Source organism: Ochotona curzoniae, unplaced genomic scaffold (genome assembly GCF_017591425.1).
Source record: "Ochotona curzoniae isolate NIBS_2020 unplaced genomic scaffold, NIBS_Ocur_1.0 contig_64, whole genome shotgun sequence".
Taxonomy (NCBI): Eukaryota; Metazoa; Chordata; class Mammalia; order Lagomorpha; family Ochotonidae; genus Ochotona; species Ochotona curzoniae.
Window position 1 is genome coordinate 43,741,072 of NW_024466502.1, and position 144,179 is coordinate 43,885,250.

A 144,179-nucleotide genomic window follows, 5' to 3' on the forward strand; every position below is an offset into this window, starting at 1 on the left:
AATGTGCCCAAGAGAGTAGAGAAAAGACCATGTAATAATTAGCTGTGAGACTGGAATGGTGACTTATTAGACTAATCCTCCACCTAAAATGCTGGCATCCTTTATGGATGCTGGTTCAAGTCCCAGCTACTCCACTTCTCATATACCTCCCTGGTTATGGCCCACGTCTTTTGGACTCTGTACCTACGTGGGAGACCTAGAAGAAGCTGCTGGCTTTCAGCTTTGGATCAGCCAACTCTGGCTGTTGTGACCATTTGAAGGGTGAACCACTAGAGTGAATTTCTGTTTGTGTGTGTGTGTGCTCGCGCACGCACACACATGCACGCTTCTCTGTAAATCTACCCTTGGAATAAAAACAAATAAATGTTTAAAAATAAATAGTGGTGACTTTAGGAGAGAGAAGTGCATGAGGTGACAGAAGGGGTGAAGCCATGGTGGCCACAGTGAGCAGAAGTCATGAAGAAGAAACAGCAAGAAGGAAATCACTGCTGGGGGAACATGACAGAACAGGGCACAATGCCACACTGGCTGAGAGGGAGTAGCTGAGTCCATTGGGTCACTGAAGCCTTCAATGAAAACGGGAGAACTTGTGCCTGCACCCACTAAACAGCTTTGGCTCTGACATAGAGTGGGATGTTTGTCTCTGGTTCTGTAATGCCTGTTTGACACTAGAAATACCTGTCTACTCACTCCTATAATATCCCAACCATAAACTCTGTGTTCTCTGAAGGAACCTAGAGTTTCTCAGTCTCCTTAATAAGTATGCCTATCAGTCACTAAAGCAGTACTGTTTTTTTTTCAATTGCAATTTACTCTTTTGTATCATATCAGGAATTTGTTTTTGAAACTGCTGATACAGAGGATATAGATTTTATATGTTCCCCCTTTGTTTAGTAGGAACTTAAGATTGGATGTGATCCCTGAGCATGAATATGAACCAAGAGCTAGCATCTGGTCTGTCAGGATTCTATCTTTGATCAAAAATGACCCTTGATGTAGAGGATTAGTCATTTGGGTGATCTGGATTGAAAGATCTGATCTATCTTGCCTAAGTTAGAGGCTTTATGAGAAAGGGTCGCCTTCCCAAGGTCAGGGCTCTGTTGAAATTCACTCTCTCTAATTCAGGCAAGGCCCTCACAGGCAGAAGGCAGTCATGCTTGAGATGTGCTCCTGAATTTCTGGGGTAGGCAGGAAATAGAGCAAGTAGCTGAGAAGATAGATGTAGATTTAAAACCAGCTCTAAACACAAACAAACAAACAAACAAAACCAGCTCTACCAATTACTATATGTGAGTTTGGATAAGTTATTTAGTTTTCCACTTCCTTACACATTTAATGAAAATGATAATGATTCAAGTATGTAGTGTTGGTATTATCAAGAGGAAGTAAAATAATCAAATAGTTAATATTACACTTACTATCTAATAAGGATTCAAATAGGGGCAAAGTATAGTGGCTCAATTGGCTAATTCTCCCCTTGCCCGCACCAGGATCTGATATGGGCACTGGTTTCTACTGGCTGTCCATTTTTGATTCGGCTCCATGTTTATGGCCTGAGAAAGCAATGGACGGTGGCTCAAGTCTTTGGGCCATTGCACCCACATGAGAGACCTGGAAGAAGCTCCTGGATCATGGCTTTGGATGGGTTCAGCACCTGCTGTTACAGCTACTTGTGGAGTGAATCCGTGGATGGAAGATCTTTTTCTCTGTCTCTCCTTCTCTCTGTCAATCTGCCTTTCCAATAAATAAATAAATCTTTTATTTTAAAAGCGTGGTACAAATGTGTGTAATGTGGAACTCAAACCCTTGTGATGGTAATAGTCATATATATATTGTAGTTATGATAATTATTATTGTATTGCATAATCTACGGGTTGAATAATTATGATGCATGGGCCAAATCCATCCTACAGTCTGTTTTAGTATATTCAGTCTTGTTGGAAAACAGTTGTATCGTCTTCTTGATTATTGTCCATGGCTGCTTTCATAATATGATAGCAAAACTGGGTGATTGCAACACACTATATGGGCCATAAAATCTAAAACATATACCATGTAGCTCTTTATAGGAAATATGCTGTGATCTGCAGCACTGTGCCAATAGAAAATGGTATAAATTAATAATTACACATATTTGTATTTGTGCTCTGTTCCTTACATTGTTAAAAGTAGTCCAATTTTCTTCTGAGACTCAGTTTCCTTATTGGTTACAGTGTGATATAAATAGGCATGCCATTAGGATTTCTTGTTTGGTGGAAGCTTTTGCTCAACTGGCTAATCTTCCACTTCTAAGAACCCACATCCCATGCGGGCTCCAGTTTGTGTCTTTACTGCTCCACTTCTCATCCAGCTCCCTGTGTATGGTCTGGTAAAGTAGCAGAGGGAGGTTCAATTCCTTGGGTCTCTGCACCCATGTGGGAGAACACAGGAAGTTCCTGGCTCCTGGCTTTGGGTTGGCTTGGCTTTGGCCATTGAAGCTATTTAGAAAGTGAACCAGTGGATGGAAAATCTTTCTTGCTGTTTATTTTTTACATAAAACTGCCTTTCTGATACAAATAGATACATCACTAAAAAAAGGAGAAGGATTGCATGTATAAATGCACTTAGCATAAAATTATTGTTCAATGATTGGTAATGTCAGCATGCTCTCCATTTGTTCTTCTGGCTTCTCTTGTATAGTAAGCAAAGTATGTTGGTTCTGGGTTTAAATTTATGGTTTTAAAAATGTTTAAATAGGGGGCTAGTGCAATGGGTCAGTGGCTAAATCCTTGTGTTGTATCCACCTGGATCCCATATTGGCACCATTTTGTATCCCAGCTGCTCTACTTCCCATCAAACTCTCTGCCTGTGGCCTGGGAAAGCAGTAGACGGAAAAAAAGCCTTGGAACCTTGCACTCTTGTGGGAGACCCAGAAGAAGCTCCTGGCTGCTGGCTTCAGATCAGCTCAGCTCTGGCCAGTGTGGCCACTTGGGGAGTTTATTAGCAGACAGAAGAACTTTCTGTCTCTCCTTTTCTCTGTATATCTGCTGTACCAATAAAATAAGTAAATCTAATATTTAAAAATGTTGAAATATTGCTAATCAAACTTTTATATGCACGTTAACATCTATGTGCAGTGGCAATGCACTTTGGCTTCTTAGCAACAAGGAGGGTTACTGAAACCCATTAGCATCATAAACTGTTACTAAATCCAAATCTAAAAAAAAACTCTATTCGAAGAAGGGATAGTTAATTTGTCTTTTAGAATCATTAAGGTAAATTTATCAAAGCAGGATATTGTATACATGCATTTATAGCTTTAATGTTTTATTTATATGACTTAATGTATGCTTAAGACATTTGCATGATGATTGTGATTATAATTCTAAGGTTGACAAGATTGATTCCTTTAGAGTGTTCCTAATGAATGCATTTCTGGATTTGGTCAGGTCTGTCTGATGGACTGGTACAGGACCAAATGTGAGTCATAGTGTTCATGTTCTGCAGAGAAGTACAGGGATGAATTAATCATGGTCAGTTTCTCTGGTGAATTTATTAGAAAGTGACCGAGTATAACACCTCATTTTCATGCAAATAACCCTAGCTCTCCAATCTTAAAATGTTAGGTTGTCTTAATTACTATAACTCGCAAATAACTAACATTTCCTATTTACTTGCTAATTCAGAAAAAAAAATCTCACCACCTCATTAGTACTATTTCATTTCTTATAGAGTATCAGAGAAATAAATGACTAAATATTACATGCTGAAAAAAATCAACTAGATTTCCCTTTGAGATTCAGTTTCCAAATGAACAGGCTACTGTAATTATAGTAATGAAAACTCTTAGTATCAAAGCATTGTTCAGTAAATATTGATGTAAGATCTTCCTTCTACCTTCCTTCTGACTGCTCTTGGTATAGCCCATTGTGAACATGGAATTTTAATAGTGGAGCCTAGAGATATTAACACTGTAATTTTCATTTTCCCCTTAAAAATGATTTTCTTCTCTGTTCTTAACACTTTGGCCATTGTTCCACACAACTCTGCTTTTCACAAGTGTTTACTGAAAATTTAAAAAGCTGCTGAAATATTAATGTGGCTTCAATGGACATCTTACCCTATGCGGTCTCTTAAGTAGCATTAGTGGGTTAGGGTGTTTAGTTATCCACATAGTAGACTAAATTGTGACAAAGTTGGCAGGCTGAGCAAAATCAACAGGAATTTTTAAAAATTATTTTTGCAAGAAATTACTTACATATTTGGAGGAGGAGTGGAGAGAGATGATGGCAAGGGGCAGAAGTGGGGGGTGGGGTGGGAAGAGAGGAGAAAATAGAAAGAGAGAGAGAGATATTGACAATGAATCTTCTATTAAGTGGTTGACTTTCCAAATGAGGACAATAACTGGGAAGGGGATAGGCCAAAGTAAAAGCCTAGGATTCCATTTGAATTTCCCTCAGGGATAATAGGAACTTTACTTGAGCCTTCATCCACTATATCCCCACCATGTGTAGTGCCAGGGAGCTAAATTGGAAGTGAAGTAGAAACTTCAACCCAGGCACTCTGACATGATATTTGGGCATCTTAATTGTGCCAATCATTGATCCCAAATGTGAATTCTTCAAAGATCCTAATATGATCTCTCCATCACTGTATCCTTCATTTATCAGGAGAGTAATCACCTACCCAGATTTCCGACACTTAATGGAGTCTTATGTAAAACACTTGCACAGTAGGTCTTCACTAACAAAATGCTTAAGATTACAACAATGATTATTCAGCCCAGTATACACTTTTGGTTACACGGCCACCGCAGTAGATATTATATGCTTATAAGGACTTTTATTTATTCCCTGCTTAATTCTTTTTCCTGAGATCATCTCCAGAGTTAATAATCTGTACTCAAGGAGGAGGTACCCCTTTGCCCTCAGGAACAGGATCATCTGATTAATGGTGTGTTTTGTTTTCCAATATATAAAATAAATATAGGGCAGGAAGTACACACTGTCCTGTTCTCTAGAAGAAAGAGTAAGCACTCTTAAGATCTCATAAGCTTAATTATAAATGAAAGCTTAAATGATCTTGGCTCATTTTCAACAAAAATCTAGCTTTAAAGCAAGATCTTCTCTGCACTATTCTAAACCTGTTTATTTTATTTAAAAAATTCTAACCCTTCAAGGAAACAAATATCACCCAGTGAGAATGGTTGTACTTCTGGTGGACTATGAAAAAGAGCAGCCTATTGTCTTGCAGTAGCCATGAAACCATGCAGAGGGGTGGCCAATGTCATGGTAAAAATCACTAATGTAGATGTCTGATTTTTGGTCTTACATCTTAGAAACTCCTTAGACCATTAACAAGTTGAGTTGCCTTGTGAGATGTAAAAATTATATGAAGATTCATGTTCTTTACCTGAAATTTATCTAGAAAATCTAAAGAAGGTGCAAGTCATGACTTCTAGAATATTCTTTGCATGTGGCTTGGTTCCTGAGCATCTTGACTGAACTCTAGCATTCAACTCAGCATTGATCAGGAAGAGACTCCATAGTTAGATCATTGCTCCTTACTCCTTTGGTATATGCTTGGGGGAAGAGACAGCTGGGACTTGCCCAAAGTCTAACAGCAGCAACAGATTGGTTCTGGGTGTCCTGTTTTGGTCTTCTCTTTCCACTGGTATACATGGAAGAGCCTCCAACTGGGATAGAGACTTTCCATAATATGTTCATCTAAGTGAACACACTGGTTTTGAATATCAAAAAGGAAGGACAGAGCTAGGATCAGTAGTGAGTTCATACACCAAGGGGTGGGGGGAAATGTTTTTGCAAGCCATACGCAAAGTAACCAGAAATGAACAAATAAGTTTTATTGTACTGTATATTTACTGACACAAAAATATTATGCAGGTAAAAAATATTATGAAAGTAATGAGTTGATCAAAATTATTGTTATTGCTATGGATTAAAATTAATTGCTATATAATTTTAGTATATATAAGTACATATTATTTATGTACATGTAAGTATATATTTTTCCCCTCTGGATCATTTAAGGAAGAACAGGAATGCCTCTAAAATTGGTTTTCCTTTGTCTCCTTGACACTGCACATGTCTGCCTCTGGCTTCTGCCTTTTGGTTATTTTCATGGTGGACAGCTGAAGAGATGTTCGTGCAAGGCACCAGTTCATCAGCATATTGATAGAACACTGCTAGAATGTAGTGACCTGAGGAATGAGACATAGGGGGAATGAATCTTGGTGGAAACAATAAAAGGAGTACCAAAGAAGGAAACAGTATACCATGGTGAAGACCAGGTAGAAGAGAAGAGCTTTTTCTAAAAAATGAGAAGTCGTCACAGAAAGGGCAGTGGAAGCTGCCAAGATAATACTGTTGCTGCATCACAGTTTTGTCCAGAATTTGCTTTTCTTTGATTGCTACGATTTTTAGAGGTTTTGGTGGGTTCTTTTATTTTTATATTTACAAATTTATTTGTTCATTTGAAGAGCAGAGTTATGAGAGAAAGGATTGGTGGGGAGAGAGAGAGAGAGTCTTCCATTGGCTCGTTAATTTCCAAGTGGCCAGTCTGGATGAAGCTATGCCAGCCCTAACCTAGAGGAGCCTGCAGCTTCTTCTAGATCTCTCAGTTGGGTGAAGATTTCAGCCTGGCTCTTCTGCCAGGCACATTAGTAGCAAGCTGGATTGCAAATGGAGCGGCAGGAATACACACTGAGGCTCATATGGGAAACTGGTGTCACAGACAATGGCTTAAGTGTTATACCATTACACCAGCACCTATTATCTCTTTTTAGTTATAACACATTTGTAAGTTTACCTAGTATTTTGCAGGCCATCTGGCACAGTGATAGCCATAATCTTAAGATGTTCTGTTAGTGAACCTAAACATGTTCTGGTTGATGTTTCCATTTTGGAAGACAATGATATTGAGCCACAAGGTTGTAACTGACCGAAACTCACATAACTAACTAAGGTGTGGCAGCTAATCTGGAGACACACATCTTATTTCTCAGGGGTTCTTCCTTCTGGACTCTGTGAACTTGGGAGAACTCAAACTTTTCTTACTAGCTCTATGGCTTTGGACACATCACTAACTACTCTGAATCTCATTTTTTTTAATTCATAAAAGGGAGTAATCTTTATTATTTTTTAAAAGATTTATTTATATATTTTTGTTACAAAGTCAGATATACAGAGAGGAGGAGAGACAGAGAGGAAGATCTTCCATCTGATGATTCACTCCCCAAGTGACTACAATGACCGGTGCTGCACCAATCTGAAGCCGGGAACCTGAAACCTCTTCCTGGTCTCCCACCCGGATGCAGGGTCCCAAAACTCTGGGCCATCCTCAACTGCTTTCCCAGGCCACAAGCAGGGAGCTGGATGGGAAGCGTCGGGATTAGAACCGGCGCCCATATGGGATCCCGGCGCGTTCAAGGCGAGGACTTTAGCCACTAGGCCATGCTGCTGGGCCCAAGTAATCTTTATTTTTACAAAAGATTTTATTTTTGTTTGGCAGCAATGGCCAGTGAAGGGCTGGGCTGAAACCAGAAGCTTCATCTGAGTTCCCAGGACTTGGTTTATCCTCCCTGCTTTCTCAGGCCACAAACATAGAACTGGATTGGAAGTGGAGCAACCATGACTTGAACCAGCATCCATATGGGATACTAGCACTTGAAAGGGCAGGATTAGTCTATTGAGCCATTGTACTGACCCTAAAGGGAGTAACCTGAATTTGGGGTAGAACTGTTGTACCTTTACTGTCCTTACTGAACAGTGAAAGTGAAGCGATAAACTAGGGAAAAACTTTACATTTCAGTCAGTGATATCAAATCTCCTTGATTTAATTTACTTCCTTTGAAAGTGTGTGTGTGTGTGTGTGTGTGTGTGTGTGTGTGTGTGTGTGTGTGTGTGTGCATATCTTGGGGTCCACTGGTATGTAGGTACTCAAGTGTGTTTGTGTGTATGTCTTAGAGTAAAATAGTGTCTCCTATATCACTAAGATGTGTAGAACGAGACACAACAATCAAACATGGAGCATTTGTGTACTTCAGACAACTGAATACTGGATCGTGGTCTAAAGCTAATTCAACCAGTGGATCCTGATTCTGTGATGTAGTGGGGTTCCAGAAACACAGTTTTTTTTTTTAACTCTGTAGCTTTCAGAATAATACCTAGAGTTTCCCGCTAGATGACTCAGCAAGCTGTTGGCAGGTTCCCCTCAGTAGAAACACAAGTATGAACTCACACAAAATTGCATTCACTTTTGAATATGCTTTATTTACAATTCATTCTTTCTTGAAATCTTTTAGAATCATCTTGGTTAAAATCAGTACATAAAATAATCTTCACTGTATTTGTTACATATGGCACAGAATAATTTAACATTGTATAAATATGTTTCATTGATGCACAAATGGGAGAAGCACCCTTTGCTAAAAGCAATATGGTGATTTAGTTCAATTTGGCAATAGTAGCACTTTAAAAAACGACCATTAGATGGCACTGTGGCCAAGTAGATTATGCTTTAAACTGAGCTTCCTGTAATTGTAACATTTAATTCCTTTCTATCATTCAAGTTACAGCAGAGCAATATTTGTTACTCTGGTTTAATGGTACTGTCTAGGAGTGAATCCCTTCATCACAGAACTGTAAATCATCTGAGGAACGTACTTCACAGACATGAGCAGTGTTTTAAAAACCTTGACACAAAGTCCCCAGACAAAACGAAGGGCCCAGGATCCTGTTTTATTTAAGATCAATAAATGATGTATGGACCATTTTTCTCACCACCTCACAGAATTGCATTAAAGTCTTTTCACAAAATGAGATCCAGTTTATTTAAAGGACTGGCATCTTTGTCACTCTTCAGTTTGCTGTCACAGCCATGGAAGGTCATGGGAATATTAAGAGATTGATTCACATTTCAGTGGACATAATGCAAACATGCACACATGTGTATATACCAAGTGTCTTTACTGACTGACTTTCCCTCCATATAAATATATAAATATTGAATAAAGTGCATGAGAACAGGTCTGTACATATATACAGATAGACATTTGTCTATATACACTTGAATATATATTTTTGGAGAGAAAAAAAAGAAAATATGAACATGTTTGTAATATATGAAGCCAAAAGACTTCTGTCAGGCAACAGTGAGGTCATTCTGACAGTTGCCATAAACTTTAGGCAAAAACTAGTTTTTATTCCGTAGAACCGTCTCAGCATTCTGATCATGTGCCTAATATCTGTTCCAGTAACAGTGTTTGACTATTACAGTATCAGAGGAAGCAACTATTCCTAGTTACTTTCCTCTTTAATAAGGTTTTTTTTCCTGTAAAACATTAGATTTATTTACTGTTTTTATTGGTGAGTTTCATATTAGTGAGTTAACTTAAAACAAATGAGTTTTTTAAAGAGTTACGAAACAAAAAGACTTTTTTCGGCAGTTACAAATTGGTAACTGATTGAGAGGCATATTTCTAAGTTAATTGCAATTTTTGATTTTTTTCAAGTTTATAATGTTTATTGATAGATTAGCTAAAATCAGGACATGAATGTGACTCGATAAATTGCAATGTTTGAGTTGACCTCAAATGATGTTTCCTTCCTTCTTTGGTTGGCATTCATCGTTTTATTTTTATATTTGCTAGTAGTACCTAGAAAATTGCTTCACAAATAAGTGTCTACTCAGCAGATGACTGTGGAACCTGGTTGAATGGTTTTAATAAATAGTATAGATTAACTAATCCGAAAACATCAATGAACCTGATGAGTCTCAATAGGAAAGCTGTCTACTCTTTACAGAGATGTCCTAAGATTCCACTGTTGTCAACAGCCAGAAACCTGAGTTTATTGCTCAATCCCGACGCAGTTACATCAACATACTGTTCACTGCTCAAAGGAGCGCATGCAGGATGCAGTCATTTCACAGCAAGATACCAAACACCTCAGTGGTGCTGTCTGAGAGGAGCACTTCTTACAAATGTATTTGGCAATGATAAATTATCCTCCCAGTTTACATAGAAGAACAAATATTAAACAAGACCACATTGGAAATTCAGAGTATAGCGTAAGAAGTAGAAGAGAAAGCAGCAATAATTGGTTAATACCATTTAAAGTCTTTTTACTTCTTAGCAGAAAAACTCAGAATGCATCAAAGGCCAGCAACTGTTTCAGTGTTTCAAAATGGCATCTATGAAAAACCAGGAATGAAAATGTCAAGTATTTCATTTGTCATAGCAATATAGATTGTATAACATTGTTTTTAGATCTTTCTTTTTTTTTCCAAAATATATATCTCAGTAGCTTTTAAGTAGAAGTGTTTCTTATTTAAGAGGCCACTCAATTGAACTGATTTTTCACTAGTGATACCTATTTGTATTTACAGGAAGAGATAACCAACTCAATCCCAAACCATCAATTAACAACCCAATAGCAAGGTTTCCATGTGACAATGAAAGTTAATTGAGATTTATTCAGGACCTCATTACAATTATACAATAAAAGCTAATTACTTTAAAGGTATATCATTTACAATGTTAAAAATAAGTATCATAAAGCTCACAGCAGAAATGCTGCCAGAACATGTTTGCAGTGCACATTTGTGGCATTTAACCCTGCTTCTCATTGACAGAATAAAATGAGGAATACAGATATTATTGTTGGTTCCATTAGACTGGCCTAATTTTTTTTCCAGTCTCCATAATACTTTTTTTCCCCCCAGGAAGGTGAAAATTTGCTCAGCATGTCCTCTACCATTGCCATGGCAACTAGTCTATCACACACAGCTAACCTTTTCATTCACTGTGTCGATATTGTCTGTAGAAGCATCATCTGAATGCTGCTTCCCTAGAGCCACCATAGTACAGTCATCATCTGTTGTCTTGGCATCTTTTTTGGAATTCTTTTTTTGTCCCATCTGGAGTTGACTTGACTTGTAGGCTAAGGCCGGTATAGTGTTCACTAGAATTAACTGCAGTGGTTTTTTGTTTTCCTTGTACTGACACTGGATGTACCGTGAAAAGGCTGACCGGTAGGTCTTGTTGAACAGGGTGTAGACCAGCGGGTTTACAGCTGAGGAGAGGTATCCGATCCAGACAAACACGTTGAGCAGGGCTGTGATGACATCCTCGTTGCAGGATTCTTTACAGATGACAGCCATAATGTTGGTGATAAAGAAGGGACACCACATCACCACAAACAGGAAGAAAACGATACCCAACACCTTGCAAGCCTTCTGCTCATTGCTGATGGACTGCATCGTCCTCCGACCTGTGTAGGACCCTGGCTCCCTGTGGATGGACCTCTGGAAAAGCTTTTCTGAAGACAAGGAACTCTGAGGGAGGAAGCTGAAAGAAGCTAATTTGGCTCGCGTGCCAGGATCACTCACACACAGTGTAGCTTCTTTCTGGAGTGACTTGATAGTTAGAAAGTAGGTGATCACCATGATAGTCAAGGGGATGAAAAATGCCACAAAAGAGCCAATCAGGACAAAGTTGTCATCAGCAAGTAAGCAACTCCCCTCTTTGAAGACCTTGGAGTCATCCTGTAGCCCAAAGACTGGTATTGGCATGGATATACCTAGAAATGGACAGCAAATGAATCAGAATTATTAAGGAATGAAATACATGAAACCAAGAGCACTGCCAACAGATGGTGTCTGTTCAAAGAATTTCATACTGATATTATTTAAAAGCATACATTTTCATGGAGAATTTCAGATTCTTTTGGACTTCCTTTGGAATTCTTATCATTATATGTTGCATTGTGCCCTAAATAGATAGCTTTTTCTCTATCAAAAACTACAGTAAGTCTAATTTTAATTTCCATGCCACATTTTCAGTTAAAACATTATGCTTATTAGTAGAAGAAAAGACACAGGAGCAAAAAAATGAATGACATGCTGCCATCTAGCTGTAAGAACCATTAACAGGTTGATGCTGTTTACTTTAGATCAAAACTCACCACATACCATGAGCACACATTTAGAAACACAATTGGGGTTCTGTTGCTTTCCACCTATCTATTGTCCCATGATTTTTAAAAAAGTATTTATTTTTTTTTATTACAAAGTCAGATATACAGAGAGGAGGAGAGACAGGGCAGAAGAACTTTCATCCGATGATTCACTCCTCAAGTGACCACAAAGGCCAGTGCTGTGCCGATCTGAAGCCAGGAGCCAGGAACCTCTTCCGAGTCTCCCATGCGGGTGCAGGGTCCCAAAGCTTTGGGCCATCCTTGACTGCTTTCCTAGGCCACAAGCAGGGAGCTGGATGGGAAGTGGAGCCGCTGGGATTAGAACCGGCGCCCATATGGGATCCTGGTGCGTTCAAGGCGAAGACTTTAGCCACTAGGCCACCACGCTGGGCCTTATTGTCCCATGAGTGTAGCTGATATATAAAGTAACATTATCAAATTGGACATATTTTATTTCTATAAAATTCAGAAAATACAAAAGCATATCAATCAATAAAGAAAAATATCAAGAATTCTCACCAGCTAAGGACAACCATGTTCTGTATTTCTCCACTCACACATATACATAAGTTATTTCTGCTCATATATGCAGTACATAAAGTAATAGATCATGAAACACATAACAGTAAACCATGGAAATTTCATGTACTTTAAAGTATTTTAGAAAAAATGTTTTCAATATTAATTTAACATAGCTTTAACCAGTTTCGATTTTTTAAAAAGTCTTTATTGTGAAAGATTTTTAGTATTTTTTAAAAAAAATAAAGGAAACTCACAGAAGGGCAACAGCAACAAATCCTGGTAGAATGATTCTACCTCCTGGTGATCGCTATGCTCAACAAAGATCATTCCAAACTAATCTTGTTTCACAGATACACCTATCTGCTCCCACCCACTTTGCATTATTCCACAGGAAACCCCAGATGTCACATCATTCTGTTAAGATTTTATGACAGTAAAAAGCCATGAACGGTGCTGGCATTGTGGTGAGGTGGGTTAAGCCTACCTATGATACCAGCATCCCATATGGGGTCCCATTTAAGTCCTGCCTGCTCCATTTCATTCCAGCTTCCTGCTGGGTACCAGCTATGTCAGAAGAACACGGCCCAAATTTACATTGACCTTGTTGTGTGGCAACATCTCTGCCCTGCATTTCTTGTGCTCTGGAGATGCCTGAAGATTGGATCTTTCTGTGCAGATTTCAGTCCCAATGGAGCCTGCTTCTGCTCCTGGAAGAGTGTCTTTCTCTATTGGCTTGTAACTGATCAGGCCAAAGAATTCATGAGATGGATGGTTAATTAGTAAGTTAAGCCTCTACCTGCAGAGTTGGCCTCCCATATTCAAGTCCCCGCAAGTGGTCTGGAAAAGCAGCAGAGGATGGTCCTAGTATCTGGGACAATGCAATAATGTGGAGGAAGCTCCTGGCTCCTAACTTTGGACCAGCCCAGCTCTGGTTGTTGCAGCCATTTGGAAAATGAACTAATTGATTTAAGATCTTGCGCTCTCTGTCTCTCTCCTTTAGTCTGCGAGTCTGCCTTTCAAATGAAAATAAAGCTTTATTTATTTATTTATTTATTTTTAGAAAAAAAGGATGAATCGATGATGAGAAAGAAGAAGAAATGCAATACTCTGTAAGTAGTGCATCCTCCAGAGGGACATCCTGGGGGAAAGAGAAAGTTTTCTCCTCCCTTGGCCTAGGTTTTAAGCTCCCTCAGGCCTGTAGCACAGCTTTACATGGAAACTGCTGCCTAACAGCCTAGAAAGGGGGTCTTGAGAAAGTCAAAGAGCACTGGGGTAATCCAGCAATGAGGCCACTGCTTTGCTAGTGGCAGCGTCTGGAGAAAGTTCCATTAAGGTTTCATAATTAAACTTCCGTCTACTCTGAGTTGGCTATATCCAACCTCAATAAAACTGTTCTAACCTCACATCACTTCACATTGGACACTCTGGCAGCAGTCTGTGCTAGAGTGTGTTTCTTAGTGTCATTTGCCATTATATTTACAGACTTAAATAACAATATTTATCCTTTGTCTATTCAAGGATGTCCCAGTATTCTTGGAAGGTGGTAATAAATGACATCAGCATGGTTCTTAAGGACACACACTGTCTCTAAGGACTCTTGATCTCCTGCATTCCTTTCTGTCCCTGGCTTCCTTTTGGGAACATTCCGTAGGCCAAGAAGTGGAAGAGGTTTGGTTCCAAGGGGAACATCCTCTGAAACCTTGGATAATCTTCAGTTTCACCTGTCTTTCAAAAATCTCTTGACTGTAAAATTTAACACATGTTTTCAGTTTTTTCCATTTTCCTCTTACCATATTATAATACCTGAATAATGAAAATGTTTAAAGGAATTGTGTCTTTTATTTGAAATACAGAGTTACAGAGAAGGAGAGGCAGAGGGAGAGACAGAGAGAGAGGGGCACATTAGCAAGGAGCTGGCTCAGAATTGGAGCAGCTGGGACTGGGAAGCTAACCAGTGCCAGCTTTAACCACTATGCCACAGCACTGGCTTAAATATATGATTTCTAAAAAGAGTGTTTTTTTCTATCAATATTTGAGTATATCTGTGAAAGATGTTTCCTTTGTCAGTAACGTATAGTCATTCTTCAGTAGTCATGTATGTTAATTCCAGGGCCCCCTGTAAATATCGAATTCTGAAACATACCATGTATATGGTGTGTATATATATGCATAGATATAGATATAGCTATGTTACAGTATTTGCATATAACCTATATACCTTCACATAAATGTAACATTAAAAAACCCTCAAAATTATTTATGATGCCAAATATAGTGTAAATGCTATGTGAACTGCTGTTACTACATTGGATGATGGTACAAAAAAAAGTGTACACAATCAGTGCAGCTGCAGCATTTAAAAAAATACTTTTGATAGTTGGTTGAATCCATTGATTGTATTATGACAGGCTATCCTTTGTCATTCATTGATTAGAATGGATGCCTGAATATTCACTGAATAACCTCTGGGTTGGCCTCTTGTCAGCATGATGTACATCATTTTGATGGTTCTCAGTCTGTATCAACAATATGAAGCTGACACTACCGTGCATTCATGAATGTGCTGAGGGTAAAACGTGTCACATAAGCTGAGTGCCCATGACAACATTCAGTCAAGAAGAAAAATTCTACTAATGGTAGACAAATTGCTTCTCTGCAGAACTGTCCAGATTAAATACTTCTTGTTATTTTGTTCTTATCTATTGTGCTTAGTTTGTACATACTAGGCTTTATATAAGGGATCTTTGCAAACCAAAAGAAGCTAAAAAGAGTTTTGTCTATTAATGGTTCATAGTGATATTATTACTTGCTTTTGTCAGGATGACAAAGGGTCTCAATCAATTTTAATTTTATATAACTAGAATTCCTGATTACTTTTCCAAAGTGATGAATTACTGTTCATTACTATTAGTCATGATATATATAAACAAAATATTAACTGTCCAAAAAAGGTATATGATTGTTATTTAATGTGGTAGGTGTTCATTTTCCTGATGAATACAAAGGAAGTTATTATCTTGAGGTTGTTTTTCTCCATGTGTTTGACACCTTATAATTTATAAAAGTGACATATATCAATTAACCAGAATATGGGATCACCTAAAACATACAATTCTTCAACCATCTGTAATTCAGAGTAATGTCCTTGGTTGAAGAGAACACACACACACACACACAGAGCTCTAGAAGGCCTGGATTTCCACAGCTGGGAAGGGAAATGGGGTGATGAGCCACAGCACTGAAGCAGAGACACTCCTTCCCCTGCCTGGGATGGAGAGCTGCCTTAGCAGAGGGTGTATTAAGAGGTTATAGAGCAGACTGTTCAGCATCTGGAAGGGGTGTAAGAGGTACTTTGATTTTCTGTAGAGGTTTAGCTACTTTATTAATTTAATATTTTAGTTTATTCAGATAACGAACAAATTTTACCTATTTCACAATACAGATTTCGGGGCACAGTGGTACTTCTATTCTACCATCTCTGCTGCCCATGTTCCCCCACCACCCCTGCCACCCTCCTCTTATTTCTGAGGAGGAGAACTGAGCTCATTAGGTGTTTCAATGACGCATCCATCACATACACATACAAGGATGAGGGATATGAGCAAGAGAGTATAATATATATGTATATATCCATACACAAAATAACCTGATTAGTCTTCTATACCATTCCTTTTCATTGCTTCATTCACCATGAATAGCCAGCAAGTCTTTGTAACCAGAAAGTTAAAGCAGTAGTCTAAAAACAGGGAAGAAATTTTGTCAAAGAGCTACAGCACTCAGAGAGGCTTAGTGGATAGAGTAAATAGTTCAAAAACATGCTGCTATCAAGTGAGAGGAAGACACTGGCTAATGTCCCAGACTGTGGTCATAGTCATCTCCAGGGCGTTCATTTTCTGGCTGCTTTGTTTGATAATAGGTGCTTTTGGAGTCCTAGCATCCCCTCTCACTTGAAATATCTGCATATAAAGCACTTTCCTTTATGAAAAACAGACAGGAGCTTGAACTACGTGACTCTGCATTTTATTTAATATATTTTCTGAGGAGTGGAAGATAGCAATCAAAATTCAGTGTTAGTATTGGACCCTCGATGCACAATTTTCATTTCTTTCTGTCAAAACTTAGACAATGAGATGAATGGGAAATGTTAAACCTACAAGTGCGAAGGTTTTGGAATCTTTCTGTTAGCCTAACTTTGCTTATTCTCTGTGTATAAAGTATGTGCTTGTAGTTGACATCTTACCATGAGCTGGACCTCTAACTCTAAGCCAGCAGCTGTGAAAGATGCTTTTTTGATGTGTAGGCATTTATTTTCATTTACTTGGGAGGCATCAGGGCTGAAATAAGTTGGAATAGGAGGCCACTGACAAGCCCTCTTCCTTGGTCTCCCACATAGTGGTGGGAGCCCAGTCACTTGAGCCATCATCTGATGCTCCCAGAATGCATTATCAGGAATCTGGATTGGAAACAGTGGTGCTGGGTTTCAGACTGGCACTTTGATATGGAATGCAGGTATCCGAGGCAGCAGCTTAACCCAGCAGGCCACAATGCCTGCAACAGGCCTACATTTTTAACCTCAGGTTTGTCTCTTAATATCTTGGGAGTGGGGATACTCAGTTGCCTAAGCAGTGATCTTCTCATTGCCAATGGAACAAACGGAAGTCCCCGAGGCTTCAAGCAGAGTAGGAAGTAGGAGAAGAAACAAATATTTCAAGGATCTTGTGAAAATCTTCCTCTTAAATTTCATTTCTCCTAAAACTTCCACCTTTCCTTTGCATTCTAATGCATGTTGAAGTTTTTCAAGTTAGAAGAATGGATTTTCCAGCAGTTTGAAAACACTGCCAGTGGGCCCATCACTATGGCCTAGTGGTTAAAGTCTTTGCCTTGAACACACCTGGGATCCCATATGGACACTGGTTCTAATCCTGGCAGCCCTGATTCCCATCCAGCTCCCTAGTTGTGGCCTGGGAAAGCAGTCGAGGATGGCCCAAAGCCTTGGGACCCTGCACCTGCGTGGGAGACCCGGAAGAGCTCCTGGCTCCTGGCTTTGGATTCGCTCAGCACTGGCTATTGCAGTCTTTTGGGGAGTGAATCATCAGATGGAAGTTCTTCTGCCCTGTCTCTCCTCCTCTCTATATATCTGACTTTGCAATAAAATAAATAAATCTTAAAAAGAAAAAGAAAACACTGCTGGTAAGTACTGCAAGACTATCCTCATTGTGCAGAGAGAGAAAGAGCGACTGCATAGAGCACTGTGGCCAGCACCCACTATCCCGAGACAGATCATCCTGCCCAAGAATTACCAAGTTCCTTATAATGACAAGTACACGCAAGTGAGAACTAGCTGAATGTGATAGTTTCCCAAGAAATTGTATGTTTCTTCTTCAATTAATTCTGAATAACCCTAATAAAAATTGCAACTTTTCAAGGTACTTTCACATATATTCATTCACTCCACATGTACAGTTTTTTTGCACAACCTTAAAAACATTGCATTGTCCTATAGATAGATAAAAACACCAAAACTGAGGCCTCGCCATCTGAATTCATCTGTTTAGAATCCACAGAAATTTAGGAACAAAATTAAGTTTCCTACTTATGTTTTCTAATACTTATGGTTGATTTTTAAAAACTGCTTATTTATCCTTTGGATGGTAGCTTGCAAAGTCTACGCCTACATCGAAGGTTCTTAACATTGGTTTCAGGAAGTCTGTGATAGTCCTGAAATCTGCCAAAACCTGGATTTATGTACATTTCTATGGAGATAGAGCCTTCATCAGATTATTATAGAAGTTCTAGTTCCCAATGTGGATAATAATCACTAAGTTACATCAGTGGCACATGTTCATAAAAGACACACACCTGCATACACACACATGCACCCTGATAAAGCACTGGAATGTGTTTCTTTTAAAGTCAAAATTTCCTTTTGTAAGACATTCTTAGATTCCAAGTAGATGTCTTCAAAATAAGATCCTTAGCATAAATACTTAGTCTCCTATAAAATAGTTATTTTCAACCTTGGCTGCACATCAGAGTCACCTGGGAAACTTTAAAAAATTATATTGCCTGGGCTGCATTCCCAGGGGCTCTACTATTAGTACTTTAAAAACTATGAATGCCTAGGCCCTACATAGATATTAAACCAAAAACACCCTTGCAAGCCCAAAGTCTAAGCAGGGGTACACTCTAGGAGATGGGGAGCCAGTTGTCCTCTTTCTTCAATTCCTAACAATGTGGTCTTTGGCTTTTCTTAATGTCTCCCCTCCCTCCTTTTTTCAGTTTCCTAGCATATAGGCTGCATTCTTGATATGATGCTATCGTGTTGAAAGGTTGTATCTGTCTGTTTCTTGTACTAAAAAGCCAGAGGCTATGTCCTTCAAAAAGGAATATGACTCATTTCCCTCAAATTGAGCAACCCATTAGTTTGGCCTCTGGTGAAGATTTCATGGTAGGAACATGTGCTAGAGGCAGAGATTCTTTGAGGGGACAGAAGCCAGAGACCATAGACCAGTTCTGCTCTAACTCACAGGAACTAAGCATGCTCCAATAAGACTGCATTAAGCCCTTCTGAGGGTCCTGCCTTCAGTGACCCATCATTTCTTACTAGGTTCCAACCCTCAAAGGCCCCACCTCCTCCCAATGTCACCATACTGGGGGCTAATTTTCTAATAGGAAAACCCTTGGGGGTGCACTTGAATCACATCCAAACCATAGTGAAGGCAAAGATTGAATGCTGACTCATAAACAATGATTCTCAGCCTTGCAACACCCAGAGGACCATCTGGGGCAGTTTTATTTCCATCCATTATTTTTCCCTGATAATAGGTTACAAAAACCAAATGGAATCTGAACCCTATGATACAATTTGAATAAATTATCTTAAACTTGTTTTGCTGTTGGAATCATAAATATTAAAGGAAATTTTGGTGAGATAGTTAACTTGATTTAGTACTTTTTTATTACATGTGTAACAAAATATCACATCTTTTGTATTTCAATTGTTATTCTTATTTTCCATGATACAGTTCTGTAGGTATAAGGGATTTCTTCCTCCACTCCCTTCTTTCCTCCCCATTCTCCCTTCCCACAGTTCCCCCTCACTTATTTCAACAGTATAATTCTTCAGCAACAGTCACACGTCCAATATTCTGCCATTTAAGTATATCATGGCATCGTAAGTATTGGCCATGGTGGAAAATCTAGTATTATAATGTCAAGGTATATTTAACACTTTAATTGGGAGTATTCCATTTATTGGGGAAGTAGAGATGCATTCTGCAATGAATTTTCACTTTCCAGTATGCTAGTCTCCATGATAAGTTTATGTAAGAACATATTCATACACATGTTTACCTATATATCTGTTTGACAAAACATCACATTCTGTTCCATAAATGTATACAATAATATTTTCCTATGAAAAATAATATTAATGATAAAAAACCAGAACTCTTTGACTTGTCTTCCATTGCACCTTTCTTTCTTAATAAGTAAAGATAGGGCCTGGCGCAGTGGCGCAGTGGTTAAGGTCCTTGCCTTGCATGCCTGGGATCCCATATGGGCGCCGGTTCTATCCCGACAGCCCCGCTTCCCTTCCAGCTCCCTGCCTGTGGCCCGGGAAAGCAGTTGAGGATGGCCCAAAGCTTTGGGACCCTGCACCCTCGTGGGAGACCCGGAAGAGGCTCCTGGCTTCGGACCGGCATAGCATCGGCCCGTTGCACTCACTTGGGGAGTGAATCATCGGATGGAAGATCTTCCTCTCTGTCTCTCCTCTCTGTATATCTGCCTTTCCAATAAAAAAAAATAATAAAAATAAATCTTTAAAAAAATAAAATAAGTAAAGATAATATGACCATTCACAAGTGTTTTTTCCCTAGATGGTATATTTAGCAACATGCTCACAAGCAAAGACTTATTTAGAAAAAAAATTCATTGCTGCTGCACATTGTTGATGTCATCTTGAAAGAATGCCATTTTTTCTTTTGTGTTATTGATGGAGCAGAATTTGGAGTGATTTCGAGAGTTTAGAGAGTGATTTTGACATGCGACATGTCTTATTTCAGAGACTCCAGCCTCTAGACAGTGCATAGAAACCTTCGCAGTGTCTGGAAAGTTAGGCTACAGCAGGTGCCCACATAATCCAGGCCCACACACAGTCTGTTCTTCTTCCAGCTTCTCTTGGACATAATGTCCTAAATCTCCACATTTGTCATGTTAAGCTATGAAGAACCTACACTATCCTTATTGCTGGAGCAATTAACTACTCAGCCCAATCTAATAGGTCTTTGGAGTCAGATCTTAATATAGCTATTCAACACTCATTTTGGATTCTCTAATAATGTTTGTCTCTATACATTGTGTGTAGAAGAGATGGCTATCACACAGTTTGTTGCTGTAATCAGTCACATGGCTTGGACTTATCCCCTTTCACATATATCTTGTCCAGCAGTCTGCTTGGTGTCTTTCAGTGGCCCATTGTTTGATTGATTCCATTTGTGCACTTATTTGTAACTTGACTATTAACCCAAAATGAAATTGCAAGGTAGGGAGACTCCTGAGGGCAGAGGCTTTGGAAAGGAAAGCTTTCATAGGACAGATGACACAGAAGATAGTTCAGGGGTGCAGCCTGAAGACAGATGGGATGACAGAGACATGCAGGGCTGAAATTCAAATCCCAGAGCACTGTGAGGGAAAGGACCACTGCAAACATTTACCAGGAGACATAGAGACCCACTTTGTATTACTCCCTTTGACCAATTTGCATGCCATCTCCCTCTCTGCAATGTTCTATCTACAGGTAGGCCCCTAGGGTTTCCATGTAGCAGAAATTTAAGGGTAGCAACTGTTTGGGCATGAGGGAGCCAGACAACCTGTCTTGTGATGGCTACATTTGGAATGAAAGCACATAGTCTTTATTGCATGCTTATTTGGGGATGCTAAAGGGAATTGTACGTGAAGACCACATTTCTTTGAATGCATATCTCAGGATTCATCCCCAGTATGAGTCATTCCCCAAATTGCTTTTGTCTAGGATAAAAGTTTTTCTTATTTCATATTCCCTTGTCACTTCCTTAGTAATGCGTCCTGTACCAGTACACATTTCCCATATCATTAGACTTTTTCTCTAGAAATGTCATTCTATCCCTGATACTGTAATTTCACTGATGGCAAGGATGTCTTCTTTTTTACCTATCACAAGACACTCTGGCATCTTATGCAATTTTGCTCCTTTCAGGAGTTTGGCACATGCTTGTAGGATTAATGGCTAAACACATGAGAAGGAGGAAAAAAAGAGAGGACTGGGAATTTCATGATGTAATTTACAGACACAGCTTGAAATTATTCAATAATGTCATAATACATCTCTTCATTTTTTTGCTGGGGAAAATAATAGTAATGAGGCTGCTAATTAACCACATAGGAAAGAGAAAAAGAAAATGGACTTTTATATGATACATAATTTTTATGCTCTTGTAAGAGAGCTACCTATAGTGTTAACCAGCACTTGAGCTGAGCACGTAAACAGCTAAAATCACAAGGGAAATCAGTTGCTTTGAAACGCAGTTCCGGGTGAGAATCAGGAGACCTTGGTTTATGACTGTCTGTTCTGACTCATACTTTAATCTAGGCATGTTACTTTTCTCAAAGCTCTTTTTCAGGTAAATTTAACAAGTATTCATTAGAAAAGTAGAGAATGATACAGTGAGAAAAGCACAGAATTTAGAATCATAAGATACAAGGTCATCTAACTTTGTTAATTATTAATGGGTGATATGTAGGTTGCCTAGTATTTTAAAAAAATTAAAATAAATCTGAGGGACACACAGAGAAAAAGCTCCCATCCATTTGTTCAGTCTTCCAAATTCCTGCACTAGCCAACGCTGAAGCTAGGAGTCAGGAGCTCATTTCAGGTTTCCAAAGTGGCTGGCAACATCCCAATTGTTCGAGCATAACCACTGGCTCCCAGGGTCTGCATTGGCAGGAAGCTGAATCCGGGAGCCTGTCAGGAACTGAATACAGGCACTTGGATATGGGACTTGGATATATTGACCACTAGGCCAAATGCCTGACCCGGGTAGTCTAGTTTTAAATAATCTCTGTTAAGGTGGTGATAATACAAAGAAAAATATCCCCTAACTTTGATGCAAGACTTTGTTAAGAAAATAATGTTTTACTATATCTGAATTATTTGGTAAAATGGTACATTTTATTTAGATGAAAGAGATTTTAACTTACTTAGCATGGGACTCTGTGAGCAACACAAAAGACCCCTGAGAAACTATGGATAACCTAAAACCTTACAGGACAAGTACAATGTGCATACATGTTGAAGTTAAGTTACAGTGCAGGAGAGAGCCTAGGTCAAGAGGACAAACACACGGTGTGGATGAACACTCCTTGTACTAAGATGCCAGGGAGTGATGCTCATTGTGGGTTGCTGTCACAGGGAAGAAATCATGCAGGAGAGGAGAGTTGACCTGGGCCTTGTGAGTGAATAGAATCTGGCCAGGGGTCAGCACCAAAAACCAAGGCACAGGAGCATCTCAGTCCCTCCAGGTTATGGTCCACCTGATGGGCCTTGCTGGGCTTGGACATTCTGTCATTTGCCATGTACTTGTGGGCTCAGGTGAGTGCACGCATCACTGCTCGGAGGAACTGAATGACCCTTCCACCTGAAGCAGAAATCCACTGCGTCATTTACTCGTCAAACATCAGTTGAGCATACACTAAACTAGGTGTGACTTGAGAGAAGACAAACTCGAGTCCATAATCAGATACTTTGCAGTTTAAGACCTTTCCCTGTCAGTCATAAACTCATCAATCCAAAACAAAGCTGGAGGTACAAGGACATAAACAAAAGAGCTAAATTTAGCATAAGCTTCAAATTGTTCCCAAAAATAGTGCACTCAGGATAAATCTCTTTTGGTTCTGAATTTCACAGGGGAACAGCACAGAAAAGTTTTTGTCTCCAGACCCCTTTACACATTGATGAAAAATCAATATTGAGGACATCAAGGAGGTGTTTTGTTTTCATTTTTGGTAGTGTTGTATCCATCAACATTTACAGTCAAGGGTCTTTGGTTTTTAGCAGTGAAAGCTAATGTTGACATGAGTTGGATTCCTTCAGGGGTCTCTGGGACCTGCAGAACGTAACTTTTAAAGGCACAGATATAGAAAAGAAAATCCATTAGTGTAGAGTCAGAAAACCCAAGTTTATGTCCTTTGCAAGTTCAAGCAAGCCACTTACTCTCCCTGAAATTTTTTTCTCCTGTAAAATGAGAATTATTTAGTAAAATCCACTTTGGTGGAATGTGATTCTCTGCTGCACTTGTGCCTATCTCAAAGCTGAGCATGCATAGCTTGGCTGTCTTCTCCTATGTGACAGCAACCCACAATGAGCATCACTCCCTGGCATCTTAGTACAAGGAGTGTTCATCCACACCGTGTGTTTGTCCTCTTGACCTAGGCTCTCTCCTGCACTGTAACTTAACTCCAACATGTGTGCACATTGTGCATGCCCTGTAAGGTTTTAGGTTCTATATAGCTTCTCAGAGGTTTTTTGTGTTGCCCACAGAACCTTTATATCATGAGGAATATGAACCTACGTAAGAACTGTTGTACCACGAATAGTAAATATAGTTTTGTCTAACAGCTGATGGAGAAGTATGTTCTTTTTTTAATTCTTTGGAGTTCTTTCTGTTTAACATATCTGCTGTAGCTGAACCTGCCAGCTACTCTTGCTTGGCTCCCAGAGACATGAAAACCCATTTGCTATCATTCTTATGGCTTGGATTAAAACTCTAGACATTTCCTGCCTCCCCTGCACATAGATATGAATTAATATGGAGCAAGTTTATCACCCAAGGTAGAGCCCTGGACAGACAAGAACAACTCCTTGAGTGGCTGATAATGGACTTCCCAGTGACTATGGAATGGCCTCCTCTGTGGATAGAAACAGTGAAGATTCCTGACTGGGGAGGCTACAATGTCCCACTGCCTTAGAAGCACACCTTGGGAATCACAGAACAAGTCCTCGGAGAAGCTTCCATTATCTACTTCCTCTGGGAGTCCAGGAGCAGCCTTAGGTGCTGGGGTTCAGAACAGTGAGTACAGATGGTACTCTTCCTAGGCTGTCCAGTGAGAGGTTCTTAAAGAAGGGCCTGCCATCATTGGCTAGTCAGGGTTTTTTTTTTTTTTTTTTTTGGCAGTGAAAGCTGATGCTGACATGAGTTTGATAAAATGAGAAAACAGTGAGTCCTTCAAATAATTCTTTCCTTCACTTACATTTTTTTATGTATTTAAAAGGCAGAGAAAGAGTTTTTTTCCCTACTCACCGATTCACTACCCACATGTCAACAACAGCCAGGGATAGAATCAGGAACTTCCTCTGGGTCTCCCACATGGGTGGCAGGGCCCAAGTACTTGAGTCATCATCACCATCTACCTTCTATGCTGCACATTAGCAAGAAGCTGGAATCAGAAGTAAAGTCAGCAGCTGACCCAGGCACTCCTACATAGGATTTGTATCCCAGTGGTGTCTTAATTGCTGTGCCAAACACCTGCCACTCAGAATTCTTGAGGGCTTGCTTGGTTCCAGGTTAAGATTCAGCAGTAAAATGCATGACCAAGGCAGTGGCCAGGGAGGACACTTGTACTGTTTTCCTCATCCACTGAGCACCAGAGAGAAAAATAAGGGACGTGCTGCAGCTGTGCCATCGGTATTGGTTCCTTGCCAGGGCCTCAGTGGTGCAATCTTTGGAAGCCTGACATCTCTGCTGAAACTGCCAAAAGCCAAGGTAGCCTGTTCATCCTATTTGTTCATTCTAATGCTTTGCAAAAGGCACTTCTGCCAGGGTGCTGCTCTTTGATGGAACTCATGCTTAAAAGCCAAGGCACCCACTATAAGAGAGGTTGGGAATTAGAGTTCTGACTCTTGGGAACTTTCCCAAACATGAAAGGCTGGTTGAGAATGATCTGCAGCTGTGACTGTGGCCAACACCCACCTCACTTGACTTAAGGCCAGACTGGCAGCTGCTGTGGGTGGGTGGGTTGGTAGGAGGATGCTTCCTCCTAGGGCACTGCTGTTAGAATTTCTGGCCTTTTCAAATTTTCCCTATTTCTCCATGATTCTTCATCTTTTCTGTGATCTCTGCATTCAGGAGATTTTCTGTGATTAATGTATTCAAGCATTAAAATGAAGCAGTTTTGACATGAAGACTGGGTACCAATAGCTATAAGCTCAGCTGCTTATGGGGCTGGTGAGAGCTGAATTATGTGGTTGGGTACATGAATATCGGGGGAACAGAGCTTGGTAAACTAGGAACTAAGGAACAACCATTTAAATGAAAGCAAATCGACAAGAACCACATTGTCAAGCCACACAAAAACACATCTGAATGTTTGACCAATCTTTCCTTGTGCAGAGGTAGCTTGACAGAGATGTAGGGCTTTAAAAGCCTCTCTCCTATTCCTGTCTCTTACATGTTTCTCATCTTTGTCTTGCATTTGGAGGTAACTATCCTTGTCCTGAGAAATTGACATTACTCCCCTCACAGCCATTAAATAAGTTTGATTTTGGTTTCTAAGTCCTGAGCCCAAGCAAGGTCTTTTGCAACTTGGGCTTCAGACACCTGCTCCTTGGGGTCATATTCTTATTCTGACAGTGATCCTGGCCACTCCTGGGTGGGGGATGCAGGAAGTCCCTCTTTAGCAACACCCTTTTCCAACCTCAGCTAACCTCTCGTGTATCCCACCTGTCTTAGCTACTCTTCCCTCTGAGTTCCTGGAATTCTGGGAACTTCTTCACAGTTTTCACTCATTTGCAGTCCACAGCCTGATTGATCAGAGCTGAGAACTTCTCTTCTAGCTGGGGAAAGCCTGAACTGAAGAACTTTGGATTTAGTTTTTCTTAGCCTCTGCTTGCACTGAGCGATGGGGACTAAGTTGTTGCTCAGTCAGTGAGATTTCATGTACTCTTCTGCAAACTTATATACGCCATAGAACATTTGATTTGGAAAGAAAATGGTTTTTGTGGTTTGTTTTCTGCTGTGAATGCTCAGTATATCACAGGCTAGGGATACTCATAGTTTACAGAAAGATGTGCTGATTTTAGGTTAAAATGCAGCTTCAGTGGAAAGAATTTGATTTAGCAGTTAATACTTGTAAGCCTTGGGCCTGGTGTGGTGGCCTAGTGGCTAAAATCCTCACCTTGCACGTGCCGGGATCCCTGTGGGTGCTGATTCTAATCCCGGTAGCCCCATTTCCCATCCAGTTCCCTGTTTGTGGCCTGGGAATTCAGTCGAGGACAGTCCAAAGCCTTTGGACCCTGCACCTGCGTGGGAGACCCAGAAGAAGATCTGGGCTCCTGGCTTTGGATCGGCGCAGGTCTGACCATTATGGCTGCTTGGGGAGTGAATCATCAGACAGAAGATCTTCCTTTCTTTCTCGCCTCTCTCTGTATAGTCTTCCTTTCCAATAAAAATAAATAAATCTTTTAAAAAAGACTTGCAAGCCTTAAATAGGAATGCCCAAATTCAGTTCTCTTCTTGGCCTTCTGACTCCAGCTTGCTGTTACTGTACACCCAAGGAAGCAGCATTGCTGGCTCTCAGCAGCCCACCAGGAGACTAGGACTGTGTTCCCAGCTCCTGGCTTCAGCACAGGCTGCTTTGAGCATTTGGAATGAACCAGTAGCGAGAAACTCTCTCCTTCTCTCCATTAATTAACTAAATACTTGAAAAAGCAGCTTTAGTCAAAAAGTTTATCTGCTTGTTGCTAAGAGGATCACTTGCAAATTTCCATTTGAATACGAAAATGAGCTTACTGATCACTTTTTTTTCCTACATCCGATCCTCACAAAATGGAGATATGAAATGTTGAGTACGAATTTTCAGGGAGAGTTGAAAAGTAGGGAGAAACACATTTGTTGTGTCCATAACAACATTTGTTGTTGTCAGGCACTGAGGAAGTCCTCGCAGGTGCTGGTACATTTCATCTTTATAAAGAATCAATGAGGCAGGGAGTGTTGTTCCCATTTTGAAGACTGAAAAAACTAAGGTTCCAAGATATACTCCAGCTCCCTGTAAGCTTTATATATAAATAAAAAAATGAATGGATTAGGATTTTAATCTAGGCCTGATTTGTTTTCTTGGGTGTTTTATATTTTGTGGGGACCTTAACTTCATGAGTCCTTGTCTAGCATTCTTTGTAACTACATTAGAATATTTAGTTTGCATTCTCCATTGCTTTCATGTTGCCCCTCAGTTGTGTGTGAAAGAGTAACAGTATGTGCTTATAAAGAGCTTTGAGGACATCAAAATTTCATGAGATCCTTCATTATGCTTAGGAAATAGGAACAGGGGTAAAAGATAGGAAATGGAATACAAACAGGATCTCTACTCCAAGGACTGGCATTGTCATAAGTAGTAAACAACTTAAGATTCTAGCTTCCTACTTCTCAACTGAGATGCCTCTAACTGGCATCCCTACCTTACTTACAAGGTCCAAATGAATCTGGATTGCACACCTCCCCCCTCCCTGCCTCTTCAGTTGTCCTTACCTCAGCAAATGATGCTGCTATCCATCCAGACGCACAGCTCAGAAACATCAGAGTCATCCTTCCCAGCATCCTAATAATTATAATAGTCCTTGCCAATTCTACTTCTAAAATGTGTCCAGATATGTCCACGTCTCTATTTTCAGTGTCATATTCTGGTACTAAGCCATTGTGATGCTAGTCTGACCTTCCCACTGCTTTTACTCTTGTCTATTTACCCCAAGCTTAAAACCCTCCAAAGTTCTTTTTGGTCTCAGGGCTATGTAGAAATTCCTATTTGTTTTTCAGGCCCTGTGGAATGGCCCTCCCTTCCTCTCCCTCTTCATTTTCTCACCTTCCCTTTCTTATCATGTAATTTCATGGGTAACTTTCTGATGTTTCAGCTGCATAAGCCCAAGCCACTCATCTCCCTGGCTTGTGTACTCCATCTGCACCTTGCCACAATATAAGATTATTTTCTGTTTATTTGCTTTTTGGGAGTCCCTTTGCATAAATGGGAGCTCCACAAAAGTAGGACCCTTTCCAAAGGCAGTGCCTGGTATATAAAATTTAAATGCAAAGCACTAATAGAGATTTGCGGGACAAGTGAACAAATCCAGAGGCCTTTGGAAAAACATACTCCGTAAACATAATGGAAGAAAACAATCATGGCTAAACGATAGATTTCCTTCTTGCATTAGTTATAGAGGAAATAGCTAGAAATTGTCCAAACGTAGCCCATGTAGGAGACTAAAAAATTAGGGCTTTCTAGGAGTTGAAGGAAAGGTTACTTGATATGAGAACTTTGCACAGACACTGGTGCTTCTTCAACATCCTAGTTAATAACAATCCTGTATCTTTACAACCGAGCCCTTCATCAGGGTCGGCTTCATATTAGTGGCAATAGTAAGAACCATCATAAGCATCATAATTGGCACAGCAAATACTTCTGTGATGTTACTTTGTTACAGTAAATGCTTTACACAAATGAGTCACTCCTCACAGAAACCCAGTGAGGTAGTCTTATCTGTATTGGCTGATAATGAAAAACCTGAGGCAAAGGAAGGTTCAAGAACTTGCCTAAGATCACACTGTGCCTGGTAGAACTAGAATTTTTAACCACAGTCAACCTGGCTCTATAAACTGTGTTTTTGTATACCCTAATCACAGTTTGGCTGTCAGGCACACAGAATTAGGAGTCAAACTTCCTCAGTTCAGGTAAGTTACTGCTTAGTAAGTCACGCCAGTCAGACCTGGTTCTTGGATTATAGATCACTGGGCTCAGGTGCCTAGAATTTATGCTGTACCCTACCTATCAAACCTTTTATGGAATGGGTATCTACTTGTAGGAGGTTGGACATCTGCTGGGGATGCCTGCATCCTGTATCAGAGTGCCCGATATGAGTCTTGGCTCCTCCCTATATGATCAACCTCTCAGCTAATGTACCTGAGAGGCAGCAGGTGATGGCTAAAGTATGTGAGTTCCTGCTAGCTATGTGTGAAATCCAGATGGAGTTTCTGATTCCTGATTATAGCATGGCTCAGTCCTAGCTTTTGCAGGCATTTGGGGAATGAAAGAGTATGCTAAGGATATCTTTCTGTTTTTGTTTAATTTTCTCTGTCTTTTGGATAATAAATCTCAAAATATTTTTATGAGAACTTGCCTTTTATTTGCGCATGTGTCACAGTGGTTATGCATCTCAGGTTTAGAGAATTAAGATGGTATTGATGGGCAGCCTGGTCATGGTTCCCTAGAGGAGAGATACAAAATTAACCCATCTCTCTCAGCTTAATGTTAAGGAACAAGTATTTTTTTTTTTATGTAGGTCTTAAGTACACAACTCCCAAAGTAACACTTTTTTAAGCTCGTCATTTCCTCTGCTATTTCTCACAATGCTTAATTTCTTTGCACAAGTTCTAGCTAATTGGTGTCCTGGGCAAGTATTGAATGGTTCTTTCCCAACTTCACCTGTAGATGACTTGGTGGGTGAGGGTGGGAGTGGTGTAGAGGCTGTGAAAATGAGTGCACAAGATTTGTGTATGTGGCTGTGTGTATTTTTAGGGAGAGAAGCAATTTCTTAGTTCTCTATAATACAAAGAAGATTCTAGACCACTGAGCCAACATATACAAACATATGTGTAGTTCATGTGTGCCTCCCGGTACTCAAACCATAGCTTCATTGTTTCATAGTTCCACTTTTCTCTATGGACAGTACTTTCTTGAGTAATTTGTAATTTAAAAACCATTAAGGAACGCAAATCACTGTCAGAATCTATGAGTCAGAGCATTCACAGGGAATTGGCAGAAAGTATAAGGCATGAGTTCCTTGATGAATTCTGTATTTTGGTTAACACACACATACATGCATAAATGTACACAACACATTAGGAACCTGAGGAAAAGTTAATTATGTGGGGCCCCATAAACATGGTAAAATTGCCGCTTTTATGAGAAGTCAGGCCTGGGAATACTTGCACATGTATGTATATATACACTGCATATATGTAAGACTTGCACATAATGGAAACAGGGATGTCTGAGAAACTTTAGAAGGGTGGGATGGATTTGGTATAACTGGGTGCTCTGAGCTTATGAGGCCACTGTCAGATTCAGCTAAAAAAAAAAAAAGCTTCAGACTTCCTGAAAATAGCTTTACTGTTTTTGTAAATTTTTTTTTTGATACTAACAGGGAGCTGCTTAGTTAGCACCACACTGCTAAATATTTGAACCTGATGCCCACATCCAGCTGCTCAAATCAGTGACTATGTAGCCCCACAGGCACAAGGGAGTGAAGTTGCAGATGGAATTGGAGATGTGCCTCAGCTGACCTTAAAGTGGGTGCTGTGTTCTCCAGGTGGCCCTAGTTATCATGAGTCGTTAAAAGTGGGAGAGGGAGGCCGGAGGCCTCATTCCTGCTCTGGCTAGCTTTGAAGCTGGAGGAACAGCTCCTAGCGGAAGACCAGGCCGCCTTTGCTCCTGAGAGCTGCTGGTAAGAAACTCACCCCAACACCTGAATTTTGTGTGGATGAGACCTATCCTGCTCTTCTTGCTGCTGGAACAGTAAGTAACGCAATTGGCAATCTCTTAAGCTTAAAAGAAAAGCAATGTTTAAGTTTGTAGCCACTGTCACAGTTTTTGGAAGCTGCTGCATGTTTTTGTCAAACTGTGCTGTTGCGTTTCATGGAAATGTTTAGCAGAGGGGCGTCTGTCAGACTATGAGGGCTGTGTGTGTGTGTCAACTGGTAATCTTTCGTGTGAGCAGGATAATTGTTCTATTATATGAAACACAGTGCTGCATGTGGTGTATATTTTGTGTGCCAGTCACAGCTGTAGCCCTGTGAGGTGCAATAAGCTCAAGATGGAAAGTAGAAGCAGCCTTGTTCTTCCTTGGCCTTTGCATACACAAGTTCTGGATGGGATGAACCTGTATTCCTGAACACTTTAAAATAGCTTTGCTCCCGTAACACTTGGATTAAAGCTGTGGATTAATGTGACAAAACCTAAGACTTACAATTTGCAGTGGTAAATTATATCAGTATTTGGAACATGTTATATCTTAGGTTTTGTGTTTCCTAAGTGGTTTTGCTTTTGTTTCATTGTACAGATATTTCTTGGTTATCTGTTGTGTCGACGATTTGCATCCAGTAACGCAATTAGCAACAGCTTTTTGTTTCATTACCTCTCAAATTTAGTACGCAAATTCACTTCTCTGTGCAGATAAAGCTGCTTTGGGCCTGGAGATTGTTTTCCCATTGTCTTTACCTGAGTGATACAAGCTACCGTGTCTCAAGGGGTTATGGCTATGGCCTGTCCTATGTCCCTCATGGTGATCTTCTTTAGGAAAGGGGCTGGGCTTCATGGCAAAGTAACACTTCTGTTTCAGCGTGAACGCCAGAATCCTGCCTTGGTGGATGTTGGCTTGGCTTGCAGAGCTGACACTTAGGCTATGAGTGCCAGGAAAGACCAGAGAGGCTCTTGGGCTGCTCTCCTTCCTCGCTCTGTGCTTCTTGAGGTTCTTAGCAGCACATTAGAATCAGGTGGCAGCTTAATGTTGCTTCCATAGCTGGAGTTAGTCAGATTCCGTGAGTCCCAGGTGAGCGTCGTCGTGGATGGGTCAAGGCTTCCAGGTGCGTGTAATATGCCTTTAGGGCTGAGCTATGCAGTCCGAGCCTGACCTGAAATCACTGGCTTTTTCCAGAACAATCTCCATGAATGTTGCTGTTTCTTTTTGTAATCACTAGGGAGGCTGTTAATAGCTTGGGGCAGGGTGGACACCAGACCAGTGTACTATCAACCTTGTTGGTTTGAGCTCTTAAGTCTCCCTGTCTTCTACAGTATATTTCTCACATGTGGACTTAACCTTTTATTTTCGTTGGGGTTTTTGATAGTTCTAATTTTGGTGCTCTGAATTGCCAGTCTCCCTTTTGCTATTTCCAGTTTAGAGAGGGTAGTGGATAATCTGTTTACTTTTATATATCCTGGAAATACGCTTTTACTTGCATCCTGCGAGAATGAAGGAAAATTAGTGTGGGTGACTAAAACAGGGAGTCGTGGTCATCGGGACCTTGTTTTGAGTTTGGTTTGGAACATTATCGATAGTGTGGGAGCTCGTGAGCATAGGATTTAAAGTGCGATGTCTACAGCTTGATCCTTGGCAAATGTGCCTCACCCCTTAAAGAGTTGTTATGGGGATTAAATAGGACAAAATGGAAAATAACTAGCAGTAATGGGATTTCAGAACCTTCTGGTATGTTAGCCAAATTTGAACCTTGGGATTGGACAGGATGAAATGTTATTAACCAGTGAAGAGCTCTACAAGATTAAAAGAACCACCTAACAGGCTGCATTACTCAGGATTTGGGGTTCCCCAGTATGACACCTCAGTGCTGCTGCTCTGTTAGGATTGTTAACACTTCATTAGCATTTACTTTATTTGACTAGTTGCGTGACAGTAGGGGGACATCATGGAGCTCATACAACTCGGTTCATTTTAGTCTTGTACCAGCTGAAGGTTGAAGTTACTAGAGCAGATTTTTAAGGTCAGGGCTCCCAGGAGTGGTTTTTAAATATGTCAGAACAAAACAATACTATTATGCCAGAACTCATTCCACTCTGGCTTTCAGCAGTTTCTAGGCCAAATTTTTCCTTGGCTTTCAAGATCTGCATAACTAATAATCCAAGTTAGTAAAAGCTCATAGGCACAGGGCTGTGATAATTTCAGATTGATAGCACTAAAATTAGCAGTGTACTAGTGGTATGCCCAGGAAACTATAGATTTCTGTTACCCTGTTAGGGTATGACTGTACCCCACTAAAGATGTTAAGTTCCTAATCCTCATCAGCTGTAAATATAGTTTTATTTGGAAGTAGGTTCCTTGTAAACCAAAACAAGGTCATTAGGATGGTAAGTTAGTCTTGAAACTCTTGTGAAAGAAATTATGACTTTAAGGGATTATACTATGAGGATGAAGCCAGGTTGGATGGTGCAGTCTACTAATCAAGGAAGACCAGAGGTGACCAGCACATCACTAGAAGCTAACGATAGGGCAGAAACAGGCTGTCATGCAGCCATGCATCAAACCAACCTATTGATCTGTTCACTGACCTATCGTACTCTTGATAACTTTGCCCCAAGGCAATGAGTTTGCACTTGGCAATCTGAGGAAACCAGTACACCCTTTCCCTATGCCTTTCAGGGAAAATGATGCTCCAGATGGGGTCAAACTGAAGGACATTAGGGGCAGATAGAGCTTGAATCATGGAAAGGCTTGTATGAAACATACTGTCCTTTAGAAAAAGCTATTTCACATTTTCTTGCAACCTCCTGTGGATAAATGACAGCTTTGAATCCTTTGAATCAGGGAGGTGAAGGTGCTCCCAATGGAGACATCCTGTTTTTCTCTTTGGGTGCTCTTCCCTATACCATGTATCCAGGAAAAATGTAACTGGAGTCATTATCCAAAAGCACTTCTTTTCTAGAAAGACCCGAAGTAGGATTGTCAGTAGGTGGGTCTGGTCTTTTGAGTGGTCTTTGTGCGCTTCAGAACCACGTGAGGGGAAAAAGTGTTGATCCAAGGTACAAAAAATGCAATATGAAAATTAATGAGCATTCAACTGAAATGCAACTTATTCACTAGACAGATCAGTTCTTATGGCTTTATAGGTAATGTGGCAGCATAATGGAGGAGAAACGTGGGGGAAATTGGGTATGCTGTTTTTGCAAACTCTGAAATAGCCTCAGCAATTGGAGCAAATCGTCTTTGTCAGCATTGTTTCATGCTTGCACTTCTTTTGGCTGGTGCATTCTTACACCTGGAATGATGGGATTGGGGACTGCATGTGGGATTAAACAAAAGGCCTGAAATAACACTTTGCATGCTTCATGTTTGGTTGCGCATCTTAAAACAGAATGTGTAATGTTCCGAACAGTAGATTCGGATGATTTGGGAAGTTCTGAGTCCTTCCCAATGCCATCTCATCACCTTGAATAAGAATGCCTAATTTAGATAATCCTTAATTACAAATTCATCAAAAAGAAAATCCCTTACAGGTTCATGGTCAAATTAATATTAAACTTAAAAATTTTATGCAAATGCTAGGGAATAACATTCTCTTCACAATGAAATGTTAATAAACCTATTTTCACTTTTGCTGACAAAGGCAGATAAGGAACGTAAAGAAGTATTACCTTACGTACTATATTGGTGAATCTGAAGAGCTGGAAGAGTTAAGTTTTGAATAGGAATAGGATACTAGCCTTGTATAACTTAAGTTTGTCAAAATGAAGTCATTCCCCACCTGGCTTCCTGAACTCCTAACAGAATATTAAGGTAAGTGGGTCTTCAGTGTAATTTAGTGTAGTGACTCATACATGCACTCAATTATTTTATAAAGATTGATTTTTTTATGGAAAGTCAGATATACAGAGGAGGGGGGATGGAGAGGAAGATCTTCCATCCGATGATTCATTCCCCAAATGACTGCAATGGCCAGTGATGTGCCGATCTGAAGCCAGGAGCCAGGAGCTCTTCTGGGTCTCATGTGGATGCAGGATCCCAAGGCTTTGGCCTGTCCTGCCTTCCCAGGCCACAAGCAGGGAGTTGGATGGGAAGAGGGGCTGCTGGGATTAAAACCGGTGCCCATATGTGATCGCGGGCGTATTCAAGGGGAGGTCTTCAGCCACTTGGCCATGGCACCGGGACTCCAAACATACCCTTTTATCCAGGGATATTATTGAGAAACTTAACTGGGTAAAAGGAATGTCCTCTAATTCTATTTAAGTGTTTGGCATGATGCTAAGCGCCAAAGGTACAGCCTTGTCTGAAATAGCTGTAGTCCTATTATGGTGCTGACAGTTGAGTGGGAGATACTTTATAATTCAGTATGGTAAACACTAGGATGAGGACCATGAGTGCTAGGAGAAGTATGTGTAGTTCTTTCAAACCAGGCTGCTCTAGAGGTAAGGCTGGAAGGCAGGGGCTAAATCTTGATGTCTGGTATTTTGTGTATAGGGCTGGAATGAGCTGATGTTTCTGTTAGAAACTAGACTGATACTAGCATGGCCATGAACAGGATTTGGAAGAACCTTGGATCAATTCTGCAAATGTGTCTACTAAAGGGGCTTTAGTATGTTTTTAAAAGGTTCAGTTATGAGAAGTCTGCATAGATATCACAATTCAGATGCTGATTTAAACTTTTTTTCCCCATGAGTTTCTGAGGATCATTATCTCCTGAAAGATGGCCTGGCACGGTAGCCTAGCAGCTGAAGTCCTTGCCTTTCACATCTGGGATCCTACATGGGCGCCAGTTGGTGTACTGGTAGCCACACTTCCCACCAAGCTCCCTGCTTGTGGTCTGGGAAAGCAGTAGAGGATGATCCAAAGTTTTAGGATCTTATACCTGCATGGGAAACCTGAAAGGAGCCCCTAGCTTTGGATTGACACAGCTCCAGCCATTGCGGCCACTTGGAGTGAATCGGTAGTTGAAAGATTTTCCTGTCTTTCCTCCTCTGTATATCTGCCTTTCCAAAAAATAACTCTTACAAGCTGGCAAGGGTGGCATTAATGTGTGGGTTGGCAGAGGTTGGACCACCTGGTTAGATGGGCAGTGTCAGGAGTAACAAGGCCTGTGTATGAGACAATTGGAACAAATGGGCCAGAAAACCTGATTTTCCTCTTAAAGTCATGTCACTGAAACTAGAACTTGTGTTCCCTATGGAAACAGTTTTAATTACTCATTTGCAATAAAGATTTTGTGCTAATGTCACTCCTTTAAATGTAAGATTTGGGAACTGCTGGTTCACTCACTGCAAAGTTACTTAAGGTTTTAAAGGGAATATAGGTATGTTAAAAATTGACAAGCTGTCACTACGGCAATGCTTGTACAGCAAGTTATCAGATGCCAATATTTCACTGTAACATAATTTGTCCAAGTCTTTCAAGGTGGTACCCTGTGACTTTGTTCTTAAGTTCCAATTGAGATAAAAATGGTCAGAAAAGCTTCCTTCAACACTTTGTCTAATCTGATCCCTCTGCTACTATCACAGTTCTGTGTCCTATTTATCCTTGATGGTGGAGGTTACATCTGCTACTCTTACCTAATTCTTGACCAGTGGCAGCATGAGGTATGTGTAATTACTGTTAAATGATATCTTGTTTCACAATCAAGATTCAAGAAGCCTGTTCTCCCAAGTTGTTTGCAGCCAGTATCCCTATCATGGGCCTAATGTTTGTTGAAAGTTGACCTTTTTCTGTACCTGCTTGCCAGCAATGGAGTTCTCTCTGCCTCCTGAGTCCTCATGTTCTACTTTCTTTAGAATTCATGCTGTTTTCTACAACCCACTATGTAAGGCTTAATACCTGATCCAAACTCTGGTGCCAAATTGTTTCTATTTGGTTGGTGTTTGCTGTGTACCTTAAATATTTTGGCTTATCCTGTCAAGACTTTTAAACAAATCTCCCTGTTCATATAATGAAAACTGAAGACTAATTAAAGGACTAATTTGGTTTCACATATAATATAAAGCCATCACATCGGACATAAGTGGATGGGCTATCTGTAAGTGGCTTTAGGTTAAGTTAAGCTGGGGAGATCTGTGTGGCACAAGAATGTTACACAACAATCATTTTCCTTTGGATGAGAGAGAACGTCTTGCTTTCAGAAGAGAATGTCATTTAAAAAGTGAAGTGAAATTTCCACTGTGTTGATTGTATCAAGTGCAGGGATCCCAAATGGGTCTATATCTGAAACTGGCTTAATGGGACTCCTGGGTAGAATGGATCCATAATCAAAGCATCTTTATTTGCTTAAAATGAATGTTATTGCAGTTACTCTCTTTATCATCAAGCTGGTCATTAAAAGTCAGAGGCTGACCCTGATACTGCATTACCAAAACACTGAAGTCTGACAGTCCACTATTAATACTTGCTGATGATCTCGCATCAGAGGGTAACAGAACTGCTTCCTCAGGCTGACCACAGGGAGAAGGTGAGGAAGGAATGGAATGCACAGGGAGCTTGAATAAAAATGAGTGGCACCCGAGCTAAATTTGTACAAATGAAATGCAAATGCACATAGGCATCTCTTAACTATATTGAACAGGTTTATTGTGTAAAACTAAACCTAGATGTTTCTGTAAGCAGAATTGAGAAGTGAGGTGGGACAAATAGGAGTTTATTCTTAAGGTTGTACTTAGTTCATAATAAATGTTAGGAAGCTGAATAGGGATGACTAAATGGAGACAAACAGATATGGGAGTTGGAGAAAAGCTCAGAAGCAGGAATAGGGAATAAATAAGAGAATGATATGTTGTGCTGGTGTTTCTGAAATATTTGGAAGCTTCAACAGATGCACAAATGCCTGCCTTTGAAGAATTGGTTCCTTAGCAGCTTCCTTCTCACTGACAGTTTTAAGTTGCAACAGTTTTTCCATGTTATATTTAAAATGATTGTCAAATTCCCATCAGGTTCAGGCACAGGACCTGACAGGAACATCAAACCAAACTTTTACACTTCCCCCTCCCCACTCCCTTAGATCCAGCTATAGAAATGATAAGCCAGCTGCTGTGCCACAGCTTGGAAGTCAATGCAGAGGCCTGTTCTGTCGGATTGTTTGATCTTTCTGACCTCTGTTTAAAATGCAAACATTTCTTGAAGAGGTAATAACTTTGAACCCATTAGCTCTTATCAACTAAAACCTTTGTCTAAACGGATGTCCTGTGGGGCCTGAAATAATGTGGAGTGTATTATTTCAGATAAATTAGCATCTGGAAGAGAGACAACACTCTTAACAGCAGGAGGAGTCTCTTTTCCTGTTCTATTCTGAAGAGAACAGTCTCTGGCTTAATTGATATCTATTACCACAACTTTGTAGAACATAAATTGTGTAGTTGGCTTTAAGTTTTCTTGTGACTCTATATGGCAAGAGAGCTCAAGATAGTGAAGAAATATTGGGTGGATGTGAGAAATTATGTGTGGCAAGTCATGGTCAAGTACTATTACTTGAGGGCTTGAATGCATTGTTGGCTTAGTTATATAAGGATGAAGTTTCCTTCTGTCTTGGCAATCTTGGTGGATTTCCTGCGAGAGGCATTCCATTGTAGTTGAATGTTCAACTACAAAGCTGTTTCCTCTTTTTAGAAAGTTTTCTCTGAGGAAAAATTTGTTTTAATGTTTCCCCACCATGACCTCATATGGACAGTATAGATATCTCGGAAAGCTCGTAAAACATTGCCTACAAACACCATTAGGTAATTTCACTGGGTTAGCCATAAGTTAGCCAAACCTGACTGTTTGGCCTTCAGATATCACACATTGTATGTACTAGAGTATTTGTCTTGGAAGTCTTTGAAAGGCAGAGTGAAGAAAGCTCTTCCTCAGTTGATGCACTCTCCAAATGTCCCCTACAACTGGTCCAGGCTGAAACAAAGGTCCAGGAATTTCAGCCAGGTCTCCTGTGTGGCTAATAGGCATGCAAGTGTACTTGGCACATTCTGTCTCTTGGGACTAATGTATTAGTTGCAAGTTGGATGGGAAACAGGGGTGGGACTTGGCTATGGCATCTGGGCATCCCAAATGGCAGCTCAACCATCACAATTGCTACTACATACTTAATATTTTTCTATTTCCCCATCTTCTTCCTATCTCTAATACTCTTCAATTTGAACATAAAAGACAAATTGTATGTATTAGATAACAAGCAGAATGGATTGTCCTAAGCTACAGTTGGCTAGGAATTACAGCTATAAGAGGACTGCAAGTGACAGGGAGGAAAAAGGCTCAGCTGTAGGGGACTCAGGTTAGTGAGACAAATTCCATGAATGCGAAAGGCAAGATAAGATGAAGCAATGGCTCAAAGCTCACCGAGAGAAAGGGAAAACTATTAAGTTATATCACTTAATGTCAATACAGAAGAAAAGTTCTGCTAGGTTGATATGCAGATTGGGCCTGACCTGCATCGTTTGGACTGTGTCTATGGGTCCATCCAATGACTACTTAAGGACAAATTTCATATCCCCACCATCAGCTGTGCATTTACTAATCACCACTAAAAGTGCTAGTGTTTCAAAAATCAAATACAGTAATACCTGTGCTAGTAACTACTATCAGCACAGAAGTATGGTTCAAGGGAAATTGTATGATTAGAGAATGACCAATGCAACTGAAAGGAAGTGATTGTCGTGTGTGGCAAAGTGGGTAGCACTCCTCTCTATGGGAGGACATATAGATACAGAAGACAAGAGGTCCTGGAAGTTTTTAGCAGTGAGGAATATTTGGATGCTTGGGATGAGGAAAGCTTTTCTGGGCTCTTTCCAGCCATCTGAAGAGAACTTTCTGCCGTCTTTGAATTTCATTATTTTCAAGTTCTGCTATCTTTATCTTGCCCACATCCTGGGAGTCCTAAGAGGATTCATTTGAGTTTTACACATTGCTTTGTGGATTAAAATTCTATATAAAATATCTTTTGGCAGTCCTGACTTGGAGATTAGACTTCTGACAGCTCCTGTTTATAGGTTTCAGAGCGATGGATCTGATCCTAACCTAGGAGGCAGGCTCACAGATACAGTTGATCAGGGTAGCCTACGTGCTTTCCTGGAAATCCAATTTTACCTCCGTCCCACCACATGGTTCCTCTTCCCTGCCTACATGTCCTTGTTTGCGTGTGAGTTCCCCCTCAGCGAGTATAAGATCGCTCTGCTCAGGAAGTGTAGAAGAATGTGCCAGTAGCTCACGGCCTTTGGGTAGGGAGAGGCTGGGGAAAGAGTTGCACAGTGGGTGCAGCAATGGACTTGAAATCAGACTTACCTTTGAATTAGTGTTGCCTTGTAAATTTTGAAACACTTCTGAAGTACTTAAGACTTCTTTCCATCTGGCAAATACTGACTACTCACAATGGACTATGTATTACAGATGGTGAATTGACTAGAGAACCAGAATAAAATCTACTCTAATGAAAGTTAGATTGGCAGGTGTGTGTTTAAGATAAAAAAAAACACAAATATCAGAAGGTAGTGAATTTGGCTTTGAAAACAAAAACCCAGGCTGGGTAAATGAAGGACAGCTGATAGGAAAGGATGATTCAGTTTCTATGTAGGAATCGGGATAGGCCATACATACTTTGACTTAAGCAAAGACTTGAACATGAAGCATGCACTCAGCTGGAATTGCTTTCCAAATTGGATTGGAATCCAGAGGAGACAAAAACCAAATACTAGTAACTTCAGTTGAAGATAACTACTCTATGCTGGGTGTCCATGCTCATGCTGACTGGACTTCACATTAGCCTACATTTTCCAGGATGAAGGAAAGGGCCATTTCCCAGGTAAACCAGTCTAGTTCTACCACTCACAACTGTGAGCTATTACTAACATTAGTTATTGCACTGGTACATACATGTACCACAGTATAAAATTATAAAACAATTTTCTAAGTGGCTATCTATCCTGAAAGATAATGACTCCACTTGGACCAAGGGACAAACTTGCTTGCTGCTAATTACAACAAATTATATATGTTAACACATGGTTTTTTCTTTCTGTAATAAAATTCTCATTGTGTGTAATTGTCACTTGGCCCTCTTAGCATCACTCTGTACAAAACCATGGCTCAGACAACCAGTGCAACAATGTGGTTACATTCTGAATATTGCAATTGTACTGAATCTCTGACCGTAGAGTCTCTAGTCTTCTGCCAATATCCATGAACTCTAACAGTCTTTAAATTCTACTTGCTATCTGGGACTTGACCATTGATCTTGATTTCTATTTAAGTTGGATGTCCCCCAGAAGAAAATTTAAAAATGAACAATCTTTGCAACATAAGACTGAAAATATCCAGATAAAGTGTAGACAGCAAATGTGATTAATCAATTGAACCAGAAGTCGTTCAAAAAGTCATTCCTTCAGTTGGTTTCCTTGGGCAACTGAACACCTAGCTGACAACCTGTGAATGTGAACAATTGAGGTTCTGGTTCCATTGATACTCTGTTTGACTGTGAAACTTTTCCTTCAAAGTTTGCTAAAGCTTTGGGAGAAGGAGTGTTAGTGCAATAGTTGTGACAATGCTTGGGATATCCAAGTCTTATTTTTGAGTACTTTGGTTCGAGTCCTGGCTCTACTTCTAACTTCTTGGTTGTGAATACCCTTGGAGTCATTAGTGATAAATCTTGAATCCCTGCCACTCATTTGAGACGAGGGTTATGTTTTGGCCTGGCAGAGCCTTGGGTGTTTCTGGCATTTGAAGAATGAACAAAGATTTTTCTCTGCCTTTCAAAATAAAGGTAACTTACCATTTGTCTAGTCATCTGGCAGTTTCGCCTAGAAAGGTCAGACTTCAGGAAATTTTGACATTTGGATAATCTAAACTTGGTATCCTTGGGTGAGCAAAGCTGACAGAGCTGGGTTAGTATAGCTTAATGGAGTTACTGAAGATTTCTGAGATGCTGGAAATGCAATCTAAAGATGAAATGGGAAATAAAGTGTGGATAGTCTCCTATTGAAATTTGTATGCAAAGTTCTTGGATAAAGATGTTTCCAAAGTATGAAAATTGCTCAGTGGATCATGGATTTTAGTAATCAATGACTATGATCAAAACCCAACTCTTGAATCTAAAGACTTATAATTCCTACTGAACAGCTCAAATCTCACTTTTGTTTTATCAAATTAGGTTAGCATTCTTGAGAAACGTAACAACTGTACCTACTTCTTAGAACCTTCGCTTAAGGAATATATTTGAATCGCTGTTTAAGTTGAGCTCCTTTTTTGTCCTAGAAATAGCATTTCCTTCAGGTACTTCTTGAAGTCTAGGCAGTTCTCTGTCCTGAAGGCCTTCAAATACTGTTAAGAACTACATACAGGGTAGGCATTGTCACTGTGGTTAAGATGACTCAGATGCTTGTATCACAGTTAAAGTGCTTGGGTTCAAATTCTGGGTGTACTTCCAAACTAGTTTCCCACCATCTTGCACCCTGGGAGGAAGTAGGGGATGGCTCAGATAGTTGGGTTCCTGCTACCCACATGGTAGACTTGGATTTCCATGCAGCCTTTGTTCAGGCTGGCCCAGTCCTGGAAGTTGCAGGCACTTTTGGAATCAACACATAGACAGAGAAGATCTCTCTTCTCACCCTTGTGACTAAAATACAAACATAAAAAAATCCTAAGATATAACCATGTTAACTAGCCACCGCACTGTCACTTCTAAATGTGAAACAAGATTGAACCGTTACACCCACATGAGGGAAATTCAGTACTTACTAAAATATTTCAGCAACAAGTTATATAAGTTTTGTAGGCATTCCCCCCTTAAACATCTACTTACTTAACGGAAAGGCAGAGTAACTGATCTTCCATCCACTGGCTCATTCCCAAATGGCTACAGTAGATGGAGCCAGGGTGGTCTGAAGCCATGAGTTTTTTTTTTTTTTTTCTTCCTGGGACTCATGTGGTGTAGGAGCCAAAGCACTTCAACCATCTTCTGCTTTCCCAGGCACATGAGCAGAGATGGATTGAAAGTGGGACAGCCAGAACTTGAACTGGTGCCGATAGGAGATGCTGGCATCACAGGTGGAGGCTTAGCTTGCTATGCCTCACTAACATTCTTTATTCCCAAACACATTGTTAAATACACAAAGTGCCTGAACTCAAAAGTAAGACAAGGTTTGGGCCTGGAGTGGTGACTTGGTGGCTACATCCTTGCCTTCAACACCCAGGACCCCATATGGGTGACAGTGTCCTGGCCACTTCATTTTCATTCAGTTCCTTGCTTGTGGCCTGGGAAAGCAGGTGAGGATGGATTAAAGTCTTGAGCCCCTATGCCCGCATAGGAGACCCAGAAGAGGCTCCTGGCTTCAGACAGGTTCAGCTCCGGCAGTTGTAGCCCCTTGGAATGACCAGCAGATCTTTCTCTTTCTATAAATGTATCTAAAATTTTATGTAAGTTTTTTATTGTAAAGAATCTATGGAGTGAAAAGGTAAATTAGATGAATAAAATGTTCAAGGTAGATCAACAGGAGAATCTGGGAAACATAATAAGCTGACCTCACTATTAAACTGTACCTCAAAGGGCATAACAAGGAAAATGAAAAGACGACCTATCAAGATACATACAAATCATGTCCAATAACGGCTTACTCATAACACACGAAGAATGACTAAAATTCAATAAGTGAGAAATCTAATTTAAAAATTAAGGATTTAAATGGATATTTTTCATAGAAGCTATACAAATAAATGCATGAAATACTGACCATCATTAATTAGGGACAGGGAAATCAAAGTAACATCACTCATGTGTGCTATTAAACAAACAGAAACACCTGTATATTGAGGGCATAAGATGAAACCACTGGTATGGAAATTTTTTTGGCAGTTACCTCAAATATGATCCAGTCATTCCTATCCTGGTTTAGGGCCCAAAGTATTAAACAGGGCTTAAATACTACTTGTATGCCAGCATTCATTGTAATGTTTATAATAGCCCAAAAGTATGAATAACACAAATGTCCACATGTAACAATCACTTCCAGATTTAAGGGAATGAAGTTTAGATATATGCTATAACACCAGCTGACTTAGAAAAAACATGTGCTGAGTGAGAAACATGCACAAAGAGGAAAAACATTGTAGGATCCCTCCTATATGAACTACAGAATAGATAAAGATACAGAAACAAAGTCAGAAGTTAGCAAGGAACGAGGCTTGGAAGCAATGTGAACTGAATGCTTGATAGTTGCATAGTTTTCTAGGGGGATGAAGATGTTTTGGAAGCAGAGTGATGATAGCACAATATTGTATAATTTAGTGGCACTGGTTACATTCACAAAGTGAACATGGTAAGTCCTATATTTGCTCTAGCACCTTTTCCAACAGGAAGGCATACACCTGTTTCTTTAAATTATATGCTGGTAGAAGTTACTCTTTAAAATCCCAGTAATTTCCTTTTTAAAAAAAATTTAAAGTAAATATGGCCACACAAAGATGAATGTAAGAGTTGAAAAATTGGAGTAGATAGCTTAATGACTTAGTAATATACCACATCTTTAATGATCAGTTCTGAAATGTCGTGAGGACAAAAATTACTGGTATACCACCATGAGGAAATAATTACAGAAATTAAAATGTCTATGAAGCTCATATGAAAAATGGAAATATTGAAAGCAGTACCATAAGATGAGAATATAAATACCGTATATCTGGAACTGTGCTAAGTGTGTAGGAGACAATATAAAATGGGAACAATTGTGGTAGGGTTAAAATACTTCTGCTATGTTTTTCTAAAGGAAAAATGGAGAGATGCAGTATAATAAGCTAACACTCCACCTGACATCCTATATGGGCAACAGTTAATGTCACAGCTGCTCTACTTCAAATCCAGCTCCCTGATAATGGTCTGGGGAAGCAGCAGAGGATGGCCCAAGTGCCTGGGTCCCTGCTCCCATGTCGGAGACCTGGAAGAAGCTCCTGGTTCCCAGCTTTGGACTGATACTGCTGTGGCAGCAGCAGCAGCAGCAACCAAGTGGAGAGTGAACCAACAGATGGGATAGCAAGCTCTCCCACTGTAATACTGACTTGTCAGTAAAACCTTAAAAAAATAGAAAAGCTCCTCTTTATACCTTATGTTTGTATTAGTAATATGAAAAGTAACTTTGGAGCCTGAGGTTAATTACCTTTATTCTTTGGTTGAATTATAGATTTATTTGTTTCAAAAGCATTTGGAGTGGGCGAGGCAGGTAATTTTGTCTCATTCACTTGATGGTTACAATGGTCAAGCCAAAGACAGGAGTTTCTTCGAATCTTCCAGGTAAGCACAGGGATCCAAACGCTTAGGCCATCTTTTCTGGGCAGGGAGCTTGATAAGAGGTGGAGCAGCAGGGACCTGAACCAATGCCTGTATGGGTTGCCAGATTTGTAGGAGCAGCTTTATAGACTCCAATGTAAGCTCCTACACAGCTTTAATCTGCAGAGGTATGAAAAAATGGCCAGAGCTACCGATATTTGAGATGAACCAGTTCTTTGCAGAAGTTATAACTGAAAGAAACATTACACTGTTTTTTGGGTTCTCATTAAATGTTTTCAGCTTAATAGCAGGGGTAAGACTTCAAGGTTCAATTCTTTTTTTTTTTTAAGATTTATTTTTATTATATTTTATTGGAAAGGCGGATATACAGAGAGGAGAGACAGAGAGGAAGATCTTCCGTCCGATGATTCACTCCCCAAGTGGGTGCAACGGCCGATGCTATGCCGATCCAAAGCCAGGAGCCTCTTCCGGGTCTCCCATGCGGGTGCAGGTTCCCAAAGCTTTGGGCCGTCCTCGACTGCTTTCCCGGGCCACAGGCAGGGAGCTGGAAGGGAAGCAGGGCTGCCGAGACTAGAACCGGCGCCCATATGGGATCCCGGGCGTGCAAGGTGAGGACTTAACCACTTGCGACACTGCGCCGGGCCCCAAGGTTCAATTCTTATAACTAAGGCAATGGTCAAAAACTAGTTCAGGAATTTGGTAGTTCCAGGCCTTAGGAATGAAGAAACTGATGAAACCTGGTACTAGAGGATGTAGCTACAAAACCTGGGTAGTTCATTACTATTAACTAAGATTATGCAATCACCGGACTTGGGTGCACGCAGAAGCTTAAGGATCTGTAATAACTAGATCAAAGTTTATTACACAAGTCAATTTCTACCTGAAAAGCAAATGATCAATTGTTAAGCTTTCTCTTGATTCTGATCTGTTCATTTCCACATGCAGCAAGATGCAGGATTAATCAAGAATCCCTTTATCCTTGCCTGGCCTGTTACCATCCTCTTATTGGCTGCAAGGTGCTGGTCAGGTTGCAAAACAATTATTTGTCTTGCACTCAGCCGCTGCAGGAAGGAAAAAAAGCAAATAGTGCTGCAAACAGAATGCTTAGCTTTACTTTAAAAAGGCTCTACGACTGACTCTACCAAGGACCAACCCTAGCTTGAAATAAGTACAAAGTTCACCAAACTCTGCTAGGCAAGTGGATGCTACAGTGGGTAGGCCAGTAAGATTTCAGATGCCTTTCCCTGTGTCTTGACCTACAATTGGCTCTGAGTACGGCTTTGAAGGTCATGTAGGGACTTGGAAGTGGACTCTCTAGCTAATGGAATAAGTAGTTTTTGTTTAGAGGCTTGTTAATAACCTTAGCTTTGGAAACCAAACAGCAGAAAATGGAATTACAAAGCTGGAGAGGATTATCGAAATCTAATTCTAGACAAATCCTACATAAGAGATGACTGTCTAAACTATTTGAAAATGGAGTAGTTTCTTTCATTTTCCCTCTTATGTTCTAGAGACATCATGGTGTTTGAAGTCAGAGCAGGTACCTATCTGCTTCTTCCCTAATTTGGAAATAAGTTATAGGTGCAGACTTTAAAACAAAGATGAGACAGAAAAGAATTGCAAAGAATCAGAGCTGATGCAGCTGATTGAGGGAAAACAGAACTAGTTCAATAATGGTCAATTTAACTAGCATTGGTTAAATGCCTGCTGTGGTAATGGTGAGACACACAAGACACAGTACACACTGTTGCAATATCCCTAAGCTGAATGTTCTGTATAACAGTCTTAGTTTTCATGAGAGTTATTAACATGTTTTTAAGTAGACCTCAAGATTTTTTTGCACCCAAAATAAACTAGCTTTAGTTCCATTTTACATGAATTATTGAAGTGCCCTTGTTTTTGTTAACTTTATGCAAGCACTTTTATTAGTAGTTTGCAAACACACCAGCTATGTAAACATTGCTAGAGATTTTAAGAACAAGTGGCTATGCAGCAGCATCCATGTACACTTAAGTCTAGCCAAACCCTAAAGTGATGACACAGGAAGTCCTGCTTGGAGCTTACCAGCTTTTAGACTTCTCTACCTTTTCACTGAATTGGCTTAAACTATGCATTTTTCTATGATTTTGAGTGTTTGTCATTTCCCTCAAATAATCATCCTTACAGAAATAATAGTTCTATAATGGTGTGAGATGTTCTTCACTTGTGGCCATTTATTTTATACCTAACAAAGTTGCCTGTGAGTACATGCAGTAGGTATCTACAAATATTTCTCTTCAACAGTTTGATCAGATTCCTTCCATGAGTTCTCCACATTAAACATGATAGTTGAAAACCAAAGAAAGGATCTTAAGATTGGAAGGGGCAGAAGTGTTAGTAGCTAAGATGTTCTTTCAGGAAATCGCTAGCGGTGAATGGGGTGGTAAATGGGGCAGTTTGAAGTCTATAACCAGTATCTGAATTCTTTCCCCTGAGGAAAGTTCCCTATTAACATGGTCCCTGTAATTTCTTTTCCTTTCATGAGAAATGTAAACAGTCAAAAATATCATTAATATAATGAAAATATTTCTTGCTTGAATTAATAGGGCTTTCTCCTGCTGAGTTCAAAATGCCAAGTTATTAAAAAGACAAAAGTGCTTTTGCCTGACAACTGGAATGTGAAATTCTCATGGTATGTCTTTCACTCTTCTATCTACAACCAGCTTTGCCAAAGTTATTTCCATAGAAACATATTAAGCCTAAAAACACTGAAAAAAGCTGCTACAGAGATGCTTATCCCGACTCTTAACTTGCTGAATTTTGTGTAGTAAGGTCCGATGTGTAAAGAGATTGGCACAGATAAACATCTACTTTGAAACATCTACTTTGAAAGGGTTTTTCCTACCAGGGAAAACCTACAAAGACCTCTGGGGGAACAATGTCTTTTTGTCTTCACATTTACTCATTAAGCATAATTGAGTCTTCATTATTAAATCTGCATGTACATGCATTTTCTCCTGTATGACAAGCAGGGAGACACAGCTCCCATTGGATTAGTTTCCAAAATAAGCATGCCCAAAACAAGCAGGGTAAGAACCAGAAGCCATAACTGTCTGCCATGGGGGTGGCATGACTCAGCTAGTCTGTTCTTCATCTACTACCTCCCAAAGTACACCCTAGCCAGAAGCTCAGATCTGAAGCAGGATACCAAACCCAGGCACTCCAATATGGGATGCAAGTGTTCATTATCTTGACTGCTAGACTAAATGCCTGTCTCTGGCCACTGATTTTCCCTCTTAAAGTTACACCAATTGGCAAACGCTGTCCTTCAGTATTACCTAGGAAACAAGTCTATTAACAGATGTTATGGAAGAGCAAAGTTGACAACATTAATAGCAGTCAAAAACCAGGTCACCATATTTCAAGCAAAATGACACCTGGATAGAATGGTTAAGCTGGAAGAATAGTTTAGGGATGTATGTAGGAGAGTTAAAACAGCTGAGAAACTGGAAGGGCCCTGTTTTCTTTCTGTAAACAGAGCAGTAAGGTGTTTAGTGTCTGGCACATAGAACCTTAACAGGGATTTAGGAACTTGTGCCTATAATGAGATGGTTGTTGCAAAAGCACAGTGCTTCAAACATAACCAATAATCAAGCAATTCTAAGGCAGGTTTGAATATATATATATATATATACACACACAGATATGATCAGAGTACGTTTCTAGGCACTGCTCTTAAAGAAGTATATATATGAATCTACTAAGGAAATAATACCCACAATGGAACAATCTTGACTTTTCCCAATAAACAGTGGCCTTTCTCTGAAAGATTGTACGTAGAATCTGAGTGGTGCCCTTGATAAAATGCACAATGAAAATTAACGTGGCAATGCATTAACCATGGTAACATAGCCTTTAAACAGTCATAGCCTTAAATAGTCACTTACATTAACTTCACTGTGGTTCAAATGTTCTGGGGTTTCTGTATTTCAGAACAGGAATGTGAGAATATCGTCAGAAAAAAATAGGCAAATACTGGGAAGCAAAGGTTAGAGAATTCCACATCTTAAATACTTCTAAAAAGCTAAAATGGCAAAGCATTAACAATTGCTGTCCGCAAGATGACTCTGGGGGCACATTTACTTCTCACTAAGTTATAAAATTGGGTACAAATAGCTAAAAAGGACCTAATAAACTGGCAAAGAAATTTATCTGAATGTCCGCATAATTCATGTCTCCAATTCCTTATGGATCAAACAAGTCATTGCAGATGTATAAACAAGTGCTTAGAAAGCAAGCGTTGGTCAGGAAATGTTAACTTCTGAAATGAAAACCAAGAAGGATAATAAAATGGATGAAACTGTTCATCTTAAATTCTTGTATAACTGGTTTCTCCAGAAAGTTTTAAAATAGTTGTGATCAATATATATATCTTGGCTTCTGCTTCTGCAATTCCAATGCTTCTCTAACAATCAAACAGGGTCCTAACCTACAACAGGACTGCTGTGAACCAGTGCTAATCCTAGAATTGTAATATTAACAATGCACAAGACTACAGGATTAAAAGTCTGACAATGAAAATTAGCATGTAAGAAGTACTGCTCAGGGGAAAGATACGTTAAAATGTTCCTCTGAATACCCATTTTTTAAAGCCTAATTGTAAGCAAGCATCCCTTCAGTGAAAAAGGAAACTAGCTGGTGTTCTAGGGTTATAAAATTGGCCTTAAAGGCACTTGTAAATGAGCTCATTATCTTTGCTTATCAAGCTATACTATACTTTCATGCGCTGTTCTCCTTGGAAAGTTGTGTCCTGTTTTCCTCTTCCACTGAAATTCTGCTAAGTCTTGAAGGTTTAAGGCAAACAACTCCCACAAACTTCTGATAGCTACATGTTTCATCTTTATGCAAATTCTGCTTTGTTCCAGCAATTTTTACAGTGGGTTACAAACTATTTGTGCATTTATTTTGATTTATGTTTTTTAAATTGCCAGTGACAATGTTTAAGTCATTTGATGCTTTTATGCATTCAAGCCTCATTCAGAGCCCCTGGCCTGTTTTGGGCCCTAATCCAATTAATATTGCTGCTTGGGGTTCTCCCCAAGGAATTACCCACTGGGAAGGAGTGTACCATACAGGAGAATGGATCCAGGAAGATCTATTGCTTACAAGTCACACAATTGCGTTGAGGATAACTTGATTGCTGCAGGTTGACTTACCAAAGTGTAATTCCTGGTTAAAGCTAGTAGTAAGCAGTGTGAATACTCTATGCCTGAACTTGAATTCCTACTCACAAGTTACCACTAAGGTGACCTTCTGCTGACAAGCATATGAAGCTTTCAACACTATCCTTTCTTGTACTTAAATTTTTAAAAGGATTCTTCTGTATCAAAGCCAGATTTTTAGAGGAGAGACAGGTCTTCAATCTTGTTCACTATGCCCAAATGTTCCCCATGGCAAACACTGAGTTTATCTCTGAAGTGGGAACCAGGAGCTTCTTCCTGGTCTCCCATGTAGGTACAGTGGTCCAAGGCCTCGGGCCATCTTCTGCTTTGTTGGGCCATAATCAGAGAGCTTAGTCAGAAGTGGGGTAACTAAAACGCAAACCAGTGCCTGTACCGGATGCTTGTGCTGCAGGTACAGAATTAGCCTGCTGAGCTAGCACGTCAGCCCCACTTTGTAACATTCTTTCGAAAATGGATTCAATGAGGTAAAACATCTGAGTTTTATACAAGAGCTTAGCTTAGAATATGATTTAGCACATGCTGTACAAAAATCTCAAGCTAGAGCTTATCAGCTAATGGGGAAACAAAACATATTTTCAGCTCTTAGACCCCACTAAGTAGGCATTTTGTAACATGTTTGAAATGAAGCAGGAAGTTCATTCTATAAATATTGGACTTCCATTTAAATTATGTAGAGAGCAATAGGAAAAATAGCCTTTGAAACTGAAGCTGCCAGGAAATGAATTTCTCCTAATAGTGCCTTCACAGTGTCAGACTCAAGAAATTAATTTCTATATGCATGTATGTTTGGATAAGCATCCTGTATTATATAGTTGGAGCACAAGATCAACTGCACTGTTTTTTTTTTTTTTTTTGCTTTCTATTCCTTGTTCTCTGGAAATACATGACCTAATTGGAGAATAAACAGATAATCCCATAACTGTATGTGAAAAGATAAATATGTAGAAGGGTTATGGAAGAACCCAAGCAGGACAAGTACCTAATCCCTGCAGAAAAGGGAATTTCCTTTAGGGATGTGGGACCAAAACAAAAGGATAGCAGAGGCTAGCTAAGAGGAAATACAAGGGCATTTGAGGTGTAAGATTGAAAATGGGCTCTAAGTGAGCAGAGGGGACTGATGGACATGTGGTGTATAGTGGGAGAACTGAAGATGAGGCAAACTATAGTAGGAGATGAAATAGGTATGGGAAGGAGTCATTTAAAGGGACTTTGTGTCTTTTTAAAGATCTATATTCCACTGATGAGGCACTTAAAGGGTTCAAGCAAATGTGACAAATCTCATGGTTGACAATGACAAGGTAGAGCATGAAAAGTTCATGGATAGGAAAATGACAGATGGCTGAATGAGAAGATTGATTTGGTTAATGGCGAACAACTAAATGCAAGAGGAGTAGTGGATTACCAAGACATAGAGGTGAAGGGGGCAGAGTACAGGGTATCTAGCAACTAGGTAGACTTCAATACTGCAAGAGTTTCAGAGAAATGGGCAGCAACAGAGTTGACATTTCTAATTCATACATAATCTAGATTATGTGGGCCAAGGTATCCTGAGAACAGATTTGTGCTACTTTACTCCTAAAATGCTATGTGATTAAATATGAATAGAACAATTTCCAATTCCTGAGAACGTTGCTTCATTTCTATATGAAAAAGGACAGTGGGATCTCAAAGATAGCAGAAATGATCTGATGGAGAGAAGCTAAAATCTGAAGAGCTAAAAAGTAAGGAAAAGTTGGCAACAAATAGCTGCTGGATTTTAAGGAAAGTGCTTGAAATGCTAACATGAAAGGATAGAGTATGCAAGAGGACTTGGGGCAGCCTTGAAGGGCTGAGGACAGGGGGTTTCACTTGGCTGTGCTGCCCTAGCACTTTCTGTGAAGAGTTAACAGCCTAATTTATGGTTGGTACAAAGACAAAGCATTGATCTAGAGGGGCAGGGTTCAAAGAAAGGTGATTTTATGTTGCATCCTATAGTTCTAAGTATTAAATCACAGAACATATCCAAGTGTTGAGTACCTCAACAACATAGAAGTCATCTTTTGGATTCAGTTGAATGATTGGGGCATTGATGACTTTGAAGAGCAATAAAAGGGAATGAGATTCTGGCCAGATAGTATTTTCTGGCACAAATGGGAAATGAAAAAGTAGGAAATACAAAGGCTCTTAAAGGTGATAGAGGGGCAAATGCCATGCATTGGAAAGATGTCTGGGAAGAAGATTCCTCAGGAAAAACTAGAGATAGATCTAAAAGTGTGGAAAAACATGGATCTAGTAATAAAGCAGAAACAAATTGTGACTGGGTTGCATTTTCTTAAGGGAGAACAGGACAAGCTCCTGTTGACAGAAGGGTAATTCAAGGTTGAAGAAAACATAAATAGGCAAGAGGTATATGGAAAAGCCCACTAAAGCACACTCTGGAACTTGTGAGCATTAACAACAATCCAGAGGAGGTTGGAAATGCCCGGAGGTAGTGCTGCCCAATCCCCAGGAGGGGGCAAGCTATTTTTCTGATTCTGAGTTCCAAGGCTGCAACTATAGTTGGGGCTGGTTGTTAAAACCACTAGAGTTGAAATTTCCTTGAGCCAATGAAGGAGCAGAAAACCAAAGGTGCTGATGATAACCACTCCATTATATGATCCTCCGTTAGCTTCTGGCTTGATGATTTCTACGGTATTCTAGGATGGATGAATGGATAATCAGGAGAAAGCGGAAACCCTAAAACCAAATGGGTTTCTGATAGAGGAAGTATATAGATGTTATTCCTCTTACTACGGGCAGAAACAGCAAGCACTCCATTTCTCTACCACACTTCTCTTTTAGAGAGCATAATGAGGAAAATAGTCCACATGTGAGATCAAGTCTATTGAGTAACAAAGTATAACATACTACAATTTCATAGTATGCTGCTGTTGCACTAGTTCCTAGTGGCCATGGACAATGATGCTAATCAGTACTGTCTACTGTGCAAGTGGCCCTCTGGCTGTGGGTAGAGGTGACCATGCAGAGATGTTGGCTAGTACTCTGCCAGGCTTGGAGCTGCTTGGGGGATTAGATGGCTTTTTTACATGTGGGTTTGTTTCTAGAAAGACAACAAAGAATGTGCTATGTAGGGATTTCTGTGATGTCTTTTAACCATTTTGGCTTCCTAGGCATAACTAGGGCTAGCTGGGCATAATACCTCCATAAATTCTTGTACTCCCATGGAAATCATGGAGGAAAAGTCAGTGTACTTGAGAGCCAAATGGTGCCTCTGAGTAGCTTTTCTTTCTGACAATGACAGCATGGCAACTCTCTGCTGCTGTACTGCAGAACGAGACCACCTTATTGTGGCTGTGAGCATCTTCATGATCCTGGATAGTAACTACTCACCCACAATTGGAATAGTATTCAAATTTCTCCCTTGGATCTCTGGGGAGGTGTGATGTGTTGGGAAGAGATGAGAAGAATTTTTAAATCTTCATTCTTCCCCTCCAAGGACAGAAAGTGACAGAAATGGTTTGATAAATGTTTCACAAATTTACCTTGGTAGATGCCAACCCACTATATGATCAAGGAATGGCAGCAAGAACAGGATACCCAAAGCCCTTTCTGATCTGGATGCTTAAAGTCTCTGAAGTTTACTCCTAGGCCATTTATAGTTCTATAAATGAGTAAACTGATCTGAAAGATCCCAGACGACTGAATCCCAAATGAATTCCTCAATTTTGTTTGAGTCTATGGTACTGGAAATGTGCTGCAGTATTACTGCCAATGGAACACTATCTGGTTTTGGGTATTTTGTTCAGTTGACTTTCTTGAAGCACTTTTTTCCTCCAAGAATACAAATCTTAAGAACACTAACATAGGTACTTGAATATCATTGCCTAGGGATCAAACTTGTACCATGCAATTTTTCATGAGTTTAAAGTAATCAAACTATTGATATGCATCAGCTTTATTCCAAACATCATTTGCATTACGAATATATAAGAAGTATAGGACAAAAAAGTACAAAAATATGCCATCTAAAATGGATGTAAAGTTTACAGTTTTCTCTCCAGATCAGTTCCCAGCCTTCAACTAGACAAAAGTTTACTTCTTAAGCTTGAATGAGAATAAGGGAGTGTCGAAACAATGGAGTTAATTTAGGGCAACCTCAAATTTATCCTCATAAGTATTGTAGGCAAATCAGTACATAAGAGTATAGATCCCAATGAATTTAGAAGACCAGGGTAGCATACGAATCCCAGGTACTGGGATAACTGGTGTCAATGTAGAACAATGAAATTAGAGCACAAGCAAATGAAAGGTGTCTTAATGGTTATTTAAGTGTATACACAGGTAATAAAAAACCTGTAGGAAGTGTTCCTTTGCAGCTTTGTCATAGGAAAGGTTCTGTGGATATTTAAAGAGTTAGAAGCCATGAAAGAGAATGCATAGAAGTTGACATAAAAACAGGAAAATAAGAGTCAATTGAGAGAATTGAGGATATTGATAATATAGGTGAAGAGTTGCCTTATCACTTACTGGGAAAACCTAAGACTACAGAAAGAGTTCAAACGTTAGAGACGTACCTAGTGCTACATTACTCATTTTGCATACCCGTAATGTATGCAGTTGGTAGAAAATGCATATTATACAGAGAAGTGCTCATTTTTCTCCACTAAATTACTTTTAATTGATTCTTTTCTCATCAACGTTCTGAATTGTTTTTGTATATATAGCTATGTCCATCTCACTACCAGGCACCAGAGAAGGAAGAATACATAACTTGGCCAAGGTCACAGCTTAAAGGGTAGACCCATCTAGTCAGAGACTGTTTTAGGTCATGAAATTAAACATTGGGAACCCATGAACAGCCAAATACAGAAGACAATACAAATTTCTTCAAACATAAAAAAAGTGCTAAAAATCCTACAACATAAGTTAAAGCTACAGTGACATTACTTAAATGTGCAAATGTCCTATAGGAAGCTAGTTAATATGTGTGAGAAGTTGGGTCTGGTGACCAAGGCTTCTAGGTTCATAATCTTTGGTCAAGCTGTGAGGGTTAAAACCCCAAGGAAATGTAGCACAGCTTAGAATTTTTCCTGCTTCAGAAATAATACAGAAAACACATGGACACACTTGGCCTTGAGGGGGAAAAATCAATTTAGATCCATGATAACTCAGAGTTGCCCCATGAGCTACAAATACATCTCTGAAATGAACTAATGACAGCGCTATCTTTGTGAGATTGTGACAGTGTAAAAGTACTCATTTTTCATTGTGATACGCACTTCAGCTGTAAACAATTGAGAAATAAGGTAAAATCTTTCTCTCCAGTGGCATTAGCAGGCTATCAGGTAGAAATGATGTGCTTGCTCCATAGATCATGATGAAGTCATAGTTCTCCCTAAGCATGGGAATTAAGCTTTTGAAGGGAAAATAATCTGCAGAGATTCCCAGGATCATTCTTAATAGAATGCTTAAGTTCTTTGTCATTGCTACTTAGAGAGGCTCACAAGGGGAAAAACACAACTGATTTATAATTATGATCATTCTCAAAATTAGATGGAAGCCTTGGTGAGCAGCAAAACAAATAACCATGCTGATTGCAGGAACTAAGGAGGAAATGCAGTTAATATCAGCAATATCTAGTGCCATGAACTTGAGTAATCTCTGCAGTTACCGAAATCGCCATATGGAAGATGGTAACAAACTTTGTATTGGCTACTTTCTCTTCCATGACAGAGGTAGAAGTTTCACTTTTTTAGATGCATTTGGAAGCCAGATCTTCTACCTGCTGAACTCCTCCAGAATGCCCCCATTTCCTTTCCTTGCCACAGCCAGGAGCTCAAAACTTTACCTAGGCCTCCTATGGGTGTTGAAGGATCCCAAGTAGTTGCGTCATTATTTGCTGCTTTTCCAGGCACACTAGCAGGGACTTTGGTTGGAGGTGGAGCAGGTGGAACTCCTATCGGAACTCAGAAGGCATGTTGGTGTTTCAAACGGTGGTTCAAGCTGATGTGTTCCAACACCAGCCCCAACACTCAGTGTTTGGTCATCTAAAACACTTTCTAAGACTCACACCCATCTGTAGAACTTTTAAATTGTAAAGAAAAGGTAATCTCTATTTTCTAATTGTAAAGTGTTTGGGTGTACCTGTTAGGTTTCAAACCATACTGTTCCTTCACTAAAACGAATTGAAGCACACAACACCCTAAATTTTTTCACATGTGCTTCCCCTTGCTTTAAGACCAGTTAAAATACAATATGCAAAATATTTTCTTGGACTAAACCAGTACACCCAAACTGCAACACAATCTTGCTTTGCTGCTGTTCACAAAATATTTTCAGTGCATTAAAGATTCTTAAATACTAAAGGGATTAGTAGATGTAACTTTCATGCCCTTTGCATTATCTAGAAGAAGCAATGCAAATACACAGAAGCAGGTGAGACTACCCACTGAACCAAATCCAGAACAGTGTTGGGTATTCTCACATTCGCTAGGGCAATCATACAGGAGAAGAGTGCTACTGTTCTAAATTGTTTCCATGACTGTTAAATGAGGTTTATTATCTGTTCCAAATTCTGCTGCTGTGAATTGCCTGTTCTTTGAGTGGAGTGTTAGTGTTAGTGTTTTTTTTTTTTTTATCAAAATGTGTAATGCCTAAAAGATATCAACCTCCTTACTGATACACATTGCAAACATTTTTCTTTTGACTTTGCTTATTCTGGCCACAACAGCTTTATTTCTTAAAATTGGCTTTTATATGGATTCTGCTTTTTCTTTATGTGGAAGATCTAGTTCAAAAGTTAGGGGGACAAAGACCCAGGGATTGGTACTCAGATTGAATGGGGAAGTGATAGTGAGCTGCTGTTTGTAGATGAAAACGGTATTGTAATAATTAGTTGCATATATCCAGCTACTTGTTATTGGCTGACTAGTATGTTCAGTAGCTATGTAGAACTAGAAGTGACATGGTGCCAAGGATGTAAAAAACGTAGCTCAAGTGGGTGCTTTACATCTTTGACTACGAAGTAAAATCATGTCTGCAAAAGCTAAAGATGTAAGGGGGCTTGAAATATGGTCATACTAGAATTGTATCTGTGAAAAACATAAACTGTTGACTTGAACAGATGCTAAGAGTCCAGAGCAACTCAAGCTAACACATCAGGCTTTTATCTGATCAAGAAGGAACACATCTGACCCTATAAAGGTAAACATGGATAGATCTTGACAATCCCATTTAAAAGAATTTGGATTCCACTTGCTAAGGGAATCTTCCCTGGAGAAAGATCACACTGACAGAGCACTTAAGGGGTTCTTACACAGTGCCTGATATTCAAATGAAAATACAAATCAGGAAAACAGAATTCAGGAAAACCTAGGAAATCCCCCTGTAGTTCAGATACCTGTGACTTGTAATTAAGAAGAAAAACTAGAGTCCACAGAACAACCCAGGAAAAATGAACAAATACTGTACCTGAAGTTGAGACTGTACCAGACAGACGCAAATAAAATTAGAAATAGCTTTTGACAGGATTAATGAAAAGTACACAATAAACATATCAATTAAGCTATCCATTCTAAAGCAAGATAGGGAGAAGTAGGTAGAAAACACACTGGTACAAAATATGGGACCTTAAACTTCCATAAATGAGGGTTTGCCAGAATAGGACCGAGGCCGTATTTGAAGAAATAATGGTCAGAATTTTCCCAAAGGGGCAACACATATGCCAAAAACTTAACCAATACAAGCCTGTTAAAAATTAAAACTGACCCACTCTAGACATCAAAGGAAAACTGCTAAAGTGAAAAATTGTAGCATGGCAAATGTTTAAGTAGTGATTGCCACAGAACAAGACAAAGATACAAGCAAAGAAACGGCATAAATTAGAACTCTGAAATAACACCTATAGATTAGGGATGAAAGTGTTCATGAACCTTGAGCAGAAAATACACTTACAGGCAAAATAAAGATACCCAGAACACGGCAAACTGAGAAACCATATAATATTAAAGTTCTAAGGAAGGGAGAATAATGAAGAGAAGCAAAATCACAGGTGGGGAAATTCATGAACAGAAAATGAGACACATATGATGAAATCCACATTTAATCATATCCATATCACATGATTAAATCCAGTTGAAATGACACTGTATGTTTTCAGAAAACAGATAGAAAATTAACCACAATTTGGATATAAACAGTATGCTCTAAGATGCTGTGTTTGACTTTTTAGACCTGACAGTATCAAAAAGTCAGTCATTTGCATGAAAGAGGACCTAAGAATACTTGATGTCCTTGATTAGTCCAGAAAGCAAAGAACAGAGGAGTGGCCCTAGACCCAGGGGGTAAGGTATTGCTAGGGAAGCCTGCTTCAGATCTCAGAGCCTGGGTATGAGTTCAAGCTCTACTCCTTGTTCATGCTGATATGTGTGCTGGGAGGTAGCAGATGATGGCTCACGTATTTTAAAGTCTGACACTCTAGTGGGAGGGCTGGCTTCTGTCTAGCCCAGGATCCCAGTTATTTCAGGCATTTGGAGAGTGAACTGTTACCTGTCTCCAATACCTCACAGGTATGTCTCTAACTATTCTTTTTGCCTTTCAAATAAATTACATAATGGGAAAGCATTAGAGTGAGAGATGTAGGTTGTTCTTTAGTCTTGCAAAAATTGAAGGGCTGACTTTGTAGTTAAGCCAATGCTTACAATACCAATAATCCTATATTACAGGGCTAATGGGAGTCCCATTTGCTCTGCCTCTGATCTAGGTTCTTTTTAATGTAGTAAAGAAAGCAATGGAAGGTGGTCCACGTACTTAGACCCCTGTTGCCCAGAAGGATTTTGGGATCAAGTTGTTCGATGTGGTTGGGTCCTGCCCCAAGAAAATCTTAGTTGGAAAGCAAATGACAGGGAAACAAATTCTTGAATAAAAAAAAATGTAAATTTCTATTTCAGTTCCTTGATGGGGACAGGGGAAGGATTTTGTGGATGAATATCAAGTTTATCCAAATAAAGCTAGAAAGTGAAAATCTGTAAGTACTAACAGAAAATTCATCCTAATCTGATGTATGATTATATGCCAGGACTTCAAGGACGGCTTGATGCTGAGAAAATCACCAAATGTTGATAAAATAAAGGGGAAGAAATGATTATATTACAGATGCTGGGAAAAGCTGGAAAAGCTGCTTGACAAGAGCACGTTGGATCAGAAATGTCAGTGCATTAAAGCTTTTCATTTGTGACAAATGAACCTTGAAGGCATTATAGTGAAATGTCAGATATGCACGATCTCAATTTTACATGAACTCTTAAAATGTTGAATGACCAACAGTGGTGAGGGAAGGGACTAGAAGAAATTGTACAGTGGACATGCAAGCATAGTTATATTCATTTCTAACAGGCAGTATAAGGAGCACAACACTTAAAATATGCTTAGATCCCAGAAAAACAAAGTTGAACTGGTTAAGGTGAAAGGTGTGTTAACTACCGTGATTCTACTTCTTAACAAAAAACCTCCCCAAAATACATGAACCAAGCCTGTTTCAGTTCTTCAATTGAATTTTTCTTACATTCACAACTCATCTACCCTATCAGCCATGAAGCTTGCATGCCTCTGGCACATGGGTTGTAAAATATCCATTTTTCTTAGCTTTCTTCACCTGCCTTCACACTCAGCTTGCTGAATGCCTGTTTTGTTACAAGATGCAGTGCCAAGCACATAGCAGATAGGCAATCAGTTTTGTTCACTGAACAGTGACTTTGGCTAGCACCCATGCAACCACTCTAGCCTGACAGTCTCCCAGGGTGATAGCCAGAACCAGCCAGTGGCAGCTTGCCTTCTATGGCAGACAGGGTGTGGGCTCTGGGGTTCATGACCTGGATTGACTCCTAGATATGAGTGATGTAATCTCATGTAAACACCTTCTCTGCAGCTGATTTTTCTGTAGACTGATGTTTTCTACACTGCCAGGTCTGGGGCTGGTGCTTGGATACAGCCTAATGAGTGTTGGCTGTAGAGGATCTGCACCATGATGGGGAATTGCTGAGTACAGAAACAGCACCTGCTTGTTGCAGCTTGTATCAGTATCATGGCAGTCTAGGGGGTTAGAACTGGAGTAAATATGTGAAGCAGTTTGCTTCATTCCTGCCACCCTTGATCCTCTCCTGCTCCCATGTCCCCCCTCTACGAATCTAGCCTAGTCCTCCACTCAGGCTGTACCTTACTCTGACTCACTTTTCCAAGAGGGTTTCTATGTAGCTGGGACTGTGAAAAGCTGTCGCTTTACTCTGTCACTGCTTGGATCATGAGACCAAGAATGTACAAGTTCAGAAACCATAAACATGTTCTTGCACAAAATCCTCCTTGCCTAGAGAAGTTGGCTAAATCAGTAGAACAGGGACTGGTGCCTGAAACTCCGAGTCCTCACCTGGTTGCTCACGGGAGATAGGACCCTGTGAGCCACGGACCTTGCGTACTCAGAATTCCTACTGCATCAGAAGCATACTAGCGTATTCTGTACTTCCAATGAGTGACATTCACAATCAAATACAGACTTGTAAAATTCCTGATCACACAAGTGTAACTTGTTGTTCCCATCATAATCAAACAATATTCTTACAATGACTTCCGTGCTGTGGGCACTATAAAGTTCGTCACTCTGTGAATCCAGGTTTCCTCATCTATAGAATGGAGATAATCTTCCAAGTGCCTGTTCACATCTTTAGCAGTAATGGAAACAATGGAAGCCAAATTTTGTGTTAAGGATTGGCATTCTTATTACCAATCTGATAGACTCACACAAGGCTTTGATTTCCGCTTGCTCCCTACCCTATAAGTCCTCTCATGTTAATGGATATAGTCAGCCCTTCATGCTCATGGGATCTACACCTGCAGGTTGAGAACTTGAAGTACTTGGAAAAACTTGCATCTGCTAAGTCTTAATGTCTAAATGATGCAGCATAAGTTTTAACATACTTTTACATTGAGTTGTTATAAGCAGAGATGATATAAAGTACATGGGACAATGTATACAGGTTATTTGCAAATACCAGTGGCATTTTTAATACTCATTCAGTTTGCCTTTATAATATTTCGCAAAGAATTGACTATCTACATAGTTTAGTATCTGAAGGGGTGGTCCTGGAACCATCTCAAACTGCAAGGGGCAACTGTCTTGACACTCAAGTGGCCTTCAGTTATGGCAGCACTTATTACCTGGAAAGTTTGAGACTTGTAAATTTCAAAGTCTTTGACAAACTACACCCGTGGGGGTGGTGCACACAACTGACTCAGCTGCTTGAGACATGTCCCTCTGGGAGCCATCCCCTGGGTTTTCCTGACCTATAGCATGTGTGACAGGAGATCAGTGCTGGGAGGTGATGGAGTGTGCCTAATCAGCCTAGTTTAGGCGGTTGAATCATCTAGGGTGTGGTGTTCCAGCATGAAGGGCCACAGTGACTTGGGCACACTTAAGTGCACTCACCCTAAGAACACTTTGTGACTTGTTACACTTCATCCATTCTGTCTTGAAGGTTCTAGCATCTGTTCACTTGATGTTTTCCTAGATCTTAAAACATGTAAGTTTCTTGAGAATGGAATCTGTATCCTGGCACTGATCACAGGTCCATTGATGATGGAAAATTGAGTTCTTTGAGAAATCCCGTATTTGTGACCTTGGAAGTTGGCTGGGGAGAACAGTGTTACCCTCCCTGATTTTGACCCTACTGGTATTTCTTTCTATGCAAAGCAATGCAAATTCATATTGGCAGGCAGTGATCCAAGTAGGCTCTTTCCTAAAACGCCTGTGACTGCTACTAGGCTGGGACATACCTTGTGTCAGTAACACATTGACCACATCAGGTTTCAGTGCAACAAAACAGGGCAGGTCTCTGGAAAGTGCATACAGTCGTGTCAAGGTCAGTGGAATCCACTTCCACTCACCTACAGAGATGGTCCAAACGGCGATGATTTTCAGAAAGGCCTTTGTTCTGGAGTTGAAGCGGCTGTGGTGAATGGGATTCTGGATGGCCACATAGCGGTCAAGCGAGATGGCACAGAGGTGCATGATGGAGGCCGTGGAGAAGAGCACGTCCAGGTAAATCCAGACAGCACACAGCTTGCTGGGCAGAGGCCACCTGTACCCTGTGATGCAGAAGGTCAGTGTCAGGAAGCAGCCTGGTGCTTCTTGGTACATGTGAGCCACACCCCATGACAGCAGTTACTGTCCGGGAAGAGCAGGGGTGGCAGTGAAGGGTGATGCAAGGAATTTTCAATGTTTCAACAGTCTCCTATGAACTGCTCTTCTCTGGGGGCAAGAGTGTACTGCTAATGAGTATTGGCTTGAAATTTCTAGTATCTGCAATTCTGTCAGTGCATGGTAGAAAACTTTGAGCTCCTCCTCAGGGAGCTCGCCTTCCCCCTGCCCCAGTTTACATGTTTGAGATCTCATTTGAAAGTGACAGGGAGAACCAGACATTCTGCATTTGCTGTTTTAATTCCCAGGTATCCACAATGGCCTGAGCTGGGCCAAGCTGAAGCGAGGTTGGGCACAAAGGCTGAGGCTAGACCAAGCTGAGACCAGGAACAACTTCTGGATCTCCCACAGGGGCACAGGGGTTCTAGTACTTGGCCATGCTTCACTACTTCACACATTTCTTTTCCACTTATGCAGGGAGCTGGGACCCAAACTACAATGCTGGCGCTACAGACAGTGGCTTAACTCACTACACCATAATGCTGTCCTCAGATGCTTAACAGCATATGCCAAGTTTGACTTACCTCTTTTTCTTGGTTTCTAACTCTGCATTTCAACCAAATCTTAACAGTTTGGCTAACAGTTTAGCTAAACATATGTATGCTCTGGCATCTTCCATTTAGGTACACTTTCCTACTGTACTGCCATTTTCACTAGATTGTAGGTGTCCAAGGTTATGTATCACCCCTTTGCCAACTAGGAGTTACTATGTAGTGATGGAAATGAATAGCTAAAAGGTTAAAAATCCAGAATGGGAATGTTTTGTTCTGAAGAACAAGAGATGCATTATCTAATGATACTGTAGCATTAAACTTGAATTTTGAGTGGAAAAATCAAAAGCACAAGTGACTTGTACTGAGCTGCTTTTTGGAGGGGCAGTTGTTAAATGAGTGAGCAACCTCCTCCCAGAGGGTTGAAACTGGCTATTGTACTTGGCTCAGGTGTTCTGAACTGGTTAGGCTGGGGTGGGCCTAAGGATAGGCATTTATAGCAGGTTCCCAGGTGATATCACCTGACTCACAGACCACATGTTGAATGGCTGTTACAACAGTGCTTCTCATGCACAGCTGCAGCTGGAGTCCCTGGACAAATCTTGGGTAGGTTCTTATGCCCGCAGCCTGACCTAGTACAATGAAAACATTACTTCTGGCGGGCAGGCAAAGGTGTGTTGCAAGTACTAAAACACTAAAGCTCCTCAGACAACTCCATTATTAGGGCATGATGGCTCACTTGCTGTTGAAGTGGATTATGCTTCATGGATGGTGAGCAAAGTGACCCTGGCTTGACGGGTGTTTTGGAAGGGAATCAAAGGCTGTTTGGACTTTAAGTAGCTATGATGATAGCAAAAGCAATGGTGTTAGCTCTGCCTGCATGTGAGAAGGAAAATGATCAAGCACACTCTTCCATTGTGCTGCAGACAGATGAAGCCCAGCGCTCCATATGTCATTCTATTTTCTGTACCACAAACTTGCGCAGGGTTATTTAGACAAAGGGTGCAAGATACAAGCTTGATGAGGTCCCATTCAGTTGCAATATTTGCAAAGCAGTCGAGTTAAAAGGAAAACTTTCCTTTTGCAGTGGTCAGAGGGGAAGTCAGCAGTGGCTGTTGTGTGTTGATGTCAACATGTAAACTGGGGCCTCAGGCCTCCGGCCCCAGATAAGGAAGGGGACATTTCCCTGGTAGGAGTGGCTCTGGGTCCCAGGAAGGGGCCGGACTGTAGCAGGAGCAGGCTGAGCAACTGCCACAAGGGGGCGCCCTTGCACCCCGAGCTGGTCGTGCCACCAGGGTCATCGCTGCCTTCCTGGGGTAGTTTTGGTTACATTCAGCCACCCCAGGGAATTGGTTTCCCAAGGGGGGAGGGTTTTAGGTGGTGAGGACCTTTCTGCCTAAGAAATGATGGGCAAGTTTTGCGAAAAAATTCGGGTCTGATACTTGAACAGTTAAGCAGGGGCTGGTCTTGTAAAGCACATCAAAAGCTCTGGGCAAACTGGTACCAGCTTTCCTGCACATCAGGGCAGGGTGGGTGTTGAGAATGTTACTCTCAGAGTTGGCAAGAAAATCCCATCTTTAAGATAGCGCTCACAACCTGAGCTCTGGATTACTGGTGATGTGCCAGTGTCAGCTGTTTTCAACTCTTCATTCATTCATGCTCTGTCGCACTCTCCCCTCCCGCCTCTCCTTCTCTGGGAAATCTGGCATTCTCTGTCCTGCTTAAGTCATCACAGTGTATACTGTGTATGAGGTTTGCTTGTTTCAAGCAGGGGAAGACAATGAGATGCATCTGCGTTTTCTACTGTCCTCTATCTAGAAGGGAGGAGTTTATACTGAGGCATTTTTTAAAGAGTTGAGGGTGTAATTCAAAGGCACGTTTTCAGATTAGCTTTTCTGGGCAGGGAACAATGACGCCAAGGGGAGTAATTGACTTATGCTAATGGGGGACTCTGCATATTGTAACTGTCGCCCTACTCCACCACTAATGTTCTCACTATAAATTCAAGGGTTTTACCACTCCATTAGAAGTGCGGAAAACTGTGTGACAAAGATAAAACTACTCTCTCCTGAAGGCTGGCCCTGTGGGTGGTATGAAGGCACAAACAGAAGTGGATTCAAAACTGTCTTATTCCCATTTCTACGTAGAATTCACATGTCCAACAGTACTAATTTCCCTACGTAAAATGTGCATATGTTAAAGCACCATAGTGTTCAGACTACCCGTATTTTTCTGTGAAACTCCACTGAAGAGTGTAAAAAAAAAAAATACAGCATGGTCAACCCGGTCTCTAGACAAAGCCTTCTGTTGAATGAGTTCCCAGCCCTGTTTCCTGCTAACACATGCACATACTCCACCTCACCAGCCCCAGGGTCGGGCTGGGAAGCTGCTGCCACTCACCGTACAGGATGGTTAACATGGACACGGGCATGACTAGGAAACCCAGCAGCATGTCAGCGATGGCAAGTGACATCAAGAAGTAGTTGGTGGCGTTCTGCAGCTTTTTCTCTAGGGACACTGCCATGATGACAAGGATGTTCCCGGCAATGGTGAGGATGATCACTACGGCCGTCAACAAGGCTGACCAGTTTTTCTCCTGCAGGTGGAGGAAGGGGAAGCAGGGCGGCGAGAGGCACCCTTCGCAGGAAAGGTTGGTGCGGTTCTCAGAGTCCACCGTCCAGTTAAACGCCTCAGACATGTTGGCTTCTCCGGAGGTGAAGTCTTTCTGGTAGAACCTGGTGTCATAACTTAATTGGATTAAAGAGTTGGTTGTGGAGCTCAAAGAAGTGTTCTCTTCACAGAGAATCTCCATGTCTGAGCCGCCGCATGCAGCAGAGGCAGTGTACAAAGACTCCCAAGTTACAGCCTGTGCACGCCATTCATCTTTGTGCCCGCACTCTGTCACACTGACGCTGCTGGGCGCTGCGCTCCGGTGGCTGCCTTCCCCTCTCCCATTATTACGGTAATCAAGGACTGAGGTGGCTTTTCCTATAGCTGCCTGGCCGGTTTCAGAAGAGTCCACCCTTGCCTTAATCTTTTTAATCCAAAGGAAGGACAAAAAAAAAAAAAAAAGGCGGTCGGGGGGGCGGGATGCAGAATGAACTTTACCATAAAGTTTCAGAGTTGGCAAGGTTGCAGAATTGTGAGCTGCTGGAGAGACCCTGGGCAAAAATAATACTTTGGTGACTACTAGAAGTCAGGTTTAACTGTTTCTCCTTCTGTTGGCCATTCTGATCATATTGTATTGAGTCACAGCAGTATTAAGAGAGCACTCAGATGAGAACAGCAGGGTGGATGCAGTCTTTGGAGAAAGTCGAATAAAAACGGAACCGATGGTAATCCCATAGTAACCGGCTGGACTCCGGGTTACAGTTCTCGGTCTTGCGCTGAATGAGCAATTTCAGGAATTTCGGCTTGCACTAGGTTGCTTAGTTAATGAAAGAAGAAACATCTTTGAAGAGCTGCAGATAACTTTCCCGCTAGAAATTTTCATGAAAACGATGGCATTGTGGCCGCCAAGCATGATCACAAACCGGAAAAAGGGACACAGCTATAAAACACAGCTGTGTGAGAACTTACATTACCTCCAGGTCCACACGGGAGGCATGCCGGGCTGTTCTCTCCCTCGCTGCCTCTCTTGCATAGTAATGAAGCTCCTCTGGTCCAGCTCCCTTCAGCATCAGCTGAGAGTAATTTGATTTCTGTTCTGCTGACTTTCAAAACTGCATGCGAGACTGGAGCCGCCTCCAGCACGGTGAGGTCCACGCTGGCGCCCTCCAACCACTCAGCGGATCCTCCCACCCTGCGTGGCTGGCTCAGCCCGCACCCACTGAGCCACCTCCTCCAGAGCGCCACCCCCCTCCCTAAGTCATACAAAAGAGTCGCTAGGGAAGGAGGCAGAGACGTCAGCAGGAAGGGGCTCCTGGTTTCCAGGGGGATGAACAACCCTCTGGCTGCCTCCTTGACTTAAGCAGACCTCCTTCTGTCTGTGTACCGCAAACTGTGAGGTAGCGATGGACAGTGAGGGCAGACAAAAGCAGCTTTTTCTTTCCTTTTCCTTGCTACGTGCTAACGTTGGAAGTTTATTGCCTGTAAACTGAAAACTGGACTGTTAATGTAGATTTACGATATAGACAGATCGGCTGTTCTGCAATGTTTGTTGGTGAAGGGTGTTAGAGAGCAGAAACCAGGCAGTCTGGAGAGTGATGGAACCCTGGAGCTCCCAGCCAGAGCTAGCTGGTGCCCAGAGTGGATTGAAGATGGCCAAGCACATCTGACAGTAACACTGGTGAACTGGGGGTTGGGGAAAGGATATTTTTTTTAACAACCAGTTGGTTAGTTTGTTTCCCTGGCAAAATTTTACTGCCCAGAAATGATCCCAAACCTCACAAGGGGCAGAAATAAGTTGGTTTGACAAATGTCCATGGCAACATGCTTCACTAGCAGAAGTTGTGTGTGTCTGGTAGGTGGGTATCGGGCAGATGCCTTTCCTACTGGGAGACATGATAGGGGTTGCTTGCTGATACCTTCGGGTCTCTAGGTCTCTATTTGTCCTCTTCATCATTTTCATGATTATTCTTGACAATTTAACTGCACTAAATCCTGCACCATCTTTGTGGCTGTACCTTTGCAATGTGATTGAGTTCTGGCTCTGTGCTTCCAGCTGCCCTTTGTTTCCATACATAGCCCAGGAGACCCTGACCTCCTTGGCACCTTCTGCCATACTCCGTCTTGCCCCACCCCTCGATCCACTCGCTCCCCTGGGGCGGGGGTGGGTTGCTGCCATCCACTGGTGTGTGGAAGCACTGTCTCCTCTTACAGCTGCCTTTTGGTCATGACTTTCTTTTGCTGCTGGATCTCGCACAATCCCCAGGGAAACCTCGAGCTACATTTTTCTCACAGTTCTCTGTTTGCCCACAGCTGGCACAGTAGTAGCTGAGGGTGGTTGCAGTCACTGCCTGGGCTGGTGCATTTGTTTTGCCCTGTTGCCCTGTTCGATCTTCCTGTTCCTTTGTATTAACTCAATGCACCCAGGCTCAGTTGGCTGGGAGCAAAGTTATAGGAGTGAAAGGTCCTTGATATTAAATCCTGGCTCTGCAGGTATAAGCAGTGGGTTCCAGAACAATCTGCTTTGTCTTGTCAAAGCTCAAGAGTTCTCAGGGCCAGCATGGTGATACAGTACGCTGATCCTCTGCCTGCAGTGCCTGAATCACATGGGTTCTAGTGCATGCCCCAACTGCTCCGCTTGATACAGCTTCCTGCTTCTGGCTTGGTAAATTGGAAGATGAGCCAAGTGCTTGTGCTCCTGTACCCACATGGGAGACCTGGAGGAAACTCCTGGCTTCGGATCAGCTCAGCTCTGGTGGCTGTTGCCAGTTAAGGAGTGAACGGCAGATGAAAGATGACTTGTACTTTACTCCAATCTCCTCTGTGAATCTCCCTTTCAACCAAAAATGAATGAATCTTAAAAGCTCAGAGTTCTCCATTTTACAATGGTATAGCTGTGGTACCTTCATTACAAGAGTGTCTGAAGCTAAAATGAGACCATGTATCAAATACTTTATCTTTCTTTGGGGATAATCTTAAGTACTAGTCACTTCCAATTCTATTAGAACTGTAAAGAGACAGTCTCAGTATCACTGACTCCCCAAAATCCACAAACCAGGTCTGGTTATATAAAAGCTAGGAGCTAGGAATGCAGTCTGAGCATCCCATGTTGATGGCAGGGTCCTGACTGCTTGATCCATCATCTGTCTACTGTGTTGTACAGGAACAGGAAATTTGATTGTAAGCAGCCAGGACTCTGGCCTTGATACACTTCTTCTGATACTATTAAGTAACAAAACTGACAACATAGCTATGTCTCAAGTTCTGTCTCTTGTGAGACACACAGTTCTTTCTACCTGCCTGTCTTTTTGTCTAACTTCTCAGGTCGGTATTCTGGCTTTTCTCGACATGTGGAGCCTACATCCATATTGGATGGGTTGAACCTGAATGTTTCTGGCCACTTCTGCATGCTATTTGAACTTGGGTTTTAGTGTTTGGGATGTGTTCACCCTCTGAATGCTTGTCTGTCAGGTAAAGTCCTACTCCTTGTAGAGAGCTCAGGCATACCTGCCACTTACTGTACATGAGCTTCATTAAGTTACTTAATCTCTGTATTTAAGTTTCTTCTCCTAAAACACTAACTACCAATAATACCTACCTTGGAATACTGATTTGAAAGTTGAACAAATTTTTTTGTATTTGTAAAGCACAATTTAAGTGCCTAGTTAGTTCAGTCATTGATATTCTCAGTCTTGTTTGACAGGCAGATTTTACAGAGAAGGAAAGGTAAAGATTTTCCATCAAGCTCGTCTCATATTCTCACTGTTAGTACTAAGCTTGCTGTGGCCCTTCGTGTCATAATGGAGACAAAACAGTACCAACCTCTGCTGCCTTCTACTGAAAAATTGATCACACAGTATGTCAAGAACATACAAGTGAACTTTCCTACTCAGATGAACAGGATTGGTGCTTACATACATTTGCTCAATGAGGGAGTGGTTTACAATCACTTATGTAGCATATGTGTCTTTATTACATGGTGAATTTTGTCATCTTTGAACACCAAACCTTCTCTTCCTCAATGGAAAGTCTTCAGAACATGCATATTCATTAAAATATTAGCAGACATTAAACAAATTGGAGAAACCTAGAACTGAGTAATTGGGGGATCATACTTTAATTAAAGGGAAATGCGATGAAAAACACCAGTGTTGGAAAATGACTTAATTTGTTCCTTAAAGCCTGTTGTTAGCTATTCTTCAAAAGGATGGATAATCTAAGCTTCTAGGCATGCCACAATCAGACAACAAATTTCTTGTTCTGTCGTCTGACACTGAGACTTTTTGGTGCAGTTTTATGAACACTTAGGGAAGATGCAAGGTGAACCCAACCTAGACACCTGGCTACTCATGGCTAGTCAGTAGAGCTTGTCTACTCATTATTGCAGGGTGTGAGATGACATGCTAGATAAGTCTAGGAAGTATCAAGGAGTTTTTATTAGGATTGGCAATGCCAGCACTCATCCAGTAACCACTAGCATGTTGGGAATACCATCTTCCTAATTAATATCTACTAGGCAACTATTCATCTGACAGAAGTTAACAAAGTCAGTGGCAATCCAGTCAAAATCATGAGAGGAAGAAACGGCCATTTCTGTGAAATCAGTCCATTAAACTGAATACCTATGTTCTAGCTTCCAGACACACAACACCTTTTCCTGGTTTCTCTCCCACATTTGATTATTGCTAGGCCTCACTCTTCCTGAAACTTGTGAAAGTAGGCAAATTAGAAATACAAAACGCCTTAGCATTTGCGTCTTCACTGACTCGCCCAAGCAGTGAACAGAGGGTGAAGGAAACAGATACGTGGGCCATGCTCAGGAGCTGCCTCTGTCCTCAAAGTCTGACAAGCAGGGAGAGCAAGCGGGTCCTTGGAAGGACTAGGGTCAAAGTGTGAAAGTGACAGGCTCATGGGACCAAGAAACTGATCCCCTCATCATGGGTCTTGTGGAGAAGAGTGACATAACAATGCAGTGCTGCTTTCCCCTCAGGTTCCAGGTGATGCTAGGTGACAGTGATTTGACTGATGGATTGGGCAGAAAGGATTACAAAGGTGGAGGAGTTATGGCTTCCACACTTACTCCCTGAACTGCTGGAGACCATAACACTAACAGCATAGGAGTTTGCTGTGAATACTTTTAAAAGAGAAAAATATTCCTATATTTAGTGGAAAGGTAGATTTAGAGAACTTTCAGTCTACTGGTTCACTCCCCAAATGTCTGCAAGGGCTGGGGCTGAGCTTGTCTGAGGCCAGGAGCTTCTTCCGGGTCTCCCATGTGGGTTCAGGGTCCCAAGGCTTTGGGCCATTGTCTACTGCCTCCCCAGGCCACAAGCAGGGTGCTGGATGGGAAGTGGAGTAGCCAGGACACGAAGTGGTGCCTGATGGGATCCTGGTACTTGGAAAGCAAAGATTATAGCCACTAATTGTGCCGGGCCAAGGAATATTTATTGCAGGTCAGGTAGCTCCTTTTCAGTTCTGTGGTATAGGAATGTGCATCAGCTGCCAGTGTGGACTCTGATGCATTGTCCAGCTGCCCCTTCTGGCCGAGACAACCAGGCTGCTTGTGGTTGGATGTATTAGAAGCTGATGGCCGATTTCTGTGAAGGTTACTCCTAGTCAAAGAACTAGCTTGCCTATGTTCATACTTTCCTAAGGCAGTTGGCATGCAGTGACTAGTCTGTTGTAGAGATAGAAAGGTCTTGCTACTCTTTCAGGCTGTGTTGCTTTTCAAGTTCCCTCTAAGAGCAATTGAGGCCTTCATTACAATTGAATCAAAGATGCCTTCCATTCAGTCCTGTTTCATTTTTAGTCCTTTAGTTTTTGATTGAAGTCTTCTATCTGAAATTGAGTCGAACCTAACAGATCTACCTTTCTAAGTGTAGGTATTGCTGTCTTGATAAGCGTCTGGGTGAGTTTAATGTCTCAGAGGCCAAAAAGGCAAGTTGTCTATATGTTGAGTGTTTCCTTGCTGAGTATTTGAAGATAAACAACTAACTTTTCTGCTTAATCACTGCTATAAGGAATTTCAAACCCAAATATACAAACTAAATACACTTTGGGCAGCAATAATTCAATACTTAATTGGACCTGGAACACAATTTACAGCTAGTTTAATCTGAAGTGTTCACTGAAAGTGGTTGCTTTAAGTTGGTGACTGTTTTTAAATGACTAGTGACACAGCTTTTCTTACACTGAAGTTAAGGTTTTTGAAACTTTAATGCCTAACAGATGTATGGGAAGTTTTTGCCTTGAGCAGTTTAATTTGGTACATCCTGTGGACTGCAGCCTCCACTAAGATACAAACAGGGTACATTGCATCTTGATGGCTGTGAGGTCATGCAATAGATATTTATTTCTTAGGGAACTTCTTTCAGAACAATTACTGGTGGCACTTTTATTTTTAAAAGTGAGGTCTAATTTACATTCCTGAATATAAATATTTTTGGACCTTCAGTTTGAATCTTGATAAACACACACTTGTAGTCATTGCCCCAATCCAAATATCTGGCACCTACATCTTGTAAGTACAGAAAGACCAGGAAGGAACTTTACACTTAAACGGAAACATGTAGTTCATATACCTGTTTTGTCTAATTTTTTTCTTCACAGAATGTTTGACATTGACCCATGTTGCTGTGAGTCAACTGTTTAAGGGCTTAGAATTTTGGGGAATCAACACTTCAAAAAAACAGAAGTTTTTGTTTTGTTAATTTTATAACTTCTCAAGGCACAAGTAGTTGACTCAGTTGACTACCTAATTCATTCTAAAATGGCTAGATGGAAGATGGTTCTCCATATTCCTAAGACCATGTCCCTGAGAGATTTCTGCCACATAACTGTTAACGGTATTTTCAGGATGAAGGAAGAGTTTCAGAATTTCTTGTACGCTATTAAATCTACCACTTTGTTTAAATACTCCAATTCTGATTTGGAACAAGCCAGGCTACTTGGCCACCATATGTCTGGAATATATAATGTCTTGAATTGTCTTGTTCTGTGCCAATGATTTAAATCAAAAGAAACTATTTGAAATTAGCTAATGACTACATCTATCTTATAAAAACAGTTACTTTGATTTTGTTTGAAGGTGGAGAGATGGATCTTTAATCTGCTGATTCACTCCCCAAATGCTTGTAACTGCCAGACCAAAGCCAGGGTCTTGGAACTGAAACTAGGTCTTCCATGTGAGGTACAGGGAGTCAACTACTTGAATCACTGCTGCCTCCCAGGGTACATGTCTCTGGAAGCTGGAATTTGCAGAGCTGGGGCTTGGATCTAGGGACCACAGTCTAGGATGCAGGTATCGCAAGTAATGTATTCTATGCCATACACCTGTCTTGAAATCTAAATTGTTAATTACAATTAAACTTTACTGTGAAATAATTTATTAACTTCATAAAACTTAGTTTTCTTAATTTAAAATGTATCTAACCTGCTGGATTGCTCCATAAGTGCCAGCCACACTTAAGGCTGGACAAGGTGAAAATCAAGTTTCAAAGTGGGTGGCAGGGAGCCAAGTACATGAGCCACATACACCTGCCTTTCATGGTATGTATTACAGGAAGCTGAAATGAAGAGTAATGCCAGGATTAAAACTCAGGTAATCAAATATGAAGTAAGAGAGTCCTGAATGGTGCCTTAACTTTGGTTCCAAACTCCTGTCCTAACAAATGAATTGTCAATACACAATTGAAAATGAACAAACTCCTATCTGCTGTCTCTCACTCCTTTGCTGCAAATCTCTTCAGTGACTGGGCTGAAGCCAGGAGCTGAGAATCAAAGTTCCTGTATATGGGGCAGGGATTCAATTACTTCAGACTTCACTTGCTGCTTCAGAGTACATATTGGCAGGAAACTGAAAATTGGGAGTGGAGTCGACACTCAAGGCCAGGTAATGGTGAGGCAAATGGGCATTTGAAACTTTACCACTAGGCTAAGTTCTAACCTAACCTAAATTGAGTGGTGTGTAACACTGTTTTCAGGTGATTAAAACCATGAAGTTGGACAAGATCCTGAATTGAACTTGTTGACTTGATGTGGTTGGTAGCCTAGATGAGTATAAGACTTCAGGAATATAAACTGGTAGAATATTGATGGATTAAGTATGGTACTGGCTAATACCATGTAAAACATAGGGGAGAGATCTGACACTATGTATATCCAAACATTGTGGCCACTTGGGAAATATACTTCATATATAATGTACTCAATGTTTTGCACAGGAGCCATGCTAATCTTCTCTGTATCGTTCCAATTTTAGTATCTGTGTTGCCGAAGTGAGCATGAGGTTTCCTATTTAAAGTCAAGGAGTTGTGGAAGAGCTGTGTCAGGGTACAAAGAGTTTTTGGTGTCAAGTATATTAAAGTGTCGTCTAGAAGAAGGAAAGACTGGGTTAAATTTTCATGGAAAAAATTATCATAAATCTTCTAATTAGAATTGCATTTAATTGCATATGGCAAGAATCTGAGTAATAGTATATTTTAAAAAGTTTACCCTTTTCCACATGGTGTTTGCTGGTAGTTGATCCAGGGCTGACTTTGTAGTTCTCTGGAACTGCAAATGTCTGGGTGCTTTATCCTTGCAGCAAAGCTTTATGAAGCAGTACAGATGGGATGTGGAACTCTAGCATGCTGTCCAACACAGCTAGCAGGAAGGGCCAAGTTTCCCCTCTTAGGTCACATGACACTTCACGTTCTCACTGGCCAGAACTTGGATATATGACCACTGTAGTTCCAAGGGAGAAGGGGGGATGTCTGGAAGTGTGGTCTCGATTCCAACTGGCTGTTAAAGAAACAGAATGAAAATGAGAGATGGTAGCAGCCTCTGTTGCAGAATCAGGAATTGAGTCAAGGGTATTGAACACTTGAATTGGGATGCAAATGCTGCCAGGGCAGGAGGCATACACTGGAGTCTCCAATCAGTGTAGGTAATGTTTACAGTTACATTTGGGCTTATATTCCTGCCATGTTAGCACAAACTTGGTTGCTTTAAACATCAATTTACTATACATTTGTACATTAAAACTTTGGAGCTGCTTTAGTGTTGAAGTGCCTAAAGGACTGGAGACCTACCTTGCCAGCATCTAGACACCATCCACATTGTTTGGCTCAAAGTCCTTTGCTCCATTGCTACACTCAGCAACTGGAGATTGAATCCTTCTGATACCATCTTGGTGATTTGGCAGCAGGGAGTAGTTCTGTGCTTCTGGGGACTCACTGGTTAGAAAGGGTCTACTTGGAAGACACTGGTGAAGCTCTTGGCTTTATTTTGGCTGAGCCCCAAGCATTGTGGCCACTTGGAATGAACAAGCAGATGGAAGATCCCTTCTCTCTTCCCTTCCTCTATAACTCTGCCTTTCAAACAATTTTTTTTTTCTTTAAACTTTTGCCCACTTGGAAGTTCAGAATATTCTCAAGGCAAAGTCCTTAAATCTATAAAGCTATATATGTAATCCAAGAACATTCACAAGTTATGGAGATGAAGGAATGAATGAACGAGGGACATTATTCTACTCCATCATGGTAATGTAAGAAACGAAGGGTAACAGAAGAATAGAGGACTTGACACAAGTGGGACGATATTACAATTATAAACTTTAAATGGTGCATGAATAAGAGGATTCAGCAAAAACCTTTCTTCATAGAACAAGGGGAATTTGATGACAGAAAAGCATTTCAAAAAACAAGTTGGAGCTAGTATTGTGACTTGGTGGGTGAAGCCACTGCTTGCAAAAAAAGGACAATCCATATGAGCACAGTTTCAAGTTCATAAGCCTCTTGGAAAGTAGAAGATAGAGTACTTGGATCCCTGCACCCCAGGTTGGAAATCTGGATGGAGTTCCAGGGTTACTGTTGATGTTCGGGAAGTGAACCAATGGATGGAATATTCTCACTTTCCTAGTGTTTGACTATTTGCCCTGAAGTCAATGGAGAGGTCTGATAGCATTAAGGAATATAACATGAAAAAGGTGAGTCTGTTGGACATGGAGTGGTGTTAATTAGAAGCTTCAGTGAAAATATTAAAATGCAAGGAGGGGTGGGTGTGGTAGTTGGCGAGAGAGCGTGAGGTATTGGTGCAAACGACACAATGCAAATGTTATATATCAAAGCATGGGATTGGGACTACAAGGACATTTTTGGTCAGATAATGAAGCATGTATATATCTGGGGCAGAGTTCCGGGCAGAAAATAGCAATGCTTTCCATATTAAGGCTGTAGGATGGAAGCATGATGTGAAAGTCTGAGGAATAATAAGGATCTCCTGTGTGGTAATGTGAGTGAAGTACAGGGAGTCAGGGTCATAAGAAGCATTACATAGATCATAGAAAGCATTTGCCATGCACTTGGAGTGAGCTTGGATTGATCTTGGCAATGGTGTGCCATGACATGCATAGGAATAGATGACCGGCTATTTCATTGAAGAGAATTCGATGAATAGGAAGGAGGGGAAAGAAGCTGGGATTTTTTCTAATGAGAAATAGTGGTGACTTAAATTATGGTAGTGCCAGGGCTGTGACAATGGTAACTATAATTTTGTGTTTGAAGGTAGAGTTGGGTAGTAAAGCACATGAGGTGAGACAAACAGGAGACGAAGTAGTTCTAAAGGTTTTTGAGTGAAGCAAGGGGAAGGATGAGTTCTTGATGGATACAGAAATTTGGGAGCAGAAGGTTATGGGTGTCTAGCAGACCAATTTTGAATGTGCTAAATTTGAGCTTTTTAACATGACTACTCATGGCAGTTAAAAATAAGAGCCTGGACTAGAGACATCCACACAGCAGATGTATGCTTGAACCTTACAGAAGCTGAGAGAATTCTTAACTGGGTCTCTCAGAGGAGCAGTCTTGGGGTTTATGCCAGGGACATGTCTAAGTAGGGAGGCATGAATATTCTGCAAAGGAGATTATTGGAGGTGAGGAAGAAGACCGAGCAGAGGAGATGATGCACTGCAAGGCAAGAGCAGGTATTTCAAGGAGGAGACATACCCATTAAACACTATGAAGCTGTAAAGAGTCACATACTAGAAGTATGTTTCATTAGGTAGGAAATTACACATAACCAGTGTTGAATAATAGCTGTAGAATAATACAAGATATGATTCCAGCTTCAAAATACTCATGTAGCTAAGCTGGAAGGAAATCTGAATCCTAATAGTGATTACCTCTCAGTGAAGGCATACATTTTTTTCCCTCTTGATTTGGGATTTTGTAAACTTGTGGAAGCATGTATAATGTTCAGTAGCTTTAACTTGAATTTTGAAAGCAACCCCATAGGAAGAGAATTGGGCCAAAGGTGGCTTTATTCTAATTTTACCTGTTGATACCAGGTGAGACTTGGGAACAGGTTACTTTTCAGTTGTAGCTGTCACACTGTCAGGGATTTTTATTGGCAGAGGGTAGAACTTTAGTGTTAAACATCAAGAGATTACCACATAATTGAGTCCAAGGTTGAATGTATTTCAGGCCTTACTGGATCTAGTGGCTGAAAGGATCTTAAGACTGCACTTTAAAACCAGTCCTTCTGATTGACCCAATTATCTTCTATGCATGTCTCCAATCTGTGTAATGGGTAGCTTCAACAGTTGTGATTTTACATCATTGCGGTGTGTGAAACAGGGTTTAACTTGGTGACATTTTGTTACTTACAGGTAAGATTCCTGTTGGAATTTGGCTCACCCCACCTCTGACCAATTTATAGAAATGAAACTTGCGTAGATCAAACACTTGAGCACCCATATGGTGAGGGGACAGGACAACATTTTTAAATGAGCTACCTTCACTGGGCTGTAGAGCATGAATCTTCAAGTAGATTCTTACCTGTACTATTAAAGTGACTCTGAATTCTGTTGGTGAAAGTTGCGGTAATTCTCATTCAGCAACGTTGGCTCTGCTGTGTGGTTCACATTGAGTTGCTTTGTGTGGGCATCACACTTTCAAGTCATAAAGGGGCTGTTGGGGCCTTTCTGCTTTGGAGATGAATAGCACCTCAGTCAGTGACCTAAAAGTATTTTTTGAAATGTCGAATTTACTACTAGGCATGACCTAGGATTGGGAGAAATGAATATACTCAGATTCTCATAACAGATCAAAGTGACCTTTCTTACAACCAAAAAAATGCAAAACTATAAAGCAAAAATAATTTAACTAGTCCCAGAGAATTATTCTTATAAAATATTTCAGGTTTCTGTTCACATGGTATCAATGACTCAGACCATTAAATCCCTGGAGGCCTTTATTAAGTATATCAGATGGGGTCCTAGAAAGCCGAAATGGATCAGATTGCTTCAAATTAGGTTCTTTCAAGACTTTACTATACATTGAGGTCACATTAATTCTGTTGTATTTTCCATCTCAAATCAAATGGAGCTATTATGCTTGTGCAAATTTCATGTTGGCATGCCTGCGAAGATTCTCAATGTTAAATTATGTGGGTTCATTTTTTTTTTTTTAGGATTCATTTTTTGTTAGATTTACAGAGGAGAAACAGATCTTCCATTCAGTTTTACTCCCCAACTGGATTCAAGGGCCAAATTTAAGCTGATATGAAGATGAATCTTCTAGATTTCTCCCAGCAACTCAGCATATTTCTCAAACCTAATCCAGGATCTTACATGAGGCAGCTTTGGGGCAACCTACCACTTGAGATGCGCTCCCCCTATAAGGGAGGGTTGGTTCAGCTTCTGGCTGTTCCTTTTTAAAGATATAATTTTTATTGGAAAATCACATGTACAGAGAGAAGAGACAAAGATCTTCTGTCTGCTGATTGACTCTCCAAGTGACCCCAACAGCTAGAATTGAGCTTCATCCAGGTCTCTGACATGGGTGCAAGGCCCAAAGGCTTTGGGTGGTCCTCGAGTGCTTTCCCAGGCCACACACAGGGAACTGAATGGGAAGCTAGGTCACCGGGATTAGAACTGGTGCCAATATGGGATCCTGGTGCATGCAAGGTCAGCACTTTAGCTGCTAGGATACTGCACTGGGCCCTGTTGTACCTTTCTGGTCCAGTTACTAAGGTCTTGTGAGACAGAAGTTAATGGCCCAAGTATTTGCATTCCTACCACCTGGAAGGTGTTTCTGGCTCCTGCCTCATGTAGCACTGTTCTGGAATTTGGAAAGAACTATCAGGTGAAGAGGTTTTCCTGTCACTGACTTTCACACAAACACATGTTAAAAATTCTGGTGAGGTTCATATACATGGGTCTTATGAACCACCAATTCATTATCTAAAGTTGTCTCCTTATAAAACAGCTTTTCTAAATGATCACTTCTGTGCAAATTTTGATGGCCTAAAAATATAGCAATGTTTTGGAAGTCACAAACTTTAACTCAAAGCCTTGATTTTCTTAAATTGGTAACACTATCCTACTGTTTCAGCTTGCCTACTTTTTCTAGTCCTACCAATGTTCACTTGGAATTAGAGTTTAGTACTTTGCTTACATATAATTTGTACAAAGATAATGTGTTTTTCTCTGCATCTATTGTGAAAATGTCCAGGGGTACACCATGTCCAGAGATAATTATAAAAATGCACTGTGTGGGTGTGGCGGGTATAGCTCAGGGGTAGAGCATTTGACTGCAGATCAAAAAATGCACTGTGTGGCATTAACGACTTGCACTGAGCCGACTCCCATCAAGGTATTCAGAGTTGCTCTGGGAGGTGTTCTACTGACATAGAAGACATGACAGCATTGCATGACAGGAAGAAATCAACCTATGGCCCTTGCATTTCTACTTTTTTTTTCCAGCATAACTTTCTAACTTGTTCAGGGTTTAGGATGTTCTGTGACATAAGTGCCCATGTCTGCTCTGATCTCAGTCTTGCAACTGAATGGGCTAAATGCTCACATCTATTCTGCCATGGCTGTCCTTTCAGCTCTTGGCTGGGTAATGATGGTTCTCGGTGGTTTCTTCAGAAAAGAATCATGGATCATATTTTCTGGTGTATAAAAGCTTAAGACAAGGATGAATGTTTTAGTAGGTAAGCTGCCACTTCCTCACATCCCATATCACAGTGCCTAGTGGTGAATCCCAGTTCTCTGACCTGTACCCTGGGAGGCAGTTTGCAAAGTCTCAAGTACTGGGGTCATTGTCGCCCACATATGAAACTGGAGCTCTCAGCTCCATGCTGGGTGGCCTTAACTGACTTTGAGTGAACCAGTGGATGGAAAAAATCTCTGCTTTTCAAATAAAAGTACATATAGGAACATTCCAAAATGGAAAAACATTTCTTTTTATACTTCAATTTTATCTGCCTAAACACTGATACACTGAGGTAATGATACAGGATGCTAGTTTGGGACATGTGAGAATCACTGGTTTTCAAATGATTTAGAATAATTTTAAATGAACAGTTCTCCTAGGGATGACACTGTAGTAGGTGTTGAATCATCTGAGGCTGAACGTGGATGTGGACAACTGAGTGACTGTTTCTTAGATGAACTAAGTGGCTTTTTGTTGCTGCTGTTTCTTGGGGCTCAGACGTTGAGATTTTGAAAATCGGTTTCTTTACCAGGTTCTATATCATTGGTTCTGTCAAGTTTTTCTTGTGTATTATGTCTGTTTGTTCTACATGAATCATAGAAATAGCTGCCAGCATTGCACCTGGGAAGTTGGGTTGAAAGCAAAGCTGGATATCAAACCCTGGCACCTGATACAGGATGCGGTTGTCCCAGGGGTATCTTGATGGCTGTACTAAAGCCTTGCCTCTTGACACATCTTGGGCTATTTTCCTTAGTTTTGGAAACATTCAAGAATTTCATAGTTCACTACATTCTGTATTTAAACATTTTTTACTTGATTTCATCAGATTATGAGTACATAATAATGCCTTCATTTTGTGTCTTCACTTTTTTGCAGTTGTGTTCTTTCTGTAATCTTGCAATGCCTACTCTTCCTTTCAATGTGATCTATATTTTTGTGCTTATTTTTCTTTTCATGAGTCACCCACTATACATCTCCTGCTGGTGTTTCTGCTAACCTCACTTAAAATTCCTTAAGATTTAGAATCACAGCTTAAATTATAGTTTAAATAGGATCATGCTTTAAGATTATCAACTTTGTATCAAAAAATGTTCAGTCAAGATTGTAGTCTCCATAATTTTTTTGGACAGGAAAAATATTCTTGGCCTGCCAGTTATTTTTATCTGTTCTATTCTTAGTTTCTGTAAGTCTTATTGGGCCAGAGTTTGGTTGCCTAGCCAAGTTGAGTAGACTAATAGCTGGTTTGGGCAAATCCCTGATGACGTATGTGTTTAATGGGCAGCAGAGAATCTGTGGGACATTGGGCAGTGCAAACATGCTCTTCTTGTCACCCTGGCCCATTCAGGCTGTTCACTGGTTTCTCACTTTCCCCTGCATTTTCTGTGCCAAATAAGTTTAGGAAAGTTATTTTCACCAACATGCATGCCTACCCCATTCTTCTGGTTAGAGGGGTCATTGGTTTCCCTTACATAGTTTACCATCCCCTTGGGAAAATGTGTACTCTTTGCCAAAGACCAGTGGTCAAAGGCACCTGCTCCTGAAATTAGCCTGCTGCACTCAGAATCCTTGCAGTTGGAAAGTTTCTCATGTAGCAGTTAAAGGTAACACTTGGCTACCAATTTTGTTAAAAATGGAGCCTGCATTAATACGATATCTAAGGTGTTCTTTTGCTGCACTAAAGTCCTTATTTTAAAACATTTTCACCATTGAAAGATGGAGATTTTGAAATTTCATTCACTGATTCTCTCTAGAAATATCTGGCTGGCTGGACGAGGCATATATGTGCTCTATAAAGTCTGAGAGGCCAAGAATTCCCATCCACCGATTGCCTTCTCAGATGTCAAGCCGGCTCAGGCTGAAGCCAGGAGCTGGGAACTCAGTCTAGGTCTATGTGACAGCGACCCAAGTAGTTGAACCATGACTAGTCCCCCAGGATCTATGTTGGAGATCTGTAATCATGAGCCAAGGCTGGGGATCAGAACCAAGCATTCTGATGTGAAATAGCCACAAAATCTTAACTCCTAGGTCAAGTGCCTGAATATTTTATCCTGGCTGTATCTTTGTTTCATCAGTTTAAATTATGTTGAATCAGTCACGTAGACTGGACTTTCTTCCAAATGACTTAGTGAACTTGAATCCTCAATTAGTTCTTCATGTGCTTTACAAACTCGGGAAAACTGGTGAAATGTGTGTTTTATAAATCAAGAACAAACATGTTGGTTTTTCCAAAGCAGGTTCGAAGATAAAGTTGTTTCACAGTGAGATGGGTGCCCAATATTTTGATGTGTCATAACGACCAGTAACCTCTTACAGTAGATAGTAGGGGGTTTAATGTTTTGATGTATCATCAATAGGAATGATGTTTTACTACTACACCTGGCAGGGATTGACAAACTGCCTCTCAGGCTAAATATAAGTACTCAAAACTTAGAGAACAGATTTGATTCATGCTCATTTACTTACACATTGTCTGTGGCTTTGGTACATGGTAGTGTAGAATGTCTATGTCAGAAAACATGTAAGGTTTTAAATTCCAAAGAATTTGCCTGCTTTTCTAAAAGAAGCAATACCAACTTCAGCTTTAGAAGACCTGTTTCTGTATCTCGTGTCACTGAGAGTAAGTCCCCATATTTGACTTCTGTTCCTTGAACAAATGATACATGCACCATAATTTTCTAGTGAATTCTGAGGCACAGACCTGATTCTTGGTGTAAGTGATGAATTTGCTTCCTATAAAATGCTAGAAAATAAAATTTTCAAACTTAAAGGTAAAACAAGGTTATATATCACTGTTCTTTGGTCATCTTATATATCACATAGTGTGTTTATTTTCATGGGCATCTAATTGCCCTTTTGTTATCTCTTTCAGGGGAAGAGCACGATCCTTAACTTTTAGTCCTCTTTAATGGTCCCTAATGACCAGGGACCATGGCATGATTATGGAATCGAGAACTGATTGAACCATTGCTTTCTCTTCTATACTACTGGCTTCTCTTTTCAGACTTACATATTGTAAGCAGGCACTATGATTTTTATGTCCTGAATGTGTGTGCTTTCCTGAAATCAAAATAAAGCCAGTGATGGATGCATCATTCCTGCCCAGGAAAGTTGTAATGGAATCAATACGCTGGGCAGTAAAATTGCGATTATTATAATATATATTTCATTTATATGCTGTGTTTTTTTGTTGACCACATGTTCAAGTTTCCTCTGCAGTGTTCCTCATGTGAGTAATGGTACTTAATTTTAATTTGTGTTAGGAGTTACAACCCTTGTACACTAACTTGTCCTGTCTGTTCCAGAGCCCACATGGAGACTGGGCGGTGAGGGCAGAGGCTCCATGCATGGGGAACATGCAACGGATGTGATAATCATCAGCTCTTGCAACATCTGACAATGAACTGTTTTCAGGTGGATACATTTGAGTGCTGGCTCCCATTCAGTTTGAAATTCTCTTGATACCTAGAAAGTTTTTGTTGTATTTGACTTTGACTTCTAGAGTTTGATCAGCTTTCCTACAGTAGTGATGCTTAGTGTAGGGATACCCCACTGAGTCAGGAACACAGCCCCAGGTTTGTTAAACAGCGTGTTCCAGCAGGTGTTTTAGACAGCACACTGTGCACCCTGTGGATCTGGATACGAGATTTTGGTCTGGTAGCTTAGTCACCGCTTGTGCTTTTCCATGTTGTCCTAGGTTAGAAATGTAAATTACAGCTATTTGAAAATTCTCCACAAACTACCTTAACCTGAGCAACATTTTGTTTCAGCATATTTGCCTATAAGAAGTTACATGCTTGTTATGTATACATTTAAAACTATAGCTATTGGTTTTTATGAAACTGATCTTCATATATTGCTTTAGAGACAATGAAGGAATGGAGGTGAGTGAGTGATCTTTGAACCATAAGCTAAGAATTACACTTTCTATCCATATGTAACATGCTCCTGATGACAGTTGTTAGTAGTGAAACAGAATCTGACTCAGATGTTCCTCCAAGTCAAGTTCAAGCTGAGTTTGGCATGGGCAATGCTGCTACTAGATCTTGATGCCTTCATTACACACTCTCAATGACATCACCTTTTCTTCATGTATTTAAAATTGTCACATCTGGCCTTTCAGATTTTTAAACTGTGCAATGGCCCTGACTTGTTAAGGACATTTTTTGTATTAGATTGTAGTAATACATAGTACAGCAAACTGCTTATAACCCGTGTACAGCTTGATTTTTTTTCCCCTAAACTGAATATATGTAGGTTATCACTGCCCACACTAAGTAACAGAAAATGCCACTTTCCTAGAGATCCTTGAGGGTCTCCCTTTTCAATTACTTCCCCAAGCCTCAGCTCCCACTCTAGAATAGCCACTATTCCAACATCTAACAGCAGAAATGAGTTTTGTCTGGTCTATAGTTTTACCATAATATAATCCTTCAGTGTGTGTTCTATTGTATCTGATTATCTTTGAGTATTTTGTGCGATTCATTTGTTGCATGTAGTTGTAAATGGTGCATAGGCTCGTATTGTGTGAATACAACTTTATTCTGTTCATACTCTTTGGAATAATAGCTACTTTCAGGCTGGTAGTAATAGGGCCATGATTAATTATGTGTAGTTCTTGGGAAACCTAAGTAGTGTATTCTATGGGGAATGCAAAGGAGCATTAAAATGCTCTTTGAATCCCATTCTCCATTAACAGTTTGAAATGCTGTCATATGTAGGGAGACTCATTTACTGTTCCAGTAGATGCTTATTGGAGATTGTTCAGACTATATATGCTTAACTTCTACCATTAGAGATTTGACTGTGGTTATCCATCTAGAGCAGGGCCAAGTTATTATAGTAACACTAGATGGAAAATCAGTTGCACAGAAGTTGATAGTGACTTTTAGCAGGGAACATTAAATGCTCTCCATGTACCTTTGCTATGGATGCATACACCTACATACTAATGTGCTTCATGAACTATGATAAAAAAGGTTTCTGTTAGCTAGTTTCTATAATTTTTTCAGTTTTAAATCCAGTGCAGTTCTATCTAGCAGGTAGACATTCAATACTATGTCAGTACTCAAAGAATTTATTGTTTTGATACAGCAAGTTTTTCAGATGAAGAAAATTTTACAAGTAATTTGTTCCTGGGCCAGAAAACAAAACAAACTGAAAAGCTGAAATGGAAATTTGCTTTCTTGATCACCATACCCTCTGTCTTCCTTCTCTGCTTCTTCAGCCTGTGTGAGGTGTCTGACTTCCATCTGGCACCATGGAACTCTATGCTTGCTCAACCAATCTGAGCAGCAGATTTCTCCCCTATAAAATGGAGTGGCAGTATCACGTAGGGTTACTGTGAGGATTAAACGTGACAACCAAGAAAGTACCAAGTACTAACACCTGGAATGTGACAGGCACCCAACAAATGCATTAGTTAGGATTCTAATTGGGGTAGTGTCTATTCAAATACATTCAGAACAAAACATTTTAAAAAGGAAAGACTAAAGGGGCTTTTGCAATATCCCCAGGCAGGATGATTGATCTCATTAAAGTGTTCACTCTAATTTAATCATATTGCCACATGAGCAGGGAGAAGTTGTACGCTTGTCCCATTCACCAAAAAAAAAAAAAACCCACCAAAAAAACATCAGATAATGTTCTTGTAATATTCTATTACAAATGTCAGGCTCCCTGAAGCTGTTTTTAGTTGGGACCGCTCTCAGTGGTGGCAACAAGACTAAGTTCTATGTTATCTATGTTACAACTTGTGCAACATGCTGCACTTGTTTTCCCTGAGAGCAGTTTACATTGTCTTGGTGCAAATGTAAGGTTTCACATTCTGTTTCATTGAGGATCCATTTCTTACTCAGAGTGAGGTATGCATCTCTACTCCTATCTTCCTTCTTGGTATGATAGGATGCTGAACTTACTGTCATTGTCTGTACCTACAATGCCATGATTCACTTCAATTGCAAGATGATGAACTTGGGACTGTTGTTGAAGGACTATACTGTTGCATTAATATGGGGCAATATGGTGTGTTGGACGGGAGGGTACAAATACCAAGGCATAGGATTGCTGGGTCACATGGTCAGAACAGTTTCACCGTTTATATTCTCTTTTGCAATAAAGAGTTGAGGTCACCACAAACATGACCACTTGAAGGGAATGGTTTGATAGTGGTACATAGAACCCACCCAAACCAACGTAAGCCCAAAGGAGTCTCAACTAAAGGGAAAGTTTTGCAAGTGTCTGTCCTTGAGTGATGTGGGTTCTAAGAACTTGGTTGCCCCAAGGCATTCAAGGATCCCTGTCTGCAGAGCTCTTCAGATGTTTTTGATTTTATATCTACAATATCTGATCAAATTTCCATCTTTATTACAAAAGGTGTTGTGCTTTACCTAACTCTAACACTGTCTCTACTTTAAATAAGCCCATGGCTCAAGCTCACAGAAGTGTTGCTGCTTTTTTAAAGTTTTTATTTAAAGCTTTTATTCTGAGAGGATTCACAGGCTAATGTGAGAAATAATACTGAGAGTATAACTATGACCTTGCCAGTTTCCAAAATAGCATAAACAGGCATCATAAAGTGAAGATAAAATTCCAGCACCACAGGCATGCCCAACTGTTGGCCTTTTATAGTCGCACTCAGTTCTATCCTTTGATAGCTCCTTACAACCACTAATCTGAGTATGGAAGTAGAGAGTCCTATAGAAAACAAGCTTCAGGAGTTGTATTTTCTTACTCAGTGAGATGCTTAAACACGAACATATTACTCAGATGAGTCATTTCCCTTATTTTTGCTTTATAGTATTCCATGACATATTTGTGCCATGGTTTAATCATTTACCTGTTGAAGGAAATCTGAGTTCTTTTTGATACTAACAATACAACTGTTGTAACATTTGGGTGCAAGTATTTGTATGAACTAAGGTTTCATTTCTCTGCAGCAAATGGCCCGTAACAGTTGCTGGATTGTTGAGGTCAGCTGTGTGGGTTTAAAGCTGCTAAAATATTGCCCACAGTGATTGCACTGTTCAGTGAGACTAGCAGTGAGTTGGGATTTGCACATCCTTGCTAGAATTTTCATAAAGTTAGAATGCTAAAATTAATTGCAACAGGTGTGCATGAAGCCATTGACTCAATGTTATCTAATTATCCAAAGTTCATGCTTTACTTCTTCCACCTTAGAATTTTCCCATTATGCATTTAATCTCCATTTCCCTAACATTTAATGATATGGAAAATGTTTTCCTTTTATTTGCTCTATCCTCTTCAGTGAACTGTCTATTCATCTTTCTTACCATTTCAAAATTGGATTTCTTGTTACTATTGAGTTTTGAGTTTTACATTCAAGATGCTGATACTTTGAATAAGTGCTTTGCAAACATTTTTCTCCCACTGTGTAGTTTCTATTTTTATCTTATTAAAAGGATCTTTAATGGAATAATTTTTACAATTTCAAGGAAATGTATGAAGCATTCTCCTTTCATGAGTCAAATTTTAGTGTCCAGTTTAAACATCCTCACTAGCCCCAAAACCTAAAGACTTATTCCTATATTTTTCTAAAGGGTTGATGATTTGATATTGTGTAACTGTATGATCCATTTTGGGTAATGTTTGTCTAAGTTCCATTCAGGCTGAGGTTCATTTTCCTTGCCAAAATTTCCAAGTGTTACATCACTATTCGTTAGATACTTCCATATATTCATGACATCATTAAAAAAAAGCAAACTTGATATTTGTGAGGCTACTAAGTTATTACTTCTGCTATCTAAATGCTTATACCTATACCAGTATCACAATACCATAATTACTGAAAGTATATTAATACCACTTGATAAAAATGAGTTTGCTGCTCATAAGTGATCTAGGTTGTTTGCCTTCCTGTATAAACTTTCAAACACTAATCTACAATCCATGCTTGCTTCTGATTCATTGTTAGTACATTATGTAAAAATAAAGCTGATTATTGCATCTTAAACCTTATGGTCTTGTGCCTGATGCAATTGCTCCATGTTGGAATCCTGTATGGGCACAGTTAATATCCCGGCCACTCCATTGCCCTTCCAGATCCCTGCTTCTACCCTGGGAAAGCAGAAGATGCCCATAGCCTAGAGATCCTGCAGTTGTGTGGGAGACCCAGAAGAAGCTCCCAGCTTTGAAACAACATTAGCTCAGGCCGTTGTTGCCATTTGGGGAGTGAACCAGTGAAAGGAGATCTTTCTCTTTCTCTCCATAGATGTTATCTTCCTTTCCCTTGCATGTAGCATTCGTACTTTCTTTGGCCTCTAATAGGCTAATATCTACCTAGCTGTCTTAATGGATAAAACTTCCTCAGCAGTATGATACATGATAATGGAAGAAAAGACTGTTTTGCTGTTTCTTTAACCATTAAGCATAATGTTAGCAGTAAATGTATTTTAGGCATTCTGCCAAGTCAAGGGTCCTCTTCATTCCCATTTATGGAGTTTAAATGAATGTTGGAGTTTCTTAAATGTGCTTTTTTATCAGTTGAAAGAAGCTTTTAATTTTCCTTCAGTTACCTATTAACAAGGTAGAGTATGTTTAATTTTGTCTGCAGATAGTTGGTCTCTGGAGTAATCCTGACTTGGTTATGGTGTTGAATTCTTTCTAAACTAGCAAATCTGATTTGCTAATATTTGCTGATACATGGTTATACATTCTTGTGTTTGTGTGGGATATTCAATTTCCCTCTTTGTAGCATTACAAGAAATGCCCAGTGGGTTCTTTACTCACATCAGTATAGAATTAAAAAGCCGGGAATCTGTTGCAGAAGGAAAAGTTTATTTGCAAAGGGACCAGATGAGCAGGGAAGAGAGGGAAGGGGAAAGCACCTCTGGAGAGAAAGCCAGGAGGTGGAGTGCCTGTTGAAAGTGGAAGTAGAGAGACACCAAAGGTTTGAGGAAGGATGTTAGGATTTTCAGCTTTCCCTGACCCCTCTTTGGTGGCGGGAACTTACAGGTAAGGTGTTCCCCAGTTGTGGTCTCTTAATCAGTTAGGAAATCAATCGGTGGGCAGTGGTGGTGCTGAAGGTGTGGCCAAGACCTCAGCAGGCCTGGATTGTCTCAGTATAATTTATTTTACAAAACAGATATTTTCTGGGTGGTATTGTGTAATACTGAGTTTAATCTGTAAGTATTTGGTAAGATTCTACAATGAAACCATTTGGGCTGGAGATTTCTTTTGGGAATTAGAAAATCAAGAAATTCCATATTGAGTGAACTGTATCTGGTACTTCCAAAGAAATTGACCCATTAAATTGCTAAATTTACACTTGCTGTATTGCTCACTATCCTTGTAGGCAAAGTTTTTGTAATATTTGGGGTTTATTTTATGTTCGGAGTCTACCTTTGGTCTAGTTTAAATATGTAATTCTTTTCAAAGAAATAATCAATTATTTTCCACTCATTTTGATTTTAGCTTTTTCATAATTTCCACACTGAGTTATTTTTCCACTCTTGTGGAAGCTTTGAAACTTTAACACATTTCTCTTGCAGACCTTTAAATCTTAAGTTTCTGTATTGTTTTTGCTGCATCACATTTGTTAATTGTTAGGCTATTAAATCAGCTTAACGTTTAAGTTTCTCTAGAGATTCCCACTTTGGTCCATGGCTTAAGAGTCTTCAGCTTAATTTCCATGTATGTGGAGATTCTTCCGTTTTTTTTCTATCATTAATAATTTGATTACAGTATGGTTATGAGATCATATGTATATTATCAGGACTTGCTGAGCCATTGAGACAAAGTTAATTGGGCCTCAGATTCCCAGGTATAAAATTAAGAACGCTGAGGACATCAGGATGAAATTTTACAGCCCAAAATGCTGCTGGTTTTGGCCCCTACAGCTGCCTACTTGCTCCGCTGTTGACTTGGCTAAACATATTTCAAAGCAGTCTTTGTTCAAACCCCCCTAATCTCATGGGATGGCTGCAAGGTTTCCTACCAACGAAGAATGAATAGGTTGTTCCCTTAAGCCTGGCTAGCTCATTGTCTTCTCAAAAGCACACTGATTCCCTCAGCAGGCTATAGTCTTACTTACCATCACCATGTTTTTTTTTGTCCTCGATAAGTCTTACCTAGTTTTTTTCTAGTCATATTTGAAGAGAGGAGAGACAAAGATTATCCATCTGCTGGCCACAATGGCCAGAGCTGAGCTAATCTGAAGTCAGGAACCAGGAGCTTCTTTGTCTCACACTTGGGTGCAGGGTACCAAGACCATGGATTATCCCTCTTCCCAGGCTATAAGCAGGGAGCAGGAAGCGGAGCAGCCAGGACACAAACTGGCACCTACATGGCACCCTGGCGCTTGGAGGTGGAAGATAAGCCAGTTGAACCATACTGCCAGGTGCATGTATGCTCGCCAGGTGCATGTATGCTCGCTCTCCCCTTTTTCTTGGGGCTTGTCATTTTCTGTTGGCTTTTTGTACTTGACATATTCCTAGGAACCCAGAAAGAACCCCCATGGAGTGTGACTTCTGACTTGGGCTCCAGCTTTCTGACAATGGAGACCTTGAGCAGGAGCTGTGGTGACTCAAGTAATTGGGTTCCTGCTACTGACTTGAGGACCCGGGTTGCCTTCCTGATTCCCAGCCTCAACTCTAAACCATAGCTATAGCAGGCATTTGGGGCTAGACCTACAGAAGGGACCAAAGCACTATTATGCTTACACACACACACTGATTCACTCACTCCGTACCACAGGTTTTTTTTTGTTGTTGTTGTTGTTAGAAACCATTACTATTCTGTTCCATGGAGCTTGAGCACTCCACTAAGCCTACATTCTTTCAGAGACCTCTTGAAGTTTCTATTTTACAAAAGGCATATATACAGGGGACAAGAGAATCTTCTACCTATTGGTTCACCCTCCCAAATATCTAACAGCTATTACTGAGCTAGGTTGAAGCTAGGAATTGGGAATCCTATCTGAATCTCACACTGATTGACAAGGACTGAATCACTTGAGTCATTGCTGCTTCATCTAAGGGTGCTGAATTAGAGGCAGAGGAGCAAGAACTTGAACTAGAATTCTGGTAGAGTATGTTGGCCACAGAACCCACCTCCAAAATCATGTTATGATCTCTTTCTAGATATAATAGGCAAGGATCTTAGAGTGTGTGGATAACTGCATCCTTGAATTCCACTTTCTGTGAATTTTTGAAACTGTTTAATAGAGGATTATTTGGCAGTACTTGGCAGAAAAAGTAAAATTGTGCCTCTCAGGAGAAGGTCCTTCTCTAAAGTTTTTGAAGGCTATCTGAATAGTCCATTTAGGGTATCTGGCATCTTTTTTTTCTGTCAGAAGTGGTATAGAGGTATGATGCCCAGTTATATACATTCGGCTAGAGAAGAAAAAGCAAAAACTATGGAAATGGACTTTGAACAAGTTATTAGGAGATGGATACTATTAGATCTTTTCAGATTTTCAGAAATTGCTGCTTTATTCCTTAGATTTCACCAGTGAGAAAGTGCTAGTTGTGCAATAACTGGGAAATTTGATAACTAAATGAACAAACAAGAATAAGGATAGAATTCTAAATTAGCCATCTGTAATAAATGAAGAACCATAGTTTCATCTTTATAGATAATTGTAAATAACTTCCCTTACTAAACATTAGATTCAAGCTGCAACCTAGTCAATGTTATGTTCTTTGTATAATTGCTGAGAAATTCCAAGTGCCACATTTCTGTCATAAGTCTGACATTCTCTGCAGTGTTTATGCTGTCACTTAACAGTATTTAAAAACCAGTCAGATTCTTGCAAACATAATTAGCTTGGAGATGTTCTGTCCTGATTAAGAATGCTCTCTGAACAGAGGTATGTTTTCTGAAATGTGTTTTCATTTCTGATTACCCTGACAGTTCATCCCACCACGACCCTCCTCCCTCAATTTCTCAAATAACCCCTTTTTCCCTCACCCATTAACCATTTATTGAATATTTTGCATGCAGTGCTCTGGCTGCTGGGCCTGCAGGTATGAGCAGAGGGGCATTGATTAGGTTTCTCCCCTAACAGAGCTTTAGTTCCATTTGGTAAGAGTGAACATAAGCATACATGCAAAATATCTACAGTTTGGCCAATCCTAGTGAATGCTTACAAGTAAGAATAAGGGCACAATGTAAGTGACTGGAGAGTAACTGACAGGGACAGGTGGACAGTATCTTAGGACGGTTGTAAAAGGCCTTTGTGAAGATAAAACTTCTTTTTGAAAGATGTGCCTTTTTCCTTAGAAAGTTAAAATTGGAAGGGAGGGGGAGACTGGTCTTCTAACAGTTGGTTCAGTCCCCAGATGGCCACAATAGCTGGAGCTGTGCCAGTCCTAAGACGGGAGCGTCTCCTGGGTCTCCATGTAGCTATAGAAACTGAAGGATGTGATACTGAGGTTTTGTTGGGGCTTTTAACTGACCGGATCTTTACTCTGTTAGCCCTACCTTCAGACCAGAGAAGGTCTCCCCAAGAGGCCACTGAACTTATCTGGACAATAAGACGCTGAACTTTATGCTAGGCATGTGTTTGCAAGGAATGAATCTCAACTGAACTTGAACTATGGTTATGCAACAAGGTGGAGGAATCCACCATGGGGGGAGGGGTATGGGAGGGGTGGGGGGAATCCCCAGCGCCTATAAAACTGCACCACATAATACAATGTAAACAACAATAAAATTAAAAAAAAAAAAAAGAAACTCAAGGATGTGAACTATTCTCTGCTGTTTTCCCAGGGTCATGAACAAGTAGCCAGATAGGAAGTCGAGCATCCTAGACTTAAACCAGTGCCCTTGTAGGATACCTGTGCCACAGACTGTGGCTCTACGTGCTGTGCCACAGCACTGATGCTGAAGTGATAATAGGCCAATACGGGACTAAGAACGGGGCTCTCGGGAAAATTGGGATGAAAGCTTGCAAGATGCAGGGAAAATGAAATACAAATAACCTCCATTTGGAATTGACTGAGATAGCTAAGGGACAATAAAACTTGGGAGGAAGGGTGTGCCAGAGAGCTAAGGCATGAGTTTTAAGAATAGGTAGCCACTAGATTACTAACTGCTGTTTAGAGGCTGCGTAGGAAGCTTGGGATTTCAGGAGAGTACTTACGTCCCTAAATAGAAAATTGTTGGAGGTAAATGGAGAAGGATTTCCAGCTTGGAATTCTACTTGAGCTAGCCAACATTGGATAAAGTGGGATGTTGCTCTTGGGAATGTGTTGAAGGAAAACCCAGTGGTTGCTTTGTGGCTTGTGTGTTAAGCTGCCTCCTGCAACATTCTCTCATATGTGCTGTTCGGTTTCCCATCTGCTATGCTTTTGATCCCTGGTAATGCACCTGGGTTATCAGCAGGTGATGATCCAATTACTGGGCCCCTGACACCCATATTAGAGACCTGGGGGGAAGCTCCTGACTTCAGCTTGACACAATCCTGGCTGTGGTTGCCATTTGAGGAGTGATATATTTGTAATTGACATTTGGGGAATAAACCAGTGGATGGAAGATCTCAAACTTTATCTGTCAATCTCTCTCTTTTCTGTAACAGTCATAATTCTTCTGAATCTAAAGTCCTGTTTGAATTGCTGATTTCTTGAATGTGGGTTGTGAGGAAGGGAGCAGTCAGGGCAAATGAAAAATGTTTGGCCTGGATGAGGACGGAAGTGACATCTGAGGTGTGAGTTTATAGGAGAAATGAGTTTTTGATGTAATGTTAAACTCATAGAAACTGTAAATACTTTTCGGTTACCATGTGTTTTGATTTGTGTATACATTAAGAAATTTCAAATCAAAGGAATCATGTTAATTTCTTTACATACTTTTTGGTGGAGAATGATTTAATTAGGATATGCAAGGTTTGAGGTGCTTCCTAGTTGCTCAAGTAGCTTTACTATGCAATTGAAGTGAGAACGTAATTGACATGTGAAGGTCTGAATGATATCTGAACTACCAGCATTTAGATGGTGTTTAAAGGCATTCATTTGAATTGCCTAACAGAATGAATAGGTGGAGATGAAAAGAATTGAGCTCTGGACGGGTCTGATGTATAGTGCATCAGGAGGAGGGTGATTTGGGCAAGGAGCCAGAGCAGGTGCAGTCCTGGAGGTAAGAGGAAATGAGGAGAGCAAGATACTGTGAAACCCCAGAATTGACATTCTTCAGCCAGTTAATGTCTAAAAAATGACTGAAAAATAGACAGGGGAAGACGGAGACTTGAACGTGATTGACAAAATGTGATTGCAAGATGTTTCTAGCAGAGGGCTTTCAGATAAGTGGGGACTAAAGTCTATTTGTGGATGTAGAACAGGATGCTATGTCAAAGCAGAAAGTTGCAATGAAACTTAAAACCACCTCCGTTTACTCACAAAAAGGAAAAAAAACTATGCAGCAATCAGTTTACTACCAGATGAATTTAAAGCCCTGTTCATATTTCTTTGAACACACTTTGCAGTTTCACCAAATAGGACTGGTCATGTGATGTGGGCTTGTGCTGCTTGTTTCTGCCCACTACCCCTCTTACAGTGTGGCATGTATCTCAAGTCCAAGAATTTTGAGATCCACTTTTATTGCCTGCTGATCTCTAAGTGGAGCTCAGGCTTTGGCAATTTTAATTGATGAACAATTTATTGGTTACTACTATACCAAGTTGAGGTGTGTACATTGAGTATAAGAAGGCCATGAGATCAGAAATGGAGATGCCATGAGACAGAATGATCCATTTGCTCTTGGAGAGCAACCTGCAGGTAGTGAGTGATGAGGGAAATACAGAAAAGCAGAGAACTGGCCTATTGCAGGTGAGACAAGGTGGGAGAAGCAGCATTCAGTCTTGCAGATCTGTCTGGTTTGAGTGTATTCTCCCACGAGATAACCCATTTGTCCCACTGGGAGTTCTTTGTGCTTACACTAGTTTACATGAATTGCTATCATCTGTGTCCAAGGCTGTCTTAGTATCACCTTAAGTTACATGACAGGTAACAGAATGAGATTTAAGAGTACCCAACTTACTGGATGACAAGAATACTAAGTGATGGAGAGACGTTTTGGTTAGGTGGACTTTCTGTTTCTGCAAAGGTTAGGGATGGAAACTCTGAAGGAAGTAGAGGAAGGATGTTGACGATGTTTTATTTCCAAGTTTATTCCCTCTAACACTAATAAGGATCTGATACCATGTTGCTACCAGTATGGGCCTAAATCATGGTGATGCTGTTGACATGTATGGAAAGGAATTGAATCTGAGGCTATGGGGTGAAGCATGTTTACTCAGAATAACCAGTCTTGTTAAAAACCCCAAATGCTTCATTCTAATTCTCCCACTGATTGCAACAAGTCACTATATCTAAATCTGTCAGCAGAACAAACTGACGATTCCAGAATACAGAGAAAGCATGATTTAGCAGGAATTGCTTATTTCTGGTCATGCACTATAAGTCTACCTAAAGGCTAACCTTCCTTCAGCCTTAGCAGAAGATTCCAAATGTTACTGAATCTGTTATGGCACCTGCATTTCATGAGGAGGGAAAGGAACCATAGAACAGGAATATAAGCATATCGCAGGATTCATGGTCTACCAAAAGGTTGAACCTGAAGCTCTTCTCTGCAGTCATAGGATTGGTGACAGCTTACATGTGAGAGGCTGTGCTGATCTGAGTTGTCTGAGTTGTCTGTGGAGGTTGGGATACCTTCTCTGCTGCCGTGATGCACAGGGATGCTCAGAGCCAGGGTTGCCCCTAGACTGTTCTACACCTGACATTGAAGAGACTGCAGCTCCATTTGTATTTTGCTTGGAGGCAGAGCTGTGAGCATCCTCAGCTTCCTGTGAACTCAAGATGTTCTTTTATTCCCCTTGACACTGAAGTTCTGTGTTTCTGTGCTCCAGGATAGTGTGAATAGCTTATAGTCCATGTATTTGAAGTTGTGTCTCACTTTGCAAATCAGAAAAAACTGATTTTTATGTGTTTCTTTGGCAGATAAAAGATGCTCTGAATAGTGGGCAGCAGAGGTGGGGGTGGAGATATTGATACGGATTTACTTGGTGAATTTGGGCTGGCCTGCAATAGCTCTGGCCAATAGAGTATGAATATTACTTGGGTCCTTTCTGGGCCTCTCCTGTAAGGTACTGCAGTTCCTGCTTATTGATTCTTGTGGCCTGGGACCACCATGTGTAGTCTAGGTACCCTGCCACTACAGGAACTTTGTGGAGATGCTGTGAGATTAAATAGAGAAGTATCAGGATTCACGTTCACCCAAGTTTGCAACCTCCCCCACCACTTCCCAGGAAGGTGAGTGCAGGATCAGGTGAGCCCAGCTGTCAGCTGTTTGCTGCAAAGTAATTCCAAAAGACTATCATGGAACATGATACACAACCTACACTTGTCCAAATTCCTGACCCACAAGAAGTAACACATGACAGTGTTCAAGCTGCTACATCTACGTGTTGGATATTGACTGATGCATAGGTCAAGAGATAATTTGAATGGCTTCCGCCATCACAGGATATATACCTTGTCCTGATAGCTCTATGTTTACAATAAGATTCTTAGTTGAATCCTCTGCCAGCTCTAGCTATCAGAGCTTAGGGTGGCATACAGCACAGGTGCTTACTGTCTCCTGCCTGACAATGTTACTGGTTCATAGGACAACCTTGCACAGTCTAAGTGTGGTTGGCTCCCTGGGTCCCTTTCACTTCTGCTGGCCTACAGCTAGACTTGGTACTTCTCTGCCCATCCCCTCCAAAATTGAGAAATTTCTCCACTATCTGCTTCATGATAGCCTGAAAGGGCTAAGACAACTTACAAGCAAATGTGCACTGGCAGAGGTTGCCTGCTCACTTCAGTAGCTCTTTCTAGAGCACCCCTCCCCCCATGCAAAGGAAGACACCTGTGGCTAATCATAGTGGTCAATTTCTTTATGGGGGGGTCTGTTAACCCCCCTCCCATTTCCATCTTTACCAGCAAATCCAATCACACTGGAAGAAACTTGCAGTACAGCATTTTACTTGAACTTGAGCCACTTCTAGGGTGGCTGATGTGCAGAGAATTTTATCTATCAGGGCCAAACCATTTCTGACTCATCTAGTTATTTAAGGCAGTCTTCATGCTTTTGTGCCTTAGTTTGCTCAGGTAAGTCAGTTCTGTCCTCCCCCTTACACACACTGTATGAAGACCAGGAATCCACTTTGGATAAAGTCTGAAGTTACCCTGTATGAGCTTCCATAGGAGAAACTCTTACAGTTTACTTGCATTCAGCTCTTGCAGGTTTGCTCCTTGCAGCCTCCTGAAACTTCTCTGGACTTTGAGCCCATATATGGAATATCTTTCAGGTTACCTTCCAGGAGACCTGGTGTATTGCTGTGTAACTCTGGAAGATATTTTTCAGTCCCTTGCCAGACATGAAATCCTATTAATTTGAAAACACATCTTACTGTATGAATGTTCAGCTGATCTTTAACACCTACAATTCAATGATGTGCACAGATGACACATTTTCCTTCCCCTGAACTTAAAGATTTATTTGATAAACTGGTGGGGATGACTTTCTCCAAAATGGCCACAACATCCAGGGGATAAACCAGGCTAAAGTTGGAAGTCAAGAGTTTTATTTTGGTCTCCCGTGTGGATGGCAAAAGCTGAGAAACGGGGCTGCAATCCACTTTTTTAAAGCAGGAAGATTGGCAGGAAGTAGGTCAGAAGCAGAGCAGCAGGGACTTCAACAGCACTCTGATATGCCCAGTATAAGTGTTGCAAAGGGTGGCTCAACTCACTGCAACACACTATCAACCCACTGAGGTCTCTGGCAGGTGCCTTGCCAGTGATGCCTACTATTGTTTACTAATCAATCCTATGATGGCTTTGTTTTAGAAGAAAAAATGTAAAGATCTTGAGGCAGCATAACCTATTTGCTATGGATATCTGCTCTCCTTACAAGACTTTATCATTCATGAGCAATCTGTGTGCTTTTTTTAGGTTGGGCTACACATCAATTTCTGGCTGCATATTTACAAGAGTTTCAAGACTTTGTCAATCTAGCAACTCAAATATTTTCCATGTTTGCATTTACCAATTCATGAAGTCTTTCCATGAGTACATGCACTTTCTGCTTTGCTTATTTTAGCCACAGTATCTAATCGTAGGACCAGCACATACAAGTTCCTCACCAAATACTAGATGGAGGAATTAGGATGACCACAGTAAGAGATGTTCCAGGTAGAGTAAATGAGAAGGCTAAGTTGGAAGCATGAAATGACATGGATATGCTGGAATGATGACTATCCATTTTTTTCAGCTGGAACATTTATTTTGATAATTTGTATGACCAACTACTTTCTGAATGTAAAATTGTTTAAAGTGAGATTGTAACAGTAGCTTTGGAAAATGAGACAGTTGAAGTGTTCTGATAGTCTTCAAGCTCTGTTGGACACAGGTTAATTTTTAGACATTATAAGTTTATTTTCTGATACAGTTGCATGTATGTCAATGCAGTCCCTTCCCCGCCCACCCCCACCCCTCCCCTAGAGCCTATATCCCTCCCAGTGATTTCCACTATACCATTAAAGTAGTACACTGCTTCATAATGAGTTCTAAATCCATCACGCTATTTAAGTGTAGCCTAACGTTGTAGGCAGGGACAATGACTCAGTCCAGCATCCTATTGTCAATATACATTCAATAGTTTCATTGAGAATCAATATTTCTTTTGAAAGTAAAGATGTATACTGCATTATATCGTACCTGTATGTGCTGGTCTAATTAGTAACTATACATCTGCTTAAGTTAAAAGCTGTAAAACAAAATCGAACAAAAATAGAACATTTACAACACAGAGTTAAGTAATGTACTACTGTGTGATGAATGTGTCACCAAAAAAATGAAAATCAAACTTCTTGAAGCAAATTTGACCGTGACCTATGAATAAGTGAGGAAATAAGACTTTTGAATGAAAAATAAAAACAAATTCCTCCCCCCGAGATCTAACAGTATTCAAAGGGTTATTGATTGGCTATTTTGCACGGAGGTTACCTTACATCAGAGGGAACATATTTGTCCTTTTGGAATAGACTTATTTTCCTGAATGTACTGGACTTTACTTATGATCATTTGGTTACAAAAGGTAGAATTTGATTCTTTTTAATGGGTAAGTAGTATTCCATGGAGGAGATGTACCACTGTTTATCCACTCCTTTTTTGATGGACATCTGGGTTGTTTCCATGTCTTTGCTTTTGAATATTGGGCTGCTGAGAATATAGGACTGCAGATTTTTGATACAGATTTCATTTCCTTTGTATATATTCCCAGAAGTAGCTGGGTCATACAGTAGATGGGTTTTCAGTTCTGTTAGCACTCCACTGACCTCCACAATGATTGTACTAGCCTACACTCCCCACAGTGAAAGAAGATGCCTTCCTCCACACTGATCTCCTGGAGTTAGCAGATGAAGCCAGATTGAGGTTCTACCTTTTACCTGATGGCTAAGTGCCTGAGCATGCTTTCGTGTCTGTTTACCATTTGAATTTGTTATTTTGACAAATACTCATTTCTTCACCCATTTCCTTCATTTCCTTTACCCATTTCTGCAGTTCTGTAGTTGAGTTTGTAATAGTTCCTAATATCTATGAATGTCTGAGGTACCTATTATCTTTTTCATGTCTGATCATATTCATTTTTTGATTGGTGGGCTAGCGAGGTATTTTGATTTCCTCCAAGAACTAACATTTGATTCATTGACCTTCCATACTGTTGTTGTAGACTCTACTTGGTCTATTTTATTTTAGTTTTTCTGCTAATGTTGGGATTGCTTCACTGTTTTTCTGACTCCTTCAGATGTATGGTTAGCTCATTTGCTTGGTGTTTTTCTAATTCCTTTTTAAAATTTTTGATCTTTCCAAGGTGGGAAGGATTGAGGGTTAGGGAAAAATGGGTGTGAGCATCCTTTCCAAATTTTGTGTTTCTGGGGGGAAGGAAGAGATAAGGGAAGAAGCCATTCCCAGCACCCCCACTGTCCCAGTACCTGGGGATGGAGAACGGTCACCTGACAAATTCAAGGTCCCAATGTGGTACGCACTCCGAGGGTTCTGCCCAAGTGGTTTGGATAGTTCTGAAATGCTGTGAATTTCACTGATCCAAGGATGTGGATCCAATGTCCATTGGCTGACATAGTTGACCTTAGAGTCTGCATTTGACCAGATTTTTGCTGTCATTTGGCTGGGGCAGTTGTCCAGTTTGTTTTGCTCTTCCTTTGCTATGGTATGAGATACCCTCTGTAGTCCACAAATGGACTGTTATCCTCCATGTGTATGAGGGCCCGCTGTCTAGTGATCTCCACTGAGGAAAATGTGTTCTCCCTGGTGGACCCAAGGACTGGGCCAGGAACCTCAGGCTCTGCTGGATCCCTGCCACTGGGGCTCACAATATTGGCACCCACCATTGTAGGTGGTCTCAGGGACCTGGGCCAGGTGGCCGGGCTCTTACTACTATTCTGATTTCTTCACACAAGCACTGAAATGAATGTTCTTTTTAAAAACTGCCTTGATTGTGTCCCATAAGTTTTGATGTGTTGATGCCTTCATTTGTTTCAAGCATTTTTAAAATTTCTTCATTGCTTTCCTCTCTAACACATTGTTCATTTAGTGGCATAATGTTCAGTCTCCAAGTATTTGCATGTTTTCTGGGTATTTTGACCTATTGGTCTCCAGCTTTACTCCATGATAGTATGAGAAGATGCATGGTATGATTTCAACTTTTTAATTTGAAGCTTTGTGGCCTATAACAAGGTCAATATTGTGAAAAGTTAATGTAGTAATGAAACGTATTTGTCTAGAGTGAAAGATTCTGGGGATATCAATTAAGTGCATTTGCTTGTCCGGTTGAGCTCTATATTCTTACTAAGTTTGTCCCATTGATCTCTCCATTGATGTTAATGGGATATTAAGCGCTCTCGCTATAACTGTGTTGATGTCTATTTCTCTCCTTAAATCCATTAATGTTTCATATAGCTTGGTGCCCTGGCATTTATCTGTATACACTTATTATGGTGATCTCTTCTTGCTGGATGGATCCTTTAATCTTATGTGGTTTCCTTCATCTCCTTTAATGCTTTTCAAGTCCATTTCTTGATAAAAGAATAACTACATCAGCTCATTTTCCCTTCCCTTTTGCCTAAAATCTTTTCCATTCCTTTGACTTTTAGTCCCCATCTGCCTTTGTTGTTGAGATGTCTCCTGTAGGCAGCAGATACATGGATTTTGTTTTTTGATCCAGTCTACTAATGTGACATTTGAGTTCAAGCCATTTACATTCTGGGTTAATTTGGATAGGTAGTGATTGTATCCAGTCATCTCAGCAATGAGTTGTCCATTGGTTGATTTAATCTTCTGTCGTCCTTTACTGGAATGTTCTTCAGCTTTCCTTTTGTTTGGGTATGTACTTTTCCTTTTCTCTGTCAAGAGAACACGGTTAAGTATCAATGTTAGAGAAGGCCCAGAAGAGGCAAATTTTTTGAGCTTTTATTTACTATGGAAGAATTTTGTATCATTTTCAAAGCCAAAGAAAACCTTTGCTGGGTAAATCACTGTGGGTTGACAATTTTTCCCCTTCAAAATCTGGAATATATTACTGGGTTATCTCCTGGCCTGTAGTGTTTCCTTTGAGATGTTAGCTGTGAATCTGCCTAGGGCTCCTGTATTTTTTTCGTGTACATATTTCAGGACCTTTCCCTTAAGTTCAACTGAAGAGAGCTTGATTATCATGAGTCTTAGTGATAATTGGCTTTTAGTCAATCCTGTTGGGAGTACTCTGCCCTGCCTGTATTTTTCCCAATTCTTAATTTAAGGAAGTTTTTCTTTCTTTCTTTCTTTCTTTTTTTTTTTTGAGCACATCTTTTTTTTTTTTTGTTTCCTTAATATCTGATGTAAAAGAGGATTGTAAGGGAGAAACCCCACCCACTCTGCCACCCAACCCAGGTCCCAGATGTGGGGCATACTCCGAGGGTCTTGCTCAAGTGGTTTTGATAGTTTGACAGTTCTGAATTGCTGCCATTCTCACCACTCCACGCACAACGAGGTCGCTGGAGAATCCACTGATTGACATAGCCCATCATAGAGTCTGCGTTTGCCCGGTATTTTCATTGCTAACATATAGCTGAGGCGGTTGATTGACTTGTTCTGTCCTCTGTCTTTTGATGGTTAGGGTTCTCATGTGTGCTGGTTAAGTGCTTTGGCCCGTTCTGGCATGGGCTGCCTCACCTCAGCATTTGACAGTGTGTGTTACAGCCTGGCCCAGCCCAGCACTGCCCCTAGTTGAAGCTTATGCTGGTGGGGGCTACAGCCTAGCTCAGCCCAGGTAGCCCCCAGTCCTGGCTCTAATGTGAACTGGCTGGTATCACAGCCCGACCCGGCCTGATCCACACACCATTCTGGGTCTCAGATTTGCCAGCGGGTAATATGAAGTTCCCTAGCCTGGCTTGCCCCAGGTCTGAGTCAAATGTATGCCAGTGGGCAGTATTACCAGGCCTGGTCTGGGCTACTGCCTTTCTTGGTTCTTGTGCTCACCTGCAGGGACCGTGTTCCAACAGGAGTTTCCCAAGCTCATCAGAACCTCTCTCAGTGCCAGATCTTGTGCATACCAGTGGGTCCATGAGCCAGCCCTACTTAGTCCACCTTCCGTCCTAGCAGGAAGAGTGGCCTTTTCTGACTGACCCTTTCCATTTCTGGTTCTTACTTATAGCACAGCCAAGCCTGGTCCACATCCAGACACAGCTCATGCATGGCTTAGTAGGAACAGAGACCTAGCCTAGCCCATCCTACACCCATCCTGGGTTTTACAAGCTCCAATGGGTGCTAGAATCTGTCTGGCACAAACCCCAGACTCAGTCCACACCCATGCTGAGGGAGAATGTATTCATGTCTGGATCAGACAGCAGCTCCCCCCTCTCGCCCTTGTGCTTGCCAGTGAGAACCACAACCCAGGCAGGGCATCCTCTTAGCTCCCAACCAGGCCTGTTCCCAGCCACAGATCTCTAGTATGCCAGTGGTTGCTTTGATCTTTCTGGCATAACACCCCCTCCCCCCGTCTGTCTAGGTCATTGCGTTTGGATGCTGCAGCCTGGCCTGACTTGGCCAGCCCCCAGTCCCAACCGAAACTGGTTTTGCAACCTGTACCTGCTTGGTCTGCTCCCATCCCTGGCTTTTGCAAATTGGGTGTGGTAGCCTATCCCAGAATGTGTGTGCACTTCATCCAGGTTTCTGTACTAGCTAGTGGGCGAAGATCTGCTTGGCCCTGCCTGATCTGCCCATTTCCAAAACCAGTCTGCAAACTTGACAATGGGATAGAGCTGCCTTACCCAGCCTGCCCAAAACCCAGGCCTGGATCCTGTGCTCACCAGCAGAAGCTATGACCCAAATGGGGGAGTTGCCCAGGTTCCCCCATTTGGCTCATTCCCAGACCCAGATCTCATACATGCCAGTGGGTGCCAGGCTCCCACCCACCACAGCCTGCCCCGAGTCCCAGCCTTTGTATGAGCTGGTGGGTGATGCAACCGGCATTCCCCACAACCTGTTTAGGATATGCTCTTCATATCTAACATACCAGCTTTTATTTGAATCATTGTTGCTATTTTCTGTGACAGTTCAAAGAATTTAAGGTACATGCATTTCATTGTTAAAAAAAAATGCTTTATAATGAGTTTTCTGAATTCTGTATCTCCCAGTTGCTCAATGTATTCCTCAGTTAATTTTGAGGTTCACAAAGGTTTTAGCTTCTTTCCCAGGGTGGCAGCACTAATATGCATTGTGTCTTTATTTCATTCTTGGTCATTACACTTCTACTAAGCAAATTCTTAGCTTAGACACTATCCTAAGGCTGTTTTGACCACTGGTCTGCAGGTCGATTTTTGTTTGGTATGTGGTTCTTCATTTGCAATCACTTGTGTAACTCCTACAGCAAGTTTCATTCCCAGGCCCTTGTGGTAGGCTTCTTCCATGGTCTCTGTAGCCTCAGCCCCTGGCTCACCCCTGTCTACCCTCTGAATCCCATGCTGTGGCCCCACTCTGCCTGCACAGGTTTTCTCCCACTCCAAGTTTAAGCAATGCTTGGGATTAGGGAGAAGCCAGCTGTCCTAAATCACTGGGTGCTGGTCTTCCTAAAAGTCTGAGGGCCACTTGGACCTATTTTGGTAGGAACGCATAGGATGCTATGCTGGTAATTCTACCAGTGCAGTGTCCTGAGCTGGAGTTGAGTTCCTTCCTGGCATAGTACATGTGAAGCTCACTGTTTTCCCTTCAGTTCTGCATCCTTTGCCACAGTGCACAAAACAGCATCTGATGCGGTACTGGTGAGGTTCTGGATTTGCTAGTTGTTAGGTCTGGGGGCCACTTAGACCTGTTTTGGGTGGAACCTCTAGGATACCATTTTGATACTGGTTGCTCTTGGGATAAGTGCAATGTGCTGAACCAGAAGTGAGTTCATTCCTAGTGTACCACACGCATAGCTTCTTGTCCCTCTGCTCCCTCAGCTTTTGCCATAGTACAAAATGTGGCACCCAGTATGGCATTGGTGCGGATCTAGTCCAGGGAATAGTCTGTTCCTGCACCACTGCTTGGGTTCTGCTGCTGTCTTTGCCCATGACCAGATTAAACAGGCCAGCAGGGCGGGCACTCTTAGCCTTGGTTCACCTAATGTCCTGGTGAACTCTACTTTCCACCTGATCATTGGCAGAGCTCCAAACACCAATCACTGACAGCTGACTGCCACTAGGATATCTGGTCTCTGCAACACCACGCTGTTTTCTGATTTCTCATTCCATGGTTCTCCAGGTGGCCCTATGCCGTTGGCCTAACCTTTGCTATTTCCTGGAATCTGTTCTCACTGTTTCACCCTGGCTAATCATTCTCCATCAGTTTATATCTGTTCTCACCCTACACCATTATCTTGTTCTCTCCTTGAATTCATTATTGACCGGCCACTACAAGACATTTAATAGGCTTTTTTAAAATAAAAAATCTAATGTTTATTTTTTAAGAACAGATACCATTACCACTACCATTATATGGATGAAAATATTGAAGTTCAAATGCATAAAATAAGCTCAAAATCCCACAGATGGAAAACAGTGGGTCTGGTTTAAAATGCAGCTATATGAGTCTACAGCACAGTCATGAGGCAGTATCTGTATAGCAGTAGCTACCTCAGGATGACTTCAGTTAGGTACATTTGTTTTTTAGGAAACATTGCAATATATACTCCACATACTTCATAACTATACATGAATTTAAATTATAAACTAGAGTAACCTATGCATGTATGTGGTACTTGCATAATCTTGTTTTTCAGCTACTGGATACTGAAATTTGAGTTATTTGTGACATACATACATAAAGTCTTTGCAGATGCTGTAAATTGGTGCCTTGTGCTTGCATCTTGAAGTGACACTGCCCTGCTAGGTTGTAAAGGCCTTGAGGTAAGGTCATTCACTATGAGTAGGAAGATAAGGTTTTCTGTGACGAAAAGTCTCCTGACTAAAGAGCTAATCATCACATGAAGAAATCAGAACTTGGAAAGCATACCCTAAGTAAACAAATTGCTGGTGTTATTCAGTCTTGCACTCTCGGCTTCAACACCATTAAGGCATGCATGGGTATATTCATGGCATCAATGAAAGGATGCACTTCAAGGTAGAGGCATGTGGCAAGATGACTTAAAAGACCCTTAGGTCAGGATGAATGCAGTAAAGCTTGAATGTAAGCCGTTTCATTCACTGTTCAGGCTAGGCTGAATTTTAGCTTCATCTGGATAACCCATTAGAATATCTGGGCCCTGGAATTTTAGACCAGCAGTCTTCAAGTGTGCACGTGCATTGGAGTAATCTGGAATTTTAAACTCCCAATGTCTGGGTTTTATCCTGATAGTCATTTATGTGGGTTTTTGTAAGGCCTTGAGTCCACTGAAAGATTCCTACATGATTTTTTGCATAGCAAGATTTGAGTGATTGTTCTTCATCAGATGCATCAGTTTTCAAGCTCAATAGTTTTAAAACTTGTCTAAGAGGAACACCTGAGCTTCTTGGAACACCGATTTATGTGACCTGTGTGCAGACAGAAGATATGGTGATATACTAAGTCTTTGTGTTTCTGCAACACTTGTAACATACTTCCAAGTGATTCTGATACTGAAGGTGTGAGATTACCCCTGTAGTAGCCCTGATACATTATTCCCAGTGCTTATTTTCTCTGCCAGTTTCTATTAAAATAACATGTAAATGTCTCAGCCTTGTCTGCACTTTGCCTGAAGGAGGTCGGGTGATATAAAAGTTGTATGTCACGATTTAGACCATGATATTAAATAATTCAATTCCTCATTGAAGTGGCTGTATCGAAGCAATGGATGAATCTCTAGTAAAGTAGTTGAGATCCAATGACCTTTTTACTCTTCCTCTGTCATTATTTTTATTGCTGTTGGAGGATCTGATGTTCTTAAATACAGAATTCTGTCATAGAGTAAGCAATAAGATCACAAATTAACTGTTTTCTTAAAGATATATTTATTTGGGAAGTCGAAGAGGAAGAGAGACAGATCGTCCTGGTAAACTCCCTAAATGGCTGCCAGAGCTGTGCTGGTCCAAGACTGGGTGCAGGGGCCCACGGATTTGGGCCATCTTCTGCTGCATTTGCATGCTTAAACAGGGAGCTGGCTCAGGAAGTGGAGTACCCAGGACGTGAAGTGGTCCCCATATGGGTTGCCAACTCTGCAAGGTAGAGGGTTAGACCGCCACACCTGGCCCCAAAGTAAGCATATTAAAATATTTCAAACCTTAATCCTCAAAATTTTCTTCATTGAAAATATTAACTTGGAAAGACAGTCATATTTGAAGTTGCAAATGCACCCAACTTTTCTTTTTTCAGAGTAGCTTTGGAGCCTAGGTGATTATTAGAATACCTTCAGGATGTCCTCAGGGGCAACTCTTTCATGGAAAGTTACTAAGGTGTGTATATGTGTATATATTTGACAGAGTAAGAGTCTATCCACTAACTCATTCTCTGATTGCCTGGGAACTCGATCAAAGTTGCCCATTTGGTGGCATGGATTCAGCCATTTGAGCCATCACTTGACGCTCTGTCTATAATTCAGGTTAACAGGTAGCTGGAATTGAAAGTAGAACTAGGATCTTCCCCACAGGGTAGTACGCCATGAGGGGGACTTGGGAACTGGATTAAAGTCCTAGCTCTGCTTGCCACTAAAACTTGCTGCAGGCTGAGTCTGGGAGGGGTCTGGGCCTTGGGGTTAGGGATGGATTGCAGCTTCCTACAGTGTGGCAGCTGTGGGGGGTGGGGGAGGTGCCCCTGCCAGGCCAGATCCAAGGCTGGGGGATCAGGCCAAAGCCACTGCTCAAAGGCAGTGAAGGAGTCCTTGACTTTGGGTGGTCAATGCACCAAACGGTGCCAGGCTCTGCCTGCTGGATGCCCAGTGGCAAGCTCTGGGGTTTTTACGATATGAAAGTACTGCTTAGGGACACCCATGAATAAGGCCAGTTGTAGTATAGGTGAGAGATGAATTCTGGGTGATCTGCAGTAATAAGGTCATGAAACTTGGAAGTGTGGGGACTGAGACCTGATGGTTTGGAGGGGAGTGTCCATAAGATCTTTTTGGACTAGAGTGATTCACTAGCTAAATTAGGAATCCTAAGATGGGCTGTTAGCTTAGAGCATCACTGACTGCCATACACCAGTCCACACCAAAGCTGTGGATGGAGACCTGTCTGGCAGGGCTAGGTACCGTTACTTGACTGGGTGGTGGAATAGTGGACTGTTCACATTTGGCAGGGTCAAGACACTAACCAGCACGCGAGAGAACTTGGTTGGAAGATAAAGTCTGTGGGGGATGTGTGGACCCAACCCTGTGGAATTACAAGTCCCGCAAGTTAGCTCTCAAGCTGGGGTGGCCATAGGCTAAGCTAGGAGTGACCATGGCAAAGGAACCAATGGCAATCTGGGCAGGTCAAGGCAGCACCACCCAAAGCTGCATCCTAAAATAGGATGTGGGGTGGGCTGAGCTGCAACTGGAAGGGGGCAGACCGGGCAGGGCCAAGAAAACCTCAACTCACAAAAAATCAGCCTAGGTTCTTACCCCAACTGTTCTTCATGAAGCCGGGATACTATGGCACAGTATCGAAGGCAAAGGCTGAGACAGGGGAGGGGCTAAGCCAACTGGGTCAGAGCACCCACTGACACGCACACAATCTAGGGTTGGGAATAGAGTGTTGGGGAGCTGTGAGAGTACACCCTTGGTGGGTTGGGATACCCAGGGGAGGGTGCGGGCCTGGAGAGGGGGCTGGAGAGGGTCTGGATATGGCTGCAATCTCCCTAGGCACAAATGTGGACTGGGGCTGGGTGCCCCAGGTTGGGCTAGACGCCAGCACCATCTGGTGCTCTGGAGAACCTGGGTAGATGTAGGACACACTAGGCTGGGTCTCTGACCCTACCGAGCCATGTGTGAGCAGTGTCTGGGTATGGACAAGCCTTGGCTGGGGTGGAACAGCTAACACCAAGAACTGGAATGGATTGAAGGCCAGCAATAAGGGCTGGCCCATGGAACCACCAGTACGCGCATAGGGAGAGGTTCTGAAGGAGCATGGGAAACTCCTCTGTTGGGACACAGCCCCTACAGGTGAGTGCAAGAACCATGATAAGGAGTAACCCAGACCGGGCCAGAGGAAAATACCCACTTTACATGTGGCATAGGTGGGAGGCAGACCAGACTGAAACCATTCACATCAACTGCGGGCGAATCCGAGCACCAGCTAGAGTGTGGGTCAGGCCAGTTTTGGTTGCAACACATACCAGTGCACATTAAGTAATGCCAAGGTGAGTTGAGTCGTACCAGATGTGGTTACAGCACCCAAACAGCACACATGAAAACCGGGGGTGGGGGGAAGGAGGCAAATCGGCAGGGGAATGTGGGCTCCTCTACCAGACAACCACCCCCATTGGAGAGCATGAGTTGGGATGGGGGCAGACCAGACCAGGCAGGGCTACAACACCCATGGGCCTCATGTGAGTTAGATTTGGGAAGGGCCTGATTGGGCTGACTGTTCCGACTGGTACAAGCAAAAATTAGAATGGGCAAGGGTTGGTTGGACTTTGCTGCTGAGAACCAGGACAGGGTCAGGAGTGGCTAGACAGAAAGGCACCTGTCAGTATGTGTGTGGGCTGGATAGTAGGCTGGTTGGGTTGAACTGGGCTTCAATGCCCATTGACGAGTATGAGCTAAATGGAAGTGGGACAGACTGAACAAGCCTGCATTATATACTGGCAAGCATGGGAACTAGGGTGGGGGCAGAACTGGTGGGCATTATGGGGAGTCACCCAACTCGACTGCAGCTCCTACTGGTTTGTGTGAGAGCTGAGTATGAAGGGGGTAGGATTGAGCTGGACTACAACACCCATTGGTTCAAGTGGAAGATGGACTTGAAACAAAACTGACCCAGCAATTGCAACAACCAGCATGTGCTTAAGCTGATTGGAGCAATGGAGTGCCAGGCCCTGTACTGGCAAATTCACACAAGAATCAGGTTTGGGATCATCTCAGATAAAGTTTCTTTGGAGATCCCTCCAACTGAACTGCTGATCTCAGAACCCCAACCATGAAGAGACTATGTCAGCCAGTGTATTCTGAACAGGTTTCATCGTGATTGAAACAGCGAGATTGGCAGCAATTCAGACCTGTTGAACTATCAAAACTGCTTGAACAGAACCCTTGGAATGTGCCTCACATCTGGGACTGGGGATGGGTGGGAGGCTAGATGGGGCTTTTCCTTTTGTTTCTCCCCTGACCCCAGATACAGGGAAAAAAATTATTAGTGTGGAAACAACGGTATTACCCACTTTCCTGTAGCCCTTGATCCTTTGTACCCTAATCAACGAAGATTATTTAAAATAATAAAGAGAAAAAAAAAGCTAGGGTTCAAATCTAGATTCTTGTTTCTTCATGGCTTCTCTAAAAGCCATCCCATTAAAATACTTGACTATAAAAATTTTAGACACTCAGAAATATGAGGGCAGTGCATTTATCTGCTTATCTGTGTGGGATTGCTTCCAGCACCTGCTGCATATACAGAAATGCATCAGAGCGGAATTCTTTTAGTACAGTTTTGTAGATGACTTGTGTACATCTTCTAGAATACTTTGATCTTCCAGGTACTTACAGTATCTTATGTTATGTGACTGGTGTATAAATAATTGTATTGCTTAAATGATAAGAAAACATGCATGTTTAATACTTTCTCCAAAACCTTTGAAGTCTGGATGATGTTTCTTTGCTCTTAATTTCCATTCTCAGCTTCCGGGAAAAATGACCTGGGTACTTCCAAAGATGCACAATTAACTTTATAGAAATCACCATTGTGGATTCATGGATTTTTGACTGTTCACTGTTGAAATTACACTACTCTAGATACAGCCCTTTCTGTGTCTTGTGTCCTCCTGACCCACTCCGTTGTCTTTATTTCTAAGTGGCATTAAGCGTCCACTAAGCCGATGTTGCAAGTATGTCAGATGTTGGTGCCAGAATTCTACCAAGTTTGACAACAATTTAGTTTAAAGCAAGCAAACAAATAAAATTCATACCCACAAATACGAGTATTCATCATTAATGAATGGCATGTTTGAAATTGTTCCAAAGGACTCTCAATTTCTAGAAAAACTGCAGTTCATATTCAGAACTTGAAATTATACTGTTTCAGTGTGACATTTCTGTAGATTCTAAAAGAATTAGTGTTTTATTTTTTAAAATACTTATTTTTATTGGGAAGGCAGATTTACAGAAAGGAGGACCTGCAGAAAGATCTTCCATCTGCTGGTTCTTAAGCCATGAGTTTGTTCCCAGTTTCCTGTATGGGTGTAGAGTCCCAAGGTACTGGGCCATCCTCTATTGCTTTCCTAGATAGGAAGTGGAGCTACTGGGACATGAACCAGTGTCCATATCGGATCCTGGTGCTTGCAAGGTGAGGATTTAGCCACTGGGCCAACGTGCCAGGCCCAATTAGTGCCTTCTGATGGGAGCTTCAACAGTGAACCTTTTCCTTGAATTTCTTAATGTTTTTGTCTCTAAAATTCCTATGCTCCAGTATAGTGGTATTTGGAGGTAGGACTCTGGCAGATACTAAAGTCATGTGTGTTGCCCTCATAAAGAGGGTGCTAACAAGAGGTATAGCCCCAGAATCTTCCTCTCTATCCTCTGCTCTGTGAGGGTGTGAGAAGATGGCCATCTGCAAGTCATGAGATAGGCTGTCATCAAACACAAGATCTGCTGGTATGTTCATCCTGGACTTTTTAACTGCAGGATCTTGGAGGAATAAATGTTGGTGATTTAAGCCACTTGGTCTATGGCAACTTCTTAGAGCAGCCCAAACTAAGAAAACTTCAAAGTTCCAAAACTTTGTTGTGTCCTCTGCCTTTTACCTGTTTTTGCCTTCCAAACGCAAAGGGTAAAAAATCTCAGTTACAGAGCAGAGGAAGCAAAGAAAACTCTATCTGCTGTTCACTCCCTAAATGGCCACAATAGCCAAAACTGGGCCCATCTGAAGACATGAAGCAGGAGTGTCTTCTGAATCTCCCACATGGGTGCAGCAACCTAAGAACTTGTGCCATACCCCACTGCTTTCCTAGGTACATTAGCAGAAACCGCATTGCAAATAGAGTAGTCAGAACTTGAACTGGTGCCCTTTGGGGATGCTGGCATTATAGGTCATGGCCCTTGAATATTTGATTTCTTAGTGGGGTAGTTGGATAATGTTAAAAATTTAAATTCTTCTCTAGACGGCCCTAGCATTAACATCACTTCAGTGTTTCTTGTGGCGTGTTCTCTTACATAAATGGAGTATTTCCTGATTCCTTGCAGAAATAATTCTGGATTAAGTCTGAATTTAGATACTAAGTTGTAAGACTCTGGGTTTACCTAAATGCTTTGGGAAATGTTGGCAGGTTTTTTTTTTTTAAGCAGTCTGAGAATCAGGCTGTGAGTTGAAATGTTGTACCACGTGCAGTGGTTCCGAAGTCAGTCTCCGAAGCCTTGCAGCCATGCTTAGATCTACTCCATTGGTGTATCCATCAGTGGCCTCTCTGGGACCTGGGTGCAGGTGTTGGTCTATTCGTTAGATGTTCTTGTCATATGTAAAATTTCAGACTAACAGGTGATACACCCACTTAAATATTTTAGGTGCCCTACATGTAATTGTTATAGATGATCTTACTCATTTCTAGAGCTAATTTCTCATCTGAAATTCTAGTATCTCTGGATTAGTAATTGCCTATTTCCACATCTCCCCACCCCATGATGATGACCATTCTTTCATGGCATGAATGTGACAATTTTGTTCACCTTCTATCTGTAAGACAATGGCAAGCTTTTCACCATATTTCATAATGTTCTCAAGGTTCATGCATATTGTCACATTGCACAATTTCCTTTTTAGGTTGCATAGGCTTTGTTCAGAGGAAATTAGGTTTCCATATCTTGGGTATTGTGAGTAGTGCTGCAATGATCAGGGCATGTTAATATTGCATGGAAATCAGGATCTCATTATTTTTAAATATATACTCAGGTGTAGGAGTGATGGTACAATTTAAAAATATTTTTTGAGGTTTTCCATAGTGGCTGCACAATCTCAACCACTGGCCAACTGAGAACAAGAATTTCTATGTGTTTATACTCTTGCAGATGGATTTCACCCTGCCATGCCCTGTCAGTAATAGTTACTTGTAGTTGAGATAACTCACATTGGTTTTCATTGGCATTTCCAATTTATTGGTTAATGGCATCAAGCATTTCCACATACATTTCACTCATATTTTAGATAAATGTTTACTCCAGTCCTTTGTCCATTTCACACGTCATTAGTTTATTTTTGCTGCTGAATTGTAGGAATTCCTTACATAGTTTGGATATCCGCCTCTTATGAGTCAGATGGTTAGCGAATGTTTGCCCTTAATCTATGGGCTTCCTGGTTGTCTTGGTGTATAGATGCTTTTAAATTTAATTCAGTCACATCCCTGAGAAAACTTGCCAAGTGTACTGATGTGAAGTTTCCTTTATTGCCTCTTAGAAATTTTACAATTTTGGGTCTTACATATGTTTTCAACATTTTTTTCTCCCTGATGCAGCTACCATTACTTAATTTAGAAACATTTATTAACTTCCCCATGCATTCTCCAGGTTTTCAAACTGAATACAGTGAAAGAGGTAGTCAGGAGTGGCTTCACTACATGTTGCCCAGAACCAAGTATTTTGACAGCTTATACATCATAACTTGTATCCAGATGGGAAAGCTATTCAGCCAATATCTATTCTGATTAACACCTTACCTACGTATGCACAGTTCATGAGTGAACCCAGTTTTTAATAGACAACTTCATGGAATTGATTTCACAAGGTTACCCCATCTTTACTTTGCCAGTAAAAAGGCTGGAGGTTCCCTTTCAGCCCATGTTTCAAAGACATGAATGGTTTTCACTACCCTTTGCTCTGGGTTTCCATAGATATGTTTACATGGAGACGAGCAATAACAATTCTGAATGGAGAAAACCAAATCCCCACTGCTTTGGCATGTTGTTGTATCCTTTGTCCTTAACACGTTTACTTCTACTCAATTTCCAGAATCCATCAATAGCTTCTCCATAAATTCTGTGGAGGTTTTGGAAGTAAATTCAGTTAATGAAGAGAAAGGGATACCCTCACCCTGTTTTTGCCCAGAATCGGCAACTTTGACCTAGAACTTAGATTTAACTTTATATTCTGTCACTGTTGGGCCAGACAGTAAATGTTTCAAGTTTAAGGTGAAGTGAAGCCTGTTACAACTACTCTGCTTTTGTAGCCTGTAATAGGCCACAGTATGTCATGAACAGGTGTAATTGTTAAAGAACCAGCTGGACTGCAGAACACAATTTTCAAAATTCTATTTCAGATAATGTGCCCAGAGATTGCTTTACTAAAGGATATTAATCTGGGGTCTGAAATGAAATGAGTAATACAAAATCAGCCTCATGGTTTTCACTTTGTAATCTAGTATAGCTAGGAAATTTGAGATTACTAGTTACCTTCTCTTTCAATTAAGATGCTTTGATCTAGTATAACAGCCTACCAAGGACCTCAGTGCTGAAGGTTTACTTCCTCATCATTGGCTTGTTTAATTTGGCATCCTTTCTTCAGCTACTACCTTTTTGATGCTCTTCTGTTTTTACAATATGTATAAATTTCAAAAACACAGGGGGAGGGAGAGAGCTTTCATTACTGGCTTGACTATCCAGATAACTATCCTGGCCATTGTTGGACCAGAAACCCCAATGGGGTCTCTCATATGAATGACCAGGCACTTGGATATCTTGTTTCCTCTTCCCAGATACATTAGAGAGCTGGATTGGAACTGTATTCAAGTACTACTTCATGGCCAAGATTTATGGAGCTGGTATCTTTTTTTTTCCCCCCCAATAATTTTTCACGATACTAGGATAAGACAGCAAATGGACTCAACCTCTGAGCTGGTAGCAGAACACTTGAAGATGGCACTATCTTTGAGGTATCAACTAAGATGAAAACAGAATGCTTTAATAGCAGCAAGGCATTTCTAACCACTTCATATGGACATACAAGCACAATATTTTCTGTTCAGCAACTTCCTAATGCTAGTTATGATTAAACATAACTTTATCACATTGTCAACTAGCCACACTAACTTCTCGGAACTGGAAGTACATGTTTATTTGCAGAAATACTCAGGGGGGCATGAGAAAAACTGTCAGCCTTTATCTTCAAGGCACAGATGTTAACCAAAGACTCACTTTTTCCCCTATAGAAACTTAAACAGATTTTAAGACCCTCTTGCAGCCCCACCAAAATTAAATTGGCAAAGATAGGCTACTTTAATTTGAAGAACTGTTGTAATTCTTGATTCCATAATCTGTGATGCAATTCGGTTATTTAGCACAGCCCTAGAGGCTTATACATCCATCCGCCTGAAATTTTACATCAAGTTGGGGTTTGATATGAGGCTGTATTTTGGAGTTCTCATTAATACATCCTTTAATCGCCATCAGTCTTTCTTGCTGTTTTGAAGCAATTCTCAAGGACCCATGAGTATGATAGTGTGCTCTTAGAGCAGCTGTTAAAATGAGAGAAGGCAGATGGGTAGGATCACAGGGAGGAAGGAAGAACAGAGGAGAGGACATTAGAAATAACATTTCTAATGAAGAGTCTAATACTAGTGATATCATGCAATTGAATCCTTATCACCATTCAGTAGAAGATGAGGGGTTTGATCTATGTGAAAGCCCAGGGATCTTCTTAGTTGTGAAAATAACAGGGAAAATCATGATGAAAGTAACAGTGAAAGCATTTTACAAAATACAGCTGGACATCAGGCCACTAATGAAGCTGGACTTATGCAAGTCTGAAGTTGCTGCCTGAAAAAGTGAGCTTTGGTTATTTCTATCCTTTGATTATAGACATCTGGAATGACTGCAGGGTTACAGGATGCCCAGAAACTGCACATGCAAATCCAAATATTAATGAACCCTTGTTTTATGAGCATTTTTTACTAAGCATGCGCATTTGTAACTTACCTTGTATCAGTCATGTGGCATTGGTTCTCCCTCAAGGATTCTTACCAAGGAATTTGTACTACTTCATAATCAACATTGCTTACCCATGGAAATTACTCCTATCTCTGCATTCTTACTCAGCTTTAACTGATCTGTCCTTTGCATTACAGTTCATAAGGAACCAGATGAAAGTTGGATATGGTTTCCAGATTTTACTTCATAAGGTAAATCCTGGTTTAGTAGGTTCTTGGAGCCAGACTTCTAGAATTAAAATCTTGGCTCCTACATGCTAACTGTATTGCTTAGGGCAAATTGTTTAATTGCTTTTTGCCTAAGTTTCCTTATCTAGGGAGTATATGGGAAATATTACTTACTTGAAAGATCTACTTTTTAAAAGGCATTTAAAAATTCTCATTTTCCGCTATGGTTTTATGGTTATAGGGCTTCTCCCTTTTGCCTCCCTGAAAGCTTAGCTTACCTTAGCTTCTAAGGTAGGGACTGGCATCTAGGCCTAGAAGCTGAAGTCCTTCCCTTGCATGTGTTGGGATCCTATATGGGCACTGATTTGTGTATTGGCAGCCTCCCTTCCCATCCAGTTCACTGCCTGTTGTCTGGGAAAATAATCGAGGATGGTCCAAAGCCTTGAGGACCCTGCACCCATGTGAGAGGCCCACAAGAAGATCCTGGCTTTGGATTGGCTCAGCTCTGGCCATCATGGCCACTTGGGGAAAGAATCAAGAAACAGAAGATTTCTCTTTCGTCTCTGTATATCTGCCTTTCCAATAAAAACAAATCTCAGAGTTAAGGTAACTAAAATAAGTACAGTGCCAGTTTTAGTTATTTTAAAAAATTGTTCTGTGAAACTCACAAACATCTTTTAGGCTGTTTGAACCAACAGGAAGGGGGTGGCATTAGGTATGGGGAAAGGGGATTTGTTGCGAGATCTGGTTTGCAGTGGCAGGATTTGAAAGAACACAGGTGGGGCTGTATTGAGGCTGTGGGGAGCTACGTTATGTTGGTGCTTTGGAGCACGGGATGTTCTGTGCTGTAGTTTCACAGTGGACACAAACAGGATGTCTTATTTCCCCCCTTACAATAATCCCAGATCACAGGGAAATGAGCAATGACAATCATGATGTAATAAAAAAGCGGGAAAACATTTTGTCTTTGTTCCAGTAAAGCTAGAGCCTTTAGAAGTGTAAAAGCAGTAAAGATCATGGGGTTTTCTTCCTCTTGCTGTTGGTAATAGAACTTCATAAACTGTTCTTGAGTTTATGCTACTGAATTTTTTTGTGAGCTCCCAGGCAGCTTTGGGAAGGGAAAAAAGACAAAGATTTGGTTAGAGATGGGGAACTTTCACCTCTACTCCCTAATTTCCAGGGAAAGAAAAGGTGAATATTGAGTTATATCAATGATCAATTATTTAATCAACAGTGCTTACACAATGAGAATACTATAAAAGCTTTTAACAGAGGGTTTGGGGAGCTTCCAAATCAGTGAACACAGTGGATTTCTCGGAGAATACTATTCCTGGAAAGGGCATGTTAGTTCTAGGCCCCTTCCATGGTGCCTTGATCTATGCATATCCCTTCTTTGGTTGTTCCTAAGTTTTCCACTATAGGAGCAAAAATGTTGGTGTTGCCACAGCACCCCCAAACTGGTTGGAAGCATTGTTGTAGAACTCTGAAACCAGATATGCTTGCCTAATGTGCAGAAAACCATTTACTGACATGGGAGGCATTTATTATGAAGCACAGAGCAAGGACCCAGGCAGCTGTTGCTTAATTCCCAGGTTCCCTGAGTAGTCAGGGGTGAAGGTTCTTGAAGACAGAATTCTGGGGCTGAGAGGTATATTTGTGTAACGTTCCTGACTGATCAGCTATGCCGTGATCTTTAAGGGATTTATGATCTAGTGGCTGGAGTCTGTGGAGAGGGGTTACCTGAATATAGTCTCAGGATTTCCTTCCAGATCATTCTGGCCATTAAGATTCTTGCTGATCGGAGAGGTGAATGACTCCTGAAGAATCATTCCTTTAAGTCGGTGCATTCCTTTGGATAAAAAGCAGGCAGACACCTTGTGCTGAGGGGAGACAAGCCCAGGATGCTTAGGATTAAGTGAAAAGGCATGGGTCCAGGCCAGGCTTTCAAATATTGTGATTCAGCTTCAGTGGTGAGTTACATCATGGACCTGAATTTTGTGAGTAATTCATAATAAATCATGGAGCATGAGTGGAGGTTGTTGAACTCTGATTTGTAGAACTGAGTAACCTCACCACCCTTGTGCAGCTCACACCTGAAGTGATGACATTGTGCCTGATCAAGCTCCCAGCCCATGGGGTCTGCATTAACTGAAGAAGTTGGTATTAGAACTGAACTGAATTATTCCAGTTGTTTCAACACAAGATGGATATGGAGAATTCACTGATGGGAAGACAATTAACAGGTTCAGAAAAGCCTGTGAGGTGGTGAGATGAGAATTATGCACATCGGTGATAGAAGCCACATCCAATGAACAAGACAGTGATCAGCTTTGGTCATAACAAGAAGTGCTCATTATGTAAAATGTACATATTTACATGTTAAATTTATATTTGAACTAGGAAAGTCAAAGGAGGAAGTCTCTGCTATTCTCTCCAAATGCCCATAACAGGGTTTGGTCCAGGGAAAAATCAGGAGCCCAGACATCAGTGCAGGATTCCTACCTGGGTAGCAGCCAGCTGCTTAATTCGAGCATCAACACTTGCCTCCCACATGTGCATATTGGTAAGGGACTGGAATTGAAACAGGAGCCAGGACTTGAATCTAGGCACTTTGATGTGGAATGCTCATATTTCTTTCTTTTTAAATTTTATCTTTTTAAAAGATTTGTTAGAATCACTATTTGGTCTTTTGGCTAAGATCAAGTGTAAAAGATTTATTAGAGGCAGATCGTCTGTCTACTTGTTCATTTCCCAAGTGGCCACAATGGCTGGAGTTGTGCTGATCTAGAGCCAGGCGCTTCCTCCAGGTGGGTGCAGAGTCCCAAGGCTTTGGACCATTCTTAACTGCTTTCCCAGGCCACAATCAGGAAGCTGGATGGAAAGCGGGGCTGCCATAAGGGATCCTAGCATTTGCAAGGCTAGGACTTTAGCCACTAGACTACCGGGGATGTTTGTATTTCAAGTGATGTCTTCATTGTTGTGCTAAATAGCTACTGTAAGAATGAGTATTGACATCCTATGATGAAAGCAAGGATTACCAGATTGAGCCAGGTGAATCTACACGGAGTATTCCAAGATAATGCTGTTAATATAAACTTATTCCAATTCATTGCTTCTCATTTATGTTGTCAGCATTTGACACATAGCCATGACAAGACAAAGTTTTGGCTTTTTAGGTAGTTTATTTAGCTAAAGAGAGGAAGACTTTAAACAAATAATGGAATAACTGAGAGCTGGGGACTGTTTATTTTCCTCTCATTTGCTATGCTGAAAGCACTCATGAATGGCTAAGAGATTACATTTTAGAATAAAAAATCTCTGCTCTGCAGTCACTCACCTACCTCACAATTTGTGGTTCCTTCATGAAAGTTTAATATTTCTGTAATACAACTCATACAATGGAAAAAGGAAGGAAAGATACAGGGGAATTTAACATTTCTAAAGATACTTGAGGCCATGGTAATTCAACAATCCCTAATGGGGCATAGTTTTGCTGGTGAAGCCATATATAGAATGTTTCCACTTGGCAGTTTAAAGAGGTCTTCTGCCTTAACAGCATGAGATGATAAAGAATAATTTCTAACTTCCTTTTTAGATACGCAGTGTATGAGGCTGATATTTACTTTAAGAAGTAAAAAGCATTTGTTCTGGTAAATAGTTCTTTTTTTTTTTTTAAGTGTAGTCTATTTCAAACTTTACTAAACTCGATTTGAAGGCTGCTGGTTTCCATCTTCATTTTTCATAATTCCTATAAGCTAGAGTTTCTCAAAAGCAAATATTTGCTTCTGTACTGATTGAAACAGTGGAAGTGAAGTCATAGCCCACTCTATAAGGTTGGTATGTTTGACAGACAGCAAAGATCAGAATTTAGAATTACTTTTCTAAAGCATTTAGTTTACTTAGAAAGTCAGAGGGAAAGGTAGGTCTTCCATCTGCTGGTTCACTCTCCAAATGGCTGAAACAGCCAGAGCAAGGCTGGTCCAGAGCTGGGGGCTGGAGCTCCTTCTGGGTCTTCCATAGGCCAAGACTTTGGGGCATCCTTTGCTTTCCCAGGCCATAGCAGGGAGGTGGATTGGGATTTGGAGCACTCAGGACATAACCAGCACCCATCTGAATTGCGTGTGTAGGATTAACCTGTAATGCTATCACATGAGAATTTAAAATGTTTTAACCACTTAACCAAAAATCTCCTTTGGGAAGATGAATCAAAGAGCCTCTCACTATTCATGTAGCAGACTGGACTACTCACTAAATCTTGAACTATTAATTACAAAGTGTTCATCATGCATCTACTTAGATATTTCTAAGACATGGACCACCCATTTTGATAATTCTATTAAAATTGAAGAGGCACGATTTTAATTGCCCAAAAAAGGTGAACCCCTTGTGTCTGCACCCCTAGAGGACATTCCACATGCTTTGTTTTCATTTGGCTGGTCTTAGTCTTTCTTAAATATATATATATATATATATATATATATATATATATATATATATATATATTTATATATATTTTAAAGATTTATTTTACTGGAAAGGCAGATATACAGACAGGAGGAGAGACAGAGGGGGAGATCTTCTGTTCAATGATTCACTCCCCAAGCAGCTGCAATGGCTGGAGCTGAGCCAATCCAAAGCCAGGAGCTAGGAGCTTCTTCTAGGTCTCCCACACAGGTGTAGGATTCCAAGGCTTTGGGCCATCCTCAACTGCCTTCCCAGGCCACAAGCAGGGAGCTGGATGGGAAGCGGGGCCAATGGGATTAGAATCTCCTTTCTATAACTTTGCTTTTCTCAGAAAAATCAGGTAGAGTGCAATGGCCTTAGTAGCTAAATCCTCACCTTGCAACTACTGGGATCCCATTTGGGCACCAGTTCATGTCCAAAGTGTTCTACTTCTCATCCTGGGAAAACAGTCGAGGATGGCCCAAAGCCTTGGAACCCTGCACCTGCATGGGAGACCTGGAGGAAACTCCTGGCTCCTAGCTTTGGTCCAGCTCAGCTCTAGCCATTGCGGCCACTTGGAGTGAATCAGCTGATGGAAGATCTTCCTCTATGTCTCTCTGTGTATCTGTCTTTCTAATAAAAATAAATCTTCAAAAATATTACAGTAAGGTACTTCTAATGTCATGTTTTTGGGATTTTGATGTGCAACATGTTTTCTATGTGAGCAAAATCTATGCAAATGACTAACTCCACAAAGAATAGAAACTACTGACTAGCACCAGCAATCATATGAAATAACCTGGTAAATGGGTGTGAAAATTAATCAGACCTGGTGGTTACAAAGGAAATTTCATGTTTTTTCCCCCTAGAGAAATAGCCTGATCTCAATGCAGTTATTAATAAGATTTCATCTCTGGAGGGTTCCAGTAATTAAACTAACAAATCTAGTAAGCATTTTTGAACAATGACAACAGTTTAGTTCTATAAATCATAGTGATAGGACGATACAATACTATTTAAAAATTGTGTGAACACAGGAATTCAGTTTGGGAAAATATTTGGAATCCAGGCATTGTTTAGGTAGCTCCAAAAAGTTCACATAAAAGGTATATTTGAAAAGAGACAGATTTTAGCATTTTACACCAAATTACAGTGCTTTCATAGATAAAGGGACAAGGACATCCAACATGTTAAAAATACATCATTTTGAAGCCGTGTGTGTTTCAAGAAAAGGTGAAGCTTAATGGTGTTAAATGCAACACTGAGCATTATAAGGTTTAAATATAATCATACCAATCCAAGATCCCACCCTTGGATTGCTTAGCCCACAACTCCATCCTCAAGCTTGAGTTGTGAGATTGTTCCAATTTGGGGCTGGTAAAGTATCAATTCTAGCAACATTTTGAAGTAGAAACACTGGCAGGGTATCAGTAAAAGGAAAACAGTAAGGATTGCAGTCAGACACATCTTGGTTGTGACAAATTTGATATAAAATGTTTTATAATATCTGTATTGTACATGTCCCAGATGTTTGAGAAGTTGGAAAGAACCAATCATATTACATTTGCAATTGCATAGTTCAAAAGAATCATTTATAACCAATGTCTAAATGTTCAATAAAATCAATTTTCAGCTTTTTTCCATTACATAATTAAAAATGGAACACTAGGCCAAATGACATTGTAACCTATGTTCAACATCCTTGAGTGAAAACTTCGACTGGTTTTCTGAAACTGTAAATTTAAAACCATTGTCCCACTAACAAAACTTTGATATGCTTTTTAAGTTCTTTAACCCCTGTCTTTAAGAAGCTGCCTTTAAGAAGCTGCAACAGTGGAATTCAACCCAGCACTATGTCTCCTTGCATGGTGGTATGTCATTGTGCTCAGGATCAGACCTTTGTACTTACTCATAGCAGAAATGGGTGCAGGGGAGAATGAAAACAGTGAATAGGCTGGTGGTGCAAGAACCTATTTTCCTTCATGGTACGTTTTCAGACTTTTCCTCTTACTAGTTAGAAGGCCTTAGCTAGTGACCTCACAGCAAAAGCAAGGAAGAACATACTTACGAAATACTGGTAATGAATATTCTGTCTTGTCTTGTACCTTGTGGAGAAATCATTTCCAGCTCATTCCCGTGTATGTTAAAAAAGGCTGCAATTATAAGTTCCTACTACCTTGTGGTTGGACCTGTGCCATTTTAGGTACCAGGGTTGTGTACCCTCTTGGCCACAATTTCCAGGAGGGAGGACCATGACTCAGTAAACTTTATAACTCATGCAAAGATCTTGTGAAGCCTTCCAACTGCCAGTATGTATTCCAACTGCCAGTATCTATGTGATCCTAAGTGAGAATGGGTATCTATTGCCTCTAACTCAGTAGATTCATGATAATGTGGTGGAATGAAAGAGTGGTGCTTTTTTTTTTTAAAGATTTATTTTATTTTTATTGGAAAGGCAGATATACAGAGAGGAGAGACAGAGAGGAAGATCTTCTGTCCGATGATTCACTCCCCAAGTGAGCACAACGGCCGATGCTATGCCGATCCAAAGCCAGGAGCCTCTTCAGGGTCTCTCACACAGGTGCAGGGTCCCAAAGCCTTGGGCCATCCTCGACTGCTTTCCCGGGCCACAGGCAGGGAGCTGGAAGGGAAGCGGGGCTGCCGGGATTAGAACCGGTGCCCATATGGGATCCCGGGTGTGCAAGGCAAGGACCGTAACCACTTGCACCACTGCTCCGGGACCAAGAGTGGTGCTTTTACACATGAGGTACTCTTTGAGACAAAATCCATCTCCTGAAGTGTAAGCAGCTATCCTAATTCTTAGACCAGTTCAGTTCTGATGGTATGCTAGTTACTACACCTCCTTTGGTTTTTTTTTTTTTTTTTTTTTGGTCATACATGGTGGTCACTGATCTCAGTTTTTAGAAATGTATAAAACTATTTCAAAACATGTTGGAATGAAAAATCAGGATTCTACATTTGGCTTGTTAGGATGCCATATCACATGCCAGAGTGCCTGGATTAGGTACTAAGTTCTGATTTTTGATTGCAGCTTCCAATGACAATCCTGTTTAGCAATGGTTGCAGCTCAGCTGATTTCAGTTGGACACCCAATGTAGATTTGTGGATTGAATTACTCATTTTGGACTGGGGCTAGTCGCAGTACCTACAGGTATTTGTGGGGAGAAACAAGCAAAGAGGATCTTTATTCCTTCTCTTTTTAGTATGCAAGAAACTGAAAGTGTTTCTTTTGCTAAAAGTACTTGGGTTTATGCATATGTAATTGTTTCATAGTTAAAATTTCTTGGAATATCTTTGAGCCTACTGTTTATCTTGTCAGCTGTCTTAATGAATGTTACACTCTGTCAGTAGGTGGTGCTGGAGGGAGATAGGATGAAGGGAATTTGTCTTCATTGTATATTGTTGTCACAGGCATAGGACTCCTGCTACTCTTAAGGTACACATGGGAAGAAAAAGCTAAGAACAATGGGAGTAATTTCCCAGTGAACAAAATGTTACGTTGTGAAGGATTCTTGAACCCAAACATGCATGTGATAACAGTTACTTGCCACTAAACTACTGTTTCCATGGGTAATGAGTACTTACTAGGACTGCTTTTATGACGAAGGCTTGTGAAACATGCTGTCTGGTTAACAATGTGCTGGACTTTTTAAGTGCACAAGAGAACATTTTCTAAATCTTAGGTCAATGATTAAGGACGTTTTGTTAATTTGGGTTGCCATCAGCATTTTTATTTCTGTATCAAGTACACATGTATAAACTGATGACGATTACGTTCACGCATTCTCACTTGGTTTCTTTGATCTCTTTAGTTGTGTTTCCTGTAATGAGGATCATACTGCTTTTTTAGTTCATTCTAGTGATGAGTTTCCTTAATTTTCTTCAGATGGGTTCCAATTTCATAATAGATAGCAATAGAATTTGCAAAAGTGCATAAATAGCAGAAGTAGACAATGGTATGAGTGAAGTGGTTACTGTATAGAATAGCTAACATGGGCATCAATAGATAGGTATTTCCTTGCTCCCGAGTTCTGCAGAGAATGTCAAAAGCCTAGTCTATAGCAGGTTGTGCCACAGGGAAGAAACACAGAACAAACAATTTAGCCCCTTTTATTGCAAGCTGGAAACAAGTTACCCTCTGTTCTGGAGAGAAGTTGTAACATAATTTTGCGATGGTTGTTTTGACTTCTTTATTTGCCTGAGTAACTAGCTGTGGGAAATGCCCAGCTTTGGAGGTCAGGCTTTGGTGCATTCGCCAGGACATGGAGAGACTTGCAAAGAACATGATAGCCTGACCCTCTCAATAGCTCACCCGTTGGCCATACATTCTTAGACAGATCTCAAATGTGATATACCACCCTGTGGGTAACTTAAATTAGATGCACAAACAAGGGTTTGACCAGCACTCAATTTATATAACAATGTTTGTTTTTGGCTTCTACACCTATTTGAGAGGCATAGAGGGGAATCTCCCATCTCCCGATTAACTCTGCAAATTCCTGCTGCATCTATGGTTGAGTGAAACAAACAGGAATCAAATTCAATCCATAATTACCACGTTGGAGGTAGGAACCCAACTACTTGATCCCATTGCTTATTCCTCCTTGGATGCACGTTACCTTCCTTATAATCAAGGAATCTAATGACTGGAAGCAGGACTGAAATCCAGGGACTTGCATGAGATTTGGACATGCTGTGTGTTGTCTCAATAGCTATATCAAATGCTAGCCACAGTACTACTGTGAACAGATTGCTGATTAGCAGGTTGATGCTGGTCTTAAGTATTGGATCTAGTCACGTACCCAGGATTCCTGACTCTGCAGAGAAAGTCCCAGAAGAGAGTAGTGGCTTTTACTTCACATGTTCATTTAGCTTCTTCACCAATGATGCAGTGGATTATTCATCTGTCAGGAATTGATGCATTCAAATGAGGCATAGATGACCATGTTGCACTTTGTTCACCCAGGATAGAGCCTAAGATTGGTCTATTGTCCATTATGACTCAAGTGATGGTGTTGAGATTGGCCTGCTGACACTGACTGGATTTCATCACTAAGTTTGAGGGTGTGACCTTGGATATCATGTTTCTGGGCCAGGAGATAGTATTCATATTTGTGATATGAAGATCCTGATTTCATACACATATCTTAGTCTTATGTTCCACAAAGAGAATGTAGACTTTAGGGGTATGTCAGTGCTGTTAAATACAGAGCACAGGAAAGGATGCAGAAAGTAGTCTCTGTACCCAAAGACATACTCTATGACCCAGGTGATTTCACTTGTAAATACAAAACCTGAAGGATAAAGGTCACTGTGGTTCAAAATTTATCACTGAAGTTCACTTGGTTCACTATGGACAATTAAGACTGTTGGCAGTGTTGTTCAGTCATTGCAGATTCAGTTGACTTACATGGCATCACCCAAGGCTGGTTGGGCCTCAGAGGACAAACATGAGTCCCACTGAGCCAAGGTTGTTACTTCCCGTGTTTATATACACCAGGAAGGGGAGATACACATCAGAAGGTCTTGACCACAGTCCAGCAAAGTTAGTCATGCTCGGCTGACTTCTCCTGTAACTAGCATGAATATGGACAACACATCCTAGCCTAGCTACTTGTTGGCTCATGAAGCCCATGTGATGATATTGCCAGGTTTTAGGTACAAGGAGAACACTAACTTCCCTTCCCTTTCAATACTGAACATACATGAATCCTTCCTTCTCTAGATTAAAGATTTTATCTTTCTTCAAAAACAGATTTCCTAAGCTAATAACCACTACTTTTGGCTAGCCCAATGGGTCAGTTGTTATAAGGGCTGGGGTATATAAGGGTTTAAGATGCCCTCAATGCTATCCAAAGTGAGCCTTTCTATGAGTATACATTCTACTGGCTGCTTAAATGCATGATTTGTGATCTGTCACACTAAACTACTGAAACCTGTCAAGTTTAGGCTGTAGGTTTGAGTCACAAATGCCATGCATTCATAGTGCGACTATAAGATAAATTAACTGGACCCTTCAAACGTGGAATGAATAGAGGAAAAGGAAGATGGGTTAGGATCTGTCACAATTGTTGACCTGCAAAGCTTATCTGTCTTGGCTGTTTCCCTTTGTGTCCTGATTTTCTTAATTTCCAAGTATGTTCTCTTTGAGGGAGGGAACAGCTGTATTTAAGTGTTTCTCATATACATGATACTAGTTCCATGGGATTGGTTTTGTGGATTACCAGGTTAAGTTGCTGCTTAAAGTGCTGAAAACACACATATGGGTACTGTTTTGAGCCCTGGGTGCTATACTTCTGATCCAGTTCCCTAAAGATACTACTGGGGAGTCAGATGGCCAACGTGTTTGGGCCACCCACCCACATGGGAAACCTGGGTCAAGCTTTTGGCTTTAGCCTAACTCAGCCCAGCCAGCCTATTCCCTGCCTTTGCAGTCATTTCATGAGTGAAGCAACAGATGGAAGAGATCTAACTCCGCTGAATAGATAAAAACATTTTTATTTGAAAGGCAGGTTTAAAGAGTTGGAAAGACATATCTTTGATCTGCTAGGTTACTCCCTGACTGGCCGAAATGACAAGAACTGAGCCAAACCAAAGCCAGGATATAGGAGCTCCCTCAAGGTCTCCCACATGGCTTCAGGGTCCCAAGGGCTTGAGCCATCATTTGGTGCTTTCCCAGGCCATAAAACAAGGGGCTGGCTTAGAAGTGAAGCAGCCAGCACACAAACTGGCCTCTTGCAGGATGCAGGATTAGCTTGGTAGAGGATGGCTGCTGGAGGATTAGTCCGTTGAAACACCACAGTGGCCCCGATACTTTTTTATTTTTAAAATTTACTCATTTATAATTTGATACAGTTCCATAGGCTCAGGGATTTCCCCTCCTCCCACTGATTTGCCCTATGTTATTACAATAGTTTAGTCCTTCAGAAGCAGTCATTGTGTACATCATTCTGCTATTTAAGTGTATTCTGACATTGTAGATACGGACAATGGCAGAGTCCAGCATTCCGTCTTTAAGAGTTACATATATATATCAAAATAGTTAAATATATATATATAATCTTTACATAATTGATTGTAGCCCTTGATCCTTTGTGCCCCAGAAAAGTGGGTAAGACCATTGCTCCCTGCAGTGGTTCCTGCAGTCACCTGCAGGGACTGTTCTGATGGGAGTTTCCCAAGTTCCTCTGTTAGAACCTCTGCCAATGTCACATCTTGTGCACACCAGTGGGTCTATGAGCTATCAAGATATATTTAAAAGTTTCCTTGGAGTCCATCATTGATTTGGATGTGGGGATGCATGCTGCATTGTATCTTCACATCTGCATATGGTAGTCTATTTTACAGTTCCTCTTAGAGGACAATATGTAAATGTTGGCTTCTGTATCAATTGATCTTGTGTTTTGCATGATGGTTGCCTTACATCAGACAAAACATGATTCATTTTGGGATTGGCTTATTTCACTGAGCATAATGGTCTTTAATGAAGAACATCTTGCTGTAAACTGCAGAATTTATTTTCAAGATAGTAGTCTCCAGTGTTAATGTATTCTGTGTAGTGATCTTAAATATTGAACTCACTTTAACTGGGTGACAGAAGGATGTGAACTTAGATTGAATGCCCTGTTTCTCTGCTGTTGATGGCAGCCTCCTCACAATGGGAAGTAACTGATTGGCAAACCATGTAAGTATCCAAACACATGAAGTGTCTTAGTTTCCAGTGCTGCTGTTGCGGTTCATAGTTGAACCAAAAGTAAATAACTATTGGACACCAGTGATGGCAAACAAAGTACTGACGTAATTCACTATCAGGAATGAGCAGAAGTCTTGAGTTACAGGCTCATGCAGTCAGGGCTACTGAAAACCAGGGCCACATTATACTATCGCAGGTTAAGCTGCTGGGGATGCCACCATCTAACATAGGAACACCAGTTTGAGTCCTCAGTGCTCCATTTCTGAACCAGCTTTCTACTAATGTTTAAGAAGGCAGAGGAAGATGACTCAAATATTTGTTCTTAAGGCATTCCTGTGGAAGACCAGGAAGGAGTTCTAGACCTTGAGTTTCAGCTTGGCCCAGTCTTGCTATTTTGGTTATTTGGCAGACAGACAGCAGTCGAAAAATTCTCTTTTTCTCTGCTCTTTGAAATAAGTCTTAAATGTCTCACTGGAGGATTGACAAACCTTATATTCAGCCCTAGTTGCCTTGGAAAATCTATGAAATCAGGGTACAGGGTGCACAGGCAGTGGATGTACTGAGTTATTTCCAAAGAGGCTACCATTATTTCATTAGTAAGTGACCTTGATCTCTGTAGAGGAATTTGGTTTGGGGAACTTTGCATCTTACCAGTCTTGGATTAGCAATATACTTTCGCAGGTGTATTAGCCAAGTTGCCATTCATTGTCAAAAGGTCTAATATTTATTGTACCCTCATACACATGCACTAACTACATCTTTGAGATTCTCAGTTCAGTGACAAAAATGGTCCTTGGCTTCCCTCCTCTCCATGTCCTTCAGGTTGAGTTACAATTTTGGGGCATTGAATCAGGATGCAATTTGTTTCCATCTATAATGGAGACCCTAGGTTCTCCATAGGAGAACAAAAGCAACCAAGGTCATACTCAGGCACTTTGTTTAAATTTTAGCTCTCACGAACTGACCTACATTCATTGTTTTGACTATTGTTCCTGAACAGATGGGAATTTGAGAGACCATTTATTCCCTGACATATTCTGGCACATCACTTGAATGAGAACATTTACTATTGGCTCCTTGTACACCTTGTGAATCTAGCTCTTAACTCTTCTACAAGATTTCCATTTGAGACCTACTGTAATAGATGAAAGTGGTACCATAATTTTCCAAGTAGGAAAGTATACAAGACACATATGTAAGTGCAGGACAACTCAATACAGCAAAAGCAGGAACATCCCTGGAGTAGCCATTTCCTAAGTTCCACAAGGCATGATGGCTACGTGCAAAGCCTGTGTGTAGTGTATGACAGAACCAATGGCCAAGGCTCACAATCTTTTCTAGTAAACATGAAACAACTCAGTCCCCTCCTTTGGGACGATAAGTCACTCTGACCCATGTAACTGCCTGGATGGCTGGTTATAGAAGTTAACCTGGCTGTGCTTACTTAGCAAGGAACTGTGGGTATTTGGTGACCACAGCAAAAGATTTCCAACACTCTCCAGTCCATACATTTTTGGAAAAAGCCTAATTATAAGCAAATTTCAGAAGGCTTTTTAGATGAACATGGAGTGTGACTATATGCAAGTGTGCCTAGATTGCCAAGCATAGAGAGCAGTACTATATTGATCAGCAGGAAGGACAGAACTGGCAAGAGGCACATTAGCTTGGAAATCCATTGTTCTCTATGGCATTCTCTTGTTTTCCTACTTGCCTGATTAAAAAATGATTTCCTTTTTCTTAGCTCCCAGGGAGCTCAGCATCATTGTTACAGCCTTGCTGCTGTTTATCTGGACTGTTGATGTGTCATAAAGTTGACTGTTTTTAAACCTGCTGTACCCAAATGTGCTTTGTCCATTTGAGTCAGTTGGCCTTTTGTTGACTTCCTATCTTTAAGGGAACTATCCAAGCTCCCATGCTGAAGGTTCAGAGTGGGTAACATCTCTGCTACTCTTCAGCAAGGAGCACCCACTCATTCTGGGAAGATTTCTGCTTGTTTATTCTGTATGTTATCTATAACTAGAGTGAACATTCATTTTATTCATTCAGAGAATTTGAATGGATCTCTCTCCATTCAATTCTTTCTCACATTCACACACACGGCAGATATACATGCATGCATGCATACATGTATCCCCTGAACCATTCCCTTTTTGTTTCTGCCTTTAAAATGAAGTAAAACAAGAATGTTTAAAAGGTAATTCTACCTATGTTAGGCTTCTCACAGCTTCCAAGATTTCCTCCCTATGGTTTCTCTGCAGAGTATATCCCGTCTTTCCAAACAGGGTCCACCTGTTCTTGTGATTGAATTATGTCATTCATTGCATTGGCTATTGAAATTGATCAAGCAGGAAGTATTGATATTTGACTGATAGCTTTGTAGAGGGTGACTATCACACTAGCAGTAATCTTGTCGAATTTCTTCAGTTGAACATGTTATAGCATTTTGGGATAAATTGCCTACATGCTTTATTTGCCACAATGAAATTATTACTTTTGTCAAGATAACATTGTCAAGTGTTGAGGGAGAAAACTCAGTGACTGAGCTACTGTAGAGTTGCCTCCTGCATCCTCAACAGCCTGGGAAGCAATGTTTTGATTTTTTTTTTTTTTTACAGCTCTAATGTCTTCAGGACAAGAGCAAAAATTGTAAGTGGTACAACATCAAATCGAAAGATCTATACATTTAAGGAGATGAAAGTTCCTTAAGGGTCTTGAAAAAGATCTTGGAAAATGTATATGTATTTGAAAGCTATTCAGAAGTTTCATTGTTTTGAACCAAAACTAGTGTACTAATTCCATCTTTGCACTTCAGAAAAAGTTAATACTGAAGTAGAAAAAGCACAGTAGCCATATCAGGATTTAGTACCTTCGGTTGCCCTATTCAATACTGCAATCATTATTAGTGATCAAGTTGAATAGGTCAAAACATGCAGTGAAACAGAAACTTAGGCTTACCCTCCTTACATTCAAACATGCTCTGATAATTTATGTTTTACAGTTTGATAATATTGACCCATCCCTCTCAGCATCAGCATTGTCTAGAGAAGCAGAGCTAGTAGGACCTGGCTGAAGTGATGGAATGGGCTAGTATTTGAGAATGCAAATTCTTACAGGAATTGATACAGTGGCTTTGTGCCGGAATTTCTTCTTTGGCAGGCAACTTGTTTTTAGGTGCAGCAACAGAGTGAAAACTACCCATAAGAAAGGTAATGTTTACTTACATTCAATTTCTTCTACATTCAATCATATCTATTAACTACCTTCCCAGAGACACATGGATTAGCTACTGGTTACATAGCTAAGTAAAAACCTTGTCAAGTTGACTTAACCAGTCACCACAAGCTGACCACTTGATATGTGTTGTGTTGTGTTGTGTTATGTTGTGGAATCGAGTAAAGCCAGAATATTCCTTAGGGATTAGGATTTGGCCATTCTGTTTATTTTTCTATACAGTGTCATCACTATAAACATGTTAAAACTTCATTAATTTTTGAGCATAGCAATGCCTACCATACCAAATCAAGTATTAACCTTTTTTAAAGATTTATTTTAATTGGAGACATTTACATAGAGGAGAGACTGAAAGATGTTTCGTCTGCTGATTCACTCCCAAGGTGGCTGCAAGGGCCAGAGATAAGCCTGTCCGAAGCCATGAGCTTCTTCCGAGTCTCAAGTGGGTACAGGGTCCCAAGGCTTTGGGCTGTCCTCTATTGCTTTCTGCTAGGCGAGGACTTTAACCACTAAGCTATCAGACCAAACCCTTAATATTTAAATGACTTGTTTCTTTACCTTTCCTTCCTTACTCAAAAAACCTATACATTATATGCTTCTGGTCCTGATACTTAGGTGACCAACATCCTAGATTGAATTGGACCTTTTATAAAATTTCACTTACATGCTTCAGTACTTAGAAGTGCTCCAATATGTGTTTAGAAAAGACAAAATGTTAGTGTACTAGCATTAGAAGGAACACATGCGTTTTTTTCCTTTTATTTACTAATTACATTGCATTATGTGACAGTTTCATAGGCTCTTGGATTCCCCCAACCCCTCCCCTTACCCTCCTCCCATGGTGGATTGCTCCACCTTGTTGAAGTATTACAGATCAAATTCAGTTGAGATTCTTTCATTGCAAGCATATACCAAACAAAGAGTCCAGCATCTAATTGTCCAGATACAGTCAATGGTTTCTTGGAGATCATCTCTGGTCTGTAGGTAGAGCTGGCAGAATGTCATCCTGATCAATTAAAAGCCCCACCATAACATCAACAGTTTACAACATTATGGAATTAAATGCCATGGTATTGAGTAACCAATATGTTAAAAAAATGCAAGTTGTTAACCACATCCTGTGACTACTTCATTGACATTTTGATTTGTTTATATACAACCAGTTTCTATACACCTTAAAATGGCTATGGGATACTATTCAGCTGTCTCATGTCTATCCTCACTTTAATATTTAACAGTCTATTGTGTTGAAGCATAATTCTACTGAACCTGGCAGATTTTGGGATAGTCCAAACTGGCTTATAACTCTAGCAAGGCATTTGTCAACAGTTGAGGTGTAGAACAGTTTTAGGAGGGGTGTGCAGAGAAATCTTCCATTCCCCAGTGAGGAGTCTCTAATCTCTGGAACATATGCATTTCTTCATCTTTCTCTTCAATATGAAATTTCTTGTGTTCCTGGTGAATGGTCATCCCAAACTTGTAGGATTTCTTCGTGAAGTGTGCTGTTATCTACCTGAAAAAAAAAAAAAAAACATATGGAACAGGTTTGTTCATCGGCACTTTTAGTTGTTGTACTGCTCCTTACCCTCTATCCTTCATACTGTCTCATTCCCTTTAGGTGTTGACAGCAGGACGAGATTTTCATACTTTCCTTCATGTGGAAAGTGTTGATCAATCAGTATGTTTCAGTGTGGTGTAAGAACAGAATTCTCTGGAAGAAACAATGAGAATGTTTTTCTTACTCTAAATACTGTATTGCCATTCTACAGCCTGGTGTGTCTGTGTGTCTCTCCACGGAGAATGGACTTAAATGGACCTCTAAATCCTTTTTCATACATTCTTGTTAGCCCAAATACTTGCAAAGATTTTTTTCATTAAGCAGAGAACTTTAAACTTTTCATGAAAATTAATCATGCAGATTTTGCCTACTGCTGCAGATGTGTGTATTGTGTTCTGCTGATTGTAGGTTCCCAGTTTTGGTGAAATAATTTATTACCCTTCCTTTTCTCTTACTATATCCATCAGCAGGACTAGAATGAAATCTTAGTCCCATCCTAAACCTTTTCTCATGCCTTCATTACTACATTAGTCAAAGGCTCTACCAGCTTTTGTCTGGTTGCCTGAGATTGTCTTGTGGTTTTCCTTCCCATCCTCAGATCCCACAGGCCATTCTCCATGTGACAACTAATGAAATCACTTTGAGAAGTCCCCCCAAACCATGTGGCTTTCCTGATTAAAATTCTGTTAAACTGATGTCTTTCAAAAGGAAATAGAGAACCCTACCACAGCCTGGGTGATGTTTCTGAACTGGTCTCCTCTTCCTCTTTCAATTCACTTTTTCTGCTGCCACAGGCTATAGCCCTTCAGTCACTCTCCCAGCTTTTCTGCCTTAATGCAATCAGGCTGACTGTCACCAGACATACTCCCCAAGGCCTTCTGCTTTCTGAAACTTCATGATTAATGCTTTCAACTGTGGGCTACTTGTCTATTCAGGTCTCAGGCAAAATGGAGTTGGCATTTCTGTATTGGATATTTTGTGCCATGTCTTTATGGGACCCCTCACATTCTGCCTAATATTATGGAATATGTGTATTTAGTTAGAAAAATCAAACATAACGTGAAGTTCTCCTGATTGACTTGGCATATGTATTTCTATTCCAAATGATTGCTGTAGTTTCTCATTTTAGAAACAGCTGGAGGGTAAAAAATGTAATTTGTTCTCTGACATTGTATTTGTATTTAGCCACAAGCCCTCACTGACTGCTGGGTTTTATTTAAGCTGTTTAAAAAGGGGTCAAACTGTGTACATAATAGGAGAAACAATAGGACCGAATTGTACAGCTGGTTGAAGTTTCACACCGATGAACTGTCAGTGGAGAAACGGGAGACACTTGCTGTCTTGTCACAAGTCTCCTGAATATTGGGTAGGGGACAAGTTGGATCCAAGATAATGGGTACGTTTTCAAATTCCAACTCAGTTTGAGTAGTTTTCATTCAAATTTGTGGCACTGTTGCAATGCACTTGCTTTAGAAATCCACCGCACTAGGAGGTAGCTCTTTTTGATCCTGAATTTTGTAGCAGTAGCTACATGAGTATAATATGGCTGGCTTAATATAGCTCTAAAGCAAAACCCTGCTCATCAGCATTAAAAACTTGCCATTATCAACTATTATCACTAGTAATTCAATTTTAACATTTAAATGTTTTTTCTTAAACCATGAAACTTTTTACTTTTTAAAGGAGAAAATAGTATGCATAAAGGGTTAAGATCATGTAGAGGGGAAATATTTAATTCTGAGCAGACATACAGGATTTTTAGTTTATCAGAGCCACAAAATTTTATGTGACAATTTTTTATAAGTATATTCTTCATGGCAACTCCAGTTTTTGCCTTTGTAAATTTCTTACCATTGCTCTATAAATTTGGGTATTACTGAAGCTTTAGAAAATTTGCAGTACTCTAATACAAAATTTCAATACAGAGGTGAAATCTGTTAAACTGCAGTGACTTTTTTATTTCTGGCTGGAGAAAAATGGTCTCTTTGAAAAGGGAGTTTAGTGACATCCAATGCTATTACATCTATTGATAATCATAAAAATTTTTAGTTCTGATAATGTGCTATACTGTGTAATGGTTTTTCACACTTTACGCCATCTTGGCATCCCAAGAGCAGATCATGCTTGATAGTGATATATGGGTCCTGTGATACACTGTACAATACTGTTGTAGTATTTTGAGCATTTTGGAATTTATATTAATCAGGGATATTAGTGCCTTTAGTTTGTCTTTCTACATGTTTCTTATTGCAGTAATGCTGTCTTCGTAAAGGAAATCAATTAGGAAAAATCACCTGCAGTGGGATATTTTACTATTGACTCAGTTTTGTAATTACGACATTTCCCAACATCTATTCCTTCATGATACAACGTTTCTATCTATAGGAATTCATTCATGTCTTCTGAGTAATCCAATTTGTGCATGTATTGTTAATCTCTTAAAACTTTCAATTTCTAAGGCATGCTTTCTAAAGTCTGTTTTTACTTTTTCATGTTTCTAATACTTCATGTAAGGTTAACTTTCATTTTTAAGACCATTTCTTAGGATCTCCATTCTATTTCATTTGTCTGTGGATTTGTTTGTATTTGGAGATCTTGCTCTATGCCTCTTCTCTCTGTATCTGACTTTCAAATAAAAGAAGTCTTTGGAAAAAAGATCAAGTTAGACTTACTGTAGAATGATACGAGTAAGTAGTCCTCTAATGTATAACCAAAATGGTTAAAGGGCTATCTTGCATATTAGATACCTTTACAGAAATACTTTTTCCAAAAATTTTGTGCTTATTATGAAGTCAAATCTAGAGAGGAGAAAGATGTTCTATTCACTGGTTCATTCCCCAAGTGGCTACAATCGCCAGAGCTGAGCCATCCAGAGCCAGGACCCTCTTCTAGGTTTCCCACACAGGTGCATGTTCCCAGGGCTATCAGCCATCCTAAACTGCTTTCCCAGGCCACAAGCAGGGAGCTGGATGGGAAATGGATCACCTGGGGTATAAACTGGCACCCATATCAGATCCCAGTGAATGCTGGGAGAGACCTTTAGCCACTAGGCTATGCTGGGTCCATAAATAGTTCTGTTATATGATGCTTTCTCAGAAGTTATCTTGTTTCTCTTCTATATGTAACACATTTTTGTTAAAAGTAAACAAAAGTAAACATGTCAACATGAATCTTAGGGCCTTATACTTCAGTATGACATGATCTATTGAAGCCCTAGCCTTAGCAAAATCTATAATAATTAATGTCTGGGAAGCTTTGTTTTAACAGCAATTTTAGTTTCCTTACAAAATTGAAAATGGAAGTGATAAGATACAGCATTTGTCCTCTGGTCTTAAACAAGCACAACTTCCCTCACTATCAACATCCTGAACCAGAGTGGTATGTTTTTCACTTATATCTATGTATCAAGTCCAAGGTTCACATTAGAGCTTGTTTGTGTTGAATAAATTAAGAGTTTGGACACATGGGTGATACCATGTATCAACTATCATGTCAATACAGAGTAATGTGTTTCCTAAGAATACTCTGTGCTCTGCCTATACAACTCTATACTTCAGCAACCCATGATCCTCCTCTTTTACTGGGTCGTGTGTGTGTGTGTGTGTGTTTGAGATTAAGTTCATTCAGAAATAGATAGGAGAGACAAAGATTTTCCATCTGCTGGTTCCTTCCCCAGGTGGCCACAGCAACCAGAGTTGGACTAATCCAATGTTAGGATCCAGGAGCTTCTTTGAGTCTTCCACATGGATGCAGAATTCCAGGGCTTTGAGCCATCCTCCACTGTCTCCCCAGACCACAAGCAGGGAGCTGAATAGGAAGTGGAATAGCTGGGACATAAACCAGTGCCCATATGGGATCCCAGTGTTTGCAAGGTGAAGATTTAGCCACTGGGCCATTGTGCCAGGCCCTAGTTTTGTTTCTAAAACAAATAATTCTTGATTCTAAAAATACCTAGAATTTTCGCTACAATGTTACATTGATATACAGCAGTCTTATCTTCAGTAAAGATGCATAAAATATCTCTACACAAATGTTTTATCCCCAAGTATAGTGACAAGGGGTAAATAAAGGAATAAGAACAAATAAATTGTGGAATTAGAAATATGGAGCAGGTGTTGGATCACAAGCAGCAACGTACAGTGCTATACCAATTTCTGAGTTTTTAATCACAGTAGCCCTACTTTTTATTTTATTCAATAAAAAATTATTTGAAAGTTACAGAAGGAATTTTCACTCTGCTGGTTCATTCTCCAAGTGGTGGTGACAGCTGAATCTGAGTCAGGATGCAGGGGCTTCTGGTCTCCAACTTGAGTGCAGAAGCCCAAGTATTTAGGCCACCTTTGCTGCTTTCCCAGGCATACTAGCAGAGAACTGAATTTATTCAATTTTGAAAAACACATTGCACTCTATAATCAAAGGCTTAATGTACAACTAAGCATAATGTTTACCAAATAAAAGATCTTAGTTACATAGGAGTATAAAGAGCCAAAATCAGCAAAAGTGCGTGATGCCCATCTTATTTTAATCCAGTGTTAACCACCACATATAAGAAAACTTGCTATTTTTCCTTTTGGAAATGTTTTGTCACACTAAGCATGCTGGTTTCCAGTTGGATATATTTTGTTGCAAAAGACAGAATTCCACTATTGGGGCTGAATCTGTGGTCATCAAAATATTCTTTGACCTGTATACAGATAGAAAGGCAAGTGTAGGGAAAAGACCACTGAAGCTTGATTTGGTGCTCATTGCTGGCCAGGAGTGATCAGTATTTGTCCTGAGTAGAGGAAGCAGGAAAGAACTAATGTTTTTGGCCCAAAGGAGATGGGGCACTTATCCAATGTTAAACTATCAGTAAGCTCCAGCACGTGGAAGAAGTCCCCAAAACTTTATCCATCTGTAAAATTATTCATCTTCTAACCTGATTTCTTGGGATTTCCATCACACTCAATTTGTAGAAACACACTTCCATTCTCAGGCAGTAACCTGATTTTGATTTTGTAAGGGCTGTCAACTTCTCAGGACTAGTTTGCCTGGATTGAGTCTTTGATCTTGCTCTAATCTTTACTTCAGTAAAATTCAGAAAGCCCCTTCCCTTGAGTTGTATAATTGGCCAGAAGAAGGATGAGAGTGGTGAGACGTTGCTGTTTCATTGCAATGTCCTGTTTAGCTCTTTGTGTTCTGTGTCAGTGTTCGGTGTGATAGACATCGCAGGATAGAACACTCGCAGCATACTGGCCTTCTGTAGAGAAGAGCAAGTATGCATCATTCTGAACCCTGCCTGCTGCTGAATTTTCCTTGGTGTGTTATTCTTGAGGATCCATTCTTAAACTCTTGCAGGTTCTTATACTGACCCATTCAGACCTTGCATTATAACCAGATATGGGCACAGATGAACTCTGTTTGGGAATTTGAGGCTTATAATCTTGAATCTCATGTGCCATTAAAATCAACACTTTAAAAAGCAAACTTAGAATACATATGAGAAAGACATTGTACAAGATGCTTTCTCATATATTCCTTCTTGTCTTTGTTATGAGACTGACTGTTGGATTCTTTCCCTTGCCCCATGTTCTAATGTCCAGATCTGTGACAGGGTAGCTACATCTTGTTTCCATTTTTAGGTCCAGAGTCCAGCCTGTACTTACTACCTGTCATTTTGTCGGCTTTCAGCACTGACTCCTATGAATTCTTTTTTTAATATTTATTTATTGGAAAGTCAGATATACAGAGAGGAGCAGAGACAGAGAGGAAGATCTTCCGTCCGATGATTCACTCCCCAAGTGAGTGCAACGGCCAATGCTATGCCTATCCGAAGTCAGGAGCCAGGAACTTCTTCCGGGTCTCCCACGTGGGTGCAGGGTCCCAAGGCTTTGGGCTGTTCTTGACTGCTCCCCCAGGCCACAGGCAGGGAGCTGGATGGGAAGTGGAGCTGCCAGGATTAGAACTGGTGCCCATATGGGATCCCAGCACGTTCAAGGCGAGGACTTTAGCCACTAGGCCACACCGCTGGGCCCTATGAATTCTTTTCTGAGTTTTCAGATGAGGTGTGTGATGTGTGTGGGGTGTGTGGGTGTGTGTGTGTACGCCTTGGAATGCACGCATGTTTATCCCCAGTAAGGTCTTGAAATTTTTGAAGTAAATGACAACATCCCATTGTAGGTTAGGGCTTCCAGGTGAAGTCCTGTTATAAACACTTCCAATTGGCTTCACATCTATTAATCAGCTGGTATGTTGATCAGTGCATTTGCAGGCACTAGATTAGTGTCGTTCTGATGTTAATTTAGGTTAACTATATTAGTAGTTTTTAAATGGATGGAATTTCTGCCAGAAATCAAGCAGTTGCTTTGGAACTTTCAACTTTATTTTTCATAATCTGCCATATTGGAAACAGAAATAATTGTATTTCTGTGATACGTGGTATTTTTCTTGATGGTGGCCGAAAGATTGATCTTGTGAATTTCATCGAATTTTTATAAAAATAATCAGGTAGTCTTGAGATTCTTGTTTCCAATAAAAAGTAGTTTAATTCTATTTCCTCTGCTTCTTGGAATAGGTATAAGCGGTGATAATATTTGTAATGTTACTTTAATAGTCACAAAGTGTTTTTATAGTTTAATTTTATTTACAGGGATAGCTTATGTCCACTAAAATTGCATTGAATAATTTTGGGGAAAATTCGGATATGTATCTGTTAGGGACCCATTAAGTGGTGTTTGACCTTCCTCACGAAATTTAAATACACACACTATCATTTGAATAAATCTCATTAGGTGAGAATTGGCATGCAGCTGCCTCTGATTGGCTTTGTTAGAAATGGATCACTTCCGGATCTTTACTCTGTTAGACCTATCTTCAGACCATAGAAGGTCTCCCCAAGAGGCCACTGAACTTATCTGGACAATAAGACGCTGAACTTTATGCTAGGCATGTGTTTGCAAGCAATGAATCTCAACTGAACTTGAACTATGGTTATGCAACAAGGTGGAGGAATCCACCATGGGGGGAGGGGTATGGGAGGGGTGGGGGGGATCCCCAGCGCCTATAAAACTGTACTACATAATACAATGTAAGGAACAATAAAAAAAAAAAAAAAAAAAAAAAAAAAAAAAAAAAAAAAAAAACTGAAAAAAGAAGAAAAAAAAAAAAAAAAAAAAAAAAAAGAAATGGATCACTTGAGCTTTTGTGCGTAGATGAGAGGACTGACATCTGCCCAGTCCTTGGCTTGTAAGAATGGTTAAAGTTGCATGATGTGCTTATATTTCATCATCTTTGATTCGTTAAAATAATGAGGCACAATTACACAATAGTCATTACTAGCAGAAACAAATTTTTAGTAGATGATAAATAGTTCCATATACATCATTCTGTCTCTCTCATATGAGATGCTGAGTTTGCCCCAAAGAACCACTGAAACACGCTGTAATTTCTTGGTGTTTGCCATCAGTTTCCTAATGGTAAAGCATCATTACCTCAAGTGATATCATTCATTCCCTGTGGAAAATGTGGGCAGCAGCAGGACAATCCAGACTCAGAATCACTTCAATGTATAGTTGCAAAATGGGAATTCACTTATTTTGTTTGAACATTATATTTTCTAAGCCAAACTGAGCCCATTTATTGTACAGCGATTGTAACTTGGGAGTTAGAAGGAACAGAGCCCAGGATAGGATGACGGTATGTCATTTTGAGCATAGATTTGCTGTACATCAACCATGAATGTAATGCTTATGCATTCTTTAGGTGTCTTAAACTAGAATCTTAAGATTTACAATGTGGTATCTATTTCACATAGAACTTCTGTCAAAGGTTATTAGGCCTGAATAATGTAGTCAACTGGATCTCCAGGTTCCATAGGTTCCAGTTCTCCTATCTAGGATGCAATCCAGGCATCTGACTTTTTAGGAGGCATTGGCAGTGATTCTAATACATTTGATCTACTTTACCTGGAAAGTTGCCCTTCCAAAAAATTAAAAATAGTATTTTAAAGAGTGATAGATCTCATCTGCTGGTTCATTCTCCAAATAGCCACCATAACTAGGTCTAGGCCTGGCTAAAGCCAGCAGCTGGGAATTCTATCCTAGCAAGAACCCATGCACTCAGGCTGTCTTCGGCCTTGACAGCCACACTAATGGGAAGCGAGATCAGAAATGGAGTAGATGGTGCTGAATGTAGCCGCACTCTGACATGGGATGTCCGCATCAGAAGAGGATGCCTTTCCTGCTATATTGCATCGGCAGCCCCTCACTTAGACTTACTAAAGTATAGTGTTCAAACGACTCACTTTTTACATGAAAAGAATTAGCGCATTTTTATGTTGTATTTTTAAGATGGCATGTAGTTGAGGTTTGTTCTTCAGCATGATTGAGGTCTAAGCCACAATATACGCAACAGTTCAGGTGCGCAAAATGATGTTTTGGTATACACTGAAAAGCAGTCCCATACACCAAGTTAATAACTTGTATGACCTCATATATCACCTAACTGTTCTTGGTATGTGTGATCAGAACACTGCAGTTCCATTTACCTAGTGAATTTTTAAACAAGACATTACTTGGTACTGGTGTTATGGTACAGCACATTACGCAGCTCCCTGCAATGATAGCCTGGAAAAGCAGTGAAAGATGGTCCAGGCAGTTGTGCCTCTGCCGCCCATGAGGAGATATGGACAGAGTTCTAGGCTCCTGGCTTTGGCTTAGCTCAGCTTTGGTGGTTTTGGATATTGACACTCCACTCGCTGCAGATCTCTTCCTCTTGCTCTGGGCCTGGGAGTTCCTCTGTAACTCTCCTACACTAATACATCTTTGAAAAGGGACGTTTTTAAGTGTAGTCACTGTGCTGTGCATTAATTTTAGACCTTATTCATCCTTAATTGAAACGGATGTGAGGGAGTACAACATTTCAGTATTTAGAAAAACTTTGCATTAATGGAAGATACATTAATTTTCAGAGGCTCTAATTCATAGTTTTCACACAGTACTTCAGAACTTTATGGGCCCCCAGGTGATATTTTGACACACATATACCTAGTAGGGGTAAATTGATCTAGATACTCAAATATCTATTTCTTAAGGAATCCTAAATACTGTTTTATAGGATTTTCTATTTACACAGTATGCTAATATTACTTATATTCTTCCTACTGTACAATAGAACCTCAAAACTTTTAATTCCTATGTAGCTCTAACTTGATATGCATTAATTTTTCTCAGTCTGTCTTTCCTGCTTTCCCTCTCTGGCCTCTGGTAACCACCATTATTTCTCAGTCTGTCTTTCCTGCTTTCCCTCTCTCGCCTCTGGTAACCGCCATTATTGTAACTTCCATGAGAATATTTTTGAGTTCTGTATGAATGAGATCATGTGATACCTTTTGTGCTTGACATGTTTGACTAGTGACATTCAGTACCATCCAGTTACTGCAAGTGACGTGTTGATCCTGTATGACTGGTAGCATTCCTTTGTGTGCATGTACTACATTTTCTTCATTTATCAGTGGACAGACCTTTTAGGTTGTCTGTTTCTTGGCTGTTATGTATAGTGCCTCAGTAAACTCTGGGTTCCAGATGCTGCTTGGATATACTTCAAGCAATGGGGCTGCTAGATCATACACTGGTTCAATGTTAAATGTTCTGAGAAACCTCCACACTCTTTCTCTACACCTTTACTGATACTTAATATCTTTTGACTTTCATAAAATAGTAACGGCTGCAGCTTGAGTGAGTTGATCTCCTTGGACTTTGATTCCCTGATTTCAGGTGTTGAACATCTTTTCATTTGCATGTAATTCTGAGAAATTTGGGCCCGGCGCGGTGGCGCAAGTGGTTAAAGGTCCTCGCCTTGCACGCCCGGGATCCCATATGGGCACTGGTTCTATCCCGGCACTTCCCTTCCAGCTCCCCGCCTGTGGCCCGGGAAAGCAGTCAAGGACGGCCTAAAGCTTTGGGACCCTGCACCCGCGTGGGAGACCTGGAAGAGGCTCCTGGCTTCGGATTGGCATAGTATCGGCCGTTGTGCTCACTTGGGGAGTGAATCATCGGACAGAAGATTTTCCTCTCTGTCTCTCCTCTGTATATCTGCCTTTCCAATAAAAAAAAATAAAAATAAATCTTTTAAAAAAATTCTGAGAAATTTGTATATGGATCTGCTGCCTGTTTCTAAATTGAATTTCTTTTGTCTGTGTGATTGAATTGTTTGAATCCCTTATGTATATTGCATGTTAGTTTCTTGTCAGATGTATAGCTTTCTCTTACATCTTCACTGTTTGCCTTGGTGTCTTTTTTTTTTTTTTAATTGAATGATACAATTCCATAGGCTCTAGGATTCCTTTACTCTCTCCCCAAACTTCATCCATTCCACTGATTTCCTCTACAATAGTATAGTCCTTCATAAGCAGTCCTAAGTTCATCATTCAGCTGTGTAAGTGTATCCTGGTAATATGGGCATGGACCATGGTAGAAACCAGCATCCTATTGTCAAGATATATAAAACAGTTTCAATGGGAGGCCATCTTTGATTTTTATTCAGAGCTGTGTACTGAATTGTATCTTCATATCTGGATATGATAGTTTCTATTGCAGTTACTATATGTTCCATTTGTTGAGAAATCATTTGTCTATTTGCATTTTTGTTTCCAGTGCTTTGGAGTCTGACATAACTCTTACCCATTCATGAAACATTTCCCCTTTTCTGGCATATCTTCAAAGTTTCAGGTCATTTTTAAAATTTTACTTCTATTGGAAAGGCAGAATTACAAAGATGTTCAAACCTCAACTAGCTGCAACAGCCAGAGTTGAGCTGATCTGAAGCCAGGAGCTTTCTTGGGTTCCCCACGTGGGTGCAGGGTCCTGAGGCTTTGGGCCATCCTATGCTGCTTTCCCAGGCCACAAGCAGGGAGCTGGATGGGAAGTGAAGCAGCCAGTGCTTTCTGTACTGATGCGCATATAGGATGCCAGCATTGTACACTGCAGCTTTACTGGTTACTTCAGAAGGCTGACCCATATTGTTTTCCTAATGTTTTCTTTGCTCACTTCTGGAGTAAACATTGGACCATATTATTCTTTTGTGCATGTGGTCAGTATCCTTGTCAGTCTGCATCTTGTCTGCAGATGTCAATGACGGAGTTCTTTAGGTTTCTTGATCTTTCTTGGCAAGCAAGATGTGGTTTTAGTGACAACACTGTCATCAATGTTGTTTATTATTATTATTGGACAGGCAGATCAGATTTATGGAGAAAAGGGGGTACAAAGATTTTCCATCTGCTGGTTCACTTTCCAAATGACCATGATGACTGGAACTAAGCTGATCCAAGGCCAAGAGCTGCTTCTGTGTCTCCTCCATGGATATAGGGTCCCAAGGCTTTGGGATGGTGATAGGTGCTGGGAATAGATGATGTGTAAAACTGAATGCATTCTCTGTCCTCCTGGAGTACAGCTTGCAGAAAGGCAAATGATCATCCAATAATGTACATGCACAATTACAAAGAACAGATAGAAGGTATTAGAACTACTTTGAAAGATTTGACTTGGGTTAAAAAATCCATGGGGAAAGTGAAACTTGAATTAAGGGATGATGAGTAAAAGAGTAAAGGGGGATAACGTGAGTCTTCAGGAAGAAGGAATCTCATATGCA

At 40.6% G+C, this 144,179-nt stretch overlaps 1 protein-coding gene and 1 non-coding gene across 3 annotated transcripts; both read right to left on the reverse strand.

The window, feature by feature from the left end:
* Positions 1-10,439: 10,439 nt before the first annotated feature.
* Positions 10,440-66,141, reverse strand: HTR2A (5-hydroxytryptamine receptor 2A). 2 transcript variants are annotated; one of them, XM_040991052.1, is made up of 4 exons: positions 65,662-66,073; positions 63,820-63,826; positions 62,458-62,651; positions 10,777-11,579 (listed from the first exon to the last, which is right to left on the reverse strand). In XM_040991052.1, exons 1-4 carry the CDS (start codon positions 66,071-66,073, stop codon positions 10,777-10,779), a joined length of 1,416 nt encoding a protein of 471 aa, XP_040846986.1. The 2 variants fall into 2 exon arrangements, with proteins under 2 accessions (XP_040846985.1, XP_040846986.1); XM_040991051.1 differs by lacking the exon at positions 63,820-63,826 and having other exon boundaries at positions 10,440-11,579; positions 62,458-62,658; positions 65,662-66,141.
* A 7,909-nt stretch (positions 66,142-74,050) lies between these two features.
* LOC121163833 lies at positions 74,051-74,152 on the reverse strand. Its single transcript, XR_005884980.1, has one exon. It is a non-coding gene; the product is annotated as a U6 spliceosomal RNA (small nuclear RNA).
* Between the last annotated feature and the right edge of the window lie 70,027 nt (positions 74,153-144,179).

Bases quoted from the DNA above. Each gene is read 5' to 3' on its own strand.
- HTR2A (XM_040991051.1), bottom strand. From the start codon at position 66,073: ATGGAGATTCTCTGTGAAGAGAACACTTCTTTGAGCTCCACAACCAAC. The intron at 62,659-65,661 runs GTGAGTGGCAGC...TCTGCATCACAG, and splicing joins CATGTTAACCATCCTGTACG to GGTACAGGTGGCCTCTGCCC. The intron at 11,580-62,457 runs GTGAGTGGAAGT...GTCCATTTCTAG, and splicing joins CGTTTGGACCATCTCTGTAG to GTATATCCATGCCAATACCA.